This window comes from Carassius auratus, unplaced genomic scaffold (genome assembly GCF_003368295.1).
Source record: "Carassius auratus strain Wakin unplaced genomic scaffold, ASM336829v1 scaf_tig00025698, whole genome shotgun sequence".
Taxonomy (NCBI): Eukaryota; Metazoa; Chordata; class Actinopteri; order Cypriniformes; family Cyprinidae; genus Carassius; species Carassius auratus.
In genome coordinates, this window is record NW_020525450.1 from 277,560 (window position 1) to 402,570 (window position 125,011).

The window sequence follows — 125,011 nt, forward strand, 5'->3', positions numbered from 1 at the left end:
TTAAAAAATATGTAGAATTTGATATTGTAAATCATTATAATACACCTCAGAGGGAATTTAAACTGTTCATTTAATGTAATAAAGTACTATTTGTGTGTAATGTAAAAACAGAGAAAAAAAATGAAAATAAAAATATTGTATCAAATATATTCCAAAGCAATCACTAATGCTCTGTCAATTGAACATATGCACGATTACTTCCTGGTTTTAGATAAGCCAGCTCAGTCATTTCCAGTCAGTTGTACTGTGCTTTAAGGGGAGAGGCCTTTTCTCAGCTTCTCTAATAAAATCTATTCACAATTTGAAGAAAATCTTTATTTATCTAAGAGGATGAAACGTCCACATTTACCATTAAATGCTTTTAGTGTTAAATATTACGCAGGTAAATCTGCTAAATTGTTCTGGACTCATTGCTTCGATTGACAGTAATAACGGATGACAAGCCAAATTCATTATGTGATTTGAACTAAATTCAGATTAACAAAACTACAACAGTAACAAGTCTTTGTTAACTGAATATATTTAGCAGCTTTTACAGTTAAGATAAAATAAAAAAAATGGATTTACTAAATTAAATCTGAAAATATAAAAAATATATTTAATGCATTATTTAATTGTTATACCATTAATATTTAACTTATTTAATTTGTAGTTAACTAGTTAATTATTTAAATAATTCTCCCTTATACACTGTTAGCGTTGGGACATGTCTTTTATTTTTATTAAATGATATGAGACTTTTTGATTCCTGCACTTGCTATAATTTATACTTCAGTACAAAAAAAAGTACACAAATTTGGAGTCAAAATCTTTAAAGTGAATTTTACTGCACAGCTACAGAGTTGAGCGGGCAAATATTATTAGGGTTTAAAAAAATGACTAAGTAAGAAGGTAATCAGAGCATTGTGATGTCATTTGGGAGATAGCATCACTAATGTTAGCCTACACCTAAACCAGTGGTTCTCAAAGTGTGCTACAAGACCCTCTAGCTGAATCACTAATTTAATTATAAATTAATGTTAAAGCACAATACTTTTGAACTTAAATGCAAAAATAACTAAACTCAAATAAAGATTAAGTCCAACACAGTTTTTTATTTAACTTTTAGGTACAACACATTTTAATTTAATCATTATTTCAGTTTTTTTATTTTATTTACCTGTTTGTAAGCACAGTGTAGTGTTAATGTTCAAAATGTATATTAACAATGTTAAAGTGGCTGACAACAGTAAATATAATAATAGTTAGGCCTACTACGCTACTGAATTTTAATGCATATAATTGGTATAACATTTTGAGAACCACTGGCCTATAAACAGTTACTATAGTGCTTAGTTTTCAGCATTTCAATGTAGTTACGTGTCTAGGTAATTGCCTGGGAATACTAGGCTTGGCATATACAATTATGTGTTGTTAAATAACATAAAACTGTATGTGAATGCCATCATCTATCATTATTGTTATGCTATCATTAATTATGAAGATGGAAGTTTTTTTTATGACAAGAATTAGGCAGGAGATGTTTCTGTACCTGTATAAACCGAAACCACAACATTAAATCAGCTTTACCGGAAGTTTACGAGTATTGGCTTATCTTTATGCGGAATTACCATGCATATAGTCAACTGGTTACTAGGCAATGTAACAGGTCCTTCAGCTGACAAAGGCTCGCCATCTATTCTCTTGTCATGCGTGTCTTCATGTTCACACTCATATCACGGGAGAACGGTCTCATGTCAAACTTTTTAACTGGAACATAAAACCTGGGGCCGGTTGCATAAATCTATTTAAGACTAGTCTTGCAAGTTAGTCGTCTAATTTTTTTCTTTAAGACTGGTATTTACTTTTTAAGTCAGTTGCATAATATTTTAGACTGGTCTAATTTAAGACAAAAAAGTAAGACTGGTTCCCCCTTGGCTTACTTTCCTTTACAATCTATGTTGCCATGGAAACGAATAAACTGTCAAGTGCTCTAGATTCACAAATGTGGCCCGACTTTTGTCTTGCAAATTTTAATATTTGCTTTTATGAAAGGGCAATAAGAAGAGAAAGAGTTTTCAAAGATCGTTCAAACCCATTAGAAGTCCTTTCTGAAAAGGAACTGCTGGAGAAGCTAAGGTTTCCTAGACATGCAATACAAGAACTAGCAATTGACTTGGAGGAGCATTTGAGGCCTGAAACTTCAAGAAATTTCAGCATCTCTCCACTTCTACAAGTATGTCTAGCTCTACGCTTCTTTGCCACAGGATGTTTTATAAACACAGCTGCAGACTTAATTGGGGTACACAAGTCTACAGCATCAAGAATTATTCATCGGGTTGCCTGTGCACTGTCAGGAAGACTTCCACTTTATCTGACTGATGTCTCTACGTTGAACAAGGTGAAGGCAGATTTTTTCAACATTGCAGGATTTCCAAATGTAGTTGGAGCCATTGATGGAACACACATTAGGATTCAAGCACCTTCAACTCATGAGCCATTGTTTGTTAATAGGAAAGGCTATCACAGTATTAATGTGCAGGCTATTTGTGATGCCAAACTAAGAGTGCTCAACTGTGTTGCTCGTTGGCCAGGATCAACCCATGACTCTAGAATTTTAGTGAATTCCCAAATTCATGATGCATTTGAGAGAGGAGAATTGCATGGTGTGCTCTTGGGTGACTCTGGTTATCCACTAAAACCCTGGCTACTCACACCTTTCTTAAATCCAGTCAGTGTGCCTCAAGCTCGGTACAACACAGCCCATACCAAAACAAGAAATGTTATTGAAAGGTGTTTTGGAGTCTTGAAACGAAGATTTCATTGTCTGCATGCAGAGCTCAAAATGAAACCAGAAAAAGTCTGCAACATTATCTGTGCATGCGTTGTTTTGCACAACATGGCAAGGTAATAAATATGTTTTTAACTGTAATTAAAACTCCTAGCTACATATTCCCCAATGATTTTAAATTAAATGAGTAAAATATCATTTTCCATTTAATAGAGATCTTGCACTCCCAGACTTGGAGCATGACCAAATTTGTGAAGAACCCACTTTGGAGATTACTGAGGCAGGAGGGGAAGATGGATCTGGGCGTTACATTCGACAGATGATTGTAGAAAACATTTTCTCAGTTTGACTGAGAACAATGAAAGAATTTATACTTTTAAATTAAGTGGACATATTATAATTTATTAATTGAGACAATACTTACAAAATATTTGATGCATAGTATCAGTACAATCAGCTGAAATATGATATAATCTTCAAATCACTACACATTAACTTACACTAAAATTCTTCAAATCTCTTAAATATCTCTAAAGATTCTGTATGTAAACATTACATATGTAAATTCAAAATTAAATACCAGTACTTATTAAATAGACAATTGTTTGATTAGTTATTGGACAATGTTCGATGAGATCTATAGTTCATGTCCAAGTTTTTGTAGCTCCAACTTTAGCTTAGTTTTCTCTAATTCTAGTTTTTGTATTTCTAATTTTAGTTTAGTCTCTTCCAGTGTTAATATTTGATATTGTTTTTCAAGTATATTGTTCATGGTTATCTTGCTTGGAGCATCTTTCTGTCTCTCGGTGTCTGAGCCACTTCCCACAGGTGCCATTTGGGTGCTGTCCAAATCGTCATCTTTAAAAATAAATTTAAAAAAGAACAAGAACAACATTAGCAAAATTTGAAAAGTAACAGGCACTGTATTTTTTGTTGTACTTTTTTTCTGATAAAATGCACTACATGCTACTTCACCCTTTTGTAGTTCATTAATTTAAGACAAAAACACACAAAACAATTACTTAGCTATGTAAACTGGGACACTGCATAGACTTCTGTTTTTTTTTTTGTGTGTCACAGGCTATGTGAACACACAAAAAATTTGTGAAACATTGAACAGGTTAAATGGTCTTTATTGACAAAAGTAGTCTGATTATATATAATCGTATATAATATATAATTTTATCGTAACCGTTTTAAGCAATAAAGTAGCCTACTCGATGCTAGTGCTGCATCTTGAATAAGTCCGCTTAGCGTCGTGCCTTCAGCCGTGACTAAATAAATAGGCTACAGCACAGCCGCTTGTGCGTTATTGCTTACTTAAACACTGTTAATCTGTTTTAAACTAAAAACATTGTTGTGAGGAATAGTAGAGGGCTGAAAGATTGAAAGCATAGCTTACCTTCACTTTGTGTTGTTTGGTCATCCTGGCTTGTAACAGGAGCTTCGTCATCGACCAATGTCAGTGTCACCTCGCAGTCAACTATAAGATAATAAGTGTTACTCAATCTAAAACAGAGCAATAACCATTGACACATTATTACTCACGAGACTGTCTAAGCGGGGTTGATGTGACAGCGGTATGAGACTGTGTATCTTTCACCGCTGTGGGTAACGTCCGCCCGGATACTCCGCTCTCCCTCCCCCCGGGGATTCCCCAAAACATCGGAGATTCATCTCCGTATATTTCGATGATCATTTCCGTTGTCCTTTTCAATTTAGGACATGGTCCTCCCCCCGTTGCTGGGTTTTTTCGCTTAAAAATTTCCTTTTTTGCCTCTTGAACCATATTTTTAAACCGTTTTTGAAATTCTTTGACGGATCGGTTGACAGATGGGTTGACACTGTTAACTCTTTCCATAATTGTTGTCCAAGCTTTGTGTTTTTTGCTATTGCCGTTGTAATCGTTAAATTTGTTCATTAGAGTCGATTTAGCAGCATTGTATTCCTCTAATATACAAATATTTTCCGCAAAGGAAAACTGTGACGAGCGCGAACTGTCGGCCATTTTGTTTAAGTTGTTTAGCGTCTTATTTTTTCCACAAATCACTGCGATTTAGACTGTCTTAATAAAGATAGGTTTGAGCTTATTTTATGCAATGGTCTTTCTTCAGTGACTTTAGTTAGTCAGACTATTTCTTAGACACAGTCTTAAGATAATGACTATGTTTATGCAACCGGCCCCTGACCTGCACAACAGAACGTATTAATCCATCAATACAAATAAAGCGCTACAAAAAACTGTAAAGCACAATTCAAATCGCTCAAAATGGTGGCAGAACAGGCATTGTACTCGCTACTTCAGTGTTTTATACAATAACATTTTATTATAAATGGCATACATTAATATTTCATTAATATCAGTTGTTAAATTAGCTTTTGCCATGTAACGTTAATGGCAGACTCCTGTACTAATCAGCAGATACAGTAACTAACGTTAGATCAACAACTCACCAACAGATATAATTACTTACTTCACCCAAAATGGTTCGTTTGGGATGCAGCTCATATAAGTATCATTATTTCTTCCTTTTACGCGTCTTTCAATAAACTTTTAACAAGTTAAACAACGTTAATCACTCGATTTCTCAGCTTCCTCGCCTGACCGTTACCGTTCAAATTATGCACGCTAGAGTATCACGCGCATTCGGATTTCTTAAAGGGGAAGCGTCACGACAAAACCATTATAGATGTGTGTGTTTCTATGAATTCTTAGTCAAATCTAATACATTTTAACTTATTCGGATATTATATCATTTAAAATATTTGCCTTACTGTATTATGAATTAAATATAAATATATATATATATATATATATATATATATATATATATATATATATATATTTGTGTATATGTAGGCTGCATTTTTATGGGTTACAAGCACACACACACACACACACACACACACACACACACACACACACAGACACATACAGTGCTAATCTAAACAAGTAAAGTTACTCTTAAAAAGTAATTAACAGAATCAAATAAGATCCTACAGGACAAAGTGAATTTCCATAAAAAAAATCACAATGTCCAATACAAATCAATAAAAGATTACATGAAAAAATTAAATCCCATTCAATTAAACACAATGTCCAATAAGATTCTAAACATCAAATAAAATCCTACAGGACAAAGTGAAATTCCATTAAAATCAATCAGAATGTCCAATAGGATTCCAAGAGTCCAGTAAGATCCAATAGGACAAAGTGAAATTCCATTAAAATCAATCAGAATGTCCAATAGGATTCTAAGAATCCAGTAGGATCCAATAGGACAAAGTGAAATTCCAATAGGATTTTTTGACAAGGGCACGTCAGGTCGTCACGTGGGTTAGCCGTTTGAAAGTTCAAGACGTTCGGATAGACGTTCGAACGGTCGGTCGTTCGGATGTTTGATTTTGGCACGGAGTACCCGCCATACAATGTTATATTAAAGAGCTCGTCCGGACGCTATACCACGCCGCCGCACAGTTTGAGCGCAGCTCCAACACGTGACCGTGACGTCTGACGCCTGAATACTATGGGATTTTGTCCAGATGGCTGGCGAGCGTATACACGTTAGTTCTCCTCTCAGTTTGCTTAGTGAGTAGCAGATTTTGCACAAGATACACCTCATATGCGAGCGCGTTAGTGTGTGTGCGAGCGAATGAGTGTGTGTGCGTGAGTATGTGTGAGCACATGAGTGTGTGCGAGGGTGTGAGTGTGTGTGCAAGGGTGTGAGTGTGTGTGCATGAGTGTGTGCGAGCGCGTGAGTGTGTGTAAGAGTGTGTGGGAGCGTGAGTGTGTGTGCACGAGTGTGTGCGATCGCGTGAGTGTGCACACTCGTGCACAAGGGCGTGATTGTGTGTGCATGTGTGCGAGCGTGCGTGTGTGTGAGAGTCAGTATGTGTGCTAGCACATGTATGCTAGTGATGTGTCGTTCTTGAACGATTCTATGGCGGGTGGAATGTGACAGGATTACCTGCCGAAGTCGACAGTCGTGTACTTTTGCGTGTCATAAGAGTACATCGCCTCAACAGACGCGTGACAAGTACGCCGCCTCAACAGACGCGTGATCAGTACGCCGCCTCATCTGACGTCACCTCAACAGACGCGTGATAAGTAAACCGCCTCAACTGACTGTGACACAAAATACCTCAAATAGAGTTAAATTAAATAATTTTTTGGTTTTACATTATTTTACTACAAATTATACACCATCAACAGAGCTGAAAATTAGTTGTATTTTCACAATAACATCAACATAAATTCACACACATTAATTATTAAACATTATTCTGATTTGTGCCATTCTGAGGTTTTACTTTTGATATATTGGTTATGTTAATAGTTTTACTTAACACTCTGTTACGGTTCTCAGTTTGTCCTGTTTTCAGAGTCATGTCGACCATAAAATGTGCATATCAACCATTGAGCTAAATCATTTTGGTCAATAGAAGGTAATGAAAAGGTATTTTAATAAAATTGTTAAAGAAGTGTATTAAAAATTCAGGTGCATTTTGAAACACTTTAAATTGGGCTGTCACTAACGATTATTTTGTTAAATGAGCAATCTACTGACGATTTTTTTTTTTTTTTTTTGTAATACAGAAAAGACTTGAAATATTTGCTTAAACTGTAAATCTTTAAAAGTAGACTTAAAATATCTGTAACGATGAGGCAATAATTGGTTTAAATAAAACATTAAAAGCGAGTAATCATATGGTTTCACTGAACACTGTTAAAATACATAAAGGAATGTTCATCTAAACAATAAACGTATGTACAATATGTAATGTAAATGCCTATAGAGGGCGCCAGCAGCCTAAGTGATTGAGCAAGTTTGCATATTTAGATCTATATTGATGTAATCTTGTGTTGGCGTTTTATATATATATATATATATATATATATATATATATATATATATATATATATATATATATATATATATATATATATATATATGAATGTTTTCAACATTTTAAGTCAACAGATGAACTTTGCAGATGAGTTTGTTGACTGAGCTGCAAGAGATGTGTTCCACATAACAGTGAAACAATGAATATTATTGGAAACATATTGGTACAATTCAGAAAAATGCAGGCTTTACAAAATGTTTAGCCACAAACTATGCTGATATAGCGAGAAATTCACTTCGACAAGAAATATCCACACATTGGAGGATAAAAAAAAAATCTTAAAGGATTTTTAAAATTAAAAATCTAAAGTCTCAAAGTCTTAAAGGAATGGGGATCTTCATGTTGATCAAACTTTTTTTTAGAATAATGTATGGAGACGCAAATATTTAGCATGTCCCTTAAATATGTAACTTTTGGCCTGTAGGATAAACAATGATTTCACTAAAATGTAACATTTAATATACAACTAATTTTTCAGTTTTATGGCATCCCTTTTCCAGTTACATTTTTTTTCCGTCTTTTTGCAATTGACATTATTTCAAGCCATTGTTTGTACTGCTTGCTCATTTTCAGAAATAAAAGTACAATTAGTAATGATAAATCAGCATTGCTGTGTTATTGTATGTTGTGAGAAGTTTTCTGTGTCTTAAATTCATTAATGACAAATGCATTTGAAGTTTTGGGTTATTACAATACTAATCTAAAAATGTGAATAAAATTCAGAGTACATTTTGATTGGTATCAAACATTTAATTTGAAGACTTAAAAGACAACGTCAAACATTTCGAATTCAACAGAAAAAAAAAGAACAAGTATATATATGTATAAAAAACAGAACAAGCCTTTTGATGACAATGCCTTTTATATATATATATATATATATATATATATATATATATATATATATATATATATATATATATATATATATATATATGTATAAAAACAGAACAAGCCTTTTATATATATATATATATATATATATATATATAAAAGGCATTGTCATCAAAAACATCCTAATATTTCAACATGAACAACCAAAATAAAAAAAAAAACTTCAGGCTAGACCAAAATGTGGGGACTGTACAATGCCCAAAATCATGTGGCTGCTGAAGCTATCATACGTGGCGTGTACTGGGAGCCTCAGAATTAGTCCACACGTATTTGCCTCTGGAAAAACTCTCTTCACACCGTTTACTGGGTCATGAAGGAATGCCAGTGTAGGCACAGGATCAAAACCAAGTGGAGGAATTCTGTTCGTGCCTGTAGCAAACATCAACAAGTCGTCGAATGTCACTCTGACTTCTTCTTCTTCTATTGTTAGCACCGCATCTCCACCTAAAATGAAAAGATAGAAAAGATTTAAAAAAAAAAAAAGAATATGAGGGGGCGGTAGGTGGGTTGGAATTAAGAAAATTAAATCTTTTAGGTCTGCATGAATAAAAAAAAAAAAAGGCTGGTCTTTTCTTCCCTATAGTAACGCATGTCTGAGTTAAATGGTTGCTGCATCCTAATTCTCTTACTTGTACTACACACTAACAGTATGTTCTTTCAAACATACTGTCGAACCAGACAAATTAAAGAGTCTATCAAAGCTGTGTTGGAACACGAGCGGAATTCCCCAGGAAGTCATAAAACATTCTGTGCCACAAGCCCCAAGGAAGATAACCAACCAACCAACGCTTTCACAGAACAGCTTTCAACATTAACACCACTAGAACAATTATTGACAATATCTCGCAGAAGAGATTGTCAAATTTGTTGTTCGTAATTGAAATGCAACGCTGGACATCACATGGAAACCCATGAGAGTACTGCACAAGTTCCATTGACTTCCCCCACCTAGCAGAACCAGACTGAAATTCCTAAGGGGGAAGGGCTTTGAACCTCTGGTCTCCAACAGAACATCCCTATGTCAGAGAATGACAAAGAAACTGTCTTTTGTACATATATATGGACCAAAATGACTTCTAACTAAAGACTATTCATTTATATGTAACCCACACATTCGACTATAATGTATAATCACTTATTGTGTATGTCTTTTGATAACTATAGGATACATAGTCATGTCTAGTATTGATATAATCGAATCTGCTTGCTTGATATTGTCCTGACAATCAATTATTGGTCAAATCTATCATATTCGGTTATAGGAATCATGTCCAAAATTAGACCCTGCAAGAGTGGGAAAATTCGGACCACATGCTTGGTAAGATAAACATATGATTCATGATACCCCTGAGCCAAGACAATATCTGATTGGTCAAGACAACATTTGAGGTGTGGCCAACAGGCCAGTTTAAATACTTAGGACACCATAAATCTTCGCTTTTAGTTCTAGCCTTGCTTTTGCTATCAGTCATGCCAGCTTTTAGTCTCTAGCTATGCTGCTGCTATTAGCCATGTTTTTTGTCATCACTGTTCTTTAAGCGCGGTTGCAGCGTGCTTCAGCCTGCATGCCTGCTGCTATTTAGCCACGATGAGTAGAAACACAACCTTGTCTCGTCAAACTTTATTACAATAATACCACTTTATGAAAACACCTATTGTAAACGTACCTGGATGTAAGAGTCATCATTTTGTCACACAGAGTAGGCTACAATATCCTTTGTCTGACACATCCATTTCAAGTCAGTCAGTCTGTATTAATGAACAGGTGACCTGAATCAGGTGTGTTTAATTAAGGAGACATGCATATTGTGCAGTGATGGGGGTCCTCCAGAACCATTGTGCTGTCTGCATACATTTACAAAATAACAAGAATGTGTTTGCTAATTATATATTGTAGTTTACTTTATATCATAATAGGCTACTATTTGTCTATTCTTTTTTTTTTTTAAGTTCTGTGCTTCAGAGATAAATTGTGTTACTATGTATATTGATGTGCTTAAAAAATTGTATTAATTGTTTGGCAAATGCAGGTGTGTTTGACTAGGGTTGGAGCTAATTCTGCATGCCAGGTGCACTCCATTCATTGGTTATCCCTAGGCCTGGTTCTTAGTCCTGGTCATGTGGACCCTCTGCTATGCACATTTTGCATGTCTCTCTTATTTAACACTCCCGATTCAGTTCATTAGCTTGGTAAAAGAGAGCTCCGTGAACTGAACTGAGTGTGTAAGATAAGGGAGATATAAAAATTAAAGACAAATGGGGTCTTCCAGACTTTTACCAGTGATAGATGCAAAAAGCTAACATTTCTCATTGGATGGGGGTTTATCAGGTATGGGTAACTGGAATGTGTGAGGGTACACAGACATGGAGGCTTTATATTGGCATTGTACAGAGATGCATACTGCCATCAAGATTACATCTTTCATGAGAAGTCCATGGTTATTAGACCAAGACAATTCCAGCTCTCATTCTGCATGTGCTACAGAAGCACGGTAGACAGAGTGAATGTTCAGTCCAGATCTGTCTGAATATTGAACATGTGTGACCGATCATGAAAAGGACATTCAGGCAATGATGACCACAGACTGATGAGCAGCTGAAGAAGAAACAATTATTATCCTCGATTTACAAACAATTGAACACTGAAATTAAAAGGAAAGTTGACGTGACACAGTGTGAAACGTGTTTCTGTCCCATTTATCTTATATTTACAGATTACTGTTTATTTAGTCAGTGAAAACATTGAAAATTTTGTTTGCAGTTTTGTCAATCAAATAAATATTAAATATGGGTTTCTATTTAATCCTATCGAGATGTTTTATGTCTTGAGGTCTATAAAAGTTAAAAATAATAATGATAAATATAAATTTCAAAGCATTCTATGTACTGTAATTATAAACTATACTGTCAGTTTACCATAGTTATCCAAATTAAGTAAATCATTCGCGTTTTTTTTTCAATTCATAAGAATAAAAACTTCTTATATTTGGGTTAAAATCAATCCCATGGCGTCATCTAGTGGACAACATTAATATCACTGCCTTAGCGTCCCAAATATGATAAATTAATAAAATTAAGCATGTTTGCTTAGAACGACTTTGTTCTCGATGCCATTTAATGTTAAAGATCGAATGTCTAATGAATATCTATTATAAATACAACTTTATTTCTGTTAAAATTACACTCTTCTATGTCAAGATCACAAGGAAACAAGAAAGAAATGTAATTCAAGCAGAAATCATGCATTTCCTCTCAGTTTTTCCCTACTGTTTGTAGCATCCAAGCAAACTGAACATTAATGTGCTTGTACTTCACTTCAACACCAACTTAACAGATAAACATAATTTATCAAACATAAAATAGACTTTATGCAGTTATTATTATGCACTGTTACCACGTTTTGGGAAATACCTTAAAAACAACCTGTTACAAATGCATCTACTGTAATGCAAACCTTACATTTCGTGTAAAGCGAAGTATACTGAGACGATGTATATATCAGGCGTCTTGTGAGGCGGCGTATATTGAGACGGCGTATATATCAGGCGTCTTGTGAGGCGGCGTATATTGAGACTAGGGCTGCACGTTCTCAAGTTTTTCATTAACCGTTAACCGAGGCCCTTAGCGGTTAATACTCGGTTAACCATAGTTTGCCATAGTAACCATAACCATAGTAATTTCCGGACATTGGCCGAAAAAAAAAGGAATGTCCGACAAAATTTAATCTCTCCGGTCAAATTGTCCTATTAAAACTGCCTAATAATGCCGCCCATTAACACAATCTGAATTTGAGAATAAGCCTAAAATGTATAAGGCAAAAAGGTAACAAGCAGACTCCGCGGCCGCCTCGCTAAGGCTATGACTATGTTTGACACGTACAATATTTGAAAAGCGATAATTATTTATTTATTTATTTAAATTACATTTATATCTGAATTTATGTCAACCTATAGACTTTCAAATATCAAAATGTCATGAATTAATATGTATTTTTGTACAAAATGACATATAAACATATTTTCCTATTATACTTTGCCTGGAAACGCTTCCAACAAGGCGTCGGTTCTATTTCTAGCATGCACGCGTCGAGCCGCGCCTGAGCCGCGCGTCTCACGCAGGCAGTCGGCAAGCTCTAACCTGTTAACATGGGAGCCGAATTAAAAACAGACACGCCACGCAGCTGAGATGCTTTCGCCACGCATCCAGTGTGTCCTGACCGGCCTAATGATGCCCGGGTGTTGGCTGTTGAGATTACAACAACGAGGTTGTACTTGAAGTATATCTAAGCACTGTATTGCAATACTTGCATTTTGCCCCGTCACTCGTATTAGCCCGCTTCATATTAGAAAAATGACTTCTTCTTGTGGACATTACAAATGTCTGGGAGCGCTCTGGCGGTCTCTGGTGGTGCAAAAATGTATTACAACTAAATTCAATGCACGCCATTGACGTCACTTAACCGAGCAAAATGTTTCACTCGGTTACACAATTTTTAACGGTTAATCGGTTAACCGGTTAACCATGGACACCCCTAATTGAGACGGCGTATATATCAGGCGTCATCTAAGGCAACGTAGCTAGGTTCAGACGTACTGAGAACACGTACTATTTTTGTTAAATTTCTTACGTACGCCGTCGTCACGTCGCCGCCTATGATTGGTTCCAACAGTGACGTCGCCGCGGGTCTGTCGTCTGCCCTCCCATTTAATCCCATTCAAAAATGAACACGGACTGACGGCGACGGAAGGGTCGACTGCTCCTTCTCCTTCTCCTGCTAAGGCCTTAGATGTGTCACAAAATGCACGCCATAGTCTTCGTTTCGTTGGATGAAACGTCTCTCTCACTCGCAGCAGAGTCTGTGACAAGCAACAACTTCCCCTCCGCGCGCACTGATACCAGAAACACGCTCCGCCTTCACTCCGTGAATAAAGGATTTCAGTATGTTTGAAATGTTATGTTCATAACATAGCATATAAAATAATAATAATAATAAAAAAAATAACAGGAGCGTTTCAAAGTGGCTTAAGCTGTGTCTGCCGTGTCTGCTTTTTTCCCTATAGCCCATCACATGCCAAACTAATAACATTGTAAGCATTACATCTTTAATTGCTGCTTTCTGCTGTGAAAATTTTGTTTGTGATGAAAATAACAGTATATTTTTGTCAGTTATTTTATCTAAACAGATCGATTAACTTCTTCAAGACTTCAAAATCAGATAGCATGCTGATAATAGTAGCACTGTAAGATTACATTTGTTTGAAGGCATAATTGCAAAAGCGATTGAGTGTTAATCTGAGTGTTAATCTGGTTAAATCATGCTTTAACCCGAAAATAATCAGTAAAAGAAACAGTCAAACTCTTAACATCCCGCTCGACTCTTGCAGTCAACTTTCTGATCAAGCTAAATATGTTTAACATGAATTCTTGCTGAATATGCAGTTATATTATGGGCTGTTGGCATGAATTGTACTCGTGATGGAGCGCTCTTCCTCTTCTTAAATATATTAAATATAACAATAAGATTTTTTTTTTTTTTGCATAAGAATTGTACTTTTAGAGGAAAAAAAAAAAATCACAAATTTATAGCTTTCATTTTAATCAGACAGTCATATAACATGTTTGTGCCCAAATCTGAAGAATGTAATGCTATCTTTAAAAACTAATTGTATGTTTATGCAAAATAGTAAATATAAATCTACTAATCATGCAATACTTCACCACTAAATAAGAAGTGTTTTAATACTTATCTAATCAGGCCAATTAGAGTCATAACTTATCATTCACAATTTTTATTAAATCACACTTTCCCTTCACTAATCAATATTTAGGGGCCAAGCACCGAAAGTGCAAGGCACCTATTTGTATCCATTAGGGAAATTTTTTCTTCTGCCGCAAGTCTATGGTAGCCCATAGAACTGATTGCGGGAAAGTTGTATAATTTGGCACACTGATAGAAGACAGTCCCAACATTAACTATAGCAAATTTGAAGTCTCTAACTCCAACTCTTTAGCGCCACCACTTTTCCAAATGTTCAATATTTTTATGCTAATAAATTTTGAACCGTAAGCCAGAAAATGATAATTCTTTTTTCCTCTGAATCCTTGGCTCATGCCAAGTCGATTTAACCCCAAAATTCAAAAATCGCAAGGTTTAGTTTTTTTCTATTTTCAATTTTTCGAAAAACCTACTTTTTCGAACTCGTCCTAGACGGTTAGTCCGATTTTCACGAAAATTGGCTCAGATCATCTTCAGACCATGCTGGCAAAAATGTATGGAATTCAAGTTGATTCATCCAACCGTTCTCGAATGACGTTAACAAATTTGACGAAAAGCAAGCAAAAATACACGTGAGGCTATATCTCAGCAACGGTTTGGCATATTGAGACCAAACTTGGTGTGTGTTATATTAACCATGATCTGAGACTACCTGCAGTGTTTCCATGCACCTCCATCCACCTAGTGGTCAGGATATATGAAAAATGCATATTTTGGCTTATAACTTCTGAATGGTTTGGCCAAAAATCACACAACTGGTCTCTTTAGATTCAGTGAGTCATGTTGAGTTGAATGATATCCAGATTTCCCGTGTCAGCCATTTTAGGCGTCGGCCATTTTGAATAATGTTTTAAAATGCTGTATTTTTTGAACGCATTATCGTATCATTACGAAAATAATTACAAAAATATTCGGCTCCATGCCCTGAAGGTACTCAAAAAGTTTGGTGGCAGCGCCACCTTGTGGTCAAGAGTTATAATGAAATCTAAAAAATGCTAATAACTTTTGAGTCGATTAGACTATTGAAATGAAAATGGTCTCCCTATATTCTTTGCGTCATGCCGAGAACATCGATTCCAATTATGCCAAAATTGGCCTTACTTCCTGTCCGCCATTTTGATTAATGTTGAAAATCTACTTTTTCTAACTCCTCCTAGACCATTAGTCCGATTTTTACCTAATTTGACACATATCATCTTCAGACCCCACTGGCCAAAAGTTTTGTGGATTTCGTGTCGATATACGAAACGGTTCTCATTTAGCGCATCAACAAATTTGCTGGAAGGGTGCCAAAATGCATTTGAGGCTGTATCACTGCAAAGCTTTGACATATTTGCACCAAACTTTGTATGTGTCATTGTCACCTCACACTGACCATGCCACATCAATTTGGTAACAGCGCCACCTATTGGCCAAGAGTAATTAACGATTCATTAACCTTCAATTATGAAATTTCCAAAAATGCTAATCACTTTTGATTGCATTAGGCTATTGTAATGAAACTGATCTCAAAATATTCCTTGGGTTGTCCCGACAATAGACATACCAATTTTTTTGTAGGAAATCTGAACTCCCTGTCCGCCATTTTGAACTGTTATGTTACGTTATGTTGAAAACCAACTTTTTCTAACTCCTCATCAACCGTTGGTCCGATTTTCACCAAATTCGAATCAGATGATCTTCAGACTGTGCTGACAAAATTGTATGGATTTTGTGTCGATAGACAAAACCGTTTTCGCATACCACAAATTAGAGCCTTTATCGCTGCCATGCTTTGGCATATTGACACCAAACTTTGTGTGTGCCATTGTCATCTCTCACATCATATTACTAGTGGTTGTATTTTTTTTTTTTTTCAGCCATTTCAATTACAATCATCCTAAAATTGCTGTTATTGCTCACTGTTGCATTTGGTGTGGTCCTCCTTGCCATGCTTAGCTCCTAAATTTGCCACTGGAGTGCTTGGCCCCCGTAATTGCTGCTTGCAGCTATATTTTTGTTTGTTTTTATTAAACAGAAGGGTTCATTACATTACCAAATGTAGATTCACACACAATGTATCTTTAATTTGGCCAGAATTGCAGATGTCTGTCTTAATATCCCATAAGGTTTAGAGAAAATGTTAATATTACATATTACAAATTGTCAGATATGAGATGAACTATGGTGCAAGTTTGATTTTTTACTGAGCACCATTACACCTCTAATAATTGACTTAAAATCAATCACATTCAAATAATAAAGCTCCATTCTTTACAATGCCTTCCTGTAGCTCAGGATGCTAGAATGCCGAGATAATGGGTTTGATTCACAGGGAATACAATTTATTAAATGACTTAAATACAGTGTAAGTTGGTTTGGGAATGAAATAGATATATTTGATATCTTTGCTGTATTAATAAAGGCAGATTGCTAACCCTTTCTAAGCTGTTGTGTGTGTTAGTGCAGAGCAGTGGTGTACAGTCAGGGAACAGCAGCTGCAAACATCATCATAAAATACACGAGGCACTGACGGATGATCGTTTAGAGCAGTGGTTCCCGAACTTTTTTCCTGCTCACCCCCTTCTATGTCCCAACCGGGTTGGTGCACCCCCAATCCCCACTTAAAAAAAAAAATGCAACAAAGCTTTGTTTTATCGCTATATAAAGAGTCATGTTAATCATGCACAAATAACCAGAACACGCATGACAATAACAACAAAGTTTCAATATAGCTGCAAGCAGCGATGGCGGGCTCAAGCCACCAATGCCATCGCCACCCCGGTGGCATCAGGTAAACTGTGCCCAGCGGGCAAATGCATTCACAATATCCCTCTGGCAGTGAAGTTTTAAAGGATATGGCAGTTAAAGGGTTAATCCGAATCATCTAGACTTTAAAATCACATTCACAGAACAATATATATATATATATATATATATTAGGGGTGTAACAATACGCGTATTCGTATTGAACCGTTCGGTACGACGCTTTCGGTTCGGTACGCGGTACGCATTATGTATACCGAACGGTTCGTTGGAGTAATTAATTATATTTGAAAAAAAAAAAAAAAAAGAGAGAGAGAGAAATATAATGATATGCGTTCAACAAGGTAGCCCAATAACCCAAACAACGTAACAGGCAACGCCCCTGACACTCCCGAAGAAGAAAAAAACAATCTTATATGTTTATGTTAGGCTACTCAGCAGGCGCTCGCTCACTCAGTACACGCTGAAGGCTCGTTGCAAAATAGCCAATGCGTTTAACAGACTAGAAATGAGAAGATCCTCCAATAACCAACAGGTCTGGTGTTTGGGTGCACTTTGGATTCCCTTTAAGCTATAATGGTGATGGCAAGAGAGTGGTGGATAAAAAAACAACGGTATGTCGCATCTGCAACATGACAGGGTACACCAGCGGGAATACAAAAAAAAAAAAAAAAACACCAGCGGGAATATCTGGGATATATGCGTCAGTACTATCTGGGAAAAGACGAAAAAAAGGAGAAACATGCACGCAGCAAACTATCCCTGCAGCATTTAGAAACTATAGCTTACAGGGAATCCAACCCAAACACCAGACCTGTTGGTTATTTTAGGATCTTATATTTCTGGTCTGTTAAAGGCATTCGACATTTTGCAACGAGCCTTCAGCGCGTGCTGAGTGAGCGAGCGCCTTAGGGGCCGTTCACATATCGTGCCTAAAAACGCATGGAAAACGCTAAGCGCGTCTTTCTCCTCCTTTCCAAAGCGCTTGGGCAGAAGCGCTCATGAGGCGTCTGTCTTTGCTAAGCAACAATGACGTGCTCTCTCCATGAGACGCGGAAATTTCAGCGAAGGATAAATGGATTTGCAGCTCTAAAAATCGCTTGCAGTAGCTCTGCTACTAAATTTATTTCAAAATTGCAATCCATATACAACTATGATCAGCTGATCCTTCATCTTGGCTGAGCTCTCAACGTTGTTACGGGAAAGGATGAAGCTGATTGGTTAGTTCTTGTCACATGACCCGCGGTGCGCTTGCGGCATTCTGAAAAGTTGAGATGTTTTTACATTTTGCTGTATCTAAAACGTATCGAACCGAACCGAACCGAACCGTGACATCAGTGTATCGTATCGAACCGAACCGTGAATTTTGTGAACCGTTACACCCCTAATATATATATATATATATATATATATATATATATATATATATATATATATATATATATATATATCAGTGATCGACCGATGTATCGGTTTACCGATATTTTTCCCGATATTTAAGCATTTTTCCATAATCGGGTATCGGTTTTGTAATATCGGATTCGCCGATTTACGGCGCCATCTTGTGGCCGTTTTGAGATTTCCGCCATTGCAGCCCGGGCGTCTGAGGTGATCAGTCAACAACAACTCAGTGCACAGGTAAAGTATATGTTCTACTTGGTTTGCTTTAATTAATCAACTTTATTTAACATAACAGACATGCACAAATGAGATCTGAGACATAAATTCCTGATATAGTTAATTTATGCAGCTTGTTTCTAAACAATTGAGACGAACTCATCGAGTTACGTAGTGTTCGTCATGTCCTGCTCCAATAAAGACGTATCTTTAAATGAATTAAATAAAACAGACATGAATGAGTGCATGTTGAAAATAAAAAGAAAATGTTTTTTTTATTCTTTTATTATGTGTTTTATGTTCTGTCGCTGTTATTCTGTTGTACTGCGGAGCTTCTGTCACGAAAACAAATTCCTCGTACGCTATGTGTAAACATACCTGGCAATAAAGCTCATTCTCATTCTGATTCTGAAAAGCGTTGAATTTAATTCTCTATCTGTTGTATTTGCTCACCATTATTCTAGAAGAGAAAGTTTGTTCATATTGCTTAGCAACTGACGGATGATCTGGAGGCTTAAGCACGGCCACTGAATGAAACTTTTGACAAGATTATCTTGTTTAAACACCCTAGATTATATTATCATTTACTGCATAACAATTATTTCGCTAATAGAGCTCGGGCGTAGACGTCATGGAATGGTGCATTGTGGGTAACGGCGGCCATTTTAGAGGTATCGCAAAGCAGGTTTGTAATAAGATAATAGCCAGTATCCAGAAAAAGTTATAGAACGTGACAAAAAAAGTTGCCTATACCTATACGGACAAACTTAATAATGAAGCCAAACAACGCTACTTAAAAAAAAAAAGAGGTTGTAGGCGGAATCGATCCCTATGAACACATGAAAGTTTACCAAGCCTCAGTTTCCCTGATAATTTATCCTACCGGGTCTGTGGAGTGAGCGCTTACACCTCCGATCAATTTAAAAATGTCACTTTCACTTTTCAAAAAGTCACTGGAGGCTCACCTGCAGATCATAAATGGATCTGCAAATTAAACGTGGAGAAAACAATCTTTTTCACTAAGGAAATGTTAACATTAACCAAGCATCAGTGGTGACACACACACACACACACTTATCAGATTCTGCGAGCTATGAAGCTTGTCTATGCGGGTTTGTTACACTTCAGGAGTAATTACTCACCTATCATACTTGCAAAAATCCACTGTTTTCCTCCGGTAGTTCTGTAATCCGGTATAATATTGACGAACATTCACCTCAGACACAACCCACCATTCACCAAAACAAGACGCTTAACTTCCTATTTTGAAGTTCGTTCCAGTTTTTTATTTTTTTTTAAACAAGTTGTTCAAATTTGTTAAATACAGTCAGCACAAAAATATCAAAAAGCAAATTAAGTTCAGGATTGGGTCAAAAGAAAATGTTTAAACAAAAAATACAGACACTAAACTGACTCCCTTACTGGCCAAAAACTAGAGAAAACGTAATGTGTTTGTGTCTGAGTTTGTGTGTGTGTATGTGAGAGAGAGAGAGAGACCATACACAACATGTCTCACCATAACTATGTATTATAATATTATCGAAGGTGATGGTTTCCCTCCGTACAGTGGTGACCCAAGCCATCTGACGCCTCTTGGTGATTTCAGACACCTTGTGTTTTTTTTCCAAGTAGGAAAATGTTGAAAACTAATATGATTCACGAGGCGTTTGCCCTGTCGATCATGAAACCGATTACAGCAGGTCACAATACAGAAATACTGAACCATTTTCCAAAAAATAATCAAAATTAATGACCAAATGACCAACGTTACCTAATGCCTACTATACAGTACATCTACTTCTGTACCGCGATTCCCACAATGCATTGCGACGTGACGCAACGATCCCGACCTCTATACACATATAAATATAGCCTACCGCTTTGTGGAAATTAATTATTTATTATCTCCATGCGCGATCGCGGTTGATTAAGTTATAATCAAACAGCACTTTGTCAGTTGGCATTTCATGATTAAACATTAGATTAAATTTAGATCATAAAATGCCAACTGACAAGTGCTGTTTAACTTTATATAGTCTCGGGAAAAAAAGTTCGTTCATATTGCTCAGCACCAGACTGGGTTGATGATCAGGAAGCCTCAAGCAATGCCACTGAATGAAACTTTTGACAAGATTATCTTGTTTAAACACACTAGATTATATTATCATTTACTACATAACAATTATTTCGCTAATACACATATACATATACCGCTTTGTGGAAATTAATTATTTATTATCTCCATGCGCGATCGCGGTTGATTAAATTATAGTCAAACAGCACTTTGTCAGTTGGCATTTCATGATCTAACGTTAGATTGAATCTAGATCATAAAATGCCAACTGACAAGTGCTGTTTAATTTTATATAGTCTCGGGATAAAAGTTCGTTCATATTGCTCAGCACCTGACTGGGTTGATGATCAGGAAGCCTCATGCACGGCCACTGCATGAAATTTTTGAAGGAAGCAGGCTTACAGGGCAGAATGCTGAAAGACTCTGTTTTCTACACTAAAACCTAGTTCTGCTTAACTGGGAGTATTAAGTTACACTACTAAATAGCTATGCACTCCTAAATAGCCCTCCCGCCCCCACCAATATGTTAGAATCATTTTTGTGCTTTATTTTTTTACCCGTTTTTATTTTTTTACCTCATCAAAGCTTTTATTTTAAAATAAAGACACTTGCACTTGCACAGTGCACTTAAATTTTTAGGACTCAGACCCCTCTATTTATTTGTGTATAAATATAAAGTTTTTTTTGTATGCAAGGAAGGAGTGATTGTTATAAATAAAATGTTTTTTTTCAGCTCATTTGTGTTGTAATAATTGTCAGAAACAGAAGTATAACAGTAAATAAATATCGGTTCTGCATATCGGTTATCGGGTACATAAACATGCAAATAATCGGTATCGGTATCGGTTATAAAAAATCAATATCGGTCGATCACTAATATATATATATAACTTTAGTAACACTTTACAATAAGATTCCATTTATAAACATTATGTTAACATGAACAATATTTATATAGCATTCATTCATGTCAGTTAATATTCCAAACTTAAACATTAAAACATTGTTTTATTGTGATTTTTTTCCAAGCACATTTTACCAATTCCAAACCATGTCAATCTTAATAACTACCATTATTTTTTATTTAATCATTTATGAGTGCTATACAATAGTCCAGGAAAGCTGGAAGAGAAAAACAGGTCAAGAAGAACTGACAAAAAGAATTGCAAAATAATTAGGAATTAATGTGAAGATAAATTTTTAGTCAATTCTGCAAGACAGACTTTCAGGAAAGGAGGTGGAATAAAAATGAGCTCCTAAATCTTAATCCCAGATTCTGGAAGATATACTCCTCAAACCATCGAACAAGAGGAGGTGGTGCTGGTCCTTCACGATTCACTCTAATCTGTTTATTAAGCCTATATATAAAGCCTTAATATATAGTATTTCACAATACTTCATGGTATTCGAATTAAATCATTTTTTGGGATCTTAAGTCTCTCAGAGCCTGACACCGAGTAATTCTGGAGACTCCAGGAAAGTGGCAGTTCTGTAAAATGTTGGCGCTGGAGACTAAATGCTCTCTGATAGTTTCACACCTAATTCACTTAACACACACACACACACACACACACACACACACATTACCCACAGTGACAGTGGGACTGAGTTACATTAGATGTATGATAGTTTTTTTAATTTTCTATCATCCATATAGTGTTGTATAGTCATGAAACTATTGTCATGAGACCAGTCATTCTGAGGAAATATGCCTCAGAATGACTTGTCTTCTATGTGTACATTTTTTTTTTAAGTGTTTAGAAGCTGCACTCTAAAAAAATAAAAAGACATTTACTGGTTCCTTTTTTACTATTATTTCAAAAAATCACCACGACAAAACCATTCAAGCTATCCAAAATTCATTCACACCTGTTCTGTAAGATTAATTCTTTAAACAGTGGTAAAAGAGGATGTGGTGCTGAACCTTCAAGAGTCACTCAAAACGTATCTGTCCATAAAGCCTATAAAGAATTATTCTTAATATACAGTTCACAATACTTCAGCTTGTTATTCTAATTAAGTGAGGGTCATTTTATCAGTAAAATTCCTAAAATACATATTATTTTATTTGAAAGATTTCTATAAATGATTTAAATCATACTCGTTTCTACAATAATTATTTAAAAGTAATCCTATAGCTCCCTCTGGTGGCCATTATAGGTACTAAGAATTGCAAGCTTGATTTATAAGTTATGATAGTTTTAATTTTATGCTGGCTCTTGAAAATGATAAAGCTATGAAACTTACTGTGCTTCCTTCAAATGAGGACTTCTACTTATATAAAAAATTATGAAGAGTTAGAATGAAAAATTTTAAAGATATAGTAAAATAACTTGTATTTTTTATGTTACTTTAATAAATCTCTATGGCAACACCATTTAAGCTATCCTAAACCCATTCACAATTTAACATCTCAGTATTTTGGCATCATGTTGAAAAAGGAGTATGGAGTAGTATGAGGAGGAGTATGAATTCATTTACAGGCTGATTTTATCATAAATCCACAATAAAATTTCTGAGTTCTGTATCAATCTGTGTTGTTGTTTGTTTATTTTTATCTTTTATTTTTCATAGGAAGATAACTGACCCTTTACTCTCCTTTTTAATAAATGTGCTTATAAACCAAGGACAAGCTATTTATAGCTGTATTTATGAACTGCTTACTCCTGACTATTAATATTGGGACAAGGCTTTATAAAGCATGAACTGACTATTTAATAATGAGTGCAGTTATTATAAAGTGTTATCAATGAATTTGCTAATGTTAACAAATTAGACATTATTTTACAGTGTTATCAAATCCTTAAATGACTCATAAGCATTTGTGAAAGTTCTGCTTGCATTACAGCTTAGTATTGATCTGTGAGCTGAACAGATTTACTGTTACATCCATGAGATTATGTAAATTCAAATAAATATAATGTCACAGGATGTCATAGGTCAGTATCAAATGAGTTTGAAATTATTATTTGCAGCACAAATAAGTTTTTTTTAGGATTTTTAAAAATCCCTAAAACTGTCAGAAAAAGGATAAGGCCTAAGCTATTTCTATGTGAGTGGCTAAATTTATTTTTGTTTTTATAATTGTAATACACAAACTATGAAATTATACAAAATGTATAAAAAGGTAAATAAATAAATACGCACACATTAAAAAAGCAGCCAAGTCGAATGATTTTTCTTTTTTATATAGATTAAAATTGAAGACAGAAGCAAGTGGTAAATGTGGTCACTTAAGTATTCAAATCCAGTAGATCCACTTCAGATTTATTTCTCAACAGTTTATTTTCACGTGGCTGTTTTCGTTTATATTCGCCAAGCTATTTTGAAATAATCTTGTCCGTGATGTGTTCGTTCGTACGACGAGAGGCAGAAACCTGCAGCTCAAGAGATATGTTATTCTGCCAGTCGCGCTTTCAAATAGTCTTGCACACTTTATAATGGGTGTACTGTGTGCATCGGTGGCAATATTTTATTTAAAAAAAGCTCTTAAACGAATAAATTCGTTTGTTTTCAGCTCGTAACACTACGCGCTGATCGGAGCGGTGATTTCAGATAAGCAGCCGCAAATATTTAATTTTTACACAAACAGTTCAAAAACATCTGAATTTAGTTCTTGGTGTGTTCTAATTGGTGAATTGTGTGATATCGCTGCAACACTTTATTTTAAATAGCTATAAAACAAGAATAAACTCGTTTTTTTCTGAGCTCATCATTCCACACGCTGGTGCTCAGAGCGGTGATTCATCTCTCGTGTTTCTCACATATCACTGACCACACATCAATTATTAATGAGCCCTGACCTGGTAATAATCATATATGTTGCTTTAGCTTGTCAGTGTGAATTAAATCCAAGTATTTATTTGTATTTTAACCGATTTAAAAGTGAAACCAAAAGAGACTCTCCTCCCTTTTTTAGTCTTGAATTGCACCTAGGGGCGCTATTTCTCTCAGACAATGGAAGTCTGAAGCACATATACTCCAACAGAGGGACAGAGTGAGATGAGATGTCTGACAGTTTTTTAATTTTCTGTTATCCATACAGTGTTGTAAAGTCGTGAAACTATGCATATTTCCTCAGAATGACTTTTTCATATTTATGAAAAAATTATTTGACGTGTTTGGAAGCTGCAATTTAAAAATACAATAATGATTCCCTTTGTAAGGTCATTTAAAAAAATCACCATGGCAAAACCATTCAAGCTATCCAAAATCCATTCACGATTTAAGTTCCTATCAGAAATACTGATGTGTGTTCAGAGTTTTGTGAAATTCTAAGTATGTTATTTGCCTCAAAATCACCTGAGAAGTATTCCAGTTTGACATGTTGCCACGCCAACAATTTTTTAGATATCAATATCCCCCTTGCAGATTTATATCGGCTGTGTTTTAACATTATTCTGATGAAGTTTGAAGCAAAACGAGTAATAATAAGATGCTGAATTCAAATCATTTTGAAAATGACACTTCCTTCTGCCAGTTGGTGGCGCTATAACTTTGACTCCTAATAGTCACATATATGCGATCGACATCATACAACGAATAATCTGATGAAGTTTGATTAAAATCAGGAAATGTATGTGGATGGAATTAGACACTTCCTGTTTCTCTTTTCTCGCCATAATTTCAACGCCTCGCCACGAGCAAACCATTTGAGATATCAAAAATCCCCTGGCAATTTTTCATCCCCAGTGTCTTGAGATCATGTTGACCGAGTTTGGCGGCAATCGAGTAAAAATCCTATGACAAGTATTTCAAATTCCAGAGCATGCGCTTTTTACATAACTCTGAATAGCTGACTTCCTGTTGGGTGGAGCCTATGACATGCAATACGAAAGTTGTTCGGCACGATGAGATCTATATGTGTACTGAGTTTCATATGAATATGTGCAAGTATGTGTGAGCTATACATCAACATTTCTGACTGTGTTCCAGGGGGCGCCGTAGAGCCCCTGTGCCACGCCCGGGTCCCAGCTTCTGCAGGCTCCTAAAGGCCACAGATTCCAAAGTGTGCGCAAATTTTCAAGAGTTTTTGAGTGTGTTAAGGACCCCAAAAGCCCCCACAACTTTGACGAAAAATTTGAATACTAAACCCTAAATAGCCAACTTCCTGTTGGGCGGAGCCTATGATATGCAATACAAAAGTTGTTTGGATTGATGAGATTTATATGTGTACCGAGTTTCATACGTCTACGAGCAAGAATGTATGATATATGGCCCTCCATATTCCAGGGGGCGCTGTAGAGCCCCTGTGCCACGCCCGTGTATCAGTCTCTGCCCGGCCCTAATGGCCGCAGGTTCCAATCTGTGTGCCAATTTTCAAGACTTTTTAAGCATGTTAAGGGCCCCAAAAGCCCCCGAGACGTTGAAAAAAAAAAAAATAAAAATAATAATAATAATAATAATAAATAATCCTAAGGAAAACAATAGGCCTCTCGCCCTTTGGGCTTGAGCCCTAAATATAATGCAACAAAGCTACACATAAGCTTCCACTTTTAAGAGGACGAGTGACAGACACAGGCTCAGTAACCGAAAGCACGGCTATTTTCAGCCGCCTAAAAGGAACATTGCAGCAATAGGCTAGGCGTATTGAATGACCATGGAGCTAGCAGCAGCATCATCTCAACCCGCGGCCCCTCACAAATTCAAATGCGGCCCACCATGCTGAACACAATTATTATTTTTATTATTTTTCAGTTTTACAATTAATTTTTTTTTTAATTAATTTAAAAATGTACTTAAGAAATATAAGCTATAGACTAATGTTTTTTGTGTGAAATCATTTTGTTTTTCATATATATTATTTTCAGACATGAGCAGACCTACTCGTATAACATTACGCGTTTAACAAACACGTACAAGCGCGCACTTTGGCAGAATTCAATTCAAATAGCCATCATCAGCCATTAGTTAAGGTAAAATTGAGCATCAGAATGGACAAATTAGTTTTTAAGGGAGAAAAAAACGAAATGTGTAAAATGCCAGTGAATGAACACATACAAACAAGAATAGTCGCAGTATCAGTAGTGAAGGAGAGTGCTGGATTTTCGATTTGCCCCGCATTTTACTTGAAGTAGTTCAGGCAAATAGAAACACCATACACTACGTAGCAATCCTTAATTGAAGAAATGTGGCAAAACATCTCTGGAGAGAACCTCATATTATTCAATTCGAAAGTGCTTTACATATTTGGATCAACATAGGCTACATTTGTGAATGCACATTTTCTGCAATGTCGCGCGTCAAGTCATGCTCCCGTGCGCGTCTTACAGACGGTAGGTAGGTGTGATGTAAACCTCATCATGGGAGAATGTGTAAAGAGGCTCTGAGAGGACGAACGTGCAACAATAAAATTAGCCTACATACGATCCACAACATAATTAAGTTGCAATGAGCATAGGCTCAAATATAAAATAAAATGAAAGAGGATGCATCTGGAACTTTTCAAGTGTAGTGCAAAAGTCACTCAGCCTGCAGCGAGAGAGAGATTTCCTCAAGATTTTTTCTTCGCTCATTTTCTTTCTCTATTCTCTTCGTCTCTGTTGCCTCCAAATCCTCACTCTCTCTTGGCCCCTCTCCTCCTGACTAACAACTTTATCATAAGATGTCTGCAGTACATAAAAGAAGAACAGTGCATCACATCTGTCTTCTACATTTCCATAGAAAACTAATAAATTGTAGTTTTTATAATAAATTTTATTTTATAAATAAATTATAGTATTTAAAATAAAAGCGATTACAAAGGAAATGTTTACCGTTCATGTTTTTTATTGTTTGGAAATATCCCACTTAAAAAAACAGACCGCCATTACATTTTTCCTCTCGCGCACCCCCTGGTGGCAGCTCGCGTACCCCTGGGGTGTGCGCACCACACTTTGGGAATCCCTGGTTTAGAGCACATTAACTCTTTACTCTGTTCACTCTCCTTCCACTAACACATTACAACACACTCTTGACATTTGTCTTGTATTGACATTACATTCTTATACAGAAGAATGTTGGTAATTAAGTTGGCCTGAGAAAGCCAACTTACTGAAATTCTATTTAAACTTATTATGTTGGCTTGGCAACAAGCTATTTAAACTTCTTCTTTTTCTTATTATTATTTTTCTGAGAAAAATTCCAAACGCTACTCCTCCTAGGTCTTTAAAGCCACAAGCCCCAAACTCGACAGACACCTGCGGGATAGAGTGGTGGTGTGTGCTATATCTTTTCAGAGTGATCAGACTTAAAGTTTTTTTTTTATTAATTTTTAAATGTAAAAATACATTACCCATAGACTTACATTGTCTGAGAAAAATTGCGCCCCTACAGTTGCAATAGCCGAGAGAGATTTAAGGGAGGAGTCAGGTTTCGTTTCGTTTCGGTTAAAAATACAAGTAAATAATACAATTTCCTTCAAACTGACAAGCTAAACCAACATATCTGATTAGTACAGGGGTTAGGGCTCATTAATAATTTATTTCTGGGCAGAGATCAGTCAGATAGACGAGAGAAGAATCACGGCTGATCAGCTCAGGCATTGTCTACACTGAGCTCACAACGAGCGAATTTATTCTTATTTAAGACCTTTTAAAATTAAATTATATCGGCGATTGCACACAATCTACCCTTTAGAACACACCAAGAGCTAAATTCAGATGTTTCTGAACTGTTTAAAGTAATAACATGATATATTCGTGGCAGGCAACTGTCCGCAAGCTCGCGATGTATTTCTCTGAACACTTGAAGTCCCACAATCCACCCATTAGAACACAACAAGAGCAAAATCCAGGGGTTTCTGAGCCGTGTATGTGTGCAAAATGCAATATTTGACATCGCGAAGGAAAAAAAATCAAATGACAGCGCGTTTCGAGGCGAGATCGGACAAATAAATAGGCTACACATTTCATTCACACTGACAAGCTAAACCAACATATGTTATTATTACCGGGTCAGATATCTCATTAATAAACTAGAATTAAAAGTTAGTGAACTAACTTTGATGTTGGCTTGGCCATCTTGGCCATGGAGCAAAAGAGCCACAGTACTTGTGTGCCCAACATTGAGTTGCCCCGCAGCAAAATAAATACAAATAATAATGCCATAAAAAAATACACCTGCAACAGTCTTTTTCCATGCTCCCTTGCTGTTTTCTTTTTTTAATAAAAAGCCTGGGCTATGATAACAGCTATGACAGGGTTGTCTAGCTGGATGTGAAATAAGTCATGCCTATTTTTCTCGTGTATGTATTTCACAGTCCTGCCACCGTCGCGTTGTGGGCAACGACACACAAGATAACTGAAACAATGCATTTTAAATCAAGGAGATCATAAGGGGTCCAAGCACAATGGTTTGTATAGATGATGCAGTTACACACTGTTTAAAATTGTTTAATTTGTACTGTATGTTCATTATATTTATTTATTTGTGCTATTTACATAATGTTTACATTTTTTTAAGTTTGTTTTTGTTAATTTAAAATAGCACTGCATAGTCTTCACTGTAAGATAAAATACACAATCAAACCAAAATGTATTCAGACACCTTCAACATTTCTCACATAATCACAGTTTATTTGCTGTAGTTTAGAAACTGGTAATAATATATGACAATAACTCAGAACAAATTCATCTTGATAATTTCGGATAACTTTGATAAAAAGATATGTAATGGAATCAACCAAAACTTCAGACAGCTGTCAGTATGACAATATTTACACAACTATCAATACTTTGTTGAACAGTTACCAAGCAAGAAATGCTTAATTTGGTTCAGTCTGTGGTGTGAAAAGGTTGCATTAACAATTAAAGAAAGAAACACTTAAGCAAAACATGGGCAGGTCCTTAATTATTATTTTTTTAAATCAATTTCACTAGTAGCCTACAGTATGAAGAATTAGTGGGTATAATATTTCACAGATCACTATTTTGCCATACTCACTTGTGGCCTGCACCCACTAGTAAAACAATTCTATCTGATTTTTGGATTGACTTTGGATAAATTCTTGTACTACACGGTAATTCAGTCAAGAGCAGTGAGTGATTTACTTTCATTTTCATACATTAAAGACTCTGACAGCAGAGCTAGTAAATTAGGCGCGGTCCCTTTAAGAGACAAACGCATCCATTATGATGATACACATCCGATTTTTTTTTTGCAACTCTTTACTTTCACTTAAGACATAACCACATACTTATTCGAACACACTTTCCAACACGGGTATTTCGACATATTTTGTATGTATTTGTTGTCGGTACAAAAGCAAGAAGACTTTGAGACGCGTCTCTGCTTGCTCCCTGAACACCAGAACACCGCGCTGCTGAATTGAGCTCTTTTGCTTTTCGCTCTTTTTTCTGTTTATTTAAACTGCGATTTGAATTTGTTCGTTCAGGTCCAGGAGGAAGTGAACGTCCTGAACGACAGCTCTGTTCAGTGTTGCTGTCCCTGTCCGCGATACGCACGGCTCTCTCTCGTGCACACGCGCCATCAGCTGCTCAGTTCAGTTTCCCGCAGCGCGGGGCTGAAGCCAACTTGATGTGTTGAATGCTCGGAGCACGTTATAAAACGTATTCTTAAAATACACATTTCTGTTTTAATAAATGGTCATATTAAATCATAGCATATGAACTGTAACTCCATGAATACTCAACGAAGAGACATGAGAGATATATCTATAGAAAGCTTGACATGTCTACTTTTAAACTAAACAAGTGCTGCCGAACAAATATTCTGTGATAAAGTAATCCATATCAAAACAAAGCGATGTCCTTTTTTCACGTCTCCTTTCATTATATCTAATGTGTATGGAAGGCCAAGAGGGTCAAATACACGTGTATTTCACGCGTAGACAACACGTATTTAATGCATTAAATACGTGTTGTTTACACGTGAAAAATCAGCGCGTATTTATCGTGTATTTCACATGTTAAATACACATTAAATACACGTGAAATACACGTGAAGTACGCGTTAAAAATCAGTTTGAACAGGTCAATGACATTGGCTGCTGAGGACTTGGGTCAAACCACTTCTGTGAGCTTAGAGGGGTGTACCATTCATAGACAGGCAACCACCATTTAACATGCCATAGATCAGCTTATTCAGCCTTATTATTTAGTCTTTTTTCTTTTCTGTTTAGTATAGCCTATAAAAATAATATATTTAAGTTTCGGTTTTATGAAATATTTATTTTTTAATAAATATTAATTAAAACTTTGTGGTGATAGTACAAAGTTTATAAAAGTTACAGTATTTTGTAATGAAACAGGAATCTTTGTTTAGCTCTTGACTCGCCGAAGTATACTATATATAGTTTCCCTTCTTTAATTTTTCAGTAATGTGTGATAACTTAAAATATGTTGTCAGTACTATTAAAATAAGATCAAATTGAATGGTATTTAGGAGATTATGGTTTTTGCATGACTTATTTCACATTCAGCTAGACAACCCTGTCGTAGCTGTTATCATAGCCTAGGCTTTTTATTAAAAAAAGAAAACAGCAAGGGACCATGGAAAAAGACTGTTGCAGGTGTATTTTTTTATGGTATTATTATTATTTTTTTTTGCAGCGGGGCAACTCAAGAATGTTGGGCACACAAGTACTGTGGCTCTTTTGCCCCATGGCTAAGATGGCCAAGCCAACATCAAAGTTAGTCCACTAAATTTTAATTCTAGTTATTCTTCTTCTTCTTCCTTTTTCTGGCCAGAACATTTTTGGACACTAACTCCTCCTAGAACCGTTCAAGCTACATACTCCAAACTCGGGTCAGACCTTCATACTGTTCTGACTTGGTGTGCTATATCTTTTCAGACTGGTTTGAATTACAGTTTTCTTAAAAGTTTATATTAAAAACTCATAAAAATCCCATAGACTTTCATTGACAGGATGTTCAGATGACCCAAGCTCCAAATCCCATTAGACTCAATCAAGCTTTGATGCTAATCAATTTAAACTCATTCAAACTCATCTTATCTATCTATCTATCTATCTATCTATCTATCTATCTATCTATCTATCTATCTATCTATCTATCTATCTATCATAGATCATAAATCATGGTAAACTATGATAAATCATGCTAGAATCAGTAAATCATACTTGAACATGGTAAATCGTGGTATACTATAGTAAATCATGGTAAACTACGGTAAATCGTGGTAAATAATGGTAAACTATGGTAAATCATGGTAAACTATGGTAAATCATGCTAAACTATGGTAAATCATGCTAGAATCAGTAAATCATACTTGAACATGGTAAATTGTGGTATACTATAGTAAATCATGGTAAACTATGGTAAATCGTGGTAAACTATGGTAAATCATGGTTAACTATGATAAATCATGCTAGAATCAGTAAATCATACTTGAACATGGTAAATCGTGGTATACTATAGTAAATCATGGTAAACTATGGTAAATCGTGGTAAATCATGGTAAACTATGCTAAATCATGCTAGAATCAGTAAATCGTACTTGAAAATGGTAAATCATGGTATACTATAGTAAATCATGGTAAACTATGGCAAATCATGGTAAACTATGGTAAATCATACTAGAATCAGTAAATCATACTTGAACATGGTAAATCGTGGTATACTATAGTAAATCATGGTAAACTACGGTAAATCGTGGTAAATCATGGTAAACTATGATAAATCATGCTAGAATCAGTAAATCATACTTGAACATGGTAAATCATGGTATACTACAGTAAATCATGGTAAACTATGGTAAATCGTGGTAAATCATGGTAAACTATGGTAAATCGTGGTAAACTATGGTAAATCATGCTAGAAACATGCTAGTCGCATGCTAGTCATTCTAGAAACATGCTAGCAACATGCTAATCATGCTAAAATCATGGTAAACTATGGTAAATCCTGGTAAATAATGGTAAACTATGGTAAATCATGGTAAACTATGGTAAATCGTGGTAAACTATGGTAAATCATGGTAAACTATGATAAATCATGCTAGAATCAGTAAATCATACTTGAACATGGTAAATCATGGTATACTATAGTAAATCATGGTAAACTATGGTAAATCATGGTAAACTATGTTAAATCATGCTAGAATCAGTAAATCATACTTGAACATGGTAAATCATGGTATACTACAGTAAATCATGGTAAACTATGGTAAATCGTGGTAAATCATGGTAAACTATGGTAAATCGTGGTAAACTATGGTAAATCATGCTAGAAACATGCTAGTCGCATGCTAGTCATTCTAGAAACATGCTAGCAACATGCTAATCATGCTAAAATCATGGTAAACTATGGTAAATCCTGGTAAATAATGGTAAACTATGGTAAATCATGGTAAACTATGGTAAATCGTGGTAAACTATGGTAAATCATGCTAGAAACATGCTAGTCGCATGCTAGTCATTCTAGAAACATGCTAGCAACATGCTAATAATGCTAAAATCATGCTAGCAAAATGCTAGTCGCATGCTAGTCATGCTAGAAAAATGCTAGCGACATGCTAGTAATATGCTAATCATGTTAGAAACATGCTAGCAAAATGCTAATCATGGTAAAATCATGCTAGCAACATGCTAGTTGCATGTTAATCATGCTTGAAACATGCTAGCGACATGCTAGCAACATGGTAATCATGCTAGCCAAATGCTAGCAACATGCTAGTCGCATGCTAATCATGCTAGAAACATGCTAGCAACATGCTAATAATGCTAGAAACATGCTAGTCGCATGCTAATCATGGTAGAAACATGCTAGCATGCTAGCATCATGTTAATCATGCTAAAATCATGCTAGTTTATAGCATGCGACTAGCATGTTGCATGCTATAAACATGCTAGCAACATGCTAGTCGCATACTAGTCATGCTAGAAACATGTTAACAACATGCTAATCATGCTAGCAACATGCTAGTCGCATGTTAATCATGTTAATATCATGCTAGCAACATGCTATTCGCATGTTAGTCATGCTAGAAAAATGTTAACAACATGCTAGTCATGCTAGGAACATGCTAGTCATGCTAGAAAAATGCTAGCAACATGTTAACAACATAATCATGCTAGCAACATGCTTATCATGGTAGAAACATGCTAGTCGCATGCTAATAATGCTAGAAACATGCTAGCATCATGTTAATCATGCTAAAATCATGCTAGCAACATGCTAGTCGAATGCTAGAAACATGCAAGCAACATGCTAATCATGCTAGAAACATGCTAGCGACATGCTAGCAAACATTCCCAAGGATTTTTTTCTTCTTTTTTTTTTCTCCATTTTGTCACCGATGGAGTTTTGGTTCCTTGCACCTCTGGCTTGCTTAGTTGGGGTCACTTCATCTACAGCGATATCATTGACTTGATTGCAAATAAATGCACAGACACTATTTAACTGAAAAGATATGACATCACTGAATTCAATGATGAACTGCCTTAACTATCATTTTGCATTATTGAGACACTGTTTTCCAAATGAATGTTGTTCAGTGCTTTGACGCAATGTATTTTGTTTAAAGCACTATATAAATAAAGGTGATTGATTGATTGATTCTAATCATGCTAGAAACATGCTAGCAACATGCTAATCATGGCAAAATCATGCTGGCAACATGCTAGTCGCATGCTAGTCATGCTGGAAACATGCTAGCAAAATACTAATAATGCTAGAAACATGATAGTCGCATGATAATCATGCTAGAAACAATGCTAACAACATGCTAAAATCATGCTAATCATGTTACCAACATGCTAGTCGAATGCTAATCATGCTAGAAACATGCTAGCAAACATGCTAATCATGCTAGAAACATGATAGCGACATGCTAGCAACATGCTAATAATGCTAGAAACATGCTAACGATATTGCTAACATGCTAATCATGCTAGAAACATGCTAGCAACATGCTAATCATGCTAGAAACATGCTAGCTACATGCAAGTCGCATGATAATCATGTTAGAAAAATGCTAGCAAAATGCTAGTCATGTTAGAAAAATGCAAACATGTTAGCAACATGCTAATCATGCTAGAAACATGCTAGCAAAATGTTAGCAAAATGCTAATCATGCTAGAAACATGCTAACAACATGCTAATCATGCTAGAGACATGCTAGTGACATGCTAATCATGCTAAAATCATGCTAGAAACATGCTTACAACATGCTAATCATGCTAGAAACATGTTAGCAACGTGCTAGTCAAATGCTAATCATGCAAGAAATATACTAGCAACATGTTAGTCATGATAACAATATGCTAGCAACATGCTATTAAAATGCTAATCATGCTAGAAACATGCTAGTAATGCTAGAAACATGCTAGCAAACATGCTAGTCATTCTAACAAAATGGTAGTAACTTGCTAATCATGCTAGAAACATGCTATCAACATGCTATTCGCATGCTAATCATGCTAGAAACATGGTAGCAACATGCTAGTCATGCTAACAAAATGCTAGTAACTTGTTAATGCATGCATTTTTTCTGTCAAACTAATCTATCATTTTTTCTTTTGAACTAAGCTATATCATTCTAACTAATCTATCTGTCATTCTTTCTAACTAATATATCTTTCTTTTTATCAACTAATCTATCAATCTAACTTTAAACTATAAACTTCTAACTTCTTTAAACTTCTTCAAACTTTCTGGTCAGGCTTTCTCGAGCCAACTTAAAGTTTGTCTCAACAAACTTTTTTTTCTAGTTAAATAGTTGCTAAGCCCCATGGACTTCCATAGTAGGAAATATTAATTAATTATAAAAATACTACGGGACTTGATGGGGGTCAGAAATTGTTAGTTGGTCGAACTCTCTAAGTAGATCATAAAGATATAGTACAAACCTGCATTTTATTTCTCTTGAGATCTGTCTCCTCTCACCTTCTGCACACTTGAGTTCTACCTGAAAATAAATTACACTGATTGTAGAAATAAACAAGTAGCATTCACTAAAGCAAATGTTTTTGTGTGGTTTAACGCAGGAATTGCATGAGATGTTTTATTCTAAATGAGAATGATGACCATGATCATAATGAACAGTAAGAAAAGTTAATTAACATGAGTAGGAGAGATGAAGGTCAAACAGACGTCTGAAAGCATGGAAGCTGATAAAAGATTGCTGGAGAACATTATTACTGCTTTAACAACAGCAGAAAATCAATGAGAAGCAGTAAGAATGCATCCAGAAACACTGAGACTAGTGTTTAAATGTGTTGAATAGCTCTGATAGTGACGGGTTCAGACCTGTGTGGACACAGATTACAGTGAAGGAACACATGTTATATAATACATTGAGTCTGCATGTTCTTACCGGACTGCCTCTGATCTCGTGTGTGTCACATCCGCTGGATGAAGCTGTTCATTTCCAGCTGTTTTGCTGCATGAAACACTTTTATTCTGCATTGCTCTGCAGTTCTTCAGCAGCTCTCTTACTGCTCCTCCATTCATCTCTCTCTCTCTCTCTCCTGGTCTTCATTCTTCATCTCTCTGTCTCCAGTGTGAAAGATAAAGCTCTGCTCCTGTCGCTCTCTGCTATGGCTTCCTCTTTGGTCTCTTCTTTCAGTCATTCATCCATCAGCTTTTAATGGAAGTGCTGAAGGAGGCAGGAGTATCAACTACAGACACAGGAATCTTTTTGTTTCTCTTCTCTTCTTTTCTTCTCTTCATCTCTCTGTCTCTTAGCTTCCATCTCTGCTCTGACTCTCTCTTCTGTCTCTTTCATCACTCTCTCAATCTCCTCTTGAATTTGTTTGTCTTTTCTTCCTCTTCTCTCTTCTTCTCTCTTCATCTCTGCTCGGACTCTCTCCTCGGTTTCTTTCATCACTCTCTCAATCTCCTCTTCTATTTGTCTCTGCTCTTCTTGTTTTCTCTGCTCTTCCTCTCTCAGTCTCTGCTCTTCTTCCTCTCGTCTGAATCTCTGAGCATCTTCGTACATCTGATTACTGTAGTATCCTCCTCCATTCTGCTCTATCATTGAGTCAATCTTCTGCAGGAGATCATTCACCTGCTCTCTGTTATTCTGATCTTTATTGTTGAAGACGTGATATCTGCCTCCACACTGCTGAACTAGATCTCTAAATCTACAGTTCTCCTCAATGAGTTTCTCTACTGACCATCCTTCCAGCAGATCTCCATGAGTGAAGATAATGAAGGAGTACTTTAACACTCCCTGACCAAACATCATCTCAATCATCTGAGGAATCTGCCGCTCCTGTTCAGTGAATCTCACGTTCACAGGAAACACAATGAGAAAAGCGTGAGGTCCAGGACTGGATAAATACACACTTCTGGCTATCTCCTCAGCTAACTCTTCAGGTCTCATCTGTGTGTCAAAGAATCCAGGAGTATCAACAACAGACACAGATCTGCCTGAAACAGTCGCGTGTTCCTCTGAACATTCACGGGTTACTGAACTCATGCTCATCACAGATATGAACTCTCTCTGTCCCAGGATTGTGTTTCCAGCTGCACTCTTCCCAACTCCAGTTTTACCCAGAAGAACAAGCCGTCTAGATGAGAGGCGGTCAGCTCCAAGTCTTTCTCTTTCAGATCTATCAGCTTCCACCTCTGCTCTGACACATTCCTCTGTCTCTTTGCTCACCCTCTCAATCTCCTCTTTTATTTGTTTCTCCCTCATTCTCTCTGATTCAGCTTCCATCTCTGTTCTGATTCTCTCCTCTGTCTCTTTTCTCACTCTCTCTTTCTCCTCTTGTCTTTGTTTCTCCTCTTGTTGTTTTCTCTGCTCTTCCTCTCGAAGTCTCCTCTGATTGCCATAAGCTACAATAGCAGTTCTAAAAGCACCTGCAGCAACAGCACCTGCAGCAACAGCACCTCCAACAGCACCTCCAACAGCAACAGCACCTCCAAGAGCAACAGCACCTCCAACAGCAACAGCACCTCCAAGAGCAACAGCACCTCCAAGAGCAACAAAACTTCCAACAGCAACAGTAGATGCAACAAGAAAGAAACGCTGCTTATACTTGCTGAAAAATTGATTAAATCCACTTATTGTTCTTTCTCTTCTCTTCTCTTCATCTCTCTGTCTCTCTGATTCAGCTTCGATCTCTGCTCTGATTCTCTCCTTGGTTTCCTTTTCCACCCTCTTAATCTCCTCTTGTATTTGTTCCTCACTCATTCTCTCTGCTTTAGCTTTCATCTCTGCTCGGACTCTCTCCTCTGTCTCTTTCATCACACTCTCAATCTCCTCTTCTATTTGTCTCTCCTCTTGTTGTTTTCTCTGCTCTTCCTCTCTCAGTCTCTGCTCTTCTTCCTCTCGTCTGAATCTCTGAGCATCTTCAAACATCTGGTTACTGTAGTGTCCTCCTCCATTCTGCTCTATCATTGAGTCAATCTTCTGCAGGAGATCATTCACCTGCTCTCTGTTATTCTGATCTTTATTGTTGAAGACGTGATATCTGCCTCCACACTGCTGAACTAGATCTCTAAATCTACAGTTCTCCTCAATGAGTTTCTCTACTGACCATCCTTCCAGCAGATCTCCATGAGTGAAGATAATGAAGGAGTACTTTAACACTCCCTGACCAAACATCATCTCAATCATCTGAGGAATCTGCCGCTCCTGTTCAGTGAATCTCACGTTCACAGGAAACACAATGAGAAAAGCGTGAGGTCCAGGACTGGATAAATACACACTTCTGGCTATCTCCTCAGCTAACTCTTCAGGTCTCATCTGTGTGTCAAAGAATCCAGGAGTATCAACAACAGACACAGATCTGCCTGAAACAGTCGCGTGTTCCTCTGAACATTCACGGGTTACTGAACTCATGCTCATCACAGATATGAACTCTCTCTGTCCCAGGATTGTGTTTCCAGCTGCACTCTTCCCAACTCCAGTTTTACCCAGAAGAACAATCCGTCGGGATGAGAGACGGTCAGCAGGAGCATCTGGTTCAATGTCTTGAGGTGTTTTCCTCATTAGCGGATTCGGCTTCAATTTCTCTAGGACTTCTCCTTCATAACAAAGAAACAACAAATAATGAACATAATTTTTAATGCACTGCAAAGAACTGATATTAAAATGCCCAGTGTAATAATTTAATATATATATAATATTATAAAAGACTCACCGAAGACAGAGAATGAGTGTAGTACTTTCACAATCAGCATCTGAACTTGTTCTGTATGTCCTCTCGTCTTGTTGTTGAACACGTGGTATCTCTGATCATATTTCTGAACGAGGTTCTTCAGTGGCTCAGACTGATTGATAAATTCTTCTACTGTCATGTTGTCCTCCTCCAGTTCATCTCCTCTGGTGAAGAGGATCCAGGTATACTTCAGGCGCTCGTCTCCCAGCAGCTTCTCAATCTTCTTCACAGTTTCTCTCTCTTTTTCAGTGAATCTGTCAGCTTTGATGACCAGCAGAAACACACAGGGATCTGATTCACATCTCAGGAAAACCTCTTCATATTTCTTCTGAATCTCATGATCACTCAGTTCTGTGTTAAACATTCCTGGTGTGTCATAGACGGTGACCCATCGTTCACAGACCCTCCCAGATTCCACAGCTACGTCTCGTGTGACTGAAGAAGAGCTTTTCTTTGATTTGAAAGCTTCTTTTCCCAGGATTGTGTTTCCTGAAGCACTTTTCCCAATCCCTGATCTTCCCAGTAACACCACATTCAAACCTCTGATCTTTTCTGCCATCATTGATAGGTGGCATAAAAAAGTGCTGCAAGACAAAAATGTACACACAATTGTGTTTGTCAGCAGATGAATCTTACTGTTTATTATTGTTTCTCCTCTATGTCTGATTTTCATAAGACTCATCGCTCTGAAAAGTGAGGTGTGCTGTGATTGGCCAGCTATCCAGTGTGTTGTGATTGGCCGAATGCCTCAAGCATGTGACGGAAATGTTATGTCCTTTAACATATTGTGATGACCTGTCCAGCCAGAGTGAAGAGACATAAACATTAAACCCATTATAACATGATATAAACATGATTTCTAGTCATGTCCTCTTTAGGAAGTTTCGCTCTCACAGTGAAACAGTGTCTATACGACATGGTGGCGACGACAGCAGCAACAATACTACAACAAGTATGAAAAGTATGCCTTCTTTCTTTGCGTGAACGTTTGGGTGGCGTTACACAAATCTTCCCACACAGTAATAACAATAAAATAAACGACAAAGGAAAAAAAAAACATACATAAATATATATATATATATATATATATATATATATATATATATATATATATATATATATATATATATATATATATATACATACATACATACACACACACACACATATATATATATACACACATACATACATACAGGTCCTTCTAAAAAAATTAGCATATTGTGATAAAAGTTCATTATTTTCCATAATGTAATGATAAAAATTAAACTTTCATATATTTTAGATTCATTGCACACCAAGTGAAATAGTTCAGGTCTTTTATTGTTTTAATAGTGATGATTTTGGCATACAGCTCATGAAAACCCAAAATTCCTATCTCAAAAAATTAGCATATAATGAAAAGATTCTCTAAACTAGCTATTAACCTAATCATCTGAATCAACTAATTAACTCTAAACACCTGCAAAAGATTCCTGAGGCTTTTAAAAACTCCCAGCCTGGTTCATTACTCAAAACCACAATCATGGGTAAGACTGCCGACCTGACTGCTGTACAGAAGGCCATCATTGACACCCTCAAGCGAGAGGGTAAGACACAGAAAGAAATTTCTGAACGAATAGGCTGTTCCCAGAGTGCTGTATCAAGGCACCTCAGTGGGAAGTCTGTGGGAAGGAAAAAGTGTGGCAAAAAACGCTGCACAACAAGAAGAGGTGACCGGACCCTGAGGAAGATTGTGGAGAAGGACCGATTCCAGACCTTGGGGGACCTGCGGAAGCAGTGGACTGAGTCTGGAGTAGAAACATCCAGAGCCACCGTGCACAGGCGTGTGCAGGAAATGAGCTACAGAGAACTGTTGCTCAGTGGTCCAAAGTACTTTTTTCGGATGAAAGCAAATTTTGCATGTCATTTGGAAATCAAGGTGCCAGAGTCTGGAGGAAGACTGGGGAGAAGGAAATGCCAAAATGCCTGAAGTCCAGTATCAAGTACCCACAGTCAGTGATGGTCTGGGGTGCCATGTCAGCTGCTGGTGTTTGTCCACTGTGTTTTATCAAGGGCAGGGTCAATGCAGCTGGTTATCAGGAGATTTTGGAGCACTTCATGCTTCCATCTGCTGAAAAGCTTTATGGAGATGAAGATTTCGTTTTTCAGCACGACCTGGCACCTGCTCACAGTGCCAAAACCACTGATAAATGGTTTACTGACCATGGTATTACTGTGCTCAATTGGCCTGCCAACTCTCCTGACCTGAACCCCATAGAGAATCTGTGGGATATTGTGAAGAGAAAGTTGAGAGACACAAGAACCAACACTCTTGATGAGCTTAAGGCCACAATCGAAGCATCCTGGGCCTCCATAACACCTCAGCAGTGCCACGGGCTGATTGCCTCCATGCCACGCCGCATTGAAGCAGTCATTTCTGCAAAAGGATTCCCGACCAAGTACTGAGTGCATAACTGAACATAATTATTTGAGGTTTGACTTTTTTTGTATTAAAAACACTTTTCTTTTATTGGTCGGATGAAATATGCTAATTTTTTTAGATAGGAATTTGGGGTTTTCATGAGCTGTATGCCAAAATCATCAGTATTAAAACAATAAAAGACCTGAAATATTTCAGTTGGTGTGCAATGAATCTAAAATATATGAAAGTTTAATTTGTATCTTTACATTATGGAAAATAATGAACTTTTAATAATAATAACAAAAAAATAATAAATAAATAAAAAAAGGGTCACAGGTCAGTTCAGATAGCTACAGACTAAGAAGAGTTGAAAATAGTCATACAAGAAGTAATCATTATATAAAAAGGGGTATTTTAGGAAAAACAGTAAAACATTAAATTACTAAAAGTTTGGCAGTAATGAAATTTAGGTGGGAATAGGCTGAGAATAAAGATATTAGGGGTGTGCACGGATAGTCAAACATTCGAATATTCGTTCTTGTAACGATATTAAAACTCCATACTCATCGGGAAGGAGGAGGCGGGAACCGGCGCACAATCAAAACATTTTAATATTCAAAATAAATACAAAACAGCGCACCAGCCCCTCGCGGATGACTGGTGCGCGCAAATAAAAACCAAAACATAAAATAATGTCCCAGGCCTGGTCCTCTCTCGTCCTTCACGGTCGTCGCTCCAGTTTTATATCCTTCCATCTCCTACGTGGGACTCGAGACAGGTGGTGGGGCGCAGGTGCAGCTCATCTCCAATCACTACACCTGGCCTCACTCCTCGTTCCCACGTCTCTCGGCCCCGCCCCACTCGTCACAGTTCTGCTCTAATTATTCGATAAATAAAAATTATATTCGAATTTCGAAAAAAAAAAGTTCACAATAAAACCTAATTTGGTCACTTTCTGTGATTCTCCACGGCATATTTGAAGATGTATGCAAGCAAAAAATAATGAATGAATAAGCGGCCGTTCACATATCGCGCCTAAAAACGCGTGGAAAACACTTGGCGTGCCGCTTTCTCCTTTCCAAAGCACTCAGGCAGAAGCGCTTCTGAGGCATCTGCCGTTGCTAAGTAACAATGACGTGCTCTCTCCATGAAGTAGCGGAAATTTCAGCAGAGGAAAAATGGATTTGCAGCACAAAAAAATCACTTTCAGTAGCTCTGGTACTAAATTTATTTCAAAATGGCAATCCATATACAGCTATGATCAGCAGTTCCTTCATCTTAGCTGAGCTTTCAACGTTGTTACAGGAAAGGATGAAGCTGAATGTTTAGTTCTTGTCTTGCGGCATTCTGAAAAGTTGAGATGTTTTTAACTCGATGCGGTGCGAACACGCCTGGAAAAAACTGGCGTGTCGCACCGCGTGCGCATCGCAACTGCGTCGTTTCCATTAGGAAATACATTGGAAATAACGAACTTGATCACGCAAAAGACGCGATATGTGAACAGCCCCTAAGAACTGCGGCCTTCTACAGTACTTCAAATATGCAGTGGAGAATCACAGAAAGTGACCGAATTCAAGAACATTGCTGCGGCATCTCTCAAGCAACGAATAAACACCGCTAACTTGGAGAATGCAGTGAAAACTCCTCTTCTCACGTCTGCCCTAGACCCTCGGCACAAACATCTCAGGTTTCTCGATGAAAACATGAGAAAGTAAGAAAAAAAAAACTTTTTTGAACATTATCAGAACATTTTCCTTGATGCGAGTGGTGCGGATGCAGCAGTCACCAACGATGATGCAATGCTCACTCATCGGAAAAGGCTGAGCCAGTTCTTCAGCGATGATTACAGAGTCCAGCCGAGACGAGTGGGAACAGTTCTTGCTGGAGCCATCAGATGAGGATCCCATTCAAGATTTGCTGACAGTTTAAAAGTTTCCAAGTTAAGTGTAGGCTACGTTCTACAATAGCCTAATTGCTGCAGGCTGCTTTACGTTTTTTCTTTGTTCACTTTTTTTTTTTTTTTTTTAATTTGTTAAAGGTTTTCAGCTACAAAACACGATGTGTAATGTTCAAGCTTATTGTGTGTAATCTTGTTCAAAATGACGGAAACAATAAATGTTGCTGAAAAATAACGTCTGTCTCATTAAACTTAATTTAAATAAACGAATATGCGAATATTTGTTTTTTGTGAGCTCAAATATTCGAATGTGATATTTGTGGAAAACGCCTATGCCTAAAAGATATATTTTATCTCTTTCAACCTCACTCATATTACTAAAACTGGAATTTGAAATAAAGGACATAAAGGGTTTCCAAATCTTCTCAAATAAGGACAGTTTCCCTTTTAAAATATATGTAATCTTTTCCATTGACAAACAAAAGGACATATTATTGATCCATTGTACAACAGATGGCCTTTCCACTTTTTTCCAATACATAGCTATTAAACGCTTTGCTTGAAGTATACACGTCAATAAGTTTACAAGTGCTACTACAATGTACAATATTATCAGGAAAAATTTCCAGAATAAAAATTTCTGGATTCATTGGAAGATTAAAGGTTAAATTTTCATTGGAAGATTAGGCTCAATTTTGTTTAGCCTAACTGGAGTAAAATACGTTCTAATAATCCAGTTGTATTGTATTAATTTAAGATTGCTGTTAATAGTTTGTGCTTGATTTTCTCTCATATATCTAAGGAAATGTTAATTTTTAAGTCTTCTCTCCAGGAGATCAGTTTGGATTCTGAAGATTCTTTCACGAGTTCACACTTACATATAATTAGCTGAAGTATTATAATGCATATTTGGCGTGCTGTCCGGGGGAAGGGGCGCCGAGCTCGGGAATGGCCCGAACCTAGAGTACCCCGCCGTAAAAGTGTAAAAGTGTAAAATGAACTCTAGTGGAGCAGATGGGGTGGAGGGGGGATGTTGATAAACCGTCAATGGAGACAGGTAGGCTAATTCAGCTGTATTTATACCCTAAGGTTGATTATCTTAAGTGGCTCCACCTGTGCTAATTAGGCTAAGTATCTGACGTGCTCCTCCCGAACCTTGTTATGAAACTACATTTCACGAGTTCACACTTACATATAATTAGCTGAAGTATTATAATGCATATTTGGCGTGCTTTCCGGGGAAGGGGCTCCGAGCTCGGGAATGGCCCGAACCTAGAGTACCCCCCAAAAAGCAATAGCGGAAAGGACAGCCGCCAGACTAAGGACCCCCCCACAATAGCGTTGAGATCTGGCGGGGGCTGATATTTAGAAAGTCAGCTGGTTGGCAGGTCGGAAGAGCCTATGTACTCCAGTGGGAGCAACTTTACCTATTTGGAGAGATAGGCCCTACCGGCTGCTTGTATCAGACTACGTGATTTGGGGCGCCCGGTCGGGAGGGCTCGAGCCGTTGCACAACCGGAGCACCTCACTGCATTGGAACGGATGAGCCCTACCGGCCGATGGCAGAGGAGCAACGTGATTGGGTAGCCCGACCAGGAGGGCCCGAGTTGACTCGACTGAAATAGGTCACGGTGTTGGCGTACGGGCCCTACTGGCTGATGAGCCCCTGCTAGTCAGTGGGCAACCAGGGCAGATAACTGACCGAGAGGACCCATGAAGCCTCGGACTGGAGATCGAGACTCAGGACGACGGACGTGTAAGTCCTCTCGGTTGAGCAGATAAACAGGCTTTGGGCCGCCGACAAAGAGGACTCTTGCGACACCCGACGGGAGATCAATACTCACGGCATCGGATGGATAAGACCTGTTTGTGGGCAGCAAGTAAAGAAAACCCGACCGGGAGCACTCTCGCCGACATCTGACACGAGAACAATACTCAACGGCATCAGATGGGTAAGCCTCGCCGGCTGGGGAGCGGGAAAAGGAAAACCCGACTGCGTGGGCTCTCGCAGCATCCGATGGGAGATCAGGACTCAGAACATCGAACGGATAAGCCTCACCAGGCAGGGGGAAAAGATTTGGACAGAGTTTGGCGGGAGGTGGAGACTCTTGTCATCTTACAGCGAGTACTGTCACCCGTCAAACAGGAACGAAAAGTTAGGTGGCCGTGAGACTCTCGCCGACGTCCGATGGGAGCTCAATACTCAAGGCACCGAACGGGTAAGCCTCGCCAACCGTAGAAAGGAAAAGGTAAGACTGTCTAGCAGGGAGGCTCTCGCCGACGTCCGATGGGAGCTCAATACTCAAGGCATCGAACGGGTAAGCCTCTCCGGATGTAAGACGGAAAGGGTAAAGTTGTGTTGCCAGGAGGCTCTCACCGGCGTCCGATGGGAGCTCAATACTCAAGGCATCGAACGGGTAAGCCCCGCTGACTGTAGGAGGAAAAGGTAAGGGTGTGTGGCCTGGAGGCTCACGCCAGCATCCCGTGGGAGCTCAATACTGACGGCATCGTATGGGTAAGCCTTTTTTGACCAAAGGATGAAAAAAGTTGTCTAGCCGTGAGACTCTTACCGACATCCGACAGGAGCTCAATACTCACGCCGTTGAATGGGTAAGCCTCGCCGACTGTAGAAAGGAAAAAGTAATGTGGTCTAGGCGGGAGGCTCTCACCGACATCTGATGGGAGGTAAATACTCACGACATCAAACGGGAAAGCCTCTCCGAACATAAGACGGAAAGGTAAAGTTGTATGGCCAGTATTTGGCCAGACAGTGAAGGAGGGTTTTTTTTTTTACATAAAAGTTGGATCAACCGGGAGCACTCTTGGAGTGCCTGACAGGGGTTCAATACTAAGAACAATTTGTTTGTCTAAAGGGTAGACGCTATGCGGATTACTGCATAATTGTTTAACAAATCCAATGAGCTGCTTCCGATATCAAGTCAGAAAATCTTGGTGCAGTCATTGTATTTGGAAAATTAAGTGTACAAAAAATAAATAGAATTTCCTGTGCCAGTGTACCCCAGATGAGTGCCATGAATCAGCGATATAGCCATTGTCAATCGTCATCTTGTCAGTGCGTGAGATCGACGATATGTATCGATGATGTAATCGTGCTTGGGTGGAGGAAGAGAGAGACTCTGTTCTTTTCATGGCATGACTTTTTGCTGTTTTAAACCATGCAGGTGAAAGAAAAAGAGCCTATGGAATCACCGATAGTCTAAAAGAATATACTTTCAGATGCATTGATAAACTGATGTTAAATATAAAATTATTATATTTAAAACAGCTAGTTCATGTAATCAGGTACTACTGTCATCTCGCTTGTCTTGTGAAAAATTTGCCGCATCTGTACACGGAAGTTATCTATCTAAATGATCTGGAAAACAGTCAATGGTGAAACAAGAGGATTTCATTTAAAGTTCAACAATTAAACCCTAATATGGATGTAAACAAACATGTTAAATATAGTATTCAAAACAGGTAAATATATTTGAAGTAAGGTTTAGTTGAAACTGATGCATTGGTCGTACGCGCTCCGGACCACGCGCCTCATGATGAGACCGACAACACCACAGAAACAAAGATTGAGATACATTCTAACTGTGGCATTAAACTTAGTTAGTGAGGCTTGTTTAAAATATTGCGCATACCAGATCACCTGTTAAAGTGCAATGAAATACCTTGTATCTGCAGACGGTGTACGTCTGTTTGTGGATTGAGACTTCTTCACCGCCTACAGGCTCAAATCATCCTTGCAAGCACGGGCAAGCGTGAAATGGAATAACGGAGCAGTTTGGTAGCTGAATTATAGTAGGCCGCCTAATAATGATAATAAAATACAATAATAGGAGAATGAGTCTAATATCATCTTGACTATAATCGATACGTAATACTATCACCACCACCTAGGATGAATAGGCATAACTTTGAAGCGGAGATGATGTTGACTTTTGCCAGAAGAGAACCACGACCCATTGAATGATGAAAAAGGACTTTTTTTTTTTTTTTGTAAGGAGATACAGAAAAGGCTCCTTCGGGAGCAGACACTGCTGCGGCAGTGAGGAGATGCAGAAAAGGCTCCTGCGGGAGCAGACACTGCTGTGGGGTAGATACAGAAAAGGCTCCTGCGGGAGCAGACACTGCTGTGGGGTAGATACAGAAAAGGCTCCTGCGGGAGCAGACACTGCTGTGGGGTAGATACAGAAAAGGCTCCTGCGGGAGCAGACACTGCTGCGTCAGTGAGGAGATACGGAAAACAGATAAGTAAAGGGGGGCATGAGAAGAAGAGGAGAGATAGCTGCTTTGGCCGCCTGCGGAGCTTGCTTCAACTGCTGTAGTTGTTGAAAGTGAGAAAAAAAATGTGAAAGTGACATGACATTCAGCCAAGTATGGTGACCCACACTCATAACTCATGCTCTGCATTTAACCCATCCGAAGTGCACACACACAGCAGTGAACACACGCACACCATGAACACACCCCCGCAGCAGTGGGCAACCATTTATGCTGCAGCACCCGGGGAGCAGTTGGGGGTTCGCCTTGCTCAAGGACACCTCAGTCATGGTATTGCCAGCCCGAGATTCGAACCCACAACCCTAGGGTTAGGGGTCAAACTCTCTAACCACTAGGCCCATCTTCCCCCTCCTTGGCTGTGGGAAGAGTAGACAGGTTAGTAACATTTGATGGGGCAACCTAAAAAATTAATGCGTAGCCTACTGTGTTGCCAGCTTAGCGATTGGTTGCCTAATTTGACAATTACTTAAGCCTTTGTCCACATTAGTACGTTCCTGTTGGAAAAGCATCATTACTCTTGTTTTGGCCTTCCGGCCTTTTTAAGCAGCCTCCAAAACGGATAAATTTGGAACACTGGTTTCACATTGTAGTATAGACTTTGGAAACAGAGGCTTCTGAAAACAATGAACATCATTTAGTCTTGTAAAACATACCAATAGACATGATTATGGCAATAACATTAATTGCAGTTATGTGCTATTCACTTCCAAGCAGTTTCTAAAGATATTTACTTGCATGCTTTTCATATTATAGTCCTAGAAAGACAACAGAATTTTACTCACACTTGCTGTCCTGCGGCAAAACGAGGGTAGTGGTGTATTAGATAAATTCTAAGCGATCACGCCAGTAAATGGTGAAATATGTCCCTAAATAAATTGATCCTGCCAGAATAATTGCATGAAACTTATTTCTGTGTGAGGTTTAAACATGCACGGTAAGGCAGATAATATCTTTGGACATTTCAGTTGGATGACGATTATGGGAAAAATGCCTTGGCTTCGTGGTAAAAATTGGCATCGTCATCCAATGGAACTATGTCATAACCTCATTTAACAAACTTTAAGCCACCTTCCATGGCACACGACATTTGGACACGATTGTCACATTTCTCCCTCTAGGCAGTCGTGCAGAACTTTCAAACTGGTCGTGCAGCAACTGTTACGACAGGCTGAGCCGCGGTGGGTAAGAACTGAGGTGTGATTCCAGCACTCGGGGAGAGCCCGGTCTTGATCGGATCAATCGTGGTGTCAAGCGATGCGAGCTCGGGCTTTGCATGGTCTATTGGCCAAGACGTGTGGCTTGGCGAGAAGAGCAGCTGTCGCGATGACGTTTGATGGTGCTCAACGGCCGTGTTTAATGATCATGGGTATCAGCAAAAGTAGCAGATCTGAAAAATCCCCAGTATGGATCTCCTCGGTGGAAGGAAAATTGGGTCTGTGATAAGATGGCAGACAGAGTGAACCGGGATGTTGATAAACCGTCAATGGAGACAGGTAGGCTAATTCAGCTGTATTTATACCCTAAGGTTGATTATCTTAAGTGGCTCCACCTGTGCTAATTAGGCTAAGTATCTGACGTGCTCCTCCCGAACCTTGTTATGAAACTACATTTAGAGTGTGACTCAATTTATAAAACATTGATATTAAGCCTTTAGATTGTGGTGACCTTGATAATAAAAATTTCAAGAGTTGTCTTAATGGGTTTAGTAAGATTTGTACCTTGGTGTGAAGAAACATACCTCCTAAATTGAATAAATTTAAAGAAACGTGTTTTAAGAATATCAAATTGTGCCACAATATCTGCAAAGGACATTAAGTCGTTTCCTATATAAAAAAATTCTCAATTTTTTGCAGTCCTTTATCATACCATAGCTTAAATCCAGAGTCTGATCTAGCTGGTTTAAAGCTTTAATTTAATCATATTTGAGTAAAACATGATAAAGTATTTGTCCGACCTAAATAATTATGAACATCACACCAGACTTTAATTGTATAAATGAGAATAGGATTGAGAGATACAATATCTTTACCTTTTTGGATAATTTTGAAATCAGTCGAATAAAGATTAAAAGGTAATTTTGACTTTATAAAGAAAGATTCGATGTCCAACCAAGATGGACGGGGTTCAGGAGAAAAATAGTATAAAGTAGAACTCAATTGTGCTGCCCAAAAATACCACTGTAGAATAGGAAATTGGAAACCACCCTTGTTGTATGATAAGTATAATATTAGCAGTCGAACTCGAGCTCGTTTATTATTCCAGATAAAGTCAGTAAAAAGTTTCCGAAGTGACGTAAAAAAGGAGGGGGGAGGGCACAGGGGAATATTTCGAAAGAAGTATAGTATTTTAGGTAATATTAGTAACAGCTGGTTGTTGACTATCATCCTTATTCAATAAAAGAAGACATGATTTAGACTGATTAACTTTATAAGCAGAGAAGTTTCCTGGAAATGGAGTGGGACAAATTTTTTAGATATACAATAACATCATCTGCATACAAAGAAATACGTATATCTGTGGTACTTAATCTGATGCCTAGTATGTTACTGTGAGACCTTATTGCAATGGCAAGAGGCTTGATTGCTAAAATAAAAAGAAGCGGTGATATTTCGTCAAGGATACTCGCCCCTTTCGATATTGAAAGCCCCGGAGACAATACTGTTAGTAAGTACTTCAGCCATAGGATGCGTATAAAGTATTTTAATCCATTTACTAAAAGTTTCTCCAAACCCAAATCTTTTCAGGACGTCAAATAGATAGGGCCATTCCACCCTGTCGAAGGCCTTTTCAGCATCCAGGGACAGAATGGCCATATCAGAAGCTCCCTTTTTAAGATATAAAATGTTAAGCAAAGTTCTAACATTATGGAGACCTTGCCTACCTCTAATAAATCCATTTTGATCTCTATGTATTATATTGGGTAAAAGTGCCTCCAACCTCCTTGCCAGAATTTTACTCAATATCTTAACATCTGTGTTAAGTAATGAAATTAGCCGAAATGATTCACATTTAGTATTTATTTCATTAGGCTTAGGAAGTAGTTTAATTAACGCGTTTCTAAAAGAGTCCGGGAGCACACCATTTTCAAAGGATTCTTTTAACATTTCTAAAATTGGTGGGACAAGTTTTCTTTTAAATTTCTTGTAAAAGTTTACATTAAGACCGTCTGGCCCCGGTGTTCGTCCCGCTGTTAAACTACCAATAGCCTCTATAATTTCTTCTTCAGTTATATCTTTGTCCAGGGACAATTTTGCCTCTTCAGAGAGATTAGGTATGGATAGACCGTCCAGAAAGGTTGTTTGTGCACCATTGTTTAAATATTCAGAGGAGTATAAATTCTTGAAAAGCATTTAAAAGTATTATTTTTTTCAGCTGGGTCATTTGTGATATTCCCCTTATTATCTTCGATAGAATTTATTGTTCTTTCAGATTGATTTTGCTTAATTCTCCAAGCTAGCAATTTCCCCGCTTTCTCACCTTGATCATAATAGTTTTGCCTTAACATCATAAGGCTGGCAGCAGCTTTTTTGGCAGAGATAGTTCATTGTATTTAGTTCTAAGAGTTAACAATTCTTGGTGAAAGGTTAAATCATTTTTATCTGATAATTTTTTTTTCAAGAAATTTAATTTTTGTATTGAGTGCAGTCAATTATTTTTTATAGCCTTTTGAGTTACTGCTTGTGATGCTTATAAGAACACCTCTTATGAAAACTTTAAAAGCTTCCCATCTGATTCAGGCTGAGGTTTGTGTTGTGTTAATATCAAAATACATTTCTATCTGTTGTGTGATTATTTTCACAAAACTTTTCATCTAGAAGCCATTTAGGGTGAAATCTCCATACTGGAGGACCACCTGATAAACCAGGGTCATTATAAGTAAATAATAGAGGGGCATGATCTGAAATTACTATTGTATCGTAGAGACAATCAGTAATATGTGACAATTATTTCTGAAATCAGAATATAATCAATTCTGGAATAAGACTGATGTGTTCTAGAAAAGCAAGAGTACTGAATCTCCTTAGGATGTAATTGTCTCCATATTTCTAATAGGTTTAAGTCCTTTATAAAATAATGAAGGGTCTTTCTGGTCTGTCTATGTGACTGATCTATGCCAGAAGAACGATCTATAATTGGGTCCAACTGACGGACCGCAACCACGTGAACGCTGGAATCCGTTAACATGGGTGCTTAAAAATGTGTGAAACAGGCGTAAGGTTGTTTGCACCTTGTGCAATGTGGAATTAGTGTACAGCTTTCTCAAGCAGTTTGTAATGCATTTTGGAAACAGACCTTAAAAAATTAATCTATGCCCACCACTAATATATATGTGAGGTTTTCCAGTCAGGATTTAGACCGTATCATAGTACTGAGACTTCTCTCCTTAGAGTTACAAATGGTCTGCTCTTATCATCTGATCGTGGGTGTATCTCTCTATTAGTTTTATTGGATCTTAGTGCTGCGTTTGACACGATTGACCACAGCATTCTTTTGCATAGACTTGAACACTTTGTTGGCATCAGTGGAAGTGCATTAGCATGGTTTAAATCATACTTATATGACCGCCATCAGTTCGTAGCAGTGAATGAAGATGTATCATATCGATCACAAGTGCAGTATGGAGTACCTCAAGGCTCAGTACTAGGGCCGCTACTCTTCACGCTTTATATGTTACCCTTGGGAGATATCATCAGGAAACATGGTGTTAGCTTTCACTGTTATGCTGATGATACTCAGCTCTATATTTCTTCGCAGCCCGGTGAAACACCAATTTGAAAAACTAATGGAATGCATAGTCGATATAAAAAACTGGATGAAGAGTAAATTCTTACTGCTAAATTCTGAAAAAACAGAGGTGTTAATTATAAGACCTAAAAACTCTGCTTGTAATAACCTAGAACACTGTCTAAGACTTGATGGTTGCTCTGTCAATTCTTCGTCATCAGTTAGGAACCTAGGTGTGCTATTTGATCGAAATCTTTCCTTAGAAAGCCACATTTCTAGCATTTGTAAAACTGCATTTTTCCATCTCAAAAATATATCTAAATTACGGCCTATGCTCTCAATGTCAAATGCAGAAATGTTAATCCATGCATTTATGACCTCAAGGTTAGATTATTGTAATGCTTTATTGGGTGGTGGTTCTGCACGCTTAGTAAACAAACTACAGCTAGTCCAAAATGCAGCAGCAAGAGTTCTTACTAGAACCAGGAAGTATGACCATATTAGCACGGTCCTGTCATCGGTGCACTGGCTCCCTATCAAACATCATATAGATTTTAAAATATTGCTTATTACTTATAAAGCCCTGAATGGTTTAGCACCTCAGTATTTGAATGAGCTCCTTTTACATTATACTCTACGTCCGCTACATTCTCAAAACTCAGGCAATTTGATAATACCTAGAATATCAAAATCAACTGCAGGCGGCAGATCCTTTTCCTATTTGGCGCCTAAACTTTGGAATAACCTACCTAACATTGTTCGGGAGGCAGACACACTCTTGCAGTTTAAATCTAGATTAAAAACCCATCTCTTTAACCTGGCATACACATAACATACTAATATGCTTTTAATATCCAAATCCGTTAAAGGATTTTTAGGCTGCATTAATTAGGTAAACCGGAACCGGAAACACTTCACATAACACCCTATGTACTTGCTACATCATTAGAAGAATGGCATCTACGCTAATATTTGTCTGTTTCTCTCTTTTTCCGAGGTCACCGTAGCCACCAGATCCAGTCTGTATCCAGATCAGAGGATCACTGCAGTCACCCGGATCCAGGACGTATCCAGACCAGATGGTTGATCAGCACCTAGAAAGGACCTCTACTGCCCTGAAAGGCCCACCAGGACAAGACCACAGGAAACAGATGATTCTTCTGCACAATCTGACTTTGCTGCAGCCTGGAATTGAACTACTGGTTTCGTCTGGTCAGAGGAGAACTGGCCCCCCAACTGAGCCTGGTTTCTCCCAAGGTTTTTTTCTCCATTCTGTCACCGATGGAGTTTCGGTTCCTTGCCGCTGTCGCCTCTGGCTTGCTTAGTTGGGGTCACTTCATCTACAGCGATATCATTGACTTGATTGCAAATGAATGCACAGACACGATTTAAACTGAACAGAGATGATATAACTGAATTCAATGATGAACTGCCTTTAACAATCATTTTTCATTATTGAGACACTGTTTTCCAAATGAATGTTGTTCAGTTGCTTTGACGCAATGTATTTTGTTTAAAGCACTATATAAATAAAGGTGACTTTGACTAAAAGTGGTTGCTGTCGGTGTCGCTGTTGGACAGCGTTTTCTCTACTTCCTGTTGGTCTTCTGTAGCTAATCGTAGCTACGTGTAGCTGTTTTTATTTTTTCTCTAGAACCTTTATCTTACTATCACTTTCTGTTTTTTTAAAGTGGTAATATAACTTAATTCACACCATATTTCTGATATTATCTATCAATCTTATCAGATTAACTTTGACCGTTCACTTTTATTTTATATCCGTGAGTGCAGTACACCTGCAAAGCGTTCGCACTCGTTAGCTTGTCATTAGTGTTTTCTTTTCTCCTCTCCTCTCTCTCGCTCCATTTTTTCACAAGTTCATCAAACAACCGCAGTAAGAATATTTCATCAAGCACGGTGAGTAATGGCTTCTCCTACTATTGTTATTTGCACCTCTTGCCACATGTACAGTTTATCTATCTCTGATGAGGGAGGGATTCACATGTGATAAATGCAGGGAAATAGTTAGGCTCACAGAGAAGATTTCAGAATTAGAGACACGCATCCAAACTTTAATTGAGGACAGTAAGAATGTTAGGGCTCTAGATACGGCTTTGGATGCGTCTAGCTCAGGGATTCCTGTACATTGTTCGGTTCCGGAAACAGAGCCCCTGCAGCAGGGCAACTGGGTGATGGTGAGGCAGCATAGTCGTGGGTCAAAACACCGCTCTTCTGTTCCGATCAAAACATTAAACAGGTTCTCCCCACTCAGTGATGCACCCACTGAGAAACCTGATGAAAGTGCTCTAGTTATTGGCGATTCTATTGTACGGAACGTGAATATAGAGACACCAGCCACCATAGTCAAATGTTTACCAGGAGCCAGAGCGCCTGACACCTTGGCAAATTTAAAAGTGCTGGCTAATGCTAAACGTAAATACAGTAAGATTGTTATTCATGCCGGCGCAAATGATGTTCGACTTTGCCAGTCGGAGATCACTAAAAATAACATTAAAGAGGTGTGTGAACTTGCAAGCACGATGTCAGACACTGTAATATGCTCTGTTCCCCTCCCTGCTTACCGTGGTGATGAGATGCATAGCAGATTGTCATCACTCAATGACTGGATGTGCCCACAGAATAACATAGGTTTCATAGACAATTGGACGAGCTTTTGGGGCAGACCTGACTTGTTGAAAAGAGATGGTCTTCATCCCTCCTGGGGTGGCGCCACTCTTCTCTCTAGAAATATGGCAAATAGTCTTAAGAGTTTATACTTGACTAACTGGGGACCAGGTCATGAAGCAGACAGACTGGCTAAACCGACCGTCTGCTAGCTGCCTCCCATCACAGAGGTCAGTTAAATCTCAGCACATAGACTCTTTCACCTAGATATCACACTATAGAGACTGTGTCTGTTCCCCGGACTAGAAAATACAAAAAACGTCTAACCAAGTCAAGATTAATAATTTAATTGAGGTTCAACAAATAAAAAAACAGAAGCAACATGGATAAAAAAATTATAAAGCTTGGCTTATTGAATATCAGATCCCTTTCTACGAAAATACTTTTTGTAAATAATATGATCACTGATCATAATATAGATGTGCTCTGTTTGACAGAAACCTGGCTTAAACCTGATGATTACATTATTTTAAATGACTCCACCCCCCAAGATTACTGTTATAAACATGATCCGCGTCTAAAAGGCAAAGGGGGAGGTGTTGCTTCAATTTATAACAACGTTTTCAGGATTTCTCAGAGGGCAGGCTTCAAGTATAACTCATTTGAAGTAATGGAGCTTCATTTAACATTATCCAGAGAAACAAATGTTAATGATAAATCCCCTGTTATGTTTGTAGTACTGGCTACTGTATACTAGGGCTGTCAACGAATATTCTAAATTCGAATATGTATTCGAATGGTTTAAAAAAAATGAATTTCGAAGGTGAAAATTAATATTCGAATAAAAACAAAATGTGGAAAAAAACATCTGCGGTAGTAGAGGCGTGGTTGTCTGCTATGCGAGTGGGCGCACTAGCGCGCCTGAGGGTTCAGGGACAGTTCACAGGAGTCGCACTGTCTGGCACAGCATCACTGCTGAAAGTTGACGCATCTTCGTGGAAGATGCCAGCAATAGCAGAGCCCAACTCGACCGCAGCAGAGAAAGTGAGGTCATTGTTGACCCGCGAGATAAAGTTATATGCAAGCTATTTAAGATACAGTTAGCATACCATTCGACCACTAGCAACATGAGGTCACATCTCAAAAATGTGCACCCAAATGAGCATGGCATAATGTGTGGAACTCCAGCTAATCAGTCACGTCTTGACACTTAATGTTACTTTGCATCGCCCGCCACAAGCTCTTTGTCTGCAACATGACAAGAGGCCATAATGGATAAATTAATTTCGTTCATTTGTAAGGACATGAGACCGATCAGTATCGCGGATGGGGCAGGCTTCGGGGAGTTCTGTCAAGCAATGGATCCGAGGTTTGATTATTTATCGTTTCACGTCAAGGAAAAGTACCATGTTTACCACAGCACAGCTCGCTCGGAGCATTCAATGTCAGTTCTATATGCTATAAAACTTCAATTAATATTAATAATATTTGTTTCAATCACTGAATGAAGCCTGCTATATTTGGGACAAAAGTCGCGACCTTAAATTGCTTGCACAAAAATTTGTTTGTTCATTTAAACCAGCGGTTCTCAATTGCAGTCCTCGCGCCCCACTGCTCTGCACATTTTGAACGTTTCTCTTGGCGCTTCAGACATTTGTTCTATTCAAACATAAGTGCCCTGCGAAGTGGAAATCACAGGATATTCAGCCATGATTCCAGTTCGAAGCGAACGTAGCTATATGTTCCAATCAAAGTGCATTGAAGTGTGCAAGACGTGAATTTAAATTGTATTGATTAACAGAGGTATATTATGTCACAGTTGTCCATGTTTAAAGACGCTGCACAGCACAAATCAGTGAATGAATGTTTCGATGTGAGGTAAACTTCAACGGATTTCCCCTGCTCAGGGAGTAGGGAGCAATGAACAATTGGAACACAGTTCATGCACGGAGTTCATTTCTAACGAGCTGGTTATCTGAATCAGGTGTGTTAACAAAGAGAAACGTGCAAAATATGCAGAGCAGTGGAGCGCGAGGACTGGAATTGAGAACCGCTGATTTAAACCATTATGCGCAGAGAACGTGAGGGTGAGAGAGCTTGAGGTCTGCAGTCTTGGCCATTAGTTGATTTCCTTGTTTTTGTGTAGGTAATAAGTTGTCATATATGTTTAAACTTAAATAGACTATCTATACAAGTAGTTATGTCTCTTTGTATTATTTTGTCCTGTTATTGACGTAATGCGCGTCATTGACAACATGCGCAACCAGATGTTTGAATAGTTCGAATATTCGTGTATTTTTCAGAGGGAATATTCAAACGTCATTTTTGAGCAAAAACAGGCCACCAGGGCACCATACAGACTTTATTAAAGAGTTTGGTGAGTTAGTTCTGGCTGCAGATAAAGTTTTATTAGTTGGTGATTTTAATATCCATGTTGATAAAGAAAAAGATGCATAGGGATCAGCATTTATAAACATTCTGAACTCTATTGGTGTTAGACAACATGTTTCAGGACCTACTCATTGTCGAAATCATACTCTAGATTTAATACTGTCACATGGAATTGATGTTGATAGTGTTGAAATTATTCAGCCAAGTGATGATATCTCAGATCATTATTTAGTTCTGTGTAAACTTCATATAGCCAAAATTGTAAATTCTACTTCTTGTTACAAGTATGGAAGAACCATCACTTCTACCACAAAAGATTGCTTTTTAAGTTATCTTCCTGATGTATCCAAATTCCTTAGCATGTCCAAAACCTCAGAACAACTTGAGGATGTAACAGAAACTATGGACTCTCTCTTTTCTAGCACTTTAAATAAAGTTGCTCCTTTACGCTTAAGGAAGGTTAAGGAAAACAGTTGGACACCATGGTATAATGAGTATACTCGCACCCTAAAGAGAGCAGCCCGAAAAATGGAGCGCAGCTGGAGGAAAACAAAACTAGAGGTATTTCGTATTGCTTGGTGGCAAAGTAACCTATCCTACAGAAAAGCATTAAAAACTGCTAGATCTGATTACTTTACTTCTCTTTTAGAAGAAAACAAACATAACCCCAGGTATTTAATCAATACAGTGGCTAAATTAATGAAAAATAAAGCCTCAACAAGTGTTGACATTTCCCAACACCACAGCAGTAATGATTTTATGAACTACTTTACTTCTAAAATCGATACTATTAGAGATAAAATTGCAACCATTCAGCCGTCAGCTACAGTATCACATCAGACAGTGCACTATAGACCCCCTGAGGAACATTTCCACTCATTCTCTACTATAGGAGAGGAAGAATTGTATAAACTTGTTAAATCATCTAAACCAACAACATATATGTTAGACCCTATACCATCTAAGCTCCTAAAAGAGGTGCTTCCAGAAGTCATAGATCCTCTTTGACTATTATTAATTCCTCATTATCATTAGGATATGTCCCCAAAACCTTCAAACTGGCTGTTATTAAGCCTCTCATCAAAAAACCACAACTTGACCCCAAAGAACTAGTTAATTATAGACCAATCTCGAATCTCCCTTTTCTGTCCAAGTGTGGGACAACAGGTCTTCACAGGCCCGCTGTCAGGCGAAACTGGGTTTGCCAAAAAAAATAAAAATAAAAAAATATAAAAATATGGCGATACTCGCAGAGATGTAAGGTGTAAAGTGATGTTTATTTACAGTGCTCGAGAGGTGAAACAGTCCCAGTACACAAACGACCAAAAGCTATATACAAAAGTAACAAAGAAAACTGAAACATTAAAAACTATACAAAAGGAAACAAAAACAAAAATATATATAAATATATCTACGCAAACTCCTCCAATGATAAATTGCTCACGGCACCACACTTGCACGCTTGCTCGCCAGGTTAACTGATAGCCAAAAGTTCTTTGGGGCTCCTCTTTATAGTCCAAGCCCTGCCCCTTTGTTAAAACCATTGCATAAATTAGTGGGTAAGTATTTCTGGTTAATATGTACAATTTTCACAACATCACAAAAATATATACACAAAAATAGCAAAATATTTACAGAAACAAACTCCAAACCAAAAATAACAAATACAAATGTAGACACATAAAAGTTAGCATAATAATAATAATAATAATAATAATAATGATAACAAATTTCCATTATCCCCCTAACGAACCAACCTTCCGGTTGCTTCGCGCCGACTCGGCCACAGACAGCGGTCCTGGCACTATTTATCCAGGCCGCTGGGTGGCGCTCTGGTTCGGTCGATCGATGGTGGAGAATCAACGCGAAAGACCGGCAACCCAGACGCTGACAAACACCAAACACAGGTATGTATTAACATAACATGACAAAACATAAAACATAGAAACAGAAACAAACACAAATCAGGTATGTATGCATGTTGTTATGCGCAGCAGGGATTCTGAAGGGGATGAAATGGAGTGGCTATGTTTGCGTGTATGATGACCAGCATGCTAATGGTGTGCGTGTGCACCCACAACGCCCCAGCAGGGAACGGAGGATGAGGTAAGAGGGTGTGTGTGCTGCGCTAACCAACAGGGACAGGTCACTCTGTCACACCAAGATACTAGAAAAGGTGGTATCCTCACAATTATATTCCTTCTTAGAGAAAAATGGTATATGTGAGGATTTCCAGTCAGGATTTAGACCGTATCATAGTACTGAGACTGCTCTCCTTAGAGTTACAAATGATCTGCTCTTATCATCTGATCGTGGGTGTATCTCTCTATTAGTTTTATTGGATCTTAGTGCTGCGTTTGACACAATTGACCACAACATTCTTTTGCATAGACTAGAACACTTTGTTGGCATCAGTGGAAGTGCATTAGCGTGGTTTAAATCGTACTTTTATGACCGCCATCAGTTCGTAACAGTGAATGAAGATGTATCATATCGATCACAAGTGCAGTATGGAGTACCTCAAGGCTCTGTACTAGGGCTACTACTCTTCACGCTTTATATGTTACCCTTGGGAGATATCATCAGGAAACATGGTGTTAGCTTTCACTGTTATGCTGATGATACTCAGCTTTATATTTCTTCGCGGCCCGGTGAAACACACCAATTTTAAAAACTAATGGAATGCATAGTCGATATAAAAAACTGGATGACAAGTAATTTCTTACTGCTAAATTCTGAAAAAACAGAGGTGTTAATCATAGGACCTAAAAACTCTGCTTGTAATAACCTAGAACACTGTCTAAGACTTGATGGTTGCTCCGTCAATTCTTCGTCATCAGTTTGGAACCTAGGTGTGCTATTTGATCGCAATCTTTCCTTAGAAAGCCACGTTTCTAGCATTTGTAAAACTGCATTTTTCCATCTCAAAAATATATCTAAATTACGGCCTATGCTCTCAATGTCAAATGCATAAATGTTAATCCATGCATTTATGACCTCAAGGTTAGATTATTGTAATGCTTTATTGGGTGGTTGTTCTGGACGCTTAGTAAACAAACTACAGCTAGTCCAAAATGCAGCAGCAAGAGTTCTTACTAGAACCAGGAAGTATGACCATATTAGCCCGTTCCTGTCCACACTGCACTGGCTCCCTATCAAACATCGTATAGATTTTAAAATATTGCTTATTACTTATAAAGCCCTGAATGGTTTAGCACCTCAGTATTTGAATGAGCTCCTTTTACATTATAATCCTCTACGTCCGCTACATTCTCAAAACTCAGGCAATTTGATAATACCTACAATATCAAAATCAACTGCAGGCGGCAGATCCTTTTCCTATTTGGCTCCTAAACTCTGGAATAACCTACCTAACATTGTTCGGGAGGCAGACATATTCTTGCAGTTTAAATCTAGATTAAAGACCCATCTCTTTAACCTGGCATACACATAACATACTAATATGCTTTTAATATCCAAATCCGTTAAAGGATTTTTAGGCTGCATTAATTAGGTAAACCGGAAACACTTCCCATAACACCCTATGTACTTGCTACATCATTAGAAAAATGGCATCTACGCTAATATTTGTCTGTTTCTCTCTTATTCCGAGGTCACTGTAGCCACCAGACCCAGTCTGTATCCAGATCAGAGGGTCACTGCAGTCACCCGGATCCAGTACGTATCCAGACCAGATGGTGGATCAGCACCTAGAAAGGACCTCTACTGCACTGAAAGACAGCGGAGACCAGGACAACTAGAGCTCCAGATACAGATCCCCTGTAAAGACCTTGTCTCAGAGTAGCACCAGGACAAGACCACAGGAAACAGATGATTCTTCTGCACAATCTGACTTTGCTGCAGCCTGGAATTGAACTACTGGTTTCGTCTGGTCAGAGAAGAACTGGCCCCCCAACTGAGCCTGGTTTCTCCCAAGGTTTTTTTCTCCATTCTGTCACCGATGGAGTTTGGTTCCTTACCGCTGTCGCCTCTGGCTTGCTTAGTTGGGGTTAGGGCTGTCACTTTTCGTTCGAAAATCGATTGCACAATCGATCGGACCAACCAAAAAAAGGTTTCGAAAATGAAAGTAGGGAATCGATTTTAACCAAATATGTACACTATTAATTTTAAAAGAATTAAACAATTAAAAAATAGATGTAACAAAACTCACAAACAAGCAGAAAAAGAAAAAGAATTCCGAAATGCAGATAGGCGTTGCAAAAGCTAGACAGAAAATACCAGCAATTTTACGCGCCTATAAGACCCAGTGACGTCGAAAGCGACCGCTTACAGGAGGTGCTGAGTTATGAAAAGTAGCCACCATTGCCAGCTGACAGCGACCCGCTTTTGTGGTGGAAGATTGGCAGTAATAGCCCCACCTTGCGCAGCTGGCAATGAAGTACTTGAGTGTCCCTGGGAGCGTTTTCTCAACAGCTGGACATATAAAAAACGCTCTGCTCTGGACCCCGAAAATGCTGATTGACTTGAGCAGCTGTTACTAAACAGAGCCGTTGTTAACTAGCTGCGCAAATCCACGTTCATTATCAGCGTTTATTTGCGCAGCTAGTCAGGTAACACCAGCTCCGTGTAGTAACAGCTGCTCTATGTGAAATCACGCACCTGATGGAATTTACCGCTGATTAGAGAACCGGCTTTACTGAGGAGATGCGCATTAACGATCGGCCGATCGTGATCGGAGCAGCCCTACACACAAGGCCTGTTCTCAACTTCAGGTAATTTAAAGTTTCATTTTTTTGAACAGTTGCTTGAAATGGATTGAATCATTATTTAAAATATTGGAGATTTTTGAATTGTCTAAATCAATGCAGCCGGGTTGAAGCCTGCAGTGATGTTTTTCTTACGGCAGCCGTCCCCTCTGCATATATATTAGAGAATGTTGCACTCCTGTTGCTGTTCATTATTCTGCACGAAACTTCATGCCAATAAATAAGAAATATTGCTGACTTGTGTGTTTCCAGTGCTCTCTTTATGCAGGGTTTTTCCTACATTGAAAATTTTTTGTCCCGCCAAAGCCTTATTTGATCTGTAATTGGGTTTTGTGAGTGAAGCAGACTACTGACGGAGAGAACGAGCACAGCGCCCCCAACCCCGCGCGGGCACTCTCCGTCTTCAGTTCTGTCTTTGCTTTCTCCCTCACATCAAAATCAGCTGCAGGGTCGTCGCTAGTGGGGTGAAAGGTGGTGACGATTATAGGGGCACACGGCTGAGGGGGTGCCAAAAAGCTCAACTGAGATGTTACCCGTGCGCGTTGTTCGGTGAGCCCGCGGAGAGAGAGCCGTGTCTCACAGACAGCAACACTGAACTGAGCTCTCCTTTGTGAAGTTCTCCTCGAACCTCCAAAACAAACTATCTAAACGTACACGGACGCTGAACGAACAAATACAAATCGCAGTTTAAACAAACAGAAAAGGATGTGAAAGAGCCCAATAGGGCTTGGGCGCCGCGTTGCATTCTGGGACGTGGCGGTCCTGCTGGCAGCCTCGCGAATGTAAACATACATCAAGTCGAACGAGAAGAAGCAGAGTTAGGAGAAAGAGAAAAGATGGTAAAATCGTGAAAAGGTTGTGGGATTTATAGGGATACGCTAAATAGGGATGCCAGGGACCGGTATGTGGACAAAATCTGCAATATTAACGGTTTGGATCCATATGAAATTCCCAACAAATAGTGGAGTACCGATGGAGACTTGCTGCCGCACTTTTGCATAATAGATATCTTTGGCTACCTTGTTTATTTTGTGAGCGCCTACACTTCAGAATAGTTCCGAAGCTACAAGTCATTGAAGTCTCATGTACAGTTCACAAATGGATGGGTATTTTCCTGTAAAATATCCCGTTAGCTCTTCAATCGGACCTGTCAAGTCTCTGTGTTGTTGTCCTGTTGCTACTCCTTGTCCTTCCAGCGAAACAGATGTTTTCAAAGCATCGTTTTGCTTACTTGAAAGCAACCTTAGTAGTGTGATGTTGGGCTTTTTAAGATAGCATGGTTGTTGTGAGAGCACGATTTCACGCCAATCTGTAACTAAAGTCACGTTAGACCTAGCTTCACAAATCGCTTAACGTTAGTTAATGCAGCAGTTTTGTAGTTCAAATTTTTTATGTCAGCAGAGGGATAGCAACAAAACGATTAATGTTGAAATTTCCCATATTTTGGATGAGTAACCCAAGAAATTTCCCTCATTTTCAATGTTGACTTAAGCTATATAAATTAATATTCAGATGTTATGGTCTCCGTCGCGCCTCCAAGCAGGAAAGCGGTGTAAAGTTAAATCATTCTCATTTTATTTTCCCCATGGAGATTATATGTTGCACTATTTACACCCCACAATACAGCAACGGTTTACCATGGTTGAAATAGATTTTTAATTAATCAAATTAAGCCACACGGATGAGAGGGAGTATGTCTAAACACTGCGCAGTAGCCCGAGTAGCAGTAAAGGAGGCTGTCAACGTGGTGGTCACGCCAAGTAATGACGTCACGACGCCCAAGCCCTATTCAGCACAGTCAAACCAGCAATTATTCAGACACCAGATATATTTTTTTTACTAGTAAGTGCGATGCCCTAAAAGCCAGGATTCCCACACAAAGTCTGATTTGTGACCTAATGACTCTTTTGAGCTGATTCATTGTAATGAATGGTTAAAGCAATTGGTCTGCCCGTCAGTGTCTGAATCGGTGTATAACAAATCATTACTTCTTAGAACATACACATCTGAAATGAGAAAGTAAGTGTGCCTACCCCATTTAGCAAGAGTGTTAAGTAAAATTTAGCCTTAATAATAGAGGTCGACCGATATATCGGTCGGCCGATATTTGTCATTTTTTTTATATATCGGCATCGGCCGATATCCGTGTTTAGTAGCGCCGATTTAAAGTCAGGCACGTCGGCGGGCAGCCCCGTGTTATTGGTGCGGTGGAAAGTGCTGCTGCTGCCACTGCATGTGAAGCACCCCAAGACAAAACTTTTGGAAGATTCAACAACAGACCTGGGAGATAAAGTTAGTCAGAGAATTTCACTCTGTAAATGGAGTGGAGAAGTTGGCAGCTCTCACAAACACTGCAGCGTGATTGAGGGCTCCGTTACCCCGCTCACAGTCAGCACCGCGCTCAGAGAGACTGCTGTCCTGGAGCTGCACAGAACGGTGAATAACATTTGTTCAGAAGCATGGCTTGATGCAGTCAATAACCAGTTTTCCATCCAACTCATTTGTATTTAGGGATGTCAATATTCGATAATTTCCATGATCGATCGTCGTTTAAATTAACTGCGTCTGCAGCGGTATTATTATTATGTGCAAAAGCCACTTGGAAAAAAAGCTTTCTTATCCGAATTAAAGGGCTTTTAGTCTGAATAAAATGCTAGTAGCAGGACTGTAAAATGAATAGATGTGATTATGATCATTTGATCAAATGAAGAGAGCGCGCCATACGTTGGAGATCATTTATCTTTGTTGACTGTTTCTCGTCGAGGAGAGCGCTGAATGAGTCTCTTTAAATGGTTTCGTGGTGCTCTTTGTTGTATTTTAAAATGCAACTGCAATGTTTTCAAATGATACTATAGTAGTGGTGCAACGGATCATCATTGATCCGTAATCCGTTTAGATCAATATCTTCGGTTCGGCACAAACGTGACCCGCGGATTGATTTATGAAAAAAAAAAAAAAAAGTTGCGCATGTTCAGTCCACACTCAGCGGTCTTGGCGAGCCGAGGAACGGAGGAGCTTGAACGTCCCGCGCATTTTGGCTTCCCTGTCAGATATAATGATGAAAGAAAGTGGTTAGAGTGAAAAGATTGTGCCAGATCTTTATGAACAGGAGAAGAAAAAAAAAGTTGTGGATAAACTATCCCGAGCATCCTCTGTTGCGCTAATGACAGAAGGGTGGACGTCTAGTGGGACGGAGAGCTCTGTGACCATAACTGCTCACTTCATCACAGCAGAATGTGAGATGAGAAGTCCGGCTATTATGTTAGAAAGAAGACATTATGCCATGTGCACTTTAAGTTGATTTCATATATTTTAATTGAATAATTTAATGTTAATAAAAAAAAGAAAAAAAGTATGTTTATTTGTCTTGGCCTTTTTTTCTTTTTGCTGATCCGAAAAATGATCCGATCCATACGAGGAAGAGCGAGCGCGGGTTTGACTAGATATATTTGGAGGTTATTGCTCAGGTCTCGTTCTGCGCATATACAAATGTTTCCACATTCGCAATGTATCTGAATGTTAAACTATAATATATTTTTTTATTTTTTTTTATGTAAACTAGACGGAAAATATCATCCTCTTCACATGAGCAAAAACATCCTTGGCATAAATAACAGCAGTGGACCGGTATACTACAGTTTATTTAAACTGACCAGTGTAACCTTTTATATGTTTGGTTGACTGTACTTTTTATTTAATAATGAACAAACTGCGATGTAATTTTGAAATTAGAATGAACTTGAGATGTTCTGTGTCATTTATACCAAACACAAATGTTGCTAGTTGCTAGTGTGTTTGCAGCACTACTATTATTTATTTTTATATATATTTATTTTTTTATATTTATCAGTTTAATTTATTTTTATTTCTAAAATTGTATTTATTTAAATGTATATTTGTGTTTACATTTATGTTCCAACAAACTTGAAAAATGTTACTTGATAAATGCTCTAAAACTTTTATGTAAATAATTGACATATATAATTTAATACTTGGTCAGTTTATTAATTTGTTTGGTTAATTTTGGATAATTGTTTTTTTTTTTTTTATACCGTGCAGTGCACAAAATTAAGATTCAAGAGATGGTTCAAGTCAGTGCTCAATAAATGATGATAAGTTTAGAAAATTTGTGCATCCACTTATTATTAGTGCGACATTTTAGCATGCAAATGAAGGGGAAAACTTCAAGATATCGGCCCTAAAAATCGGCAGCACATATCGGCCATCGGCTGACCCTGACCTCTAAACATCGGCATCGGCTTAATAATCCACAGTATGTATAGGCCTATGACAATGTGTAGTAAATTACCTACCGTATAAAATAATTTGAAGACTGGAGTGAGATGTAACTAGATATGTTGCTATAGCTAGCTGCTAATTTTATACAAATTTTATATTGTAAAAAAAAATACACTATTGTGTATGACACCATGTCGGTCAGCCACCACCGAAGACCAATTTTGACCCAGGAAAAACCCTGTCTTTATGTTCGTCCATTATTTAGCATTGAAAAAGGAAACGCCTTTTTTTTTTAGACATGGAAAATCGATTTTACAATGAATGCGATTCAATGAACACGTATGTCTTAAAAATCGAAAATGATTTTTTTCACAAAAGTGACAGCCCTAGTTGGGGTCACTTCATCTACAGCGATATCATTGACTTGATTGCAAATAAATGCACAGACACTATTTAACTGAACAGAGATGACATCACTGAATTCAATGATGAACTGCCTTTAACTATCATTTTGCATTATTGAGACACTGTTTTCCAAATGAATGTTGTTCAGTGCTTTGACGCAATGTATTTTGTTTAAAGCACTATATAAATTAAGGCTACTTGACTTGACTTGACTAAAAGTAAGTCTTTTAGAACGGGTTTCTTAAGCCAGGTGGTGCATTAGACCAGGGGCTCATCTCATGTTTCCAAAATGCCTCACAAAGTGCTTGAAAAAACTTGTTAACAACAACTAGTGGCCGATTTCTTTCAAAATTCTTACAGATCTTTAAAGCCGAACATGACCACCGAGTTTGGTTCCAATCAACCTCTGTTAACCTTGTTTAATAGGTGTTTAAATTTGTTTGGCCAATGGCGGCCATGTTTTTTGAGATATGTTAACGTCATCATAGAAACTTGTGCCACTTGGGACCAAGACACTGCATACCAATCAAGGCGATTCGACCAATGGTTGTCTAGTTATAGCTGAATTGGGTTTTTTTTGTCTTATAGCGCCACCAAGTGGCAGAGCTGCACAATTGTTTTTCTATTTGACCAAAGATTAAACTTATACATATGAGTAACAAGCTTGGTGAAGATATCTCATTCCGTTCAAGAGTTATGCTTCAATTATCATTTGGCTAATGTTAGCATAGACGCTTTTTGGCATACTATTTTGTGTGAAAAACTAAATTTCTACTTTTTGATAAATTATTGATATTCAATGTCCACAGAATATTTCTGCAGTGGTTCAGTTCGGATCAGATGAAAAACCTAGGACTAGTTTGCAAAAGTAGGTTTCATATATAACAATTTTGGGAAAAAAACGTTTGTCGTAGAGCAAACATTTTTGAAATCTTATTTTTTCCTCTGTAGTGCCCCTGTTAGGTCGATTTGGTCAAGACTCGGTATCTGATGAGAAGGCCGGACCTACTACAATCTGACCAAATTTCAGCTCTCTAGGCCTTACGGTTTGGACTGCACCATCAGTTTTAGGGGAGAATAATAATAATAATAAAATTACAATAGGGTTTCAGCACTCACGTGCTCAGCACTCACGTGCTTGAACCCCTAATAAATGAAAATGCATCTGTGACTTAATATTGCTTCTTGTTTTTATTTGTGTTGAAAGTTCTCATTAAACACATAGCTTTCTTCTAATCTTTGTGCATTTTCAGATGTTGTGCATATTTATGAATCTTTTTTTTAATGTTGTTTAAATTTTTTACATCATAATATTGGTTGTCTTCTTTCTCTTTTCAGAGTTTTGCTCCAACTTGTGGGATTAGAATCCCGCCAAATGTATTGCAGTCACAGATCGAAAAATAATAAGCAAAGATCAAATATTTAAAAACACGTGTAAAATAATAACGCAGGTTTTTTTTTTTTTTTTTTTTTTATAACTAATAGCGCAGTCAGTTTTTTTTCCCCTTTGCTCTTGTTTCCACGGTCTGCGCTTGTATTTCTAAAAGTTGCAGTTTGAGTTTCATGTAAATCAGGGGAGGCTTCAGCATCACCATTGGCCCACGAGTTCTAGATTGACAGCTGCTCCTCTAGCCAATCAGTCCAAGGGGGAGTTGACGTCACTCCAATGCGACTCGAGGCTGCTGTGGCAAGTGTGTGAGGGTGACGGTGACACTGGAGTGGATTTTCAAATCTCTACCGTCCCACTCCCGCAAAAAAAGATCCCGTCCTGTCCCAATCCCACGAAAAAAACTGGGGGAAAATCCCTTCCCATTTCCCGGAATGACTCACGTTCTCTCCCACTCCCATGTTGTATTTTTATTTTTTTGGCTGGAATCTGTCCATTACAGTGAAAGAATACAGCACAGATCACAGCATGCCCACTTTAGTTAAATAAAAATTGAAAATGTAGTTTTTATTTTTATTTTATTGAACTGAAAGCCATCTTAAACAATGCACATTGTGCATTTCACACACGTAATGTAAATCATCCATGCTAACACAAGGTTTTTTTTTTTTCATTTGAGCGTAGACATTGCACTCTGAGAGTGGCACTCTCTATAGATTTATTTTTCATACAAAGAGTTTCTCGCTCAAGTTCACATGACCAAGAAGACAGAAACTGCATCTTGTTTATATTATTTTATTTTACAGAAGCACAGTTTTGTTGTTATTCTGAGTTCACACAAATAAACGTATGCGGATTCGAAAGATTTATTAGTTTTTTCTGTATGACCAAAAATGACGGAGTATTTTAAGAGCAAGTGAGAGCACCGAGCCTCCATCTGTCCTGCTGTTCAGTGTCCACACACACTTCAATAGCACACATTTCTGTAAGGTAACATTAGATTGAGCGGCCATATAAAGTTATTACTACATACATCTTTTAGATGAAAAGCTATTTTTGAGGTCTATGAATGATAGGTGGGCTTTTGGATGTACTGCCCGAGTAGGCTACTGTATTACCACATAGACCAGTCTTTAACGATCTGTCCTTCACCAGCCACATTAAAGTAAAGAGGAGGACAGCATAAAGACACAGGGCGAGTACAATTCAGTTCAAAATTAAAATAAGCCTACAGTTTATACTATTTATTTAAAAGGTATGCTATATTTGTGTAGAAAGTTGGGAATCAAAGTGTTATTACTAGGGCTGTCACTTTTAGTTCGAAAATCAATTGCACAATCGATCGGACCAACCAAAAAAAAAAAGTTTCGAAAATGAAAATAGGGAATCATTTTTAACCAAATATGTACACTATTAATTTTGAAATAATTAAACAATTAAAAAATAAAGATGTAACAAAACTCACAAACAAGCAGAAAAAGAAAAAGAAATCCGAAAGTGCAGTATGCCTTCCGAAAGCTAGACAGAAAATACCTGCAATTTTACGCGCCAGTGACGTCGAAAGCGACCTCTTATGCTGCATTCACATCAAACATGAATAGAGCGTCTGACGCGAATGATTTCAATGTTAAAGGGGGGGTGAAATGCTATTTCATGCATACTGAGTTTTTTACACTGTTAAAGAGTTGGATTCCCATGCTAAACATGGACAAAGTTTCAAAAATTAAGTTGTACGTTTGAAGGAGTATTTCTGTTCCAAAAATACTCCTTCCGGTTTGTTACAAGTTTGGGAAAGTTTTTTTCGAGTATGGCTCTGTGTGACGTTAGATGGAGCAGAATTTCCTTATATGGGTCCTGAGACACTTCTGCCAGAAGAGCGCGCGCTCCCGTATAGCAGAGCACTGAGAGCACAACAGACTTCACTGATCAGAGCGAGAGCGTCGCCAAATGTCACAAAAGAAGTGTGTTTTTGGTTGCCAGGGCAAGACAACCCTGCACAGATTACCAAAAAAAAGTGTTTGTGTTTGTTCCCTGCATTTCGAAGATGCTTGTTTTACAAACAAGGACAAACAGTTTGACGCCGGATTTACACATCATTTATTTCTTAAGGATGATGCAGTCCCAACGAAAAAGGGTCACGATCGTGTGTTGGAACCGCAGGCGGTGAGTAAAACTGCTTCAAATATCTCTGTGTTGTTAACTTAGCTATCGGCGCGTAAGCACATCAAGTAAACAACATGCCATGTTGTCATCAAACTGCACTTTCCACATGTAGAGCTTAAAAAAAAAAAAAAAAAGACGACAAAGTGGAACTTAGTCATTTTCCAAAACCGCTAAGCAAATATATACAGTTTCAGTACATACCACATAGAGAAGCCTTTGCTGATGCTGCTCTTGTTAAATTTCAGCCTCGGGATCTGATTCTGGATCATAAATATATGCTGAATCTGACTGTTAGCCATGGTTTGTTTTGGAAGATGTTTTTTTCCTCACGGTACTGTCACAGCTTCCAAACGCTCTCAACTCAAAAGCCTACTGGCGCTCGTGATTCTTTAGCTCCGCCCACACGTCACGCCTCCAGGCACTCGTGTTTTTCCGGGAAAAATTGGTACAGACTATCTTTCTCTTATGAATATAATAAAACTAAAGACGTTTTGGAGTTATGAAGGATGCAGTACTACTCTATAGGTACTCAAGATTAACAGGATATTGAGTGAAAACGAGCATTTCACCCCCCCTTTAAGTCTCAGGAAAAAGTATCTTTGTGTGTTAATTTTTAAATCACAGACAAATAATGAAATGGTCTTTATAAAATAAAAATGGACTGGATATATTTGTAGCCTAATTACATTAAACATATTCGTAGAGATGACGAAAATCTAAATTATTTGTTTGTCAAAGTTTTTATCTTAAATATATTTAAAATCTTATTCAATTATTTAGCAATAATCAGTGATTTCCATGCTGTTAAATAATATTTTGGTTGATCAGAAAGTGCAAATTGAATACAAAATATAAATGAAATATTAAAATACATAAAAAAAATAATGATAGTGACACTATGTAAATTTATTGTACTTTCGTGTTTGTAAAGCGCAATCAGAGTTACACTTTCGGTCAAGTTCACATCTGCATCGGCGAATTTTTTTCAGATAAAAATTGCAAGAGCTACTCTACGTCTGATTATTTAACATGAACAATTATGCTGAAATCGCTGCATATCAGCGATTCGTTTCATGCTCATATAAGCAATGCCCGATAATGATATTGTTCTTAAATGTTTTATTTTTCTATTATTATTGATATTATTTTATTAATGATGTTTAGAGCTGAAACAACTAATCGATTTAATCGATTAAAATCGATTATTAAAATAGTTGACAACTAATTTAGTCATCGATTAGTTGCTAAACAACTTTTATTTGCCGTAAGCGGGTCATTTCGTGCATATTTTAAATCTGCGGTCACCAAAGTGTGGCAGTAATGAGCCAACGCAGGTTTTATTCAGCCAGTACAGCAGGAGAAGTAGCGAATAGCCAATAGCTGGCATCGTTTGTCACATGCTTGTCACATGCTTCCCGAACTTTTTTTTTATTTTATTTTTTTTTTTATTAAACATACAATACAATATCTCGTAGAGGTAACAATCAAATACAATTACAGTCCATATCAAACCTTAAGGGGATCCACAATACATTTAAGGCAAAAGATAATCAATAAATAAAATTACAATACAAGAAACACTGACATGTCTGATGAAATTTTCAGGGCACAACCATTTTTAAGTAGTCTCAATGAGGAGTAGAATATTTTAAATTCGTTCATGAAATGTTCAAAACAGGGGCGAGAGTCTTTCCACTTACAACAATGAATATGATATTTAGCAAGTAAGAAAACAATATTCACAATGTCTGATATTGAATTATCTAAACCATCAACATAAAACAGGATATGGTTGATGTTAAATACAGGGATGTTTGACATTTTTAAATTCAGCCAGTTTCTAACGTCACTCCAGAACCGGCATGAAATGGAGCAAGTGAAAAATAAGTGTTCTAGAGATTCATCAGTAAAATCACAAAAGGCACAACCCGCCTTATCAAATTTAAATCGCTTATGAAGAAAATTGGAAACTGGATAAATCTTATGACAAATTTTGAAATGTGTCTCTTTAACTTTAGGGGGAATTGGCCATTTCACATATTTAGAGAAGGCTTTTTCCCTCATATAAAAAGAGTTAACAAGCACATTGTTTTTATTGTAATCATAGAACAATTTAGATTTAAAAGCATCTGTAACAATTCTATTATTGAATTTTTTATCTACTAAATTATGATGACCAATTACTAGATTTGGCAATACTGGAGTGACATCAGAGTAGGTCAAAGTATTCTGGATTAGTTGGATCAAGGCTATAGGAATAGCTTTACAAATTCTTTGAAACTCTCTGAGAGTACAGTTTATATTAAAACGTTCAACAAAACTGGTGTAATCCAACAGAATACCTTTACAATCCATCAAGTCAGTTACAAAAAGAATTCCCTTGTCGAACCAATCAGCTTTAAATAATGATTTTCTATTTATAAGTATTGTTCTATTGTTCCACAGAACTGAACTGTGTGGAGTAAAGTTATGTGTGAAAATCATTCTCCAAAAGTGTAGTATTTGACTATGAAATTTAGACAGTGCAAGTGGAATCTTATTAATATGAAAGTCACATCTCAGTAGAAAATCAATACCACCAAGCTTTCCAAAAATAGCCCTAGGTATGTGAAACCACATAGAGTTGGAATAAGCAAAAAAAGTTTTTAACCACTTGATTCTAAATGAGCCTATCAAGGCTTCAAAATCTAAGGCTTTTAATCCACCATTTATATACTCTTTAACTAACTGGGACCTTTTTAAATAATGTGTCTTATTTCTCCACAGAAATTGAAAAATTATTGAGTTGGCCTTCCTAATATTTCTGTCAGAAATAAACAAGGAGTGACAAGGATATATTAACTTAGACACACCATCAGCTTTAGATAAAATAACTCTCCCAAATACTGTGAGGTCTCTGGTCAGCCAGTGACTTAGAGATTTTTTCATCTCAGCGATACGTTTCTCAATGTTAATCTCCTCTAGCCTACGAACACTCTTAGATATTGTTAAACCCAAATATTTCACCTCGGTCTGGACATTAATTGAGGCAACAGAGCTCTCAGGACAAGAGTGTATAGGCAACAGTACACATTTATTAATATTGAGAGACAAACCTGAGGCAACAGAAAAAGTATTAATTAGTTTTAATGCAATATCAACCATGCTTTTATCTTTTAGAAAAATTGCAGTATCGTCTGCAAATTGACTAATCTTAAATTCCTTATCAAAAATCTTAATGCCTTGTAAATTTAAATCATTAACAATAGCCAAAGTGAGCATCTGGGTAGTTAAAATAAATAATTTTGGAGATATGGGACATCCTTGGCGAATTCCTCTAGACATCTTGAAGCTAGGAGTGATTTCAGATCCCAGAGATACCGAACTACTTATATCAGAATAAAACATTTTAATTATATTACAAAATTTATCTCCAAAACCTTAACTTTTTAAGACTTCTATAATGAAGCAATGCTCAAGCGAATCGAACGCTTTATAAAAATCAAGGAATAATATTAAACTCTCCTTTTCTAATAGATGACTATAATCCAACATATCAAGAATCAATCTTGAATGAAAATGTATATTCCTTCCTTTTATAAAGGCAGATTGACATTCACTAATAACATTTGTCAAGCCACTGTTCAGGCGATTAGCATAAACATGAGCTAGTAATTTGTAATCCGTACACAAAAGAGTTATCGGCCTCCAATTTTCAATAAAACTTGGATCTTTATCAGCCTTTGGGATCAACGTAATGAGACCACGCTTCATTGTGGGAGAAAGATTGTGCCTTAAAATACATTCGCCAAGGGCTTCAAATAAAAGCTGCCGGATGTCTTTCCAAAAGAAGACATAAAAATCAACAGTTAAGCCATCTAAGCCTGGTGATTTACCCTTGGCCATTTGATTGATGGCTTTATCCAACTCTTCAATTATTAGATCATCCTCCATAATACTTTTAAAGTCATCCTTAATTAAATCAATCCATCCTTGAATAGACTGAAAAAAGGATTTGCAACTAGCCTCAGAGTATCTTGAACAGTATAAGTTGCTATAAAAATCTCTAACTTCCTTATTAATTAGCTCTAAATCTTCTGTAACAACACCATTGATACTTAATTTTGAAATTCTTTTTCGCTTGCCTTTGTCTCTCAAGATTAAAAAAGTAGGAAGAATTTTTTTCACCCTCCTCGATCCATCGAGCTCTAGAGCGAATAAATGCACCCCGAGCTTTATCCAAGTATAAATTGTCTAGTTGATTTTTAAGATTTTCTAAAAGGGCTTTTTCCTCACTAGACAACACAGCTTTAGAGCATAGAGTGTTAATATTAGTAACAATTTCCATTTGTTTCACCCGCAATTGATTAGAAGAAAATTTTCCTATTTTAATAGCTGCTTCTTTAACTTTAAATTTAAACCATTCCCATTTATTTAATGGTGAAGAATCTAAAGATGTCACCTCAACAATGAGATTTTTAACTTCATCACAGAAGTTATTGTTAAACAAAAGCTTACTATTAAATTTCCAAATTATGTTTTGAGGTCGCTTATTATTATTTATGGTAAGGATCAAAGTCACTGAGCAGTGATCAGTTAGAGGAGCTGAAGAGATTTCACATTTAGATATATTATCCATCCAGTTAAATGGAATCAGCCAGTAGTCTAGCCTGGAGCACTGTCCATTATTAGCTCCGTTGAACCACGTATATTGTCTAACACCTGAATTCTTTAACCTCCAACAGTCAACCAAATTAGTATTAGAAGCTAGGTTATTGAAAATGTCATCAAGAGTGTGAAGGTGCCCTCTAGAGGGAAGACGGTCAACGGAGTTGTCAGGGACCAAATTAAAATCACCCCCTATAATAACTTCATCCGTTGAATACGTCACCTTCCATTGGTTAATCTTAATACAAAGGTCAGCATAGAACAGTTTGTTTAAGGCTTTGCTATTGTAACCATATACACATACCAAGATGAATTTAACACCGTCAATCTCCACAATCACCATTAACCAATGGCCATTTGAATCACTTTTGTGGTCAATAATTGAGCCTTGAAACCTATAAAACAAAATCATAACCCCCGCTGAATGAGACGACCCATGACTGAAGTAAGCAGAGTCCCCCCACTGAAGTTTCCAAAAACGTGTGTCCTCACAGTCAGAATGTGTTTCTTGCAAAAAAAAACAATTCACCTTCTGTTCCTTACAGTAAAGAAAAGTTGCCTTACGTTTAACGTTATTTTTCAGTCCCCTTACATTTAACGATAACAAGGATAACATAAACTAAAGAATCTGTATATACACAGATATATCAGTAGAGTTAACATAAGAGATGAGCAGGAACGAGTAGCCTAACTAGCCACAAACACTTCGTAATAAACTGCAATAGCCCTGTAAAAAAAAGGCTCAAAACATACCTTAAGTACAAAAACAAAAGTACGAAAAGAAAAGTCAGTCTGGATCCACTCTCTTGTTATCAATCAGCGCATAGCCTTCCTTCAGGTACGCATGTTTCCCTCTCCTTCGGGCCTCCTGAACCAACGGCCACAATTTGGCACGAGCGAGTCTGTCCTCCTTGGAAAAATCTTCCTTGAAGCTGATGTGAAGATCTCTGCAGACTCCGGCATCCTTAGACTTTTTCCAGACTTCATCCCGAATCGTGCGTATACCAAACTGAATGATGACAACTCTGGGAACGTTATTTGAGGTGGCGGCACTCTCTCTCTTACCCAGCCGGTGCACGGTATCCACGGTGTCTCGCAGTCTCTCCACCGACACAGGGATAATCCGGGTCAGAATCCCGATGACCTTCTCCCGGACATTCTCGTCATCTTTTTCTGGCAAGCCGGTCAACCTCGAATTCCACCTTCTCTTGTAGCGAGCATGCTCATCACACACACTCTTCAGAATTGCATTCTCTTTTTTAAGATGAACTACTTGGGATTGAAGCTCTGATATGTCTTTTTTGTTCTTGTCAATGGCTGAAGAATTTGCCTTAATCTGCTTTTCAAAGTGTATAAAACGCTGAGTTTGGTCATCCATTTTTTGAGTTAGCTCCTGAACCGCCCGGAGAACTGCATTTACCGTATCTTCTTTTGCGTGGTCGTCTTGTACCTTGCTTCTTTTAGTTTTTTTGTTTTTTATCGGCGTGTGGTCCCAGTTAACCTTATCTTCTTTAGACAAGCCCTTGTCTTCAATGGTCTTATACTGGTCCACTTCAATCTCGTCAATTATTTCATCATCGCAGGCTTCTCGGAGAGCAATCAAGTTATAGTCGTGGTCTGACGTCATTGTTAGGAATTAAAATAGGGCAATTACAATCAAACTGGATTAATATCTTGGCTAAATTTAAGTTTTCATTCAGCACCTGCTGCGAACACCACCACTCACTCCGCCATCTTAGGACCTCTCCTTGAAGCCACAACCGCGAACGAGCCTTCTGAGCGACTTCCAAATCTCATGCTTCCCGAACTGCGTCTGCAGTATTCAGCGAGATGGTGGAGACAGACGGCAGTGGAGTAAGCTTGAGAAAGAAAAAGAAAAAAGCGGAAGATAAAGCTAATCGAACGAAGTCACCCAGAGTGTGGGAGTACTTTACTTTGAGCCTTCAAAACAGAAGAGTAACCTGTAAACTCTGCACTACTGAACTGTTGAACTGTTTAAGACTTTTATTTGTGCAGATTCTCCAGTACAATGTTGTTTGCAAATGTTTAGTCACTAAAGCTAATAACATTGCTTTTTATCCGTTAACATTTAAAGATTTACAAACATGTTCTGTGATCAGTTTGTCGTTTACCAGTTCATAATTAAGTCTTGCAGCCTAATTATGACTGAATGAGGTAAATGTATTTGAAATGCACTTGTTTTCCTAAGTATTCACTGCTCTTTTTTACACAGCGGGTTTTTTGTGTATGTCAATTGTTTTTTTTTTTTTCTGGACAACCTTCTGATGGATTTTACTTTAAATTGTGAGTTCCATTCAGGTTTCATGCCACTGGCACTTAATTCAAAGGATTGTTTACAGTTTCACAGCATAAGCTATAAAGCTGTTTCCCAGGTATAAGTTGTGTGTTTACAGGAAAAAAAATAATAAAATGTAATGTACTGCAAATGTATTCTGTTTTATTCTTATTCTTCGTGAAAATATTTTCTGAAGGATTCCTTAAGCTTTGTTCGGGATGTTAAACTACTTTAGGAGCCCTAAGGACTGACATGGTGAAAACATTATTTGAAATCTCCTTGTGAAATTTGCTAGAGTATGGGTTAGTGTTTTGATTGCAGAAGTGTTTGACAAAGGATTACTAACACATAATAAAACAAAACTCCAGGTATATTTTTGATGAGGATATCACCATGCAAAATTGTTAAAATCTCTAAAAAGTCTATTTTGAATGAAAAGATTGTCAAAACTAAAATATAAGTACATAAAGATTAATCGATTAATCGTAAAAATAATCGACAGATTAATCGATTATCAAAATAATAGTTAGTTGCAGCCCTAATGATGTTATAATAATGCAGCCGAGCTTTTTTTTTCATTATATTTGTGGGCATAATTTAATACCTAGGCTTGGAAAACGTGCAGGTGGTTTATGGAAAATAAAACTTAACTTAAAAATAAAACTTAATTACAATTATTACACTTAATAACGTAGATGAAAATATAGCACAAATCTGGCATACATTTATAATGAGAACTTTACAGGAATCTATAGTAAAATATGTCCTTGCCCATCTTTCAGCGCGCTGTCATGAAAACGCATCAGCGGGAGCTCGCGCTCTCTCTCTCTCTCTGTGTCTAACGCATAACTTAGCATCCTATTGTGCTGATTCAAGTTGTAATGTTACGTCTGATATGTATCTGTTATCTGATTTATCATAGGATGTGTCATAGAATTAGCTTCCGTTTATTGGTATACTTTCACCTCAGGCAGATGTTTCTTGCTCTTTTATTAATATCATTGCTTCATCATAATCATCTAACCTGTCCTAATCATGTGTTCATGTTTTCATAGACAGATTATCATGTCAGATTTTTTTTTTCATTTTCATAACAATCTTGAGATTTTTTTTCATTATATACATTATGCCCATGCCCCACCCCCGATTAATCGATTAATCGTTTTTGAAACCTATCGATGATCGAAATGAGAAATTTCCCAAAATGCCCATCCCTAGGAGTGACGTCAACTCCCCCTTGGACTGATTGGCTAGAGGCGCAGCTGTCAATCTAGAACTCGTGGGCCAATGGTGATGCTGAAGCCTCCCCTGATTTACATGAAACTCTGACTGCAACTTTTAGAAACGCAAGCGCAGAACGTGGAAACAAGAGCAAAGGGGAAAAGATCACAAGCACACACAAAAAAATAACATGAGCAGGAAACCTGATTTTGTTTGCGATTTGTAAAATTGGAAAATTTGAATTCATGTTTCAGTTTTATGTAATCCATGACTGCGCTGTTTGTTATTAAAAAAAATTGCATTTGTTTTTCGGTTTTGTGCGTTATTATTATACACGTGTTTTTAAATATTTTATTTATGCTTATTATTTTTCGATCTGTGACTGCAATAAATTTGGCGGGATTCTAATCCCATATCAACTCCAATTAAGCAGACCTTAGCAGCTGATCAAGGATCACCAGAAACCAGAAAGGACTGGAATAGTAGTGCTTATGAGGTGGGGCAACATAGTGGTCACACCAGTGTGATTGCTCACAAAATTGAGTCACACCGGCAGAAAAAATGGTCGCAAAATGTGACCATTTGGTTGCAGTCAGAAGCCCTGTATAGGAAGTGACAAAAAACTGTGAAAATTCTGGAAAATTGTTCTTATCCTGTAAGTCAGCTCCCACTATTTTGGGCCCAGAGGTGGAAATGCCCTAACAGTAGGGAAAACTCAAGTGTTTGTCTTGAAAATGTATGTTTATACAGAAAAGATGGATACATTTGATAAGTTACAGTAAAGACTTTTAAATTGATAAAAAAATCTAATTAAATACTAGCAATGTGCATTTCAAGCAAAAGTAATAATCGATAATCGCTGGGTATTATTCGATCAGTAGTCGAAAATCGCATCCCTCCCATGCATGCAATCACACAGGCATAAACACACACCCATAAAAAGAGAGAGAGGGAGAGAGACTATTCAGACTTAAATCTGTGTGATAACAAACTGTTTAATTCATAAGAGAAAGGTCTATCCTAACCCAAGCCAACCCATGCTCAGGAAGAAGACGGGAGAGCAATCTGTTCACAATTAGTCCGGCCGCAGAGAACACCCTTTCTGATGGCACACACATTTGCTGATTTTGCCAGTCGGGGGTATTTGTATCTCTCTCTCTCTCTCTCTGACGGAGGACTGACAGAAACACACATGTTTGTTTTTGTGAAAAGTGTGTTCATCCCATAGGTGTAATGGTTTTTATTCTGTAGAAACTGTATATTCTATGTTCCTTCACCAACCCTACACCTAACCCTAACCCTCACAGGAAACTTTGTGCATTTTTACTTTCTCAAAAAAACTCATTCTGGATGATTTATAAGTGTTTTGAAAAATGGGGACATGGGTTATGTCCTCATAAGTCACCCTCTCCTTGTAATACCTGTGTCATACCCATGACATTATACAGAGTTGTGTCCTGATATGACACAAAAACAAGAGCACACACACACACACACACACACACACACACACACACAGACACACACACACACAGACACACACACACACACACACACACACACACACAAGTCTCCTGTCACGCAAAAATACGCAGTGCAGAATTGACCAAATCAGTTTCACCAATAATATAATATCACTATACTATCAACTCAGGCTGCTCTTGCTTTCGTTCCAGGGTGATTAAATCTGACTATCACGCATTTTACCCATTTTTCAATTCTTAAACACACATTATTTGTGATCAAACATTAATTGGAGCCCCGGTTGAAGGCCCTTGATTTAAACCAATTCTGATATTCTGTAAATCGAAAGAGAGCCACTGGACACAAAACTGGATCTGAGCAATTGTGAAGTGTGTGGCCTATCAATAACTTTAGATATACTTTACCCTTATTACCACAAGTCAGAATAAGAGCTAGTGATAAAACATGATTTTAAACTTACCTTAGAGAAAACTATCATCTGAGGTAATGTTTTGAATATTTCATCTTTGAACTGTGTCGATTTCCCTTCCAGTAAGTGCAAGGCCTGGCATCGGAGGCACAAATACAGGAAGATCTGCGCATCTTCTTCTTCTGATCTGCGAGAGGCAACATCTCACAGCTCCACTAGCGCCCCCTACCTGTCTGGAGACAGACAACACGAATAAACTCCCTCTATTAGCCCTAGTCTACACATATTTAAGTAAAACCGACAGAACATTCCCCAAGGATTACCTTCTAACAGACTTTAACTGAAATATTTACTTCCTTTGACTCAGCAAAGGTGCTTCTTCCTTTGGATCCACTGTCAGATATTATTCCATAACTTTTCATATGCTCTCAGTCATTTTATTAAGACATTGAAAAAACAAAACAGATAACACCCAAATCCTTACTTCTGCTGAAAATGTTACCTTTCTCGCTCAGTTTTTCACACTCATAGTATGTTCCACTTCCACAAGTGCCAAATGTATTCGTGAATGTCTGGCTGTTTATTAGTGTTTTTCTCATTCTCAGTTATAGGTAAAATCATTTTGCTTAAACTTGGGTACAGTTTAACTTGGGTACTAGAGATAAAACAAAATACAGATACTTGGTTCACTAGAACAAGACAATATTTTTTCAAATATTTTTTTTAAGATTATCAATGACAAAACCTTTGTCTTTTTTTAATTAAAAGTAAAACAATGCAGTTGAAATATTTAACTAATCTAGGGCTGTAACTAATGATTATTTTGGTTATCAAGTAATTTACTGATTATTTTGACAACGGAGTAATCTGATATTTTTAGTAACACAAACAGACCTAAGTGGAAACCAGGCTTTAGTCTGACTATTTATATATGAACTAACGATGAGGCAATACTAATTTGCTCAAATTTTTATTTCATATTTTTATATCAAAACCAAGGAATTACATGACTGTATTGAACAACACTGTTCAAATCTGATCAAATGAAGCTAAAAAAATTATATTTTCATTCATTCTATGATTCTTTCTCATATTAATTATTGTCTGACAAGTTGGTCTAATACACATTATTATAAAACCATTGGAATTACTGTACAAACATGCAATTTAATAAAAATATTAATAAAAAAAAATAAATAAAAAAAACATTACCATCGTCATATATTAAATATACATAACCTGCTCAGCTGGGAAAACATCAGGTTTGATCACATCAAGTTTAGAAAAGTTTGTGTAGTTCATAAGAGTATGTATGGTTTAGCTCCTCCTCTTCTAGTTGATTTTATTACATTTTAATCTATTGAAAACAGAGTAACTAGACGTGCAGCTAAAGCTGACTGCATAATTCCACATAGAAAAACCTTGTTTGGTCAAGCTGTCTTTTCCATTTAGAGCATCACATCAGTGGAATTCAATACCACAATTAATTAGAGAATGTACATCATTTAACTTAAGCAACATTTTAAGAAATAGCTTCTTCATAACCAACAGTTATATAGAACATTAATGTTGTTTATAAATGTTAATAAGCTGCTCTTTATTTTAATTGGTTTAATACATATTTATTTATTTTTTCATTTTTTTGTCAAATTGTATAATTTGTTGCTTAAATTTTGGTTGAATTTCGTTGTTATTGTTTTTTCTATTTTGCTTCTTTTTTATTTTCATTTTTTCTCTAGTTTTCCTACCAATGAAAACTATCCTTTGGGTACATTAACATTCACACATTTTGATTAATGTACAACTGTCCTTTTTTTTTTTTAAATAAATGAAGAAATAAAGAAAAATAAAATACATAATGTAATATACCAATACATTATAACGGCCTGGTGATGTTTCACTTTACCGCGTGATTAAATGCGGTTTAAATCCACTTTATTTTAATAACTAACAGAAACTTATTTTGAAATCGCAATGTACAATTCATGGCATATTTAGACAAGGTTGATGTATTCTCCTGTGTTGGCTAAGGTTTGTAAATGATTTACATAACAAATCTAGTGAGATAATGCACGTTTTGCCACATGAACGTAAATTCACATTCACAGCGTATACAGAGGAAGAGTTTAACCCCTTCCACACATACAGTCTTTACTGGTAAATCACCGGTAAGTTACTATTAATAGATCACGTGTGAACAGGACCTTTTCAAAAAACAATGTTTTACGGAGATGACATTATTACACTTAGCTGTTTACAAAGCTCTGCTGCTTTTTAATTAGTTATTCTATGTAAATATGCGCGAGATGGACATCTTTGACCACTGCGCATCGCTGCTTTTTGTTGCACTATTATGCGCTCTCACATTTATAAGATTGGCTAGTAATGTTAGTTTGGTGTAGAGTGAAAGCTGTGCTCCTCTCATACCACTGGTAGGTGAACCCATGGAGAACTTTAAGCCCTGGGTCATGCCCTTAATTATGCAGAACTTTTAGGCTTAATATCATTGAAATGGATGAGTTATTAAAAACAACTCACCCCCCTCACTGTCATGAAGGGCAAAATTAGCTATTTAGACCAATATCATTGTTTGCACCAGGCTGTAAACATGTTTTTTTCTGCTGTAAAGTTGGGCGTTTTAACATGGGGAGTCTATGGGACTGACTCCCTTCTGCAGCCAGTCGATGAATTACAGATTAAGTCACTTCCGTGTTGGCTTCACAAGAGAGAGAGAGCGGGAGGTTGCCACTCGGCGAGAATGCACCATATGTCCAGTAAGAGCTTGATAAGCTGGTTCAGGTGTGTTTGATTAGGGTTGGAGCTAAACTCTGCAGGACACCGGCCCTCCAGGATGAGTTTGGACAGCCCTGCTCATTAGTGATGCGCGGGTCGTCTCATAACCCGCGGGGCGGGGCGGGCGGGTTAAGAAATTGGCACTTTATTGTGGGGCGGGTCATTAAAATTTTTTTTTTTTAAATCCATTTAAGTTGCATGGAATTTAGTGGTGGACATCTTGATTCTTTCAAGAGATTCGCTGATTTTCAGTTCGTTCACCAAAATGATTCATTCACTGATTCGATCAGTGACCATTTCTTTTGACAGGATGAAACAGTTCACAGAGCTGTTCACGAGCTGCTCGCGCGCTGCTGTGGGAGGAACTACTGTTTTACTGTCTATGATCAGTGGATTACGTAAACGAGAACGATTCGTTCACCTAAAAGTTTTGTTTACGAACGAACCATCATAGTGCAATTACCTATAGCCTATATTGATAAGGTTACGATACAAAGGTCTAAGTAGCAACGTAACTTCCTTGATGTCCCCGATGCGCGGGGCAGCTCGGGGGGGGGTCAAGAAATTTTACTTTATTTGCAGGGCGGGATGGGGCGGGCCAAATTATTTAATGAAAGCGGGACCCGCGGGTTGGAAAAAACCCAGACCGGCGCATTACTACTGCTCTATACAGTACCCAGATAAATGGTACATTAACATGATGAATGGTAGTTAAATGGTACATATATACACATATTACAAATGTTACACATACTGTATATCAGGGGTTTGTAAGCGTATTGAGAGCTACTGTTCTGCAGACTTCAGTTCCAATGTAATTAAATCCTCCATCACACCTGTCTGTAATTATCAACAGTCCTGAAATCCTAGATGCTTCAGGTGTGTTTGACTGCGGCTAACACAGATATACATATTACCAGAATGTGATTAAGATTTGATTTTGCGAATCTTCTGAAAGATCTTTTGTATTATATTTGGATGAGTACAGGTCTGTTCTGCCTCCTGTCTGGCCTCTCTGAGCTTGGTTTCATAATAACGCTTGTACTCTCTCATTTTACACTTGTTCAGTTGTTCCAGCTCTTTGATCTTCTCTTCTTTCTCTTGCTCAGACACTGTCAGTGTCTCTATTCTCTCCTGTAGTTTCTTCATCTCTTCAGTAAATCTGGCCTCCAGGTCTCTCTGAATGTCTTGTAGTTTCTTCTCATACTCCTTCTTCAGTTCCTCTGGTTTAGTTTTCAGCATGAGCTCCACGTCCTGGTAAGAGTCACTGGTGTAATGTTCTCCTCCATTAGCAGTGACTATAGCATCTACTTTCTGCAGGAACTCCACCACCTGATTACGATCCTCCATGTCTTTATTGTTGAACACATGATGTCTTCCCCCACAGCGACTCAAGATTTCCTGCAGAGCCTCGTTGGCTTCCATGAACTCTTCAATAGAGCCGGTCAGTTCATCCCCGTGAGTGAAGAGGACGATGGTGTGTTTATCTGCTTCTTCTCCAAATATGGCTCTGATCTTCTCCACCGAGTGTTTCTCTTCCTCAGTGAACGTATCCACTTTAATGACCAGGATGATGGCGTGAGGTCCAGGTGCTGTCATGTTTATACACTTACTGATCTTCTGTATCAGGAGCTGCTCCTCTGAAATATCAGTGTCAAACATGCCCGGTGTATCTACTACAGTGATCTCTCTTCCAGCCACATTCTCGGTCTCTTTCGAGCACTCTTTGGTCACAGATGAAGGGCTTTTGGCAACTCTGAAGGCTTTTCTGCCCAGGATGGTGTTTCCGGAGGAGCTTTTACCTGCTCCAGTGATTCCCACCAGCACCAGTCTCATAGACACTGAAGAAAGAGTGAGAGAAAGAAGACGAGCTCATTGATGAGCTACAACAGGCTGACTGAGAATCAGGAGATTTCTCAATGTGTATACTCACTGTTCGGTTTATCAAAAATAAAGCTGCCCCTTCTTCCTACAAAGAGAAGAATATAATAATTATTTTTCTTTATCTTTTAAAATAATCAAAAGTGGCCATGAGGCAGCTTTTTGATTAAACGCAAAGTCTAGTTTAATTACTATGTGATTAAAGAATGTTTTCCCCATACACACAATATTACACTCTTAACAATACGCTTCTTTACACATCGTGAAGGTTCTATTTAGAAGTGTATCATTCTGAAGAACCATCCATATGCTGAAATTCTTTGCATTAGACGTTGTGGTCTTTTTTTCCAGCCTTTTTGTTTTTCCAAGTCTGAAACTGTAAAGGCCACATCATTACTGGTTTTCTGGAGCTCGAGACAGACAGTCAACAGGATACTTATCTCTTCAACCGAAATATTGAACTTATGATCCATGTTATATATATTTTTTTTTAAACATTACTTATTCCCAGTCACAAATAACATTAAAGTTATCCCATAATCTTATAATTTTTTCTCTTAACTCTTACAAAAGACGCTTTTTTTGCTAATTCTCGCCTACATAAACAATTGTTCATACATAAACAACTGGTGCCACTATAACTCTAAACTCAGCTGTGTATTTAAAATGATGTTGCATCGTACTAGTGTTGCACGGTGCACCGATACTTCAAAAGTATCGTGATTCTCGGAAATTAAAAATGTCACGATTCCTAAATTTTTTTGTATCGATACTTCAAAGAATGATTGCGTTCCAGATTTGTAAGAGGCGTAATTCATGTTGGTGTCTGCAATGCATGCTTCCAGTGCCTCCCTATGGACGTCTGTGTGTTTTCTCCTCATGCAAGCAGCAAAAAAGCACCACAGCGAGATGCCTGCATTAGCGGCTTTACTAAACTGATTTGGCTTTACTAAAATGTGTGCATAATCGCATTAAATAGTTTAAATAAGTTGTTCAGATGAACAAAGCACAAGGTTTTCTTGCATAATTAACATTTTAATTGTTTGGTCAGACAGTTCAAATATAATATTCACATTAATCGGGTATTAAAGTGGAGTTATGTTCTGTATGCTAAATATGAATATGAGCGTATCTGCACAGCACCTATAACTGCCCTTTGTATCTGCTGATTGCTGATCGAGATTCACATGCTTGGCTCACTGACCCTGTATACTCATTCATTTCCTTCATAAACGAGATGTATCAGTTCATTCAACTCGTTGACGAATGAGAAGATCTCTCGATCTCGTTCAGTGAAGGGCGGATTCGTTCACTACATTCAACAAATTACATGGTCCGTCACATCTTGAGTACAGGATGAAACCGTTCACAGAGCTGTTCACGAGCTGCGCATGCACTGCTAATAGCGCTAATAGCTGTGGAGGGAGGAACTTCATTGAACAAGAAATATGAGTCTAGTAGCAATGTATCTTCCGTGATGTCCCCGATGCGCGGGTCGGGGTGGGTAAAGAAATGTGACTTTATTTGCGGGCTGCGTCGGGCCAAATAATTTCATAAAAGTGAGACCCGCGGGTTGGAAAAAAACTGGACCCGCGCATCACTAGACTGCATCTGCGAGCACAAGTGATACTGTGGCCACCGGTCCACGACTGGTAGAAAAGGTTGACGCTCATTCAAGATGACACTCATTAAAGCTCACTGGCTGATTTTCTCCTCTGAAAGAAAAGGTTGCACAGAAATTCTGAATAAGTTGCAATATCTGAGATATTGCTGCAAAATTGTATTAGCTTTTTTTTTTTTACTTGAATGCCATTGCTTAAATTGATATTTTCTTCTGAGTTCAGAAACATTGTTTAATATAATCGCTGTTCATATTTTTATTCAAAGTTCAGAATCAAGATAAATTTATTACTCTTATGTTTCGATAACTGAGATAATGCCGCTAAATTTATTCACTCTTTACCTTGAATGTCATTGCTCTATTTTATTTTTTATATTTTAACATTTCATATTTTGTTCATATGTTCATTTATTAGTATGTTATATGATTAGAATGTTGTCCCGGTTTTAAAATAAAGCACATCAATGATATTTGAGAGTGTATTTTCCCTTTTCAGGAAAAGTATCGAAATCGCAATTCTTGACTAGGTATCGTATCGAAACAATAATTTTGGTATCGTGACAACATTACATCCTACAACCTCATCATCTGGAGAGATAAACATAGTGATGGGCCTGAAGACATCATGGATTGAAAACTATCCATATTTAAGTTCATGAAGCAAAACCTCCAGCTTTCTGTGGACCGTGACTTATGAAGAATGCATCTTAAAGGTTTAGTTCACCAAAATTGAAAATTAGGCCATAAATCACTCACCCTCGAGTCATCCTAGTTGTATATAACCTTTTTCTTACAGATGAATCCAGTCAGAGTAATAAAAAAATGGTCTTTGATCTTTCAAGCTGTTTAATGCCACTCAGCGGGTGAGCCATGTGAGACACTTTTTATTATAGATGGGTGCTTATTATTTCACTTCTTTTGGACTGATGCATGCAACACCCACTGAGTGCCAAGAAACAGCTTGAAAGATCACTTGGACTGGTCTTCTCATTTCTAACAACTGGAAATAACCCACTCTCCCCTATGCAATTATAGCTAATTGGAATCTCATGTGATCACTGTAACAGCTCCTATAAAACTCCAGGTTGTGGTCATTTACCGGCCTCCTATAGGCAAATTCTATCCACCTTCCTGAAGGAGCTGGATGGCCTGGTGTCCTCATTCCCGGAGGACGGCAGTCCACTTTTAGTCTTTGGTGACTTCAACATTCATCTGGACAAGCCTTATGCTACAGACTTCCATTCACTCCATGCTTCATTTAATCTCAAACGATTTACCACTACAAGCACACACAAATCAGGCAACTTGACTTAACTCACACAAGCAATTGTATTGCAGACAACATTCTGGTAAAACCCCTACATATCTCTGACCATTTCTCCATTACACTTAAACTACATTTTATAATCTGTGTGCCCCCCCCAATCTTTCCTCCCTATTATCCTCCTCTCTTCCCTCATCTACCCATTTCTCATCTCAGGGTGTGACTGCTGAAACTGACACTTTATGCTCTACTTTAAAGGGTTAGTTCACCCAAAAATCCAAATTATGTCTTTAATAACTCGCCTTCATGTCGTTCCAAACCCGTGAGACCTCCGTTTATCTTCAGAACACAGTTCCGATTTAGTCAGTGAACGAGTCAATATTTCGTTCGTTATCTGGCTCGGCTCGGTGTTCATCTTCAGTTCTCTCTTCACAGCAGTTCAGTCAGTGTACTGTTTGAGTAAATGAATTACTCCGGGATATTGGTTTGTTTGAACTCAGAGGGAGTGTCAGACACATTAAAAAAGTTAACAGCTTAAGTCATTGCGTATTGGAGACGCGAACAGTTTAAAATGATTCAGTTCGATTTGGTAAACTGGTTCAAAAAGATTTGGTTACATTGTTCACGAACCGGATATCACAAACTGCTGTGTTTTGAACTCTCTTACAACAGACACGGAAGAAAAGACGATGAATAAAGTCATAGTTTTTGCTATTTTTGGACCAAAATGTATTTTCAATTCTTCAAAATATTCTGACTGCCCCTCTGATGTCACATGGACTACTTTGAGTATTTTCTTACCTTTCTGGACATGGACAGTATACCGTACACACAGCTTCAATGGAAGGACTGAGAGCTCTCGGACTAAATCTAAAATATCTTAAACTGTATTACAGGATAAACTGAGGTCTCTCGGGTTTGGAACAACATGAGGGCAAGTTATTAATTACATAATTTAGATTTTTGGGTAAACTAACCCTTTAACCTCTTGTCTAGACGATATTTGACGATATCTTCTTACTTCCACAACAAGATCAACAGTGCTCCAGACACACGTAATCTCTTCAAAACATTCAATTCTCTCCTCTGTCCCCCTTCAACAACTCCCACCACTTCTATAATAACTGATGATTTCGCCACATTCTTCACAGACAAAACCAGAACAATAAGTAGTCAGTTCTCAGCCCCACACACACAGGACTTCAAACCAAGCACACCCACTGCTAACACTCCCATCATCTCCTTCTGTCCCCTCACGGAGTAAGAAATTTCAAAACTTCTTCTCTCTAGCAATCCTGCAACATGCCCTCTAGACCAATCCCCTCACACCTCCTCTAAGCAATCCCTCCTACACTTTTACTAGCACTCACACACATCATCAACACATCTCTCCTCACAGACATAGCTACAGACCTGTCTCTCTCCATCCATTCATATTGAAAACCCTCAAAAGAGTTGTTTTCAACCAGATATCATTGTTTCTCTGACAAAACAACAAACTAGATGCTAACAAGTCTGGTTTCAGGAGTGGCCATTCAACGGACACTGACCTAATGTCAGTCACGGAAGCCCTGTGGATTGCAAAAGCTGATTCCAAATCATCGGTTCTTATTCTGCTGGATCTATCTGCTACTTTTGACACCGTCAATCATCAGATCCTTCTGTCTGCCCTCTCAACACTGGGCATCACACTGGGATTACACTTTGCTGGTTTGAATCCTATATCACTGATAGGTTTTCAGGGTGGCTTGGGGAGGGGAGTTATCCAAAGCACATCAACTGGTCACTGGGGTTCCTCAGGGATCAGTTCTTGGAACCCTCCTCTTCTCCATATACACGACATCACTGACTCCCATCATACAGGCAGATGGACTCTCCCCTACCATTACTATGCTGAAGACACACAGCTCTATCTTTAATTTCATCCAGATTATCCAACGGTAGCTGCACAGAACTCAGGGTTTTTGGCAGACATCTCTTCATGGCTGAAAGACTGTCACCTACAGCTCAACCTGGCAAAGACTGAGCTTCTTGTCTTTCCTGCCACTACAACTCTACAGCATGATTTCACTATCCAGCTAGGCTCTTCTACAATTTCCCCATCAACTGCAGTCAGAAATCTTGGTGTAGCGTTTGATGACCAGCTGATCTTCAAAGACCACACTGCAAAGCCTGCTCGATCTTGCAGGTTTGCATTGCACAACATCAGAAAGATCGGATCCTTTCTAACAGAGCATGCTGCACAACTTCTTGCCCAGGCCCTTGTCATTTCTAGGCTGGAATACTGCAATGCTCTTCTGGCTGGACTTCCATCAAGCAAAATCAAACCTCTACAAATGATTCAGAATGAAGCAGCACAACTGGTCTTCAATGAACCCAAAATAGCCCATGTTACACCTCTCTTCATCTCCTCACACTGGCTACCAGTTGCAGCTCGCATCAAATTCAAGACATTGATGCTTGCATATAGAACAGCCACAGACTCAGCACCCCTCTACTACCACTCACTATTCCGAATATATATCCCCTCCAGAAGTCAGAGATCCGCTAGTGAGTGACGCCTTGTGGTACCCTCACAGAGAGGCTCAAAATCACTTTCCAGAACACTCTCCTTCACCATTCCTGGCTGGTGGAATGATCTTCCCTCCCCTATTTGGAATGCTGAATTCCTGACAATCTTCAAGAGACGCTGTAGCAGCCATGTTGCCGAGATAACTCAAACCCCTTCGTTTGAAGTGTGGTCCCTAAAAATTTTCATTTGAAACCTTACCCCTGTGTCTCGATTCTCTTTTGGTAAGGGGAAGGGCTAAGATGTAGAATTGGGATTGGGCCTTAATTTTCTCGGAGCACAAATGACTTTCCCCTGGAACCGTCTCAGGATGAGACGTAAAAAAATGCTTTTGAACAGGTCCATACCATTGACGGTCAGCCTCTCCATCCTGGTCGCTATCTTCTTTGTGCTTACCTATCCGTATTTTGCTATTTTTAAAGATTGTTGTATCGAGTGACCCAAGATGCTCAGACAAAAGAAGATACAAGCCAGTTCTTAGTTCCAAGGAGCTGCAGAGAAATACATTTCCAAGCGGCTCATTCTAAACCAATGGCAAAGCACAGGCGACGACACTAAATCCCCTCATGTTTTTTTTTTGGCCGGACATTCATGAGAATGTGCGCAGGTGGTGCGTGTCTTGTCCTGAATGTCAGTTGGTAAGCCAACCGGACGCCCCAAATTCTCCTTTGCGCCCACTTCCATTAATGCAGGTCCCCATCAAGAAAATTGGTATGGACTTCATTGGGCCATTAGAGCGATCAGAAAGGGGACATCGTTTTGCATTATTCATAGTGGATTATGCAACACGATATCCTGAAGCAGTGGCTCTCCGCAACATTTCGGCTAAGAGTTTTGTGGACGCATTGTTTCGTTTAATCTCCTGGGTGGGGATTCTGAAGGCACAGTGTTTATGTCACATACTTTACGCGAACTTTACGAATTATAGGGCATTAAATCGATTCGGATCAGCGTCTATCACCCACAGACCAACGGCCTGGTAGAGCGCTTTAAATCGCACGCTTCAATCAATGATTCGTAAATTTGTCCAAGAGGACGCCAATAATTGGGATAAATGGTTAGAGCCCCTGTTTTTCGCTGTGCGAGAGGTCCCGCAAGCCTCCATGGGGATTTCCCCCTTCAAGCTTCTCTACAGACGTCAGCCCCATGGGGTGTTGGACATCCTGAGAGAAACTTGGGAGGATGGACCATCTCGATGTAAAAACGAAATTCAGTATGTACTGGACTTGAGAACAAAACTCCACACTTTTGGGTGGCTGTCGATGGAGAATTAGTGGAGAGGAGGATCTTGGTCCAGAGGTGAATGTCAAAACACAATCCCTCAAACTGACCCAATGTGGAGATCACCTCTCGCCTTCCCAGCTTAATGATGCAACTAAATTACAGGCAGAGTTTGCAGATGTGTTTTCATCCCTACTAGAGGGTGACACGGGAGTGGATTTTCAAATCTGTCCAGTCCCACTCCCGCAAAAAAAAAAAAAAAAAAAATCTCGTCCCGTCCCAATCCCACGAAAAAACTGGGGGGAAAATCCCCCAGCTGAAAGCCATCTTAAACAATGCATTACACACACATTAAATTTCATGTAAATCATCCATGCTAACCTGGGTCACGCTCAAGTTCACATGACCCAGAAGGCAGAAACTGCATCTTGTTTGCTTTAATTATTTTACAGGAGCACTGCGTTTCATTGTTATTCGGAGTGCACACGAATAAACGCATACGGATTTGAAAGATTGATTACTTTTATCTGTATGACCAAAAATGACGGAGGATTTTAACAACAATTTCCCTCTGCTCCGAGCATTTAATAATTACACCGCTCCGCCTTCACTCCATGGAAAAAGTATTTCAGTGTATTTCAATGTTATATTCATAACGTAGCCTATATTAAAATAAAAAAATAAAAAAATAACAGGAGAGTTTCAAAGTGGCTAAGGCTATTGTGTGCAAACTTTTTTTTATCTTACCACACACCAAACTAATAACATTGTCAGCATTAAAAGGTATAATTGCTGCTTTCTGTTGTGCGAATTTTGTTTGTGATGAAAATAACAGTACAATTTCGTCAGTTATTTTATCTACAGATCGATGCATTTCTTACAGATTTCTGCTTATTCAAAATCAGATACAGATGAAGTAGCACTGTAAAGATTATTTTTTTAAACGCATTACTGGGAAATCGACTGCGTATGAATGTGCTGAATCATGCTTTAACCGAAAATATTTAGTAAAAGGAACAGACAAACTTCTTGAGAACTAGCCTGTATATAACCGGTTATTGCCGTCATTATAACCTTCTGATCGGAGAGAATTGTACTCGTGATGGAGCGTGCCTGGAGAACCAAAAAAAATCTGCTCCTGGCTCCACTCAGATACTCTGCTCCACTCACATACTTTGGTCGGGTAAATGCGGCGCTCAGAAAAAGCACAGGTCAAAGCAGCGCACGAATGAAACATTTAAAAGCACATGTAAATGAGAGTGTAACTCTAGCGCTGAGTTAACACTGCTGTGAATGATGTGGTGTTGTTCAGTATATGACGGAGGCGCCAGAACTGCAGCTGATAGAATGTGCTGGAGCACAATACTACATTTCTTCAAAAGCAGATTGTAGAGACATTTTTATCGCCCACGATCAAAAATCTTCATATTGCACACCCAGTTTATAGGTTATTTATATAAAAGGTAGGCTATATTTGTGTATAAAGTTGGGGATCCAAGTGTATTCCCAGTCCCGCCCACTCCCGCTGACATTTTTTCCTGTCCCGTCCCAATCCCGTGATTAATAGTGATTTTGTTCCTAATCATGCGGGATTCCTGCGGGATTCCCGTGACCCACAGAAATCCAGAAAAAATGTCAGCCTCTAATCCCTACCTGGCCGTACTAACCTTATTCAGCACCATATCGTGACAGAGCCAGGCGTGGTAGTTCGCAGCTGGCCGTATCTCTTGCATGAACAAGAGGAAAAGTAGCTCAGACTGAATTAGGCGAGTTGCTTGAAATGCGAGTAATAGAAGAATCCAACAGTAACTGGGCGAGCCCAATAGTTTAATTCTGAAAACGGATGGCTCAGTCTGTTTCTGTGTGGATTATCGCAAGGTGAATGCTGTGTCGAAGTTCGACGCCTATCCAATGCTGCGGGCTGACAAATTGCTTGATCGGCTCGGTATGACTTGTTTTTATTCGACACTGAACTTAACGAAGGAATATTGGCAGATCCCCTTGTCTCCATTATCCAGAGAAAATACAGCTTTCACAACACTGTTTGGATTACACCAATTTGTTTGGGTTGTTAGGAGAACCGGCCACCTTTCAGCGTATCATGGATATGATTCTGCGGCCCCATGCTGCATATGCGGCTGCATACTTAGATGATATCATTATATTTAGTAATGATTGACAACGGCATATGCAGCATCTAAGGGCCAACCCAAAAAAGTGTGCGATTGGGCGTGTGGAAGTGAGATATCGATATCTGGACTTCCACTTGGGGCATGGACAGGTGCATCCACAAATTGACAAGACAGCAGCTGTTGCGACCTGTCCACACCCCAAGACCAAAAAAAGAGGTAAGAGTAGCTGGGGCTGGCGGGATATTACAGAAGGTTTGTACCTAATTATTTGGACCTAACCAGCCCCTTGACTGATCTTACTAAAAAAGGAGGCACCAGATACGGTCCACTGGACGGAGATGTGTCAGCAGGCTTTTACCCAGGTGAAAGTTGCTCTATGTGGTGGGCCGTTATTACACTCTCCCTTTTGTGTTGCAGACAGAAGCGTCGGACAGGGGGCTGGAAGCAGTCCTGTCGCAGGAGATAGGGAGGAACGGCCGGTGCTGTACATTAGTTGCAAGCTCTCTAAGAGAGAGACTAAGTACAGCACCATTGAGAAACAACAACTTGCCATCAGATGGGCCGTCCTCACCCTCCGCTATTATCTCCTGGGACAGGAATTCACCCTCTGTTCGGACCACGCTCCGTTGCAGTGGCTCCACCGCATGAAGGATACCAACGCGCGGATCACTCATTGGTATCTGGCTCTACAGCCTTTTTAGTTCAAAGTGATCCACAGGCCGGGTTTTCAGATTGCTGTGGCCAATTTTCTCTCCAGAAATGGGGGGGGGCGGCTGCAGGCTGGATGGCTCCCTGGCCTGAGTCAGGCGGTGGGGGTATGTGGCAAAGGGGGCATGGTTTAGTGAAGTCTGCAGCGGGAGAGAGAGGCAGGAGACAAATCGTGATTAGGTTAAATGGAAATAACCAACACCTGTGTCTTGTTTCAGTAATTGGTGTGGAGAGAGTATATAATGCCAGGAGAAACAGGATTAGGTGAGAGAGAGAAAGACTGCTGGCAGATGATCATTCCTCGGAGAAGAAACCCAGAATTGATCGCGATATTGTGTTTATGTTGGTGTAGTTGACACTGTGAACCATTAAAAGTGAATAATAGAAAATAAATTACCGTAAGCAGTCAAGCCGACCCCTCCATCCTCTTCCTTTCCACTCACAAACTCATTACAAGCTGTTACTGGCAATCTGCCTCTGAACGTAAACATTTTAGAAACATTTGATGATAATGAGCATTTAAAAAGGTATCAGCTTTGGTTTTAGAGGTTATCCCAGCTCCAGATTCTCCTTTGATTATGTCCTTGTTTTCATTAACCAGTTGGGCAAGAAGAAACATGTTCTTGTGTCGAGTTTTCTTTTACGTTTGCACGTCTTACTATAAGCCATGATTAAGTCGATTCTGTTAATTAAAAGGCTGTTTTAACTTTTTTAATGTGGCTGACACTCCCTCTGAGTTCAAACAAACCAATATCCCGGAGTAATGCATGCACTCAAACAGTACACTGACTGAACTGCTGTGAAGAGAGAACTGAAGATGAACACCGAGCCGAGACAGATAACGAACAAAAGACTGACTTCGGTTTACCTGCGCTCATAACATTAGCACAGAATCAGTTCAGAATCAATCACCAAAAGAATCAGTTCGGTTCAGACGCCCTGTGTGTCTCTTCTTCACGCTGAATCACACATGCGCAGTATCATCAGCTCCTCGGTTCACGAATCGGACGCGTCTGACAGAAACGGTTCTTGACTCGTGAACGAGTCATTATCTGGCTCGGTGTTCATCTTCAGTTCTCTCTTCACAGCAGTTCAGTCAGTGTACTGTTTGAGTAAATGAATTACTCCGGGATATTGGTTTGTTTTAACTCAGAGGGAGTGTAAGTTAACAGTTAAAGTGAACAGCTTAAGTAATTTATGGATTAATGCCTATTGGAGACGCGAACCGTTTAAAATGATTCAGTTCAATTTGGTGAACTGAATGATTCGTTCGGGAACCGGATATCCAGACTGCTTTGATTTGAACTCTCTCTCACAACAGACACGGAAGAGAAGACAATTCTGAATAAAGTCATAGTTTTTGCTATTTTTGGACCAAAATGTATTTTCGATGCTTCAAAAAATTCCAACGGACCCTCTGATGTCACATGGATTACTTTGATGATGTTTTTCTTACCTTTCTGGACATGGACAGTAGACCATACACACAGCTTCAATGGAGGGACTGAGAGCTCTCAGACTAAATCTAAAATATCTTAAACTGTGTTCCGAAGATAAAAGGAGGCCTTACATGTTTGGAACAGCATAAGGGTGAGTTATTAATGACATAATTTTCATTTTTGGGCGAACTAACCCTTTAAGACTGCTCAACTCTACTTGTTTTCAGAAATTCACAGCATATTTTTTGTTGCCATTTCAACGACACTTCATCTCAAATCTCTGCAATTTCCTTTAAGGGTCCCTCTAACATGCATTTAAATTAAATAACTGACAACACGCTGTATATCGATGAAGGAAAGCTGGATAAAAACAGGCTCTTTTTAGATTCGGAGGTAAACATTATTGCGTGATGAAATCGAAAGTAAAACCGAACATAGACTCACACTGGTCTGTGATTAGTTAAGATATTTGTTTTGATCAAAGTTTGTCTGAAGTGCTTCTTGAAGGCAGGATGTTACCTGCTATCAGTGTCGTGTCGCTTGACGAAGCCATGGTTCAGATTTATCCGAGAATTTCTCTGCGATCACCGGAAGCTGAACACAAGCGAACAGACAGTTACACGAACCATTTCCGGTGAGTCTGGATGCAAGACAAACACAAGCTGCATCAACTTACATGATGTTATGTCCTTAGCTAATATATCTTTTAGTTGTTGTTTTTGAAGCTGACGTTTGGGTGTCGTCTATTTATTTTTCTTCTTCTTCTTCTTTGTGCTTATTTGGTGGTTCGCATTCTTAAAAAGAGCATTACCGCCATCTACTGTGGGTAATAGATCAGAGACAAAATACACTAGACTAGATCACCACTACCAGAACAATCAGGACTCGTGCTTTCAATGTTGCTGCGTGTTCAGCTCCTCCATCTACGGCAAAGTCCATCTCATTCCAGAGAGGGATGCTTTTACAAAAAAAAAAAAAAAAAAACTTTGTTTGTATTCTAATATTTTAACTGTATTAAAAAAAAAAAAAAAAAAACAATTTATATATATATATATATATATATATATATATATATATATATATATATATATATATATATATATATATATATACATTTATAACCCTTATATATTCTATGGATCAAATTGGTTCTTTTTAAAAACTTTATTATTAACCTGCCCCCTTCTACTGAATTTAGAATTATCCTTAATGTTAATTGCTGATTACCTTCCATCTGCAGTTCTTCTCTTATCTTACTTCTTTCCTCTGAATGTTTATTGCACTTAATTAGTACATGCTCCACTGTTTCTCGTATTCCACACCAATCACACAAACCTGTATGATGTTTCCCTGTTATTTGCATTGTTGAATTAAGTCCTGTGTGTCCCAATCTTAATCTAGAAATAATACAGTCTTTCTTCCTTTTTCCACTTGACTTCCTTCCTCTACCTACCACTGGTTGTATTGAATGTAAATGTCTACCCTTTTCCTCATTGTCCCAGTACATTTGCCAATTATTATTTATCTCCCTTTTAATTATTGATTTGTTCTTCTTCTTCTTCTTCTTCTTCGTCGTCTTCTTCTACCCACGAGCGTTGTATTACCGCCATCTTCTGGATCATTCGGTTTATTTCCTCCAGCTTGTGGCTTGTTTTCAGCGATCATTTTCTCCTCGTCAAACCCGCTCTCAGAAAGAAATCACAAATACATTTCCTGCCTTGTCCAATCAGATTACTCAATTGATCTTTTATTTCTGCATCTCTTCTTCATATCTTCTTCATCTTAAAAGGACATGTGCTATGGTTTCTAATGTCTGACAGTCCTCACTAAACCAGTGGGATATAATGTGTATAATGTGTAGTGTACTATTTAAATGACTGTGTCCTGTTCTTGGTCTCGTCATCACTATTTCTTCTCTCCTAGTCCTTTCTGTTTTAAATGGCACACACATGTCCTCCTTTAGCGTTCCCTGTCCCACTGTTCCCTTTCTCTTAGACGAGCTCTGTGAATAATATTGGAAGATTCTGTGACTCAGATAATGTCCGGTGGGCTTTATTTCTTTGCTCTTGGGTTTTGTGCAGATTGGGGAACAAACATATGTTGTCAGTAAAACAAAGTTATTAACAATTTCAAATAAAATAATGGTGTTTTTTAAGATTTAAAGATTATAATTTTGGATTTTGACAAGGAACACATTGAGACAAAGCTATAAAGTATGGTTCAAAACTATGTGGGCAAATATATGAAGAAACACATTCAGATGTTCAGAAAAATACAGACATACACTCCTCTCCCTCCACAAGACCAGACACAATGCTTTATATTTCTTGAAATAATAACTTTTGAACATTAAACATCGTTTGTCAGTCTTTATTCACCTGTTTCGTGTGGTTTCTCGTTAAAACTCATAAAAGTAAAGCATTTAAATCATATGGCTAGTGTCATATAATAGCTTAGTTTAATAATAGAGAGGGACAGATTTGTCTCATTTTAAGGTGCCCTATTATGTATTTTTGAACATTATCTTTCATGCAGTGTGTAACACAGCTCTGTGTGAATGCAAAGTTTTAAATCTGAAAGTGCTTATATAAAACTAATGCACTGCAGAAATTACTAAGTTAAGACATGACCATTGGACACCAAAATACTCACTGGGTCAGTGGGGTCAGGAAAAAACAGGTGGAGAAGAAAAGACACGTTAACTGTAAAAGATTTAAGAGTTAATGTGAAGAATTAGGTGTGGCAGATGGCATTGAGTAGGGCTGTGCGCTTTAGGGAAAATATCTAATCGCGATTTTTTTTTTTTTTTTAGATATTGCGATTGTCATTTGATTTGCAATTTTAAATTTGCAAAGTCAAGTTTCAGCTCAATATTGTCAATAATGTGCAGTACAGTATGAGTATCATTACCCTGCTGAAAAAAAGCATTCTTACAGTTTCCGTTAAACCATAATGTTTTTAGCATTATTCCAATAGGAATTACTCTTGTTCTATTGGTTGCCATCTGCCAGATTACATCTCAACAATTGTGTATGAGGAGATGTCGTCACGACACAGCGCCCCACCCCCAGAGACCGCGTCTCCTCCCCTTTCCGCCATTTTGGGAGTATACCCGCCAGCACAGTTCATTGTTTACATTGGTAGTAGAGGAGGTTGTCGCACTATTCTAGAATGCCTGGAAAACACTGCTGTGTAAAAAACTGCTCCAGTGTCTCACACGATTGTCGTGAAAACCGTAGGAACCATTTGTTACAGTTTTTTTCGTTTCCCTACATGGAAAAAAGCATTTCATTTGAACTGAATGCCATCACTGTTTGATCCAGAGCTGCTGTAAGTTACAACAGAAACAAACTTTGTTATTTTACTGTTATTATTATATTATTAATCTGCTTTGATACAATCTGGATTGTAAAAAGCACTATATAATTAAAAGTGAGTTGACTTGACAAAAGGTGAAGCAACTTACCATTGCCAGTACAATGGTGTTTTCACAGTTTGGGGGCTTGTAGATGACCAAGTCGCGCACCCAGCCGCAGCAGAATGTCTCGTAACTTTCCAAGGATTTCAGGCTTTTGAATTCTAGCATAGTGTAATAACTGATGCCAAAAACCAAGTAATTAACTATTTCCATGTAAGTGCAAGGTGGTAAAGAGTGTAGGTCTTTGTTCCATTCAGCTGCAGGCAGCTCGTATGGGTCGACGTTTTTAATATTAGCCAGTTTCTCTAAATACCTCTGTTTGGCATTGGTAGTAAGTTTCTCCCTGTAAGGACCCTTTTCTTTTGTCGCATTCTTCTCAATTTCTTCTTAATTTCTATATTATATATATGTATTTATTTATATAATTTCTCGTAATTTCTATCCGTATATCCGTTACAATTTGTATCCGTCTCTGTATCGCTCTTACACTGTTGCCCCTGGCAACCGATAGCGTATCCTCCCAAAATGGTGGGCGGGCTCAATTCGTCACGTGACAGCAAGCTACCGTGACGCATCTCCTCATTCTCAATAGAATCCATCAAATAGACACCAGTATAGTTTACAATAAAACCAATAATATTCCCATTATAACCCTGAAACATAGTCACAGACATAGTCTGTGTATGCGGTCTTCTGGATTGGGAATAGCGAACACTATAAACTTACCTGTTGTGGAGATAAAATGTGCAAGATAATGTTTATGTGCTAACAAAACATCTACGAATGTATATTTTATTCTCCAGCACTGAAAACAGAACCGAGCTTAATCTTAACTATTGATCTGACCCTGTAGACGCCATTATCACACTCTGGATTGGCACAGCCCTAGCAGTGAGACATTGTGTACATCAGTACAGAGGAAACTCAAAGCATTGGTTTAATCCTTACATCTGTGCAGATTTACACACAACTCTCTCCAGATGTTTTTCTGCTGCAGCTGTGAATCAGTGAAGGACGATTGGTGTCTGTTGAAGAAGCACATAACTGTTACCTAACAGCAAAGTAATCTGGTGACAAAAGTTACGCCATGGCAACCGGAAAAGTGAAAGGTGCGTATACGTCGCCACAGCGTAACTTTGTGATGTTGCCAGTAAGTAACTGCGACGTCATGGCAACGTTGCGGATCGGTAGTTGTGTGCTGGTAATCAGTTGTAATTTTTTATAATGAATTATTTTTTAATGGGTGGACATGCACACCTGTTAATTGCACTCAGGTGTCTTCACTTTCATCGTCATTATCCTGTCTATTTAAACTGGTCTGTTTTCTCTCTGTGTCATGGGGTCCTTATTTTCCGTCACCCAGTTTCCTCGCGTTTCCTTCTGTTTCTTGTTTGTTTGATGTTCTGACTGCTTACCTGGATTTTGACCTTTGCTTACTGGATTTTGATTTCGGATTACCCAATAAACACACACTGCTCTTGGATCGTAACACAGTGTCTGGGTTGTGTTCCCTGGGTGTCCACTAGGTGTCCTCCGTTCCCACGGTGTCTGTCATCTTATCACTTCCTGTTCCCTTATTTGGTCACCTTCCTCCTTGTTTTAGTTAATTGATTGTTCCCCCACCTGTCTCCTGTTTCCCCATTATCCTTCTGTGTATAAATACCCGGTCTGTCTCAGTCTTTGTCACGGAGTCCTTGTCGTTTGAATGATACCTCCCAGAGTCTGCTCTTCCCGTGTGTTCTTGTTTTGTTTCTATGTTTTTGGATTTTCTGGTTTTGACCCTGCCTGGACTGTTTATGCTTTTTGGATTGCCCCTCAATAAACCTTTTACCTGCATTTGGATCTCTCCCGTGCTTCTTGTATCACGATACGTGACAAACACTATCAGTAAATAAACACTAGGCTATATAATAATATAATAATCCAAGCCTACAATACAAAGTATTTATAGCCTAGTTTGTTAATTTTTAATCCAATTTTGAGTTTGCTGGTATAATAATTGCTTTTCCTAGGAAAACTTTACATTTTGGTCTAATATATGTACAAGAAGATTGCTCAAATAGGACATAATGACAAAAATTAAAAGCAAATATCATTTTGAATCCTAAACAAGTTAACACTACAGTTCTATGGTCTAATCTAATCTGAAGGGTGAACTCAAAAGACATAAATCATACAACAAGGTCATTTTTGAAGATTAGAATCCACTGTAAAACAAGAACAAATAGAAGAAAAAAAATATTTATATCTTCTTTATTAAAGTGATTTCGCCATCGTATGGACAAAATTTAAAGCATAACCAATAATTATAATAAAAAATAATAATAAGTACTATGCACCCATTGGTAAGGAAAGTAAATTGTAAATTAACAAATTACTCTAGCCAATGCTGTCACGTCACGGGACAAAAGAACGAACAACCCGAAGACCCGAAAAATTAACTAATCAATTCTCTTTCTGGCTCAATACGGCATTGTTTTAAAGGGTTATGTCAGTGTTCCACACAGAACAGGTAGCAATTTGTGGTGCCCCTCTGGCACTGGTGGGGGAATCGAGTGTCATGGTGTCGTGGCAGTCAGTGGAGTCCGTCATCAGGGTCAGAGTGTGTGCAGCAGACGGCATTCAAACACATACTTTCTGAAGCTTCCTTAAATATACACCTGTATGCTTATCTATTGTTCTTCAGTCACCTGCTGAGACAATTTTAAAGCTACAAGAAGCATTTGAAATTACTCAGCTCAATCTTAATTATTTAAAGTAAATTATTTAAGAGAAGACAACTAAAAAGATTTTACCAGAACCCTGCCTGGTTTCATTTCTCAGCCCAAATCTATACATTAAAGGGCAGGCCAGTAGAATTAGTTTGCTCATACGAATAGTGGTGTTCGGAGGTATCGATTGCTTTTTTCGGAAGGTACAGTTGACTACCATTGTTAAATTGAACTACTGGTTTACATGTTGTTTACATTTTTAGTTTTGCTTGGAATCTAACATTTTTAATTCCTATGCTCAATCAGGTTTTGTACCTCAATGCGGCTGGGAATAATAAGGCAGATACTGGTTTGAGGTTTTTCATGGAGAGTGTGCAGATACATGGATGGCCATCAAGGTAAGTAAGGACTTTCTCCCACCTTCCAGTTTCAAATAGTATTGTTTTCAAATTAATCTCACAGTGCTTTTTTCATTCAGAGTACGCGGTGACCAAGGCGTAGAAAATGTGGAGATAGCAAGATCCATGTTCACTGTGTGAGGAACAGGTCATGGCAGCTTTATAGCTGGGAAAAGTGTGCACAACCAAAGGTGAAGATGGTCTATGTTATTACTTTCCTCTCAATCCAGGGTTTACATTGCATCCTACCTACAGTTACCTACATCCATCCCAACAATTAGCTTGATTATGCTTGACACCTGATAGTAACGTGATTACATCCTGGGGGGAGCCTTGTCTGTTATTTTTAGGCCTGAAAAACTGCTCTACAGATATCGTTTGAGGTATTGCCTGTAGTAGACTGGTATGTAGCGAAATAGACAAGAAGTAACAGGCACCACAGCTGGTACTAGGCCAGACTACCGTTTTGACAAAAGCATTACTTTTGCCCTTGGTGTCGATTGGCTAATCATTACAATTCATGGCGCTGATTAGTCTATTAAAATGTACAGTGGAAAAGACGCTTTCCCTTACACTAGACCAACCATCAGTCAATTGGGTTACATGTACATGAAGTACCTAGAAAACTACGACCTAACATAGCATGAATATTCCATCTCACAGTATGTTAGAAGACAATTGTTATAATAGTATTTTGTTTGACTTTCTATTTTCTATTACAGATGGAATACTTGCATGACCAGGAAGCTTGTGGTGCTGATCCAGAACATGGAGTCATAGTACCAGAAACTGCATGCCCCTTGTCAGCTGAGGCTCTTGCTGCCTTAAAAGATATTAACCCCACTGCAGAGTCCTCTTCTCTCGGGTGGGATATCTATATGCATGCTCTTCAATTGGTCTCATTCCTTATGTGAGAGCTGGATAAGCAGTTTAAAAAACATAGCATTTGTTTGTTTTGTAATATTGAACTCTGTATTTGACCTCTTTGGAGTTTCTTGTAAGCCCATATGGGCTGGGCTTTTTGAAGCATGACACTTAAATTAAATAAATCGATCATATTTCCCTCCAGAAAACCCAATGATGGCCAGTGGTCTAAACAGTTTATTATACATATTTATCCATTTTCTCTATTAAAAAACAAAGATATGTATGGTTTTGCAGACAAAAGGCAAATATGTGTAGTAACATTGTGGTTTATAGTCCTTGAAAACAGAAAATGTCCTTTTACATGAATGTCTGAGGACAGCATTGCACGAGAACAGAAAATGTGCTTGCATAACTTCAAGTCAACTACATTACTCGAACCTCACTCACACAGTAGCATCAACTATAATGATCTTTAAAATCTATCAAAAGACCATAAGTCTAGGAAAAATAAAACACTTCACAATCGAACAGAAGCATATCTGGAACAATACATTAAACTCTAAATCACCAAGAACAGATTTCCAAAAAATCCTCAAGGTGTGCTGATGTCACAATTTTTTCTCTTCTTAATTAATTTCTCTTGTGAATGAAATTTTAAACAAAAAGCAAAGTGGGTGTTAGGGATGGGCTTTTCCCGCAAATATCACATTCGAATATTTGAGCTCATAAAAAACGAATATTCGAATATTTGTTTATTTAAATTAAGTTTAATGAGACAGACGTTATTTTTCAGCAACATTTATTGTTTCCGTCATTTTTGAACAAGCTTACACACAATAGGCTTAAACATTACACATCGTGTTTTGTAGCTGAAAACCTCTCTCGCCTTGGGCACCAAATAACCTAGAGCCGGCCCTGCGTGCAAACAAATAAAAGTACAGATTGAAAGCAAAAAAAAAAAAGTGAACAGAGAAAAAAAACTTAAATAAAGCAGCCTGCAGCAATTAGGCTATTGGAGAACGTAGCCTACACTTAACTTTGAAACTTTGAAACTGTCAGCAAATCTTTTTTGCTTTTTTTCTATTGTTTTACATGTTCTTGTTAAGAAACACAGGCATGTAAACATGATCGGGGGAAAGTCGGTTCCTTAGTCTGTTAACAATAAGGCCGGACATGGAGAAAACGCGCTCCGACGGCACAGACATTGCCGGGACTCACAAATAACGGTGTGCTAAGCGAATAAGTTTTGTGAAGCGCTTCGTGTTTTCGTTTCACCACTGAATGGGATCCTCATCTGGTGGAATACATGACTCCAGCAAGAACTGTTCCCACTCGTCTCAGCTGGACTCTGTAATCATCGCAGAAGAACTGGCGCCTCTGCAACCTTAAACCAAATTACAAAAAAAAGTTTACAAAGAAATCAAAGAGACATCTAAAACTGTTTTATAATCCAGTCAGTCCTAAAATTTAAACACACTGTTGTTATTAGCGGTGATAAGCTCGGGTCCAAGACTTGATACAATGAGAGCTTGCCAGATACTAGAAAGTTGTAGCACCACCGCTGGAGGAAATGTGGTGCAGGTCCACCTCAGGGCAATGCTTGTAGCAAAGATTTCACCCGTAATCCTATAAAAGAGAACATGGGAGTAAATACAGAAAGACAAATAACTTCCGGCTTTTTAATCACTAGGCTAAAGATTTTAACAAAGGCTACAAATTCATGAAAAAAGCAATGTATAACTGATTGCCCCTCTCCCTTCCATCAAATCCCATCACTGCAAATCACCTACCTGAAGAGCTCTTCATCAAAGTCATTCACAGAATATTTGGGCATTTTGGAGTTCACACCTTCAAAAAGGCGTTGCTCAATCCCAGATATCATTGCTTAGAATCAACAACAAAACAATTAAAATCATTAGACAAGACACCACAAATGTTATACTGTATAATATCATCAAATTGGTTTTTAAATGCATTTCCTTTTTTAAAAGTAACTAATGAATGGCCACTACTCACTGGTCAGAAACTCTTTTCTAAGGGCCCCTGTGTCAATCCTTGTGTAGCAGTATGCATTAGTTGTGCCTATTAACGCTCGGCTGGATGGTGATTTAGCTCTAGTTATGATGAGTACTATAAAGGCGGTTGGTGTACGTCACCTGGCAGGGCATTGTACGTGACGTCATGTCATTGTTCCAGTGCGGTGTGCAAGAGCTGGAGAGTGGACAGCGGAACTAATCGGCATATACTCGGCGGCGCTCGTTGTTGTTCGAACTTCTAGAGAAGCGGATGAGTTTCGTGGTTCTTTAATGACTTGCTGTTCAGGCTGCTGTTTTGCTTAACTTCACGGATATACGAACGCTGAGCGACCACAAACTTACTAGCCCATGTGCTGCTCTACTGTGTAGCCTTATTGACTAGCGTCATTTCCGGCACCAGGAACGTTAACTTTTTTTTTTTTTTCTCTAGGAGGATTGGTGCGGATGTTTCCATTTACCCGGAAGTTGATTTTGGGTGCTCAGAAAGTAGAGGGCTGTATTTAAAGTGGCTTTTGATGCTCATTATTCGTAGTCATCACTGTTCATTGTTTTGATTTAAGCTTCCTTTTTTTTTGTTTATTATGTGAATGTGTTTTGTTTGAATCTTTTTGACTCAAGTGCAGTCTTTTTGGCCCAGTACGAGTTAAACAAACCTGGTCTGTATTTTCCTGAGGCTGTTTAGGATATCCGGTTATCCAATTGTTCTCCTGAGAGTACCCTGATTGAAGTGGTGAACGTGTAAAATTCAACAATGTGGTGGGGTAACGATCATCTGGAATGTATCTGTCTATGACGAGAATGCTTATCACACTGGTTTGAGACAAACATTGTGCATTTGGGTCAATAGTTGTTTTTGTGTGTTTTTTTTTTTTTTTTTTTTTTTTAATTGTAGGCCTGGGCGGCAAAGAAACTAAGGGCGGCAGCCTTCCTCATCTTGGTGGTGGTGTTTTGGAGTGATTGCTGTGCCACCTGGAGGTGTGTGACTGAGTGCACGTGTGTTTGTGGTTTTCTTTGTTTCTTTCTTTTTAGGAGAATAGGAGCCAGGAGCGTCCAATTTTGTATAGCATATATATATATAAATAAATACTTTTTTTTTTGATTGTGGTTTTCTTTCCGTATGATTGTTTGGATCATTTTAATTAATAAAAGTGATTTTACTGTTTGTACCCCACCCATGTCTCATGCCTGACTCAGGCTGATACGAGCCTGAGAGCCTTGTGTGCTCCTAATGTTAAGGGCGAGTCCCTGGTAAAAAGCCCCCAGGGTGGCATAGTTAGTCTATTTATGTTGTGTTTCTGTTCTAAGAGCTCGGTCGCCACACTTGCCTCTCCAAGGAATTTGATCCACAAGGGATTAATTGGTGTAGCCTTTTTGTTGTGCTTCCACAACTTGAGACCTCTTTCAAACACATTATCTCAAGACACACAGAGCTCAAAGCAAGGGGCAAGGAACTCGACCGGAAGTTGAAGTCGGGTGGGGGCTGCCATCTTTTAGCAGAACTTCACTTGCGTTAGCATTCCCATTGACTCCCATTCATTTTGGCGTCACTTTGACAGCGAATAACTTTACATCTGAGGCGTTTAAAGACTCTGTTTGTCCATTATTTATTTCTAAAGATACACGACAATGTATAAAGGGCTCCATTACCTTTTATGTTACATTATGGCCCCGTATAAACAGTTTTTGTAAAAAATAGGCTAACGATTGCGTAATAACCACTCGACTCTCTGTTGCATTACCGTACAGACAGGAGGAGAAGCTCGCAGGCAATTAACTTAATATGGCGTACTGGCGTGACATTTTAAAATACTATACAAAATAATTAATCAGAATACTTACTCCTGCTCACTCACGACAAAGAACTCCCCGCTCAAGCTCGCCGTCTCTGCAAGATTAACGATGGCAGTTTGCACACACAGCTACTAGAAGATTTACATCTGGCAGACAGGTTGCTGACGTCGTCAAGCTTCGTTTGAGTCTGAGTGTCAGAAACGGAAGTGCTAAAAAACGCTAAAAATGGGCTTCACTTGTCTCAATTGAGTTCCAATGGGGTCGCTGTGTCCATTTCTTTTACTGTCTATGGCTCAAAGGTTGCGAACGAATCATTCGATGTAACCAGATTTTCTTGAACCAGTTTACTGAATCGTTTTAAACGGTTCGCGTCTCTAATACGCATTAATCCACAAATGACTTAAGCTGTTAACTTTTTTTTTTTAATGTGGCTGACACTCCCTCTGAGTTCAAACAAACCAATATCCCGGAGTAATTCATTGACTCAAACAGTACACTGACTGAACTGCTGTGAAGAGAGAACTGAAGATGAACACCGAGCCGAGCCAGATAATGAACAACAGACTGACTCGTTCACGAGTGAAGAATCGGTGTTCGGATCACCCGTAGTTCTTTCTGACAGTTCGATTCAATAAACCGGTTGAAGAAAACAGTTAACCGGTTCTTTTGCGCTTGACGTAATGGCGTCATTTGTGATGATTGCCCTTGATTCAAGCCTTTGGTTTACCCGCGCCCATAACACTAGCACAGAATCAGTTCAGAATCAATCACCAAAAGAATCAGTTCAGTTCAGACGCTCTGTGTGTCGGTCTGCTTCACACTGAATCACACATGCGCAGTATCATCAGCTCCTCGGTTCTCGAATCAGACACGTCTGACAGAAACGGTTCTTGACTCGAGAACGAGTCAGTCTTTTGTTCGTTATCTGGCTCGGCTCGGTGTTCATCAGTTCTCTCTTTACAGCAGTTCAGTCAGTCTACTGTTGAGTAAATGAATTACTCCGGGATATTGGTTTGTTTGAACTCAGAGGGAGTGTCAGACACATTAAAAAAGTGAACAGCTTAAGTCATTTGTCGATTAATGTGTATTAGAGATGCGAACTGTTTAAAACGATTCAGTTTGATTTGGTGAACTGAATGATTCGTTCATGAACCGGATATCACAAACTGCTTTGTTTTGAACTCTCTCTCACAACAGACACGGAAGAGAAGACAATGCTGAATAAAACCATAGTTTTTGCTAATTTTGGACCAAAATGTATTTTTGATGCTTCAGAATATTCTAACTGACCCTCTGATGTCACATGGACTACTTTGATGATGTTTTTCTTACCTTTCTGGACATGGACAGTAGACCGTACACACAGCTTCAATGGAGGGACTGAGAGCTCTCGGACTAAATCTAAAATATCTTAAACTGTGTTCTGAAGATGAACGGAGGTTTCACGGGTTTGGAACGACATGAGGGTGAGTTATTAATGACATACATTTTTGGGTGAACTAACGCTTTAAGTACAACCTCATGTACAGTTTTACTCCATGGACTCAGAATAAACTATTTTGTTTTAAGGTCAATATGATACATGTCCTGTTTGAACCTATAACTGAACTATAACCTAAAATGATTATTATTTTCAATCAATCAATCAATCACCTTTATTTATATAGTGCTTTAAACGAAATACATTGCGCAGATATAATCTATAAGATTAAAGCACATTTCAAGTTTAAGATATCCATACACAGTTAATTTTAGACATTTAAAGTCCCAAATTCTAGAAAAAAAGTTCACCTCCAAGTCTGTGCTGGTGTGGCTAGCACATTTATGGTCATGTAGAGCCAACATTTGGAGAGGCATCTCTGCAAAACAGTGCTTGCAGCTGGCCTTGGTCATCAAAGCAATATCTGGAGCATTTGCTGGGAGTGGTGAGAGGTCCAACTCATCCTGAAGAGGCACTATGTAAAGAGTGCTTTTCCCACCACCTGAAACTTTCCAAAGCATAGCACCAGTGTAGCCCTCAGCCTCCAAGGGTATTGCGGACATTTTTCTCCTCCCATTTCCACCTGGTAAAATTAAACATGATTGAAAAAATGGATATGTGGAATAACAAATAATATAGAATTTATATAAGTTTAATATTCTTATTTAATTTATATATCAATAAGAAGTTTGAGGTGCTCAAGACGAGGGGGGTGGCACATCACAACCAATGTGTACCTCCCACCTGGATGAACGCTCACCAAATCCAAAATCAGCTAGTGATTAGGTTTAGGAGAGGTAATAAGGGAGTTGGGGACCCAGATGTATGTTACCATTCTCTGTTGCATTACCTATTTTACATAAATTAAGTGTCAAGTTAAGTATTTTTACATTACCTTCTGCTTTGTAAAGCAGCCACCGGTCCTGCTGCTCCACCATTTTTGGGTAGGTGGCCTACAATAGCCTTGACAACTACATAGTAAATAAAATATTATTTAGACAGCAATTGAATTTAGTTAAACAGTGAGGACATTTTCAATGTCACCCTGAACACAGTGTCCACATTAAAGGGACAAAAATGATATTTGCTACTACACAACTACAATGTGATCACTTCTGCATACCTCTACATCCTCTTTCCCAATCCAGCCTGCATGAAGGCCAGTTCATCTGATGGAAGTGGAGTCAGTTCATTATTGGACGAAAGTAGAAAAATGTTCAAATCAAAAGTTTTTTTTTTTGTTACTCATTGTCACGAAGCGGCATGATACACTGGTTGATGGCCGTTTTCTACCATTCTGGAACAATCCAAGGAAGGACCTGTATAATTGAAAAAACAATGATTAAAGGTAGTTCGAACATTAATAAAATAACAAGTGTGTATATTATATATATATATATATATATATATATATATATATATATATATATATGAAATATATATATATATATGAAATATATAACCTCTTAAAATGGCTATTTTTATTCAAAAATAAAAAAAGCTGATGAAATGATCACATTCATCTAAACAAAACAATTGGTTTCACCAACCACTCAAAAAGTCTCCGGTTACTATTGTTACCTCGGTTCCCTGAGAGGCGGTAACTCGACATTACGTCAGCTAAGACGTATATGGGAACCCCTCCCTTCTCCACTTTCGCTGAAGTCTTATGGGCTAATGCCAGCTGGGGACAGCTGGCCAATTGATGCGAAGCATGCAAATACTGACAGGTTCGCAGGCAGTATTAATCTACTCACCCTGTTTTCCTCTCCACATCTGATGGCTTCTACTGTCTGACTAGGACCTTCACCAGTTCTGTGTGACCTGCCTGGGCCTCACACTGACGACACGTGTGCCCACTGCCAGTGCGCGCCCTCAGAGCCAGAGTCACTGCTGCCAGCGAGACGCTGGTGGGCCCTCACCCGCCAGAAGATGAGTTCGACGTCGACTTGGCAGACGATAGCTTCCGCCCCGCGAACTGCATCCACTTCAGAACTGGCGAGGAAGACGACTCCGTGTCCCTTTCGGCGTCAGGAAAGGATCGGGCGTATCAGTCAGACCGCCCCGACCAAGAGGGCCCTGCAGACCTCCAGGAGGAGCTCGCCAGGGGTCTTTGGCAAGACCATCACGGAGCTGGGTCTCGCTTGCAACGCACCTGACGAGCCTGTGAAAAGTAGCTGGACTCCTGGCTCCTCCAGTCGAGCCTTTGCCAGACCGCAAAAAAGAGCTTGTGGTGAAGTCATGGGTTGCACCCCAATCGGCGTGCACCCACTCTGCCACGCAGGCCATGTATACGCATGTACCGGTTGACGGGCAAATGATCGGTAAGCACGCTCTGGTAATCAGTTTTCTCAGGGGAGAAAGGAGATTGTGCCGCCCTCCGTGCCGCCGTGGGATCTAGCTCTAGATTAGAGGGCTCTATCTTTACCACCGTAAAGGAGCTTCGAACGATTTTGCATCTCTTTCAGACCTGGCGACTGGAATGTCACTCTCCGGCCGAGACCGGGTTCCGTTCCTGAGTCACTCAATATGCCGTTTTAGAGCACAAGTTGTTCCCTGCCCGCCTTATCTGCTGAGCCGTCAGCCTCGCGTGACACTGATGCTCAGAGCGCCGGGGCCCTTTTAGGGTTTTACAGATGTATATTGATTGCTTTCTTGGAGCTTGTATATATGCAAATTTTGTTAGGGTCGGAGCAGATGTCTCATTGGTCTAGTTCTGCTTATCAGATGCGAGCACTCTTAGCGACACGGCCATTGGCTAGACCTGTCTTGCTTATGTGTGGGGGTGATTGATTCTGTTCAGGGCTTATCTTCACTCCTCTCACGGCGGGATTGAATACAGTTCCCATATACGTCATAGCTGACGTAATGTTGAGTTACCGCCTCGAGAAGGCGACGTCTCCGGTTATTATTGGAACCTCGGTTCCCTGAGAGGCGGGAACGAGACATTACGTTAGCCGCCGTGGTCACCGTTTGATCAGCTGTTCTATCATTCAGTCGTGATTTTGACTTAATTTCCACACCCATGCAATTTATACTGCCCGCGAACCTGTCAGTATTTGCATGCTTCGCATCAATTGGCCAGCTGTCCCCAGCTGGCATTAGCCCATAAGACTTCAGCGAAAGTGGAGAAGGGAGGGGTTCCCATATACGTCTTAGCTGACGTAATGTCGAGTTACCGCCTCGAGAAGGGAACCAAAATAAATAGTGTTCCAACCAATCACTGACGGGGGGTGGGTGTTGTGAGGTTTTGCAAAACCTCACAACACCCACCCCCTGTCTGTGGAGCTAACGGATTGTTAGGAAAGATTAGATGAATGTGATCATTTATGTTTGGGCCTGAAATCGCTGATACAACCTTTAATTAAATCATCCATCTGGTGGATAAAAGCAGTTACTTTTCTAGCTTTGCCTCCCAAATCAAAGAATAGAAGGGTTTGGGGTCTGAGGTGGTGTAGCAAAATAATCATCAGGCTTCTGATGCAACTTTCCACTGGAGATAAGGGTTAAATTACCAGTCTGGCCAGATACTGCATATGGCAGTAGCCTACAGGGGAAAGGCATATTAGGCAGCCACTCCTGAGGGTGGTTAATATCATTTCGGCATAAGGCTATTTGGACTGAATGTTTAAATTATTTGTTTAGGCTTTGTATAATCGTCGTCAGGTTAACCATTGCCTAGAAAATTTTACATTTTCTCACGACAAAACTCAATGGTACTAGAACCAATAAGTTAATTAAAAACCATAGATTTAGTGTTCTAATAATAACAGTTAGTGTTCTAAATCTATGGTGTCAAATTAACTAATTGGTTCTAGAACCAACAAAATGTCTGATGGCAGGTCTGTGTCTGTCGGACCTCTACCTGGCCATTTCATGCTGGACTGAGCTGCACTCAATCTGACTTCTTGTGGGCCGGGAGGAATTGGCCATTTCACACTGGCTGCCCTGTCGCTGTTCTTGTGGAAGAATTACTGAGGAAATTAGGGCAAGTAGCTGCCGTGCCCTCTCCTGTGTCTCAGCTGTATTTAACTGGAAGGGATTTTAGTTTAGATGTACAAACATATTTGAAATAACTATCTTGCTCCAATGTACTTAACTAAAAATCATTTTCAATGGCTTACCTGTGGTCAGTTTTCCATGCTGGGATTTAAAAGAAAAAATTATTACCATGACAGTACAGGCACAAACATATTTGTGGGTTGCTAATGTAAGAGTTAGTCCTAGACCTGCAATTTACCTTGTCAGCTCTAGACCTTGGCTAGATGGTACAAAATATTTAGAATAAGCCCTGTGTAGCTGAGTTTGCAAGATACACATGCAGTGTAGCTATATGTGTAGTTCAACAACCATACAAAGCCTATTTTAAACAAAACTAGGTGGGACACTTTCAAACGGTATATCAATCACTCTCTAACGTTAGCTAGCTACAGGGTTGCAACCTTCCATGCATACTAGCGTTAGTTGAAAGTTGTACGGGAGGTTGTAAGAACAAGCAGTTACTCTTCAGGTGCTTTGAGGCTAGCAAGTGCAAAGGTAGAAACTAGCTCACTATTCACTAAATAAGGCGTGAAACTATCTAAATCAAAACATTCATTTGGCCTTTGATTTAAAAAATAGTATATACCAGGTGAGTATTCAAGTTTACCTAGAATGATGGCTGGTTAGCTTTACTAGCGATTAGCAAGCAAATAATATAATACACATTAATTGATGAATATGAGTGCTATTTTTTAATGTTTAATCTTCAGTGATACTGAACTTGCTCAGCCAGCTGTGTGTCATCATCTTACCCAAACATTTGAGTGTCCGTGCTCAACTAGCCATAAGGCATCTATGCAGGTGAACCGAACAATGGTGAAATGATTCAGTTCGACTCCCAAGACAAGACGATGCTCACCCGACTGGCCAATAGGAACGTGGCCCCGCCCATGACACAATTCTCAAAGTGAAAGCAAAATCCTCACATGAGATCAAGAAATTGCATCGAGAACAAAGAAAAGCGTTTCGAGAGAAACACTTTTTTTTTTTTTGAGAAAATTGTTTCACACTGATAGCAAAAAAATATATATTTGAGAGTTTTTTTTCAAAGTATTTTGAGAGAGATTTTTTTTTCTCAGAAATAATTTTACAGATTTCAAATTTATATATTTTTTTATGTTCTATTAGAAAATACTTTATCTCAAAACTTTTTTTAGTCTCAAATATTATTATTTTTTGCTATTGGTATGAAAACTTTTTCTCTCAAATATCATTTTTTCTCTCATGCTTTCTTTCTATCAGTGTGATAACTTTTTCTCTCAAACTTTTTTTCTCTCTCAGATCTTTTATTTTCTCGTATTTAATAAAGACACAAATAGCTCCATACTAAACCACCACCAATGCATGTACCAAAGGCTGGAAGGAAGTTCACTGTTCCTTTGATATTGAATAAAAAACTGGGACCAAGCACTTATGTTTTGAGCGATGGAAAGAAATGGAATGCAGCTCACTTGTCTCTGGTTCCAGAAAACACTGAAACTACTTTAGAGGATGCTCAGGTTAACCCTGGCACTAAGAATGTTGTGCTTGAGCCAGTTAGGAGTACACGGGCTAGACAGCCTCCTGTGTGGTTAAAAGACTATGTAGCAGAGTAAGGGAAAAGAAAAGAAGAGAGAATAAACAATACTAGTTTAAGAATAAAGAAAGAAGTTGAAAACATTTGTTGAATGGGTTCATGTTTTCATTTTTTTTATATGTTATAAAACACCAGACATACATTTATGGTTTAAAGGCAGAATTCATAAATGGACTGAAAGTAGGTTGAATAATCCCTCTTAAGAGGCTCTGTTTTAAAGAAAGAGGGGAATGTTATGTCCTGTGTTCATGTTTATAGATTGCAATACTGGGCCAGTCCACTAGAGGCTGCAGGAGCCAATAGCCGCTTTTCCACTGTCGGGCCAGTGCGAGCCAGGGCTTAAAGCTGGCCGGGAGGGGCTCATAGCCCCAGGCCAGTAGCACCGAGGCCAGAATAGCGCAGGGTTTCCACCGTGGAGCTTGAAGCACCGCTGCACGTCACTAAAACACGCCCTTTACACGCCTCTCAGAACAACGTCATGTAACCTCATCATTTCACCAACAAAGAGAAGTTATCAGAAAACTAAGAAATAAGTCACTGGAACATGCGCGATCATAAAACGAAGATGATAAAAGCGGCCGTTTGTTTGCATGCTTTGTTATATATTCAAAATCAAAAGCATCGATGTTTTAACTATAGAATAAGTGATACATTGATCGTATTGATTTAATTTATCAGGACTCAAAATTAATCACACATAAATACACTTATATCCATTTTATTTATTTATTTTTAACGCTCATGAAAATAGCCTGCTTATTCAGTCGAGTCTGTTTCTGTTTATTAGCCACAGTAGCCGTCACATTTAGAATGAATGATAATATCTCTATTTTTATAAAAACTCCCGAACAAAAAACATTATTAGGCTATATTCTTTTATGATAGGCAACGTGAGATAAACTCTCGAGACGAGGCTTGTGACAGATAATATAAGTTACTAAATAAATTCACGATTGTGATAGAGAATAAGAAGCTGACGTCTGATTTATCCAAGCGGTCATATTTAGCATGTTTACTATGGTAACGTTAATGTTTAACGTGCATAATCTTTTACATCGCTTATAAATATTTCTGCCTTGTTTAGTGATTATAATCCACATCGGATCAAGTTATTTCAAACACTTGCTGCTGACTGAAAGAGAGTTTTGAGCTAAACTTATTTTAAAACGTCTTTAATGCTGCTGTTAAAGCTGTTATCTTTCTGAAATGATCCGCGCGGACGCTCTCCAGACGCTGAGAAACTCTGTGGTCAGAAGGAGAGAGAAATAAAGAAGTGTTCGTCATGATGTGGAACTAGGCATTCTCTCTCTTTAATTCTTCCCAGAGACCCAAACATTATACACGTTAATTGACTCCAGAGGGTTAATTCTTCATTTCAAGTCCCAAACATTGTGGAAGTCCCTGGCCATCATGGTGGCAATGTCACCTTATTTACATTTATTCATTTAGCTGACTTACAATTGCTATATATGTCAGAGGTCGCACACCTCTGGAGCAACTAGGGGTTAAGTGTCTTGCTCAGGGACATATCTCACAGTGGATTCAAACCCAGGTCTCCCACACCACAGACATGTGTCTTATCCACTGCGCTAACACCACCCCTTATGTGCAGCCATAAGCAACACTGACCATCTTCTTAGATTTGTGGGTGGTCTTCGGGATGTTTTGTTTGAACATGAGCAGCAGGATCATCAGCAGTCAGTGCATTCTGTTGTGGTTTGGGACAATTTCAGCTTTCACCCTGGTGTCCGAATACGTGAATGGTTCCGCATCAACCAGCGATTCGTGAATGTTTGCCTCCCAACATACAGCCCTTTCCTCAACCCAATAGAAGAGTGTTTGTCTGCGTGGTCCATCTGCGATGGAAGTGCGAGGTCTATGACCGTAACCCTTACACAAGGGTAAATCTTTTACAGGCAATGGAATTGGCCTGTGATGATATAGGAGTGTTGTCAAGGCTGGATCCAGGCACACAAGAGGGTTCTTCCCCCGTGGCCTAGGAAGAGACAACATTGCATGTGATGTGGACGAAGTCCTCTGGGCCAGGGGCGTAGCCATCTTTTCAGAAGTGAGGGGGACAGAAATTATATATATATATATATATATATATGTGTGTGTGTGTGTATGTGTGTGTGTGTGTGTGTGTGTGTGTATAACATTACAATAGAACAGTAATCTATAGCCTACCAATCAACAGTTTTTGAACAGTAAGATTTGTAATGTTTTGAAAGAAGTCTCTTCTGCTCACCAAGCCTGCATTTATTTGATCCAAACTACAGCAAAAGCAGTAATATTTTGAATATCAAGTTAAAATAACTATTTTCTATTTGAATATATTTTAAAATGTTATTTATTCCTGTGATCAAAGTTTAATTTTCAGTATCATTGTCATCCAGTCTTTAGCGTCACATCCTTAAGAAATCAAATCATTCTAATATGCTGATTTGCTGATTCTCAATATTTAAAACAGGAGTATTTTTTTTTCAGCATTCTAGATGAATAGAAGGATCCAAAGATCAGCATTTATGTGAAATAAAAAGCCTTTGCTACATTATACAATATATCATTAAAGAAAAACATTTTTTTGGAAAATAAATGATAGAAATTAATATTTTTATTTAGCAAGCTTTAAAATCTCAAATTACATTTTGAAATATATTCAGATAGAAAACAGTTATTTTAAATAGTCTAGTAAAATATTTCAGTTTACTGTTTTGCTGTACTTTGGATCAAATAAATGCAGGCTTTGTGAACAGACTTGACTGGTAGTGGATATTATAGGCAACTTTAATTATTCTCAAATTTCTAGCTTTTAATTGGCTTAATCAATAACTGCTGGACAATAACAAATAATTATTATTTTTTATATATATACTACAAACACGTATTTATCACATAAGGCGGCAGAATAGTTTCTATACTGTAATAAATATATGTCAATTAGCACTGTTTTGTTCATATACTGTATTTATCACCTGCTGGAGATGACTTGAAAAACCATATATTGTCGCAATCATTTATTACAGTATTTCACAATTGTTAAAACACATTCCTTGAAACCTTCACCCATATTCTCAAAACTTTAAACACAAAACCCAGTCTTTAAACTATATTCACAAAACCCCTGACTCTTCTGGCCAAATCAAACACTGCTTTTAAAACATAAACACAGCCAGTCAATATATAAACACTCATCAGCATTCATTAGACACTACATCAAAAAATTGACAACACCACGTCCAGAGCATGTAATTACAGATAATTTTCTTTATTGCATATAGAAAATAATATTGCCATAAATACAGTTTTTCTCAGTCGCTTTGGTACATTTCTCTAATCATTCTTGAGATTTGCAAAACAGTAAGTGCATTTCTCAAAACAACTCGTACAGATATCAAAACACAATGGATGACCTGCAAAAGCCAGTCTCTTGCTCAAAATCCTTAGTTCATCTCTCAAAAATAAATATCTGTGTCAATGAACATGTCAGTGCCATCAGAATGTCAAGTCCTTGTGTCATAGTTTACGGATAAGACAGTCAAATTGCTTAGTCATGTTGTCAATTTAACAGTGGAGGGATGATCTGATGTAAACTACTGTATTGAACAGTATGCCATATGCTTATGTATGCCATATATCCATTTCAAAACTACACATTTACACATTACTGTTTGTGGGATGTTGATTGAAAGAGACTGGACAGAATTCCCAGTTACACTTTTACTAGTGGTCTGACCAAAAAAATACAAAAATAAAAAATACTTTTACAATGCCATTGTGATGTAGAAAAGGAAATATGGGAACAAAGATGAAAATAATTCCATTTTCAGAATTTGTAACTCTTGTGTTGTCCTTTGTCTATACAGTATAAGCTTTTCAACTGAAGATTCATGAGATGAACCGTTGAGCTATTTCAGAGAAATGGTTTATCATTGGTTTATCATCTACATTCTCTTCATTAGTAAAGATTCACTTGCACAATTCATGCCAAATTGACAAAACATCTAATAATAGTGTGTAAAAATACAAATAAAAAGTGTGCTTGGCAGTTTATGACAACTAGATTAACCATTTTGCATTTAATGACTTATACTATGAACTAAAGACTAGATGTTTTGGGGGGTAAGACTATTGCACAGAAAACTGTATAATACATTTTGAGCAACATGACATTAGCAACTGATAATGTAGGAAACAACAGATAAATGTGCGTAATCAATTGCATGAATGTACAATAGCAATCGCAACTTGTACAAAAGAATGAGAAACTGGTTTTATGATGTGTATTAATGACTAGATGATGTGGAGGTTGTACAAGTAGTTTTGAAAATTGCATTTCTGTTTTGAAAAATGCACCAAAGTGACTGAGAAAAACTGTAAAAGTAAATAATTCCCAACTCAGTACAGCAAATATATTGCATACTGTAAGTACTGCAAGTAATACAGTATAGAATTTATGTTTTCAGCATAAAAATAAAGTAAGCTCAAAGAACAAAGACAACTCTAAATGCAAAGTGTATTACACAAAACATTGTGCAGTTGCAAAATCAAAGTTAATGAGAGACTCATTCTGCCTCAGATGGTAGAAAGGCTGACACTGTTGATAGCTTCAAATTTACATTGTCTTCTACAAGTCTTTGCTGTATTTCACGCAGTCGGATGACATTGTTTTGATGGACCTTAACAACAATGAGAGCCTCTTGCTGTTGGGAGAATGAAGCAGTCCTTCACCCTCATTTGGTAGTCTTGCAATTCTACAAAAGGGAAAATGGACTTACTTATATATACATACAGAAACAATAGTAATGGACATCACATTCATATGTAAATTGTATTCTAAATCTTTTTTTTTCTTTTTTCCACACTCCCCTTTCTATTGTCAAACTGATGTGCTATATCAAATGTCAAAATAGAAAAACAATGCATTTACCTGTTCTCTTCTCTGAATGTCCTGATTATGGTGGCCACCATTGTCCTCTTCCTCCTCGTCCACCACCTCTTACACAAACTCTTCCTCCTCTTCCTCTCACATTTTTTCCATCCATAGTGGTATCAACACTCACTGTACCTGGGCCTCCTGTACTGGCTTATATTCTAGACAACTGATTTGATCAAATCATTAGAAACAAGTGTAAACAATTTTGAGTTGTTGTGTGTAAACGATGACAGTTGTGTTGTAGTTGTGTTTAACTTTTGCCACATGTATTTACCATTTTGCAACACAGTGCAAAATGTGTTTTAGTGAGTAAGAATGTGTTTAGAGTTTTGCAAAAAGAGTGGATGAGATTTGCAAACAGTGTCTTAACTACCTGAACTTGTTTAAGGTTTTGCCTACAAAGTGACTGATTCGACAAATGGGTTTAGGCCACTGAGCATTGGGTTCAGAGAATGGGGTTTAGTGTTTTAGCAGTTGTGAAATACTGTAATGTCTTTGTGTTTCCAAAAGTTTCAGTTCTTGTGTCAAAACAACTGTTTTCATACAGCGATAGCTGGACGTTGTTGCCCATATTAGGAGTTTCCTGAAATGACTTTCTGCCCGAGAGCGCGCTCCGGCTTCGAGTATGAATGAAACACACACTTCACGAGAGTTTAGCGCTTCTGGGTCCGAATAAAACATCAGATCATGCGCAGACTATCCTGTCTCTTTGAGTTTAAATCTTTATTTATTCACACCAGCTCTTGAAAACTAGCCTGGTAATACCAGACTCTGCTTCTTCACTTTGCTTCGTAAACAGAGTCTGGAATGGCATAATAGAGAAGTGTTTTCTCTCTCGCTAGGGGGCGCTTGTCTGAAGTTTAAAATCATTGGTTACCCGTAAGCCAATCAGATACGTTTAGTTAAGACGTTAAGACTGTACAGCCGCATCGAAGCACAGACATCATGCATCGAACTCAAATCTATGATTGAACTTCCACTGTAAACCTGTTGTAAACATGATGATGCGAGCGAAATACCGGAGTGAACATGGCTGTAAACGACTTTTGCAGATTATGCGAAGTTAATCTACGCATCTACGTCACGGCTCTCAGCCCGCCCTCTGCTCGTTGATTGGCCCGGCTGTTTCCAGACCGGTGGCAAACAGAAAGCTCTGACGCTGTATCAGACTGAGTACAGAAGCGAAATGAAATTGAGCGGAAGTAGGAAGTCTGACGTAGTCAGGCTACTTGAAAATCTCTATGCGAACACATTTTACTGAAAAAGTGCGGGGAACGAATTTCCATGATGATAAAAGTGGGGTCCCCCGCGTAATCTACGCCCCTGCTCTGGGCGGACCCAGCACGAAGATGGGATGCTGAGGCAGAATGAGTCTCTCATTAACTTTGATTTTGCAACTGCACAATGTTTTGTGTAATAAGCTTTGCATTTAGAGTTGTCTTTGTTCTTTGAGCTTACTTTATTTTTATGCTGAAAATACAGAAATTGCAGTACTTACAGTATGCAATTTATTTGCTGTACTGAGTTGTGAATTATTTACGGCAAAATTATTTTCTATATGCAATAAAATATATATATATTATCTGTAATTACATGCTCTGGACGTGGTGTTGTCAATTTTTTGATGTAGTGTCTAATGAATGCTAATGAGTGTTTATATATTGACTGGCTGTGTTTATGTTTTGAAAGCATTGTTTGATTTTGAGCACAGATCAAATGGTTTTGAGGCAAGTGTTTGATTTGGCCAGAAGAGTCAGGGGTTTTGTGAATATAGTTTAAAGACTGGGTTTTGTGTTTAAAGTTTTGAGAATATGGGTGAAGGTTTCAAGGAATGTGTTTTAACAATTGTGAAATACTGTAATCGTATGTGTATTTGATTTCATTATACAATGTAGTGAATAGGATTTTAGTGCAGATTAATATATTTGAGAGCTGGTTATGTAGTCTTAATGGACCGTGTTTCAGTTATTATAATATTCATTCTGCTGTCTGACAACAGAAACATTAAAATATATTAATAAAAACAGTTTTATTGACAGTGGTGGAGCTAGAGTTTTATACATGGGGTGGCCAAGGCTAATTCAGGAGGTCCATGACAGATAATCAGTATAACTCCAACCAGGTATAAAAAATGGGAATTATATAAATACTTTTAACAAAGATGTTTTAAATTGATAAAAAGTGATGATAAAGACATTTATAATGTTGCAAATATTTATATTTCAGATAAATGCTGCTCTTCTGAACTTTCTGTTCATCAAAGAAACCTGAATTATATTCAGCTGTTTTGAACATGATAATAATAACTTGACCAGCAAATCTGAATATTAGCATGTTTTCTGAAGGACCATGTGATTGAAGTAAAGATTGACTGTAAGAGACTGTTGTGTTTTTGTGTTCACGGAAACATGGCTCAGCAACAGCGTTCCAGATGGCGCTATTCAGCTCGACCAGCTGACGTGCTATCGAGCGGACAGAGCTCTCGTCGCGGGAGGAAAAACACGCGGCGGCGGGCTTTGTGTTTACATCAATGACGCGTGGTGCCGCGATACTGTTGTGATCTGCAAACACTGCTCACCCCTGGTGGAGTTTATGATTATTAAGTGCCGGCCGTTCTATCTGCCGAGGGAATATACTGCTATACTGCTCATCTCAGTTTACATTCCCCCAAGCAACAGCTGCAACAGGAACGACGCACTAAATGAACTGTACCAGCACATCAGTGAGCAGCAGACAGCACACCCCGATGCTTTTCTCATCATAGCTGGGGATTTCAACCATGCTGACCTTAAGAGTGTGTTTCCAAAAATACACCAGCACATCAACTTTCCAACACGAGGTAATAACATTTTGGACTTTGTTTACACCACACAGAGAGGAGCTTACAAAGCCCTCCCCCTCCCCCACCTCGGAGCCTCAGACCACATCACTGTTATGCTAATGCCTGCATACAGACCACTCATTAAAGTTGCCAAACCAGTTTACAAACAGATTAAAGTGTGGCCAGAAGGATCATCAGAGATTCTTCAGGACTGCTTCAACACAACTGACTGGGACATGTTTAAACAGGCTGCCACATGCAATAACACCACTGACCTCCAGGAGTACTCAGAGACTGTCACTGCCTACATCAATAAGTGTATTGATGATGTAACGATCACAAAAACCATCACTGTCCGGGCCAACCAGAAGCCATGGATGACGGGGGAGGTCTACAGACTCCTGAAGACACGGAACGCTGCCTTCAGAGCTGGAGATGAGGTGGGCCTGAGAACAGCTAGGGCCAACCTGTCCCGCGGCATCAGAGAGGCTAAGAGACAACACTCCAGGAGGATAGACCATCAATTCAGTGACAGCAGAGACACTAGGAGCCTGTGGCAGGGGATACAGACCATTACGGACTACAAGCCCCCACCACGGACCTGTGACAACAACATCTCTCTGCTGAACGAGCTGAACACCTTCTTCGCTCGCTTTGAGCAACAAAACAGCACCACTGCACAGAAGACTCCACCTCCTCCCGGCGACCAGGTGATGAGTCTGACCCCAGACAGCGTGAGGAGATCCTTCAGCAGGATCAATGCACGCAAAGCTCCGGGTCCTGACAACATCCCTGGGCGTGTACTGAAAGACTGTGCAGCAGAACTAACTGATGTCTTCACAGACATCTTCAACATATCACTGAGTCAGGCTGTTGTTTCCACATGTTTCAAAACTGCCACCATCATTCCAGTTCCGAAGAAGCCATCTCCATCCTGCTTCAATGACTACCGTCCTGTTGCACTTACCCCCATCCTCATGAAGTGCTTTGAACGGCTAGTCATGCACCACATCAAGTCTGCCCTCCCCCCCTCCCTGGACCCCTTCCAGTTTGCATATCGGTCCAACCGGTCGACCGATGATGCCATCTCCACTGCCGTCCACTCAGCACTCACACATCTGGACAAAAAGGACTCATATGTCAGAATGTTGTTCATAGACTTCAGTTCAGCATTCAACACGATCATCCCTCAACAGCTCATCTACAAACTGATTCAGCTGGGGCTCAACACTTCGCTGTGCAACTGGCTGTTGGACTTTCTGACTGGAAGACCTCAGGCAGTACGGGTTGGCAGTAACACATCCAGCACCATCACACTGAACACTGGGGCCCCCCAAGGATGTGTGCTGAGCCCCCTCCTCTTCACTCTGCTGACCCATGACTGCACGCCGTCACACAGCTCCAACCTCTTCATTAAGTTTGCGGATGACACGACTGTGGTGGGTCTCATTAGCAACAAAGACGAGACAAACTACAGGAGTGAGGTGAGCCGCCTGGCCAAGTGGTGCAGTGACAACAATCTGTCTCTGAATGTGGAGAAAACAAAGGAGATTGTTGTAGACTTCAGGAGAGCACACACTCAGCACGTTCCTCTGACCATCAACGGTGCGACTGTGGAGAGAGTGAGCAGCACCAAGTTCCTGGGTGTGCACATCACAGAGGACCTCTCCTGGACTGAAAACACCGCAGCACTGGCCAAGAAATCACAACAGCGTCTCTACTTCCTCCGCAAACTGAGGAGAGCCAGAGCCCCGCCCCCCATCATGTACACCTTCTACAGAGGCACCATTGGTGTCTCTCTCCCCTCCCTCTAGGACATTTATGGAACACGTCTCACCCGCAAAGCCCTCTGCATCACAGGTGATCCCACTCACCCATCACACAGCTTTTCCAGCCTGCTACCATCAGGGAGGAGACTGAGGAGTCTCCAGGCCAGGACCAGCAGACTGAAGGACAGCTTCATCCACCAGGCTGTCAGGAAGTTGAACTCCCTCCCGAACCTGCCCCCCCCTCCCCTCTTCTTCCCCAGGCACCACTGAACTATGAACCCCCCCCCCCCCTCCACACACACTAATTATTATATGATGGCATGCACTAGTCACTTGTGCAGCATTGTCCTGCTCACTACCTCATTCGGCATGGAACTGACGTCATTCCACTACCTCACCAGTCAGTTAAATAAAATAACTGCTCTTGGTCACTTGTCACTTTAATTAGACTTAATAAGATATTTTTAATAAGTGATTTTTTTTGCACTAAAAAATCTTTTAACTGCACTGTTGTTCACTTCATTGATTTGCACTATATCTGTCATTTGCCTTGCGCTGCTTTATTTAACTTTATTTTTAATTTTATTATATGTCTTTTTTTATATCATTCCCTTATTGTATAGTTGTTTTTACATTTTTATATTTGATCTGAGAGTAACGCAATTTCGATTCTCTGTATGTATGTACTGTACATGTGGAAACTGACAATAAAGCAGACTTGAACTTGAACTTGAACTTAATGATGCTTTTTTTTTTCTTTTTTTTTTTAATCGCAGGAATAAATTAGATTTTAAAATATATTCAAATAGAAAGCAGTTATTTTAAATAGTAAAAATATTTCACAGTATGACTGCTTTTGCTGTATTTTGGACGAAATAAATACAGGTTTGGTGACCAGAAGAGATTTCTTAAAAAAAAAAAAAAAAAAGTAAAAAAAAAAAGTTTTTGACTGATAACATACATTTTTTTCTAAATTGTTCTAAACTAAACTAAATTAAATTGTTTTGTATAAAATTTACATTAGACCATATTTATAATAACGTTATATCTACAAATTTTTATTAAATTGTAATAAAAAAGCAATTATGAGTAAGTATAATTTTTGCATTACATTTTTCTCACTAGTTTATGGACATTAGTGAGTGGATTTTCTGCTGTTAATGTCTTTCCGCGGTTGAAACACTTGTTGAGTGATGCCATAATACACTATACATTCAGTAAGATGTAGTGTATCTTTCAACATGGATCGGATGTTCCTTCAGTGTTTACTTCATGCTAATAAGAATGCACCCCTGCTTTGCTTGAACTTGAGGCAAAGCGGGAACGCGCATGATCCTGGTCACGCTCCTAAAAAGCTCCAAAACTATATTC

At 38.4% G+C, this 125,011-nt stretch overlaps 2 protein-coding genes and 2 long non-coding RNA genes across 8 annotated transcripts; 1 reads left to right on the forward strand and 3 right to left on the reverse strand.

Moving 5' to 3' along the window:
• Nucleotides 1–3,151: 3,151 nt before the first annotated feature.
• LOC113078431 (uncharacterized) lies at nt 3,152–5,499 on the reverse strand. Its single transcript, XR_003281503.1, has 2 exons — nt 4,173–5,499; nt 3,152–3,628 (listed from the first exon to the last, which is right to left on the reverse strand). It is a non-coding gene; the product is annotated as an uncharacterized LOC113078431 (long non-coding RNA).
• A 3,180-nt stretch (nt 5,500–8,679) lies between these two features.
• LOC113078419 (uncharacterized) lies at nt 8,680–96,745 on the reverse strand. Of its 2 annotated transcripts, none has more exons than XM_026250749.1 (7): nt 96,473–96,745; nt 96,316–96,390; nt 80,220–80,401; nt 38,837–39,438; nt 36,061–38,720; nt 35,594–35,648; nt 8,680–9,016 (listed from the first exon to the last, which is right to left on the reverse strand). In XM_026250749.1, the coding sequence occupies exons 4-5, from the start codon at nt 39,414–39,416 to the stop codon at nt 36,361–36,363; spliced, it is 2,940 nt and encodes a 979-aa protein (XP_026106534.1). In that variant the 5' UTR covers nt 39,417–39,438; nt 80,220–80,401; nt 96,316–96,390; nt 96,473–96,745; the 3' UTR covers nt 8,680–9,016; nt 35,594–35,648; nt 36,061–36,360. The 2 variants fall into 2 exon arrangements, with proteins under 2 accessions (XP_026106534.1, XP_026106533.1); XM_026250748.1 differs by having other exon boundaries at nt 35,594–35,652.
• On the reverse strand, nt 81,123–100,074 carry LOC113078420 (GTPase IMAP family member 7-like). 2 transcript variants are annotated; one of them, XM_026250751.1, is made up of 3 exons: nt 99,263–100,074; nt 84,895–84,930; nt 81,123–84,802 (listed from the first exon to the last, which is right to left on the reverse strand). In XM_026250751.1, coding segments are annotated over exons 2-3 (915 nt in total). In that variant the 5' UTR covers nt 84,896–84,930; nt 99,263–100,074; the 3' UTR covers nt 81,123–83,888. The 2 variants fall into 2 exon arrangements, with proteins under 2 accessions (XP_026106536.1, XP_026106535.1); XM_026250750.1 differs by lacking the exon at nt 99,263–100,074 and adding an exon at nt 96,241–96,259.
• On the forward strand, nt 98,466–106,390 carry LOC113078421 (uncharacterized). 3 transcript variants are annotated; one of them, XR_003281497.1, is made up of 6 exons: nt 98,469–99,126; nt 100,173–100,323; nt 102,232–102,323; nt 102,404–102,514; nt 103,046–103,188; nt 105,657–106,390. It is a non-coding gene; the product is annotated as an uncharacterized LOC113078421 (long non-coding RNA). The 3 variants fall into 3 exon arrangements; XR_003281496.1 differs by lacking the exon at nt 105,657–106,390 and having other exon boundaries at nt 98,466–99,126; nt 100,068–100,323; nt 103,046–103,385; XR_003281495.1 differs by lacking the exon at nt 105,657–106,390 and having other exon boundaries at nt 98,473–99,126; nt 103,046–103,385.
• The last annotated feature ends 18,621 nt before the right edge of the window (nt 106,391–125,011 follow it).

Excerpts from the sequence above, each read along its gene's own strand:
- LOC113078419 (XM_026250749.1), bottom strand. The coding sequence starts at position 39,416 with ATGATGGCAGAAAAGATCAGAGGTTTGAATGTGGTGTTACTGGGAAGA. Across the intron at positions 38,721-38,836 it reads ACACTCATTCTCTGTCTTCG|GAGAAGTCCTAGAGAAATTG; the intron begins GTGAGTCTTTTA and ends TTTGTTATGAAG.